We start from the raw sequence: 144,179 nt of genomic DNA, 5'->3' as shown, positions 1-144,179 counted from the left end.
TTTGTACCTTTACTGGAAAGGTTGAAGACACCATATATTCATATAACATCCCTTTTCTTAAATAAATGGTAGCATACATGTTTTTCTCCACTTTTTTTTCCCACTACATAACATATTCTGGAAATCATTTCACAATAGTATATGGAAATAAACCTCATTCCTTTAGATAGAAGCAATTATTTTAGGAAAATTATTCAATGACATCCTTTTTTGAATAGCATTTGGGGGATTATACTGTGTAATTCCATTATTTGTTACATATTTTTCTGGATCTTTAGTTTTCTTAAGTGAGTCATTATAGTTACATCAAATCCATTAACTCTTAAAGGGTCAGGGTAAATTCCATGGTCCTTAGGAGGCCTCTCATAACCATCAGTGTCACAGGGCAGAATTCATCATCTCAATTTTCTATTTTTACCTATGATATCTGTCTTATCAATAGTCCAAAAATCTGCTCATGTGTTTCTCTCTAATCTCCTCCATGAGATAATAAGGAACATATTTATATAGACTCCCAGTGCATATATCACATTGATTCTCAAAGTAGCTATGAAAACTAATTTGAAAACTGAATTATGATTAGACTAAAAAATAAGCCAAAGTTTTTGGTGAGATTTTTGAAAATAATGCGTTGCAGTTTGGGTTGCCTGGTAAGTTAAAAAAAATATAGGGAATATTCAGCAAAAGGATAATTGCTGCAGAGTTTGGGGTTGCTCATACTCTATTTGAGAGGCACAAAGAAGGACAGAGAAAAAGAATGAACCATGAATTCAAAGAGAGGCAAATTTCTTGTCTCCCTTAAGCTTAGTAAGCTACCTTGTTTTTATAGAACAACACTTCCAGCACACCCTGATCCCAGTTGAAAGGTCCACTAGTCAACAGCTATAAAAGATTTTGCTTTAGCAAGTCCCAAGAGAGAACTGTAGATCCTTTCCCTGAGTGCCTAAAACATTTTTTATCTATACTGCTTAATGGGGCACTAAGTCATAAAATTTCTGGCATCTTCCCTGTTTCATGTGCACATGTCCCCTCTCTTCAATGTGATTGTTCCTTATTTTATAGTTCTATACCTATCAGAGGTCTAAGCACAGTGTTGAAAACATTGTGTGAGTTCTATAAACACTTGCTGAACTACACTGAAATGAATAATATCCTTTGAAGACCCTATCTTCTAAGGAAGAAACAATTTGATCTTTCTAAAATGCTTTTTGAAAAGCTGGATGAAACATTTTTCTTAGATTTTACCTTATCCTTCCTAAGAACTTACTAGTCTCCTGACTCCAAATGTATATTTGAAGGTATTTCTCATTTTTTCTCATTAAAACGCCTATATCCTTTTTTTTATTGATTTACAATCTTTCAATATAATTTATTGTCAAATTGGCTTACATACAACACCCAGTGTTCATCCCATCAAGTGCCCTCCTCAATGCCCATCACCCATTTTCCCCTCTCCCCCACCCCCCTTCCACCCTCAGTTTGTTCTCTGTATTTAAAAGTCTCTTGTGGTTTGCCTCCCTCCCTGTCTGTTTGTAACGATTTTTTCCCCTTCCCTTCCCCTAAGGCCTTCTTTTAAGTTTCTCAAGATCCACAGAGGCATGAAAACATATGATATCTGTCCTTCTCTGACTGACTTTCTTCACTCAGCATTAATACCTTCCAGTTCCATCCATGTTGCTGCAAATGTAAAATGCCTATATTCTTAATGTCTAATACTTTCTATTGAATATCATGATTAAGCAGTCTATTTGAAATTCAAAAATTAGATTCCCTTACTGATGATAGGTTGGTTTCATCTAAATTAGGACATACTAAAAAAGTCCCAGCTGTTGTTTAATACTGTCAGAGAAGAAAACATAATAAATATTATTCCAAGGCTATTCTACCTTTATTATTTAGAAGTTCTTTCTTAAATATTACTTTAATTTCTTTTATTACAGTCTAGGATATTTATTCTCTTCTCATAGAAGATGGAGTATATAGACTTAATGTTTCTGAGTAATATCTTTTTGCCCAGCTGGTTATTGAGCCTTTATACATTTTAAATTTTTATATAGAATTTTTAGCTCTTCATTGATGACTATCCAAAAACCAATCTTATAAATAAGAAATAAATAAATCTATAGAACTAGATAGATAGATAGATAGATGTATATATGTGTACAAATATGTGTGTACATATACACACACATAAACACATGTACTTTGAGCTTAGAGATGTAGAGAATTGGAAGAAATGGGGTCATTCTCACCTTATAACAGAAAAAAAAACTGGGTAAGCTGTAAATTAATGACCTTTTCAGAGAACTAGGATCCAGGATAGAAAACTAACCCAAAATTAGAGAGAGAGAGAGGTGGGGGGGGGGGTTGCAGGGAGACATAGGACCCAAATATTTGCTTATCTGGGGCAGATGCCAACAAATCTCATATAAGTCAATACAATAATTCACCTAGAAATTTTCAACAAATTGCCAAGGGCTAGGTGTGAACTATCACAAAAGTTTGAACCTACTTACAGACTATTCCTCTAGCAACCCCACCAGGCATTTACAGGAAAGATTAGGCAGAATTTTAAGAAAGAATCCCTCCTGGTATGGCTAGAAGGGGAAACAGCAGTCACTGCTGAAACTCTGCCCAGACCTACTTTTCCTATCTCTCCTTTGGAACAGAAAATATAATCTGCAGAAGGAAAAGGAACAAAAACAGTCACCTGAGGACACGGGTGGAAACCCACTGCAGCTTGGGCCAAGAAACATGAAGTAAACAAACCTCTGGCCCTGGGGAAGGAGGAGGAATATGCAATAGACTCACTACATCTGGAGAAGAGTGGGAACACTTGTGAAGGTCATAACTCCAGACCCATGTTCATAATGCCCAGCCAAGACTGAGGCTTAATCAGAATATCAGAGAACATACATACCTCTCTCCCACCCTCTCATCACCACATTAACAAATGTAACATTTGGGAAAGAAACATTGAGAAAAACTCTCTGACAAATTAGGGTACATCCTAAACACAGGTGTTATTAAAGGAATATGAAGACTATAATACACTAAGTATAACCATAGCAACAAAAGTCTTTAATCTCAGCCCAACTATTGGTTATATTAGCACATACTCTTACACTAAACGCTGAATGTAGGAAGGTATGCTTATCTCTAAGCATGAACAATACTGGCCCCAGCATCTTCTGTTCTATATAACATATGTCGCTTCCAACAAAAAAAATTACAAGCCATGTAAAATGACAGGAAAACCACAATCCAAAAAGACTAAGCAATAATCAAAACCAGACCCAGATATGACACAGACATTGAAACTATCAGACAAATAATTTAACGTTATTATGACAAATATATTAAGTCTCTAATAGAAGATGCAGACAATATACAAGATTAGATAGAACAATTAGAAACTATAAGAAAGAGCTGAAGCAAATTCTAGAAATCAAAAACATAGTTATAGACATGAAAACAAAGTTTTTGACAGCTTCATCAGTAGATTCAACATGGCATAGGAAAGAATCAATGAATTTTTAGATAAGGTGATATAAACACAAAGAAAAAAATGGGAAAAAAATAGAACAGAGAACACAACAGCTGTAGGACAATATCAAACTAACAGTATTACAGTTTAACAATTGGAATCCCAGAAGGAGACGAAGCGGAACATGGCCTGAGAAATATTTGAAATAGGTAATAGTCAAAACTTTTCAAAACTAGATATAGAAACCAAACCATAGATCCAAAAAGCTCACCAGGGAGGATAAATACTAACACACACACACACACACACACACACACACACACACACACAAACACCGACACCACCACCAGCAGCAGGCACATTATATTCAAAGTGATGTAAACCAAAACAGACAATCTTGAAGGCAGTCAGAGAAAAAAAAGGCACAAGACACAGAAAGGATAAGAATTACAGCAGACTTTTTGTCATAATATACACAAGCAAAAAAGCAATGGAGTACTAAAGAGGTACTAAAAGTACTTAAAAAACCCTGGTAATGAAGAATTCTATACCCAGTGAAAACATCATTTTAAAATGAAGGAGAAACAAAGACTTTTTCAGAGGAACAAAACTGAGGGAATTCTTTGTTTAATAAGCCTACATAGCAGGCAGTGTTGAAGGGAATTCTTCAGATTATGACAAGCCAGAAGCTTTGATCTACACAGAGAAATAATGTCAGAAAAGAATGAAGGTAAAATAAAAAGTTCTTTTTTCTCATTTTCATTCTCTAAAAAGTAACTATTTATGTTTAAAGCAAAATCAGTAATTATATGTTGTATATTTATACATATGTAAAAGTAAAATCTATGATAGTCATGGTACAAGAAACAGGAGGTAGAAATTAGGACAATTCTGTTATAAGATCCTTACTTTCTACGTGAAGTGGTATATTATTTGAAGGGAGACTCAGGTCATTTTAAAATGGATATTTGTAAACCATGGGACAACTGCTAAGTTGATAAAAGAAAGACAGAAAAATAAAAAATGAAGTATAAATAATATCTACTACACTATGTTAACTTAGATTTAAAAAAAAGAAGTATAAATAATATCAATAGAGGAGTTAAAACTGATTTACTTTCAAAGTTCAATTAAATCCAGAGAAGGCAGAAGAAGGAAGGAAGGAAGGAAGGAAGGAAGGAAGGGTAAGAAATAGAAGACAATTGGCAAAATGGCATATTTTATTCCAATTACAGAAATTATCCTTTAAATATAAATTGTCTAAACATAGCTAAATGACAGAGATTATCAGAGAGAGTAAAAAAGCAAGACTTGACTATATACTGTTTATAAGAAACCCACTTTATTTTTTAAAGTTTATTTATTTTGAGAGAGAGAGAGAGAGAGAGAGAGAGAGAGAGAGAGAATGCGCACAAGTAGGGGAGGGGCAGAAAGAAAGAGGGAGAGAGAGAATCCCAAGCAGGCTCCAGACTCAGCACACAGCCCAATGTGGGGCTCGATCTTACTAACACAAGATCATGATCTGAGCCAACATTAAGAATCAGACGCTTAACCAGCTGAGCCACCCAGGTGCCCCAAAACCCACTTTAATTATAAATATGTAGATATATTACAAATATCTATAAATTTTAAAGAGAAACTAAACATTTTTGGCATGGTATTTGGGAACGAATGTCTCCATTAATGTTTTTGAATGAATTTGTTTCAGATAATGAGAGATTTATTTATTTTTTATTTTTTTTAATGTTTATTTATTTTTGAGACAGAGACAGACAGAGCATGAACAGGGGAAGGTCAGAGAGAGAGGGAGGCACAGAATCCGAAGCAGGCTCCAGGCTCTGAGCTGTCAGCACAGAGCCCGATGCGGGGCTCAAACTCATGAACCATGAGATCATGACCTGAGCCGAAGTTGGACGCTCAACCGACTGAGCCACCCAGAAGCCCAGATTTATTTCTTTTTTAATTAAAATTAAAAGTTATCAAATTTACATAGCATTAAAATTAATCACTTCATAGCTTCCTACCATTTTATTTTTATATAACAGTAGCAAATAATATCACCAAGGTCTTGCTGAATTCCATCATAAAAAAAACTTTTCTAATCAACTAGCATAATCTCAAAATGGGCAAAGGCATTTATTTTAATAACCTTATTATTTATAGATTTTGCTAATGTAGGGAAAATCAAGCCCAAAAAATACTGAATAAAATAACTGTATGGAAAACATTAATCATTTTTGCTACCATAGGTCTTTAAAAAAAAAAGATATATACAAAATATTGTAAAGCTAAGATTGTGTATGTTAAAAGACCATGGGGATAAAAATAGAAACTACTATATAGATATCTAAGTATACGTGATATTGTGAAGCCAGGAGAAGAACAACCTTATAATTTACTTTTACTCCCTTAAATGACAACAAAAAGATGAAGAATGTTTCCTGTATATATGTTGGTAATTAAAATATTCAAGAAACAAATCACTTCATATTCATGCAACTCAACACACAGTAAGAATTTTAATACCCCCAAAATAAATCATGTCAGCATGATGATCTTTTTCCTCTGTTGTCTTATGCCTGAAAATCACTTGAGCTATAAACTCAATTTACTAATTGGCCTAATCTGCATGATACAATTTGTGACTTTTTCAATAACAAAATTTCAGGGAACAAAACAACGGAATATTACTCAGCCATAAAATGAATTACAACTTGCCATTTGCAACAACATGGATGGATCTAGAAGGTATAATGTTAAGTGAAATAAATTAGTCAGAGAAATACAAATACTATATGATTTCATTCATATGTGGAACTTAAGAAACAACAACAAAAAAATATGAACCAAGGAAAAAAAGACAAAAAACCAGACCCTTAAATACGGAGGATAAACGGGTGGTTACCAGAGTAGGATAAACGGGTGGTTACCAGAGGAAATGTTGGTTGGGGGATGGCTGAAAGAGTGAAGGAAATTAAGAGTACACTTATCATGATGAGCACTGAGTAATGTACAGAACTGTTGAATCATACTGTATACCTAAAACTAATATAACACTGCATATTAATTATACTTCCTTTTTTTTGAGAAAGATTGCATGAACACAAGTGGGGGAGAGGCAGAGGGAGAGGGAGAGAGAGCATCTTAATTAGGCTCCACACTCAGCACGGAGCTGGACATGGGGCTCAAACCCACAACCACAAGATCATGACCTGGGCCCAAATCGAGAGTCGGACACTCAACTGACTGAGCCACCAGGCACCCCTGTAACTCTATTTTTAAAAAAGAAATAATTTTTTTTTCAAAATTCCAGGGAACAAATGGGTAACAGAGCCAACAGTATTAAAGAAATGCAATGACTTCAGTTTCCTTTAAAAAAAAATCACCATAACACAAAATCGTATAATAAAAACCACAAGATTTATGGGGAGAAAAGAAGTTGGGAACCAACAACCAAAAACTTTGTCAGTGACATAAAAAAAGGATAGACACCTCACGAAAATGGTAGGAAGTTTTACAAATGCTGATGGTTAAGAAATTCATAAATATTGCAATATATGTAGCACCAAACATCAGGCTTACTTGCGGAGGAGACGGTGGAAAAAACTGCAGCTTGTGAGTTTTTGTCAAGTAACGTAATAGGATTATCAGAAATTGGAAGACAATTTTTAACACCAGATGTGGAGAGATGTGACTTACCCCACACACAGTGGGGTGAGAAAGCTGGTAGGTGTTTAAAGTGTATATGTGCAGTTTTTATAGTCCTTTTGTGGCCTGGTTCGGCTGGGTAGAATTTACCGCATGCACCTAGTGTTTCTTGTGGATGAAATGTGCATAATAACCAAATGTGAAATTCCAATTAGAATCAAATTTTTCCTTAATATATCAATCATGTTGGCACAACTTCACATTTTCAAAACAAGTGTTAGAACTAAACTGCTTATACTTCATTTCTATCTTTTTTAAAAGTTTATTTATATATCTTGAGAGAGAGAGAGAGAGAGCGTGTGCAAGTGGGAGAGAGGCAGAGAGGAAGGGAGAGAGGGACAGAGGGAGAGAGAATCCCAAGCAGGCTCTATGCCATCAGTGCGGAGCCTGCTGTGGGGCTTGAATTCATGAACCGTGAGATCATGACCTGGGCCCAAGTTGAATGCTTAACCGACTGAGCCACCTAGGTGCCCCTACTTGATTTCTATCTTAGTATTTGTTTTTTTATTTGTTATTTATTTATTTATTTATTTATTTAATTTTTTTTAATGTTTATTTATTTTTGAGAGAGAGACAGAGTGTGAGCAGGGGAGTGGCAGAGAGAGAGGGAGACAGAATCTGAAGCAGGCTCCAGGCTCCCAGCTGTCAGCACAGAGCCTGACGCGGGGCTCAAACCCATAAACAGCGAGATCGTGACCTGAGCAGAAGTCAGATGCTCAACCCACTGAGCCACCCAGGTGTCCATGTTACTATATGTATTTCTTATCCTCGTTTCTAGTATCAAAGACCATGACGTAGTGTCCTTCTCCTTAACACAACCAATGCCTCCAACTGTATCCTTGCTAACAGATAGATAGATCCCTTTGTCTTTTAAGAGCTCTGACTCTCACACGCCATTGTTCCTCTGCAATCTTATATGCAAAGATGCCTCTCTCTTGTCATCTTCTTCCAGTTCAAAAGTGGACAATTCTGCTTTTTAAGAGTCCCATTCTCTATCCTGTTGTGACTTCTATCAAACCACCCATTGTTCTTCACCTAAGAAACTCAAAAGGAAAGTGGCTCTTTATCTAGAGCCACCATTTCTCTTCACGCCATGAGAGACTCTTTTCACTCCCTGTAATCTTTCTCAGTACCATCAGTAAAACAGCTCTCCTCCAAAACACTCCTCCTTGTTGGCAAATTCATCATCTTCTTTCCGTTTTCACCCTCCCTTCCTCGGAAACATCTGACTGTCGATCACTGTTTTAGTTTTCTAGGGCTGCCGCAGCAAAGCACCACAAACTGGGTGGCTTAAAACACCAGAAATGTCTTAGTGCACCTTATGGAGGCTAGGGTCTGAAATCAAGGCTTTGACAAGGTCATGCTCTCTCTGAGACTCTAAACAGAGTATTTCCTTGCCTCTCTATATTTTGGTAGCGGCCATTGGCCCTTGGCATCCTATGACTTACAGCTGTACCATTCCACTCTTTGCTTCTGTCATCACACGGTGTTCTCCCTGTGTCTCTCTGCTCCTCTCTTTTTAAGACACCAGTCATACTGCATCAAAGGTGAGCCCTTCACCTCATGATAACTTATATCTTAATTATATCTGCAAAGACCCTATTTCCAAATAAGGTTACATTCACAGGTACCAAGACTTAGGATTTCAATATCTTTGGCGGGGCAGGAGATGGGGGGAGACACTCATAACAGTCACCTATTCTTTTCTGAAACCCTTTTGTCCATTTCTTTCCAAATACAATAAAACTATTTCAAAATTTCTGAGTGTTTTCTATGTGCCCTCCTTTGTGCTGAACATCTTATACTGATTTTATGTACCTCATATAATCCTCACAAGTCTCTTAGGTGCGATTATTTTTGCCCATTTTATAGACCATAAAATTTTAAATGATTTCCTAGAGATAAGGTGGTCAAGAAGCTAGAATTTGAATCTAGGAGATCTGATCCTAGCACCAACCCCTATCATGACACTACCCAGCCACCTGCCCAATAATTCCTTCACCAGCAACCCGGGATAACAAGTTGGGGAGAGGGATAATTAGGACTTCATTGACGATCCTAGAAAACATGTCTTAAATAGAGTGATGGGTGAAAATCCCAAACCACAGGAGAGAATGGGGGACAGAAAGAGGTGAAGCTACAAGGATAAATCAGTATTTTAAAAAGTGTGCAAAGAAGAGGAGAAAGGTCAGTAATTTAAGAGCAGATTAAAGGTTATTTTTATAATAGGGAAGATGTAAGCACATTGATAGATTGCAGGCAAAGATTAAGCAGAGTCATTCTGAAGATGCAAGGAAGAATAAGGAAGGCTGATGGAATACAATCACGAAAAATGGAAGAGGCTGTGATCAAGACCACGATGTGTTGGTCTTTGCGAAGAAGAGAATTTCACCAGGTCAAGAGAGAGGCATCAGAGAAAGGGACTTTTCTTTCATGTGTCCAGGTTTACTAAATAGCTGACATCTAGCTCGGAGTAGACATTAGCTAAGGCCCTTTTAGTTTTCATCCACAAAGGTTTTTGGCTTCTAAGGAATAGGCCACGCCATATTCTTTTGGTAATCCTCCAATTACTATGTAATGTTTTCTATCTGAGGTCAATAGTCTTTTTAACATTTAGCCTTTTCTGAGAAAATCTGGTCCTTCTGAAAAGTGGTTATCTGCTTTCTGTAGATTATTCTGTATTGGGGTTTTGGTTTCTGTACTTTATTTAAGCAAAGCAACTCTACTGGCCTTTTTGGATAAGAATTCATATGTGAAAACTTGGTGCTCCAAACGTAGACATCATTAGAAAATACTTTCAACTATTTGACAGGAAAAAGATCAAGTTAAATTGTCTTTAGGACCTGTCGTCTACAGGAAAGCCAATTATGTCAGCACGGCACTGCTGAAGGTTGCAATTGCTAGACTGCCAAATGGAGTCAATGTGAAATGTTACCAAACTCCAGATTTTAAGTAGAAAGAAAGAAAGAAAGAAAGAAAGAAAGAAAGAAAGAAAGAAAGAGAGAGGCAAGAAGGCAGGAAGGCAGGAAGGCAGGAAGGAAGGAAGGAAGGTAGGTAGGAAGGAAGGAAGAAAGGCTCTTTCCATGATTTGGCTATCGTTGAAAGTGCTACTACAAACATTGGGGTACAAGTGTCCCTACGCATCAGCACTCCTGGATCCCTTGGGTAAATTCCTAGCAGTGCTATTGCTGGGTCATAGGGTAGATCTATTGTTAATTTTTTGAGGAACCTCCACACTGTTTTCCAGAGCGGCTGCACCAGTTTGCATTCCCACCAACAGTGCAAGAGGGTTCCCATGTCTCCACCTCCTCACCAGCACCTATAGTCTCCTGATTTGTTCATTTTAGTCACTCTGACTGGCGTGAGGTGGTATCTCAGTATCATACAGAGAAAGACGGATACCATATGTTTTCACTCTTATGTGGATCCTGAGAAACTTAACAGAAGACCATGGGGGAGGGGAAGAAAAAAAAAAAAGAGAGGGACGGAACCAAACCATAAGAGACTCTTAAAAACTGAAAATAAACTGAGGGTTGATGGGGGGGTGGGAGGGCAGGGTGGGTGGGTGATGGGCATTGAGGAGGGCACCTGTTGGGATGAGCCCTGGGTGTTGTATGGAAACTAATTTGACAACACATTTCATATTAAAAATAAAAAATAAAAGAAAAAGAAAAAAATTTAAAAAAGGAAGGAAGGAAGGAAGGAAGGAAGGAAAGAAGGAAGGAAGGAAGGAAGGAAGGAAGGAAGGAAGGAAGGAAGGAGGTAGACAGGGAGGGAGGATGAATGGACAAGAGGAGGAGAGAAAAGAATAGAAAATTACAAAGAAGTAAGTCATACCCAGTTGTGCCAAAATCAAAATGACATGCTAGCATCCATTTAGCTAATGCCTAATAATTTGTAGCTCCACATGAATATCTAACCTTTCAACACTGAAAAGGCCCAAGATGAACATCCCTCCTATTACTTCCATAGTCACTGCCTTACTCTAGCCGAGCCAACCTAGTCTTGGCTCCCTCTCCTTCTTCCTCCTACTCCAGCCTCCAGACACGTTTCTACGCAGACCCTCCCATGCCGGCAATAGCCACCTACCAACCATCTGCCGAGCTGCCTTCCTGCCCTCATTCATCTGAAAATTTTTCTTAAATCTCACCCCATCAGGAAAACAACCTCAATTTGTGGGTAGGAACATAGAGTCTGCCTTAGGAGTATGAAGTCAAGTGTTTCTATAAATCGTTTTAATTTTTAACTCTTTAAATATGTACAATAACATTCTGAGATATTATTGTACCCATTTTACAAAGGAGGAAATTAAAGCTTAGAAATGTTGAGTGGTTTATCCATATTTCCTTAGACAGTAAAGGTCAGAGTTGGAGCTCAAATATAAGTCTTCTAATTCCTGCTGATATAAATTGTTCTTAAAAGGCAAAAATGTATGATGCATTCTATTCAAGGAACATAAGGGATATTCAAATAATTGTGTAAGTGCCCTATGAGCTCATAATAAACATTAATTCTATTCATCTACAAAATTAATTGACTTCATCCAACAGTAAACTAGAAGCAGGAAACCACTTTCTAGGAGCAAAGGGCTCAGCTACCAACCTTACCCAAGCAACACAGAATACTATTAGTGTTTCAACTTGCAAAAATGCAATAAAAAGCTCAGTTAAATCTCTAGGCAGGTTTATAAGTAAATAATAAACATATAAGATACATGGGATGCCTTTATGATGCCTCCAAGGTGCAAATGATCACAAGGGAAAATCAACGAGTGCCTCAAGAGAAAGCAGCAAATATTAAACAAATTTCAGCAAAGTCATTTGTATTAAATTTTCATGCTGTCAGAAGACATCCACAAGTATCTAGTCTATGTCAGTCAACGGGTAAGATTCAAGAATTAGCAACTAAATGAGATCCAGTTCCTGTGGTCTAGAAATTCCTGTCTTCAAACTTCCTGCTATAACAGACTATGCTCTGATTTTTGTTTTTGGTCATTTTTTGAGGATGGCTCATATCCTTCAGGCTGGTTCTCTGTGACATTACAGGTGCTCTTACAGGGCTGACTCCATAGTCCATGGAAGGTAGCTACCAAAATTTCTACAAAGCTTGACATCACTTTGCAAGCCCTTCTTTGATGCTCGAATCCTCTACTCTATGTAGCGCCTACCATTAAATTCTCCTTCAACACCTATGATTGGGTCAAGGAAACATTATAGCTGCCCCATGTTGCCAAACACAACATGAACCAGTTATACAACAAAAATATTTACACTGTTCTGACAATAACGAGATGGTCAAGGGGTGCCTGGTGGCTCAGTTGGTTGAGCATCCAGCTCTTGATTTCGGCTCAGGTCATGATCTCACAGTTCATGAGTTTAAGCCCCACTTTAGGCTCCGTGCTGAAAGTGTAAAAGGTGCTTGGATTCTCTCTCTCTCTCTCTCCCTCTCTCTCTCTCAATCTCTCTCTCCCTTCCTCTCAAAATAAATACATAAACTTAAAAAAATGAGATGGTCAATGTCTTAAAACCACTTGGCTGGTGGCTCTTAAGTTGCACGGATTTAGTCACATGACATTACAGGCTCAAAGTCACAGGCTCAAAGTTTACATTGGGACAGATCCTACTTATCTTCAGCAGATAATAAAAATCACAGCCACAAATAGATTATTTCACAGAGGAATAGAAATTTCAATAAAGTAGAACAAAATATGATAAAGATTTTTTAAAAAGGGACAGTGCAGGACTTCTGGAATGGTGTATTGAGGCCCTCCGTAAAAGCAATGGCAGAAATTATTGAAATCAAATTTTCAAGAACTCTGGAAATTAATCAAAGACTTTCAACAATCTGAAAAGCATTTGTTCAATAAAAACTGTGGACCTTGTTAAGAACAGAAGGGTGTATGTGTTGTAACTTGATCTACTTCCATTTTTCTCTCCTGCTCTACAATATCCTTAAAACCCAGCAAACTTGCAACCATGGTAGCTGTGAAAAACAACAGGAAGGCAGTCTACATCCTGCTACAACACAGTCAAACTACTGAAAGCCAAAACAAAGAGAGAATCTTGAAAACCACAAAAGAAAACAACTCATCATGCACAAGGAATCCTCTATCAAATTACTAGCTGACTTCTCAGAAATCATGATGGCCAGAAAGCAGTAAGATGACATACTCAAAGAGCTGAGAGAAAAAACAACAACAACAACTGCCGACAAGGAATTCTAGATGCAAATTAAGACATTCCCAGATAAAGAAAAACTGAGAGAATGCATCATTAGCAGAACTACCCTACAAGAAATACCAAAGGGAATGTGTCAGGCTGAATTGAAAGGACACCAGAAGTAATTCAAATCCATACCATCAAAAAAGTTAATAAAAGATAGCCCACAAAATGGAAGAAAATATTTATGTCACATATGTGGTAAGAGCTTCATATCCAGACTATATAAAGAACTCTTAAACTCATTAGTAAAAAGATAAATAATCCAATTAAAATGAGCTAAGTATTTGAAAGGACATTTCTCCAATGGAGATATAGAAATGCCTAACAAGCACATGAAAAGATACTCAACATAATTAGTCATTAGGGAGATATATATCAAAACCACAACGAGATACCACTTCACATCCACTAGGATAGCTAGAATCAAAAGACAGACAATTAACAAATTTCTGTTGGAAGGTGGAAAAATAGGAACCCTCATACATTGCTGGTGAGAATGTAAAATTGGTTCAGCCACTCTGGAAAAGCTTATCACTTTCTTAAAATGTTAAACACTGAGTCTCCATATGATACAGCAATTCTACTCCTAGGTACCTACTCTAGAGAAATTTTCAGTTGATCCTTGAACAATGAGGGGTGAGGGTGCCAACCTCCCACACCGTGGAAAATCTGCATATAACTTTTGACTCCCTCAAAAGCTTAATCGCTAATAGCCTGCTGTTGACCAGAAGCCTTAACTGATACCATAAATGGTCGATTAATATATATGTTGTATGTCATACACATTATATACTGTATTCTCACAATAGCGAAAAGAAAATGTTAAGAAAATCATAAAGAAAAGGAAGTATATTTATAGTATTGTGCTGTAAAAAATCTACATATAAGTGCATCTGCACAGTTGAAACCAGTGTTGTTCAAGAGTCAATTGTACAGCATGTATCCATATAAAAATTTATACATGGATGTTCACAGATTATTCATAATAATTATCCATATTAATCGCTAAAAGTAGAAACAATCCAAGTGTCTATTAGCCAATGGGTGAACAAATAAAATGTTATATATTCATATAATGGAGTACTGCATAGATACTGGATAATACTGAATAATATATATAATACTGGATAATAATGGGTAGATACTCAATTCCTAAGGCTAGAGACTAGAGAGTTGCTGTTAATGGGCCTGGACTTTCTTTTGGGGGAGATGAAAATATTCTAAAATGGGAATGTGATGATAGCTGCACAACTCTATAAATATACTAAAATCATGAGTTGTATACATTAAATGGATAGATGTTATGGTATGTATATTACATCTCAATAAAGGTATTTTAACAAAAAGGTAGGAAATGAAGATAACTTGCACAGATCCACAGTCGCATACTGCAACTTGGAAAGAGGTATTAAAAATTTTTAACTAAAAGATATTAAGCACTGTGCATGGCAGAAATAAATACCATGATTTGGGGTGTGTAGTACTTATTTAATAACCAGTAAAATTTACCAATTGCTTACTGTGTCTTGCCAGGCACTGTGTTATACAAATTAGACACTTTTACAAAGTGTCAGCACTTTGTCAGAATGGGTCAAGAGTGATCCCATCTCGAGGGGACTGGGCGGCTCAGTCCGTTAAGCATCTGACTCTTGATCTCGGCTCAGGTCATGATCTCACAGTTCGTGAGTTCAAGCCCTGTGTTGGGTTTTGCACTGACAATGCAGAGCCTGCTTCTCTCTCTTTCTCTCTCTGCCCCTACCCTGCACAAGTTCACTCGCTCGCTCTCTCTCTCTCTCTCTCTCTCTCTCTCAAATAAATAAATAATCTTACAAAAAAAGAGTAATCCCATCTCTCAGAATTTGTCATAAGGAAATAAAAAGCTTTGGTTGGATAAAAAAAAAGAAACTAAGGTAAAAAATATATTCATTTTGACATTATTTATAATAATAAAAACCTTGAAGCCATTTAAATGTCCAACAACAGCAACAACTATAGCATATGGCAAATTTCATATAGTCAATATTTAATAAAGATTATAGTTCAGAAGACTGTGTAGTCTCTTGCAAAAATAAGGGGCTATAGAATTCGTGCTACCATATTAAGAGTAAACATCTATTGAGCCCTTTAGGTACTGCCCTAAACACTTTTAAAAAGTTTTTTTAATGCTTATTTATTTTTGAGAAAGAGAGAGAGACAGAGCATGAGTGGGGACGGGAAGAGAGAGAGGGAGACACAGAATCAGAAGCAGGATCCAGGCTCCGAGCTGTCAACACAGTGCCTGACGTGGGGCTCAAACACACGAACCATGAGATCATGACCTGACCTGAAGTCGGACGCTTAACCAAATGAGCCACCCAGGTGCCCCCAAACACGTTACGTATATGAATTCATTTTAAGCCTCATGATAACCCCTTGAGGTAAGAGTTATTGAGGCACACAGTATTGTCAAGGTCACCATGTCAGTAAATGGTCAAGTCAACATTTGAATCTTGGCCATTTGCCTCCTCAGACCATGTGTTAGCCATGAGGCTGCACCTCCTTTTTATCATAGCATTATATTCCATGGATATGGATAAGGACTAGAAAAGATACTCAACAACGGAAATACTGCTTGATGATCGCATTAGGAATAAAGTATTCCACTCTAATTTTAAAAATTTTTTGAAGTTCATGTACTTTGTTACCTTTATAGTAAAAAAAAAATGGTGAAGAAACAAAAAATCTTATATTCTTGTTATTACACCCATTTCTCCCTCTACTCCTATTACCTCTTGGGATAAAAGATTTCATGCCTACCAAGAAAATGTAATGCAAATACAGAATCAAAACAAGAACGGTCTATTCCACCTTAGAGAATGTATATCATAATATATCTTAGCAAGCAAGTTGTAGCATATCAATTTTACCTTGAATATATCTGCACTGTTAGAGTTGAATAGCTGGTATTTCCCAGATCCCAAAATAATAGGACCTGAACATGTCGCCTCCCCATGGACATAAAGGGATACTGTTGCTGTGGTACCAGCATTTTCAAGATCCCCAGTGACAACGGTCACCTTCCAATCTCCTTCTGCAAAGAAAAAAGGAAATGAGAAAAATTGTGGAAGAAAACCATATTAATATTAGGAAATGAGGAGTTCTACCTAATCTACTTAGTTATGAGATGAATAATTTGTGAAATCAAGAAGTATTGCAGCAATTGCTAATCATGGACTCCCTTTTGGAAACTAGCATGTGGAAAAGCCTTAGAAATAATAGAGCATTTTAATCGCAAAGCAAATAAGCAGTGAGCTTTGTAGGACAGCAGACATTTTAGGGAAAAACGTTAAACTGGAAACATTTAGTACCAGGTGCTTGGCTGGAAGATTTAGGAGTTTATCACCGTCCAACCTTTGGGTGGTAATTGATGACAGACATATTGACAACCCAGCATTAAGGCAGTATCCGTACTAGGGAATAGCCTTGGCAAGATGGGCTTGGCGATTCTAGCAGAATTGTGGTGAGGAGGCGGAAAACCTAAAAATAACGTAAAAGGAGCTAAAGTTTTTTTCAAGAAAAATTCCAACCCCTAAGGGGTGGAAGGAACCAACAAGGAAGGAGTAAAATATTGTACGTAGGGCCTAGCAGAATTGGGAGGGGGAAGTTGAAGAAAAGACAAATTTGAAGCAGAGGAACACCAGGAGTCGTGTAAGCTGAACGGGTCATTGAGCTTTCTGCCAGGGCAATGCTGGAAGCACAGGAAGGCTGAGACAAGCAGAGCACGACAGAAAATATCTTTTTAAAAGGTCTGCCAATTGTTCTGCGATAGATTTAGTTGGGAAAACAAATCGAGATAGTATTTATTTCATCATCCGGTGCGCTTTAGAAAACGACATCATCAACCCCAAAGCAGTGAAACCCTCCCATGCGAGCTCAATACCACGTAGTCAAGCGAAACAGAGGACAGAGTCCTCCTGTCCCCTAGAACTCTACGTAGGGCACGCATCCCGACTCATCACAACCGATCCTGGATTGTAAGGCCAATTTAAAGGTGTCTTTATTGTTACTTTCAAAGCCTCCATAAGTACATCCCGCCTTGTGAGTATTTATTACATTTGCAAAAGATGGTGAAGACCCGCCACCATTCTGAATATCCGAGTTCTCAGGAAGTCCTCCCCTCAGAGGTTATCTTCCCTTTTAATACATAACGCCACTCTCCCCGGCCCCTAATCCATCCACAAAGACCACTGGAACATCTCTAGTCAGTTTGACAAAACTTGCATCAGGTAGATTTTGCGTAATGTTGCATTTGTTAATAAAGATGGAATTTAATTAGGCCTCATTACCAAAATGCCAAGGGAGAGGCACAAGTCCCAGGGTGCACCCTGCGACTTCCACCCTGTGGCAAGTTTGCTTTGAGGAATTTCAGTTCATTTTCAGTGGGAAAACAGAAAACACGAACATTTCAAACTATGATCTCATTGAGAATCTCATCACGATATTAATTCTTATAGAAGGCTTTCCACCTGTGCTTTGATGCATAATTCAAGAAGTTAAAGTATCTCTTTTCCTGTTTTTAGATCTTCTTTCCTATCTCATCCTTATCTCCTTCCCCTGCCATCTGGGCCCGCCCTGGGCTTTTTGTATCATGCTATCATGGGGAGAGGACACAGAGGAGTTTGCGTGTAGGCCTGGATATCTTGTTTACTAAAACAGAGACAAATAACAATGAGCCATTGATTTATATAATACTCCTATATTCTTCCCTTTTGAAATTACCAGGTCACCACGACATGAGCTTTAAAAGTGGAGTAAGCAATGAAACTCTTCCGCAGTGACATTTTTAAACTGTCATTATTCTGGGCAGGATTGTCTTTACCACCACTGGAAAAAATTTTAACTACTTTCCAGTATTTTCTAGAGCATACTTTTTAAAATCTGATCATTTAATTTCTCTAAGAATGTCTCACTACTAAAATACAAAATAGTTAGAAACATTTGTAGAAAATCACAGAGAGAAACAATCTGAGTCTATATTTAAACTAAAAACTCCACTGTCCTGTGAAAGTTTATTTCTGTCAGAGCTAAAAATATGTTTATAGTTTTTATATCTCTTATCACACGTCACAATCACAAGGTTTTTGTTCTCTAATTTTCTATTGTGAAACTTTTTACCAAAAAATCAAAAGAACGTGAGTTCAGATATTCGAAGTGTCTCTTTTATTTCTCTCCGTAGAGCTGCTGTGTGTCCAACCCCAAGGAGTCATACCCCAAAATACTGTTAACCCCTTCAGAAAATCACTTCTATTAACTCAAAGCTCCCAAAGGAAGCAAGAAAATTCCACGTAACTGAAATCTAAATATTTATCTCGTATTTGCCAATGTTTTGAAAGGTTTTAAAAAGATTGTTGACTGTGCACTAAGCCATCGCTGAGCATCTGCCTCAGGCTGCCCCATTTTACTCCCTTTTCAGTGGCTCTCAACGCTTACATTCGGAAAAGATTCTATAATAGTCACCTCCACTTGAAGAAATCCTACTACAGAAAAACAGAAAATTTTTCTTGGACGCTGCATCCTAGGAGGACTATTTCTCTTTTGTGTTAGAAATGTTGAAAAGCAGTCTAGATATACTCCATGATCTCTAAATAACCCAACAATGAATTTAAATTTCTTGTCAACGATAAAGTAGGTGTAAACAGGGGCTTCCACATTAACAATGAAAAGCATGTGTTCTGTCATTTGCTATTCTTACATAGTTAAATGCAATCTGTATAGATAAAACTGAACCAGAAAATCCTGAACTTCAGGATCTGACGGTATGCCAACAACTGGAATTCAACTAGTAGTTGTTGACCAGCTGACTTACAAGTAGGAAGTGTCCATATTATGTTCAAGCATTGTGACAGATATTCAAAAGGCTCTCTAAGGGTCATGTGAGTCAAAGTACTAAAGCAGACTTGACAGTTGGTAGATCTTAACTAATACCAAATTTAGTGATTATTCATTGGCAAGCCATAGGCTAAGCATTCTTCCTTTGAAGAGATCCCAGACCAGGGGTTGGCAAATTATTGCCCACTGGCCAAATCAGCCCACAACCTGTTTTTGTAATTAGTTTCACTGGAACACAGCCATGCCCATTTGTTTATGTATTTTCCATGGGTGCTCTGGTGCTATAACAGCAGAGCTGGGTAGCTGCAACAGAGACCATATGGTCTGCAAAGCCTAAGATGCCTATTATCCGGCCCCTTATCATAAAAGTTTGCCGAGTCCTGCCCGGCACAATCGATATAACTCAAAAATGTCCTCTCCAGCCTGCGTTAGGACATGTGCTGGTTCAGACTAAACATGCGAAATTTAAACAATGCAAGCACAGCTATCAAACTCCATCGATTTCCCAGTTTACATCCCAGGCTCCAGTCATGCCTCCACCACTCCATAAATACCAGGTTTATTTACAATAGGCAATCTACACAGAATATGCCTGATCTCACTGCATTATTTAAAGGCCTTACCGATATCGCCCAACCCACTTGCTCTTTTGCAAAATGCCCATTTTACCTCTCTACTAAGAGGTGGAGTCCATTTTCCCTGCCTGAGTTCGGGCTGCCCTTGACCATTATAATGCAGCAAAGTGACATTCTGGGTCTTCTGAGTCTAGACTGATCTGGGTCTGTTAGGACACTCTCTTAGGACAGTCCCTCCTACACCCCAGGAGTTGTGTTGTGAAAACCTAAGGCACCTGGGAAGGTGCCTTACGGAGGAAGGTAACCCTGGCTGAGCTCCCAGTGTCATCGACCGGTGGAACAGGTGACCCATCTTGGAAGTCTGGCTAGCCATAGCTTCAGAGGTCTGTGCAAATGAAGTACTATTGGACTAAAGTCACCAAAGTTTCTGAGCTAAAATCACCTGGCTGAGCCACATCGACCCACTGAAAGGTAAAAGACGGTAATCAATTACTGTTTTGAGCCACTAAGCTTCAGGGTGGTTTCGTATGAAGCAGTGGAAAATTGGAAGAGCGGCTGAAAGCATTTCCTAGTTAAGAGCCCTCTGTTATCTTTTCTCTTATAAATACCATTAGTGTTTCTACCAGGAGGTCTTATTCTTAGCATGTATGCAGGGGGGTTTGACTGATGCACCTCCTTCATTTCCTAGGAAAAGGGGAAAAAATAGATTGCAAGTCTACTGTTAACTGTTTCCTTTCCAAAGTTTTCTCATTAATTGGAGGTTTATTTTCAGGAAGGCACGAGCGAATTATTTTGGGGAGCAAAATCCCTGCAGCTAGTGAAGTGCAATAGCCCTTCTTGAGATCTTAACAATTTATATTTACCTTATTCTGTGTATTCTGTTACAGAGGTTACACGCATTTGCCTTTGTAGCTCGGAAAATTGACCCTGTTGTTGAATATAGAAACATCTGTGTCTAGACACATTTCAGTTACTTGGCAACTACCCTACCGAATACTCAAAGAAATATAAGGAGACTGCATGTGAATTAAGCTCTGACCATGCAATTGTTAGCTCGGCATATTGAGGAAAAAACTCCTCTTAGCTGCCAACCTAAGTCATCCTAATGCACAGTAAAAAACCACGGGCCAGGCATGCTTTGTCTGATGAAGCACCGGACAGCAAGCATGTTCCTGTGACGCTTGCCTTAAGAGAGCAGGACACAAAAAGATGCAGTGAGCGTGACAGAGCCTTATTCCCCTCTGCAGATCGCAGCCTCCCACTGCTCTGATTACAATCACAGGTAGACTGAGACAGCCTACGAAGAACAATAGCACGATGCATCACGAAGCGTGTGCTCGGCTCGCGCTTGGTGGAGAGGCTGAGCCTGTGGCAAGGAAGGAGGGAGGAGAACTGCAGAGGACTCGGGAACAAAAGCCCTGAAGGGAACCAGATCCCCCCTCTCACACAGCCCCGCGAGGCTCTCCCAGACTCTAGGTGACGAATCTAAGAATTCTTCTCTACTCGCAGTCCCTTTTCTCCTCGAGAGAGGTCACGGCAGACGAAACTTTCTCCATCCCTACATCCATGGCAGTATTTTAACATTGCTTATGGACTGGCATGCTTGTCAAATGCTTAATTCTACTCTGTTCATACTGTTGCTACCCCCTGCCCACCGCAGCCTCTGGCCTCTCTGAAATCTCCCTCCCACAGCCACTTTCCCTTACACCATCCCTCAGCTATCTCGAAGGGCTTTGTCCTACCTCCAGGCCTTCACCTGCAAGTCACTTCCTGCAAGAAGCATTCCCAGACACCCCTCCCAGTCACTAGAATGAACCCTTCTCTCCGTATCTCTATCAGACCCTATGCAAACTTCAACTCTGAGATCCATAAGTAAGCGCCATCTCTCTGGCCCTCCTACCCCTATGCACCCACCCAGATTGTAAGCCCCTCGAAGGACAAGTTTGGGTCTTACATGTCTCTGTAAACCCAGCGCCTAGTACAACCCTTGGCCCAGAGCAGGCTCTCAAACAAAACGAAAGAGTGAACAATTCAGAAAATATTTGGAGATCCGTTAAGAAATAGTTTGAAAGGCAAAGACTGCACGTGTGAGAAAGGATATGCAAGGTATTAAGAATGCTTTCGCACAATATATAACTATTTCTCAACAAAGAATAAGTTCTTCTGATTAGGACTTCTGTCATTAGGGTATTTTTTTTGTACAAAGGACAAGGACATTGCTATTTGCCTCATAATTGGTCTTGTTATTAGCACAAAGATAATAGAAACAATATTGACCTTATATCACCCAAATTTTGAAGGGCATGTAAATATATTTCAATGAGATTTGGCAAGGATATTATAAATAAGACAAATTATTACTTTATCCTAATTTTCGATAATTTTATCTCCAAACAATTCTATGTCTATAAACTCACAAATCCTTCAAAATACAACCTCATAAGAGGATCATGAGATTTTTTTTGAATTTTTTTAGTACTTGACAAATATTTTTATTCTTCCAAGAGACAAATATCATTAATCCTATTATACATACAAAGCAATAGAGAAATTATGTGCTCACTAGCACAGGAATTAGGATAAATTCGATACAGAATTAGAAACAGTTATGCTTCCTAGAATAAAATGATTTCAAACAATACTCCATTTTCTTCACTTTAAGTCTGGGAAAAAAGCATAAAACACTATCAGAAATGAATCTGTGATATATTCCACATTGATATTGGTGTAGGGTACATGGTTTGTCACTTCTGTGGTTTTGTTCGTTATTTATTGCTGCGTGATGGGGTAAAGGACACCCCAATTTACAGAGCTGAATACAGAAGACTCAGTGATTAGAGACAGTTGATGGCCGTGGGGGATCCTGGATGCTCCAGCCCAAATGCTCCGGAGTCGGACTGCCACTGGATGCTCACGACCTTTGATCCCTCTTACCACAAGGGAAAATGCAGGTTAAACATTACCACGTACTGGGGTTGTGAGGGATACAGGCTCTGGTTACATGTTTTATAGATATTATTTTATCTAATCCTTACAGCAACCCTAATGGTTTCTGTTATGGCCTCTAATTTATAAGAAACAACTGAGGCACAGAGAAATCCAGGGATCTCCTCAAGCCAGGCAGTGAGTAAGCAGTGCGGTCAAAATTCAGAACCTACACCTGTAACCACGGTGCTCCGTAGCCTCCCTGCGGGTTGGAACTTGTCACGTGTCACTGTTAAGTTAGGATGACCGCTGTTCACTGCAGCGTGCTGTGAATCCTCTGCCTCTCTCTGTCTGGTATGTCCAATTCCACATCAACTCTTGATTCTTGACAGGCGGAATAGCATAATGGCTAAGTGTCAGGCTCCTCCAGGGTGCCTCAGGGTCCCTGTGGCCATCCTCAACCTGGACTCCAGATTCTCCTCGGTGGGTATTTCTGCCTTGTCCTTATCCCCAATTCCCTTCAAATTCCCCCACTGACCATCCACCTTACCCCGGCTAGACACCTTAGCTTGCCCCTCTTTGGATATCTGCTAACAGCGCTCAAGTACTTCATGCTCTGGCTTCCAAGCAACCTATTAGGTCTAAACCTACCTTCAGAACCACATCACTGGCGTCATTAGGATCGCGACTCACGGTCCTCAGTGGCAGAACGCATGTCTTGACTCACATCTGCACTCTACGTGAGCCACCCTCCATCAGTTCTACAGCTGTAGTTATCTATTGCTGTGGAACAAACCATCGAAAACTGAATGGCTTGAAACAACAATTATTTCTTTGGCCAATGAATCTGCAATGTGGGCCAGACTTGGCAGGGTAAGTTCATCTGTGCTCCACATGGCATTGACAGGGGTGGCTCAACAGCAGACAGAAGGATCTGTGTTCAAGATAGCTCTTTCACGTGACTGGCAAGTTGGTGCTGGCCGGGAGCTCAGCCAGGCAGGGCTCAGGGTAACAGCCTTTGTGTCTCTCCGTGTAGACCTGTCCATGTGTTCTGGGCTTCTTTACAGCATGATGGCTGGGCTACAAGAACAAACACCCCCCAAGAGAGAGCCGGGCAGAAGCACTAACACATCTTTTGACCTACTTACTAGTAAATAACAGAAATGTCACAAATGTCACATAGCATAACTTGCATTCCATGCTATTAGTTGAGGCAGTCTCAAAGGTCTAACTGGGTTGACTGCACCTTTTTGTGGGGAATCGGCAAGGTTCTGGGAGAGTCCATGGGGCAGGAAATGTAGCTACAGCATTTTAGCAAATTGAGTCTTTCACATCTACCTCTCAGACTTGCCCATCCCAACGCTCCTCAGCCCCCTTTTCCAACAAAACCACTATTCTCTAGGTCAGTGTTCTCAACTGGGGGTAATTTCTCCCCCCAGGAAATATTTGCTGAAGCCTGGAGGCATTTTTCATGGTCACAACAGGGGTCTGAAGGTTATTAGCATCCAGTGGGCAGAGGTTCAGGGATGCTGCTGAACATCCTTGACAGTTTCCCCACAATGAAGAATTATCCAGCCCAAAATGTCAATAGTTACAAGGTTTAAAAACCTTGCCTCAGATTAAGAGCAATTTGATTATTCCTATTTTACCCCAAACTGCACTATGCTTTTTGTGAATGATCTCCAACTATAAATTGGTTGAGAGTAGGCTCTCTGTGGTAATGTTTCTGCATAGCTGTTGGATATTCTGAAGATGCTGAGATCATATTATTGTTTTAGTGTCAAATCCATTATATTCAATTACTGTGTTGATTTATGGGTATTTTGTCTCAGTCAGGAAAAGATACGAACCTACCTTCTAGAATCAATGCAGCATGAATGACTATTCAAACACTGGCCATTTCCTGTCAGGACAAAATGAGGCCAAAGCCAAGCAGGGGGCATGGAAACACCGCATCGTTTCCTTCATTGCTCACTTAAGTCTTCCTGGCAGACCCACGTCGAAGGTTCTGGGCACCAAACAGTAAGTCACAGCAAATATCTAGCCTCGGCTGAGAATTCCTGCGACTTCACCTTCTTCCTTTTGGTTCCAAACTTGTCCCCACATTGACTTCTCTTTTCCCATTTAGCCCTGCTGGAATTTGTTAACCAGGTTTCAGGCTACCTATATTGGGACTGATGAGGCAATCCCAGAAATGGTTTCCCTGGCATCTCAGCTGCAAACATCATGGGCATTTATCTGAAACACTGACCCCTCAGGCCCACCCAGGTTCTCAGGTGCCCACAGCGTATCTTTCTATCCGGAAAATGAAACTGACCAAACAGGTAGAAGGTTCTGACAGAGGAGCTCAGGTGGTTACTTCTTTATCCACACAACTACCAAAAACTGTGCCATAAGTGATCAGAGCAGGGAGCAATTCAAAGCCATCTACACTTGACTTGGAATGTGTGATGATGTTACAAAATAGTTTATATTCTTAATTATGGTTAGGTGAATCCAATAATTAAATTTCAGTTTCTTTCCTAGAGCAGACACTCTTTGGGTAGAGAGACCTGAAAGCATGTATAGAAAATAGAACTGAGAGGAGAGAGAACATATTGGAATAATCTTTACCCCAGATAATCTGTCAAGCTGTTAATACTAATGCTGCAAAAAGTTGGCATTGCCTGCAAATAAATGAGTGCTCCCACAGTCTTATACTCCCTCAAGTCAGAAACCCTTGAGAGCTTGTAGGTAGCTCAGCCATTTAAAGTGAAGCAGTTTTGTGTGTATAATGCTTAAGAGCTGAATGCCAATACCAGTTCTTTTCATTTACTGTCTGACTTAAGACAAGCTTCTGATACTTCTGAGCCAGTGTCTTGGGACGGTATTTGTAAAGCTCTGTCACTATAATACCACTAAATTCTGGATAAATTGAAAAAAAAAACCTTTTTACTACACTACTTCATTCCCAAGAAAGTAAGAAAAATTCCCCACTGTCAAATAAAATAATAATAATAAGAAGAAGAAGAAGAAGAAGAAGAAGAAGAAGAATTAAAATAATAGTAGTAGTAAAGAGGCCATCAGCAGAAATTTAGTGGCAAGTCACCAGCAACTGCTAGGTCTGGAGTTGCGCTTAGGGTAAATGTCAACACCCCAGGCCTGGGGCAGGGGGCTGGAGCTACACAAGGCTGGGAGCTGGACCTGAGACTTTGGAGGCAAGCCAAAAGAGTCTACGCCCTTAGTGAAAGGTTGGGCTCCAAGTAATCATAAGCAAAGGAAGCCCAGCAGAAGCCTGATCTGTCTCTACAAAGGTTCTAGGTGAAGAAAGATTAATAAAGATAAAACAATAATAACAATAACACCCCCGAGAATTGAAAACATCCTTTCACATGTGTCTGGAATAAGGTTAAAGGCTAAAGGTCTAAAAATATAGCCTAATCAACTAGAAACACAACACAACAAAATAAATCCAAAGACACAGATGATATCTACGCATACATAAACACACACATTCTGAATGACTAGGGACAGTTAGAAGTTCCTTTAAAAAGAACAGTACGGACTCTGGAATCAAACTATTTGGATTCAAGCTCTAAATTTGCTATTTGCCACCTGTGTCACCTTATGTGAGTTAAAAAAAAAAAACCCAAAAACTTGTGTATCCTTTACTTTCACCATCTGTAAATGGAACAATGATACTGTCTACCTCCTGGGTTATTGTGAGGATTAAATAAATAGATCTAAGACACGGAGACCCGACATAGTAAAAACCTATATAAGTTCACTATTAATGTTGCCATCTGCTTCTATTCCACATTGTAGTACAGATGTAGATAGCATCCTAGGACAAGAAAAGGTATCGTCATTCACATATAATGTGGCTGCCTTCACAGATCATTCAAAAAGTGTGTGAAAATTTATTTGAGTTATGATTAATATATTTGTTATTTATTAATATATGTATATATTATCAAATTATTTATTATATTATAAATTAATATACATTTATTAGAATTACTAAGAGGGCTTACCATAATGGCTAACTATAAGCATTATATAAGAGGCATTGATAACAGATGAAAAATTCAATCCTGCAATGTACAAAACATATTATTCATGAGCAAGTTCAGTCTAACTCAGAAATGCAGCTGTACTGTGATAAATTATTTTACCTATATGAATTATAAATATTTATGTTTATAAGGCATCAGGTTTGGGAAACATGTCTTAGATAATTGTGGGAATTTATTAAATATGGCCTGGAGTTAATGATGGTACATAATTGTATTTACTGTGAACCACCTTGAAGTGAAATGAAATTAACTCAGTTGATTCCTTCTTGTCCTTTCTACCACTAAACCGAACTAGGATCTGGGGCTATTTTTTTCCCACTGCAGCTACACGGAAGGACATGAATTACACAAACACGCTTCATGGACTTTCCAAGCCTAAGCCTCATGTTTGCTCTTCGCCACAATGTAATGCTGCCTCATCAGATTAGACTACGTAACTTCCCAAGGTTCTTTCCACACCATAAACCAGCTGATTCATACAACCGTAAAACTACCGATGTATTTCTAGAATCATATCCCAAGAAATATTAAAGATCGCATTCTTCAGAATTCAAAAATGAAAGAAAATAAAAGACCATTCACAGACAAATGATGATAGTGTCCCAAGAACTAAGGTCTGTGATTAATCTGCATTTGTACTATAAGAAATACATTTTAATTCGACCACAAAAATAAGCTAAAACCACAGAAATAAAGAAAACATTTTGTATAGTTTATTTAATCAAAATTAATTTTTAGCAAAGTTTTAAAAGTGTACCTACCAACCTCCTAGGTAAACATGTCTGCTACTTAAGCAACCTCATTCTATTTGGTATCACTGATGTTGATTACATGGATACTATTATTAACAAAGGACTTTCAACATTTTCAACCTTATTTAAAACCTTCAGTTCAAAACTATTAGCCTATGTTATTCATATATAATGAAGTCACCACCAAGTCCTGAGATTAATGGATAATTTTTCTACTGAGAGTGCGATTTCAAGTTTTATCACTTCCAGACTTACCATAAAACACAGAACTTCTGAGGCCCCTTAAAGTTACTAACAGATTCTAGAACAGTAGTAAAATTACACCCATATTAACAGTCTGACACCTACACAGCTTACCCTCTCTACATAATTAGAAAACAAAAAGTAAAATATTAACCAAAATACAATTTCTAATACAATAAATGCAAACGCCATTTATGGACATAGTGTTTGCATCTTAGTGGCCATCCTACAAGACTTTACGACTATAATAATGTTAGCATTACCCCTTGCCTCATTTCAAATTGCCACACAGAACAAACAGTTTTGGAAACATGAAGGTTTGTTCACTGAGTATGCATATTAGTAATTTGTATTTATCCATATCATTCAGATCAGCTTTAAAATGTCAATATATTAATAACACAACTGCAGGTTGATTTGAAGAAGATCTAATAGAAAAAGCTAATCTCAGAAGAGTTAAAAAGAAAACTGAGAACCAATATGCAAAATTAGTTTAAAAAAAGGACAATTAATAGAAATTAATCATTTGGAAAATGATTATTTCATCCATACATTTAAACTTTTGAAGGGAAAAAGCATTTGGGGCTAAAGTTACTTATCTTAGTTTCTTTATAAATCAAACCATAATATAATGCCTGTTCCTATATTCATTTGAAATATTTTTGGATCAATAGTTTAAACTCAATAAGAACATACTAAAAATCATACAAGGCAGGTAATCTTGAAACAGAAATAGATCATTTCAGATGATTAGAAGATGAAAAGTGGCAACAACATTTACCATTTGCTTCCTCTTGTATTTTAGGTTGATGATTTATTTGCATTTCTGCAAAAATAAAAGTGAAGTACAGTTAATAATAGATTTGTCTGATGATATTGTAAGTGGGAGAAAATGAAGGGTGAGTTAACTCTTTAATGGTAGCCAAATCCTTAGGTTGATTTGTAACTTACATAGGGCATATAATGTTGCCAAGACACATCTTTACATGTGCTTTTATTTTCACTGTGAGAAATAACTATACATCTGATACAAAGGTAAACTATCAAAAGGGACATTCTGGGGACAACTGAGGAATGTTCCATGATATCCAGTTGTATCAAGATCATCTTGTAATATTCCATTGTATGTATGTATGTATGTATGTATGTATATATATATGTATATGTGTGTATATGTATATATACATATATATCACATCTTCTTTATCCATTCATCAGTTGATGGACACTTGGGCTATTTTCATAAAGACAGAGAGAGGCAAACCAAGAAACAGACTCTTAACTAGAGAGAACAAAGTGATGCTTGCCAAAGGGGTGGTGGGGAGGGAATGAGTTAAATGGGTAATGGCGATTAAGGAGGGTATGTGGGATGAGCATTGAGTGTTGTGTATGTAAGTGATGAATCACTGAATTCTACTCCTGAAACCAATATTACACTGTATATTAACTGACTGGAATTTAAATAAAAACTTTTCAAATAATCATCTTGTATTTTCCTCTCCTGAAGATTTCATTAATCCTCACCTTGAAGACAGAGTTCAATTTCTGAATGAATTACGCCCTGAGACATAAAGGGAAGCCATCTAAGGAAAAGAAAGAAAAAAGAAAGAAGAAAACAAGAAAGAAAATTAATTTTTTTCTCAATTTTTCCAATAAGCTCAATTCTATACTAATTTTGAACATGAAAAGGTAACTATTAAAAAAACAGCTTTTTATAAAGTCAAACAATCCAATCTACTGTGTACTCCTGATTGTGGTAAGAACGATATCATAACCGTGGCTTGAAGAATAGAACATGTAAATTGCTAAACCTGCTAACCACCTACTCCTCCGGGTTTATCAGTGCTCAGTCACAACACTCGTAAACGCACCTGGGGCTCCAGCACAGAACTGCCCCACCAAGCTGTGATGAAGGCAAGGGCTAGTCTAAGACTGAACCTGATACCTGGGCTAGGCTAGAAAGTGTGGCCCACCCATTGGCCCAGAAAAAGAAGTTCCCTCATTTTCATACATCTTCTATGGAGGTCTCTATCTTGCTTTCACATGACTTCCTCTAATATCTTTTCCTCAGTGTCTTAAAGAGTAACGGTATTACCTTAAAACTTGATGAAAATATCACCACTTTGGAAAATGTGCTTATGCTAAATAATAGCTCATCCTGACAACTTCCCTCTAAATCAGCCAAACTTCTGTGTTAGAAGCTCCATGTCGTTGAAAAAGCCAAGGCTAAACTCAGAAAACCAACGTTATCATTTTCTGGCTTTGTGACATTACCCTCTTAAAGCTTCATATCCTTGACTAAGTTATCTGTCTCACAGAGCTGCTGTGAAGCTGAAGTCAACAGTCACGTAAACATACTTTATGGACTATTAAGTGGTACATAAATGTTGCTATTATATCATAATAAGCACAGTTATTGTTATCTCACAAACATACTTCCATTCCTTCCATCCGTCTATTCAATAAGTGTTTAGAAAGTGCCTTCTGTGCACCAGGTCCTTTGCTAGGTGCTGGGGACACAGGAAGAACAATAGAGACAGGGAGCCTGAGCTGAAGGAATCTCAGTGTGAAATGTGGAAACAGACATGTAAAGGTATCGATGTACAAAGAGTTGTAGGTGGATGTATAGAAATACTTGCAGATATTGTAGGAAGAGAAAAGGAGGCTGACCAAGCCTGAATGGCAACAATAGGGAAGTACAAAGGAATGAAGAACAAACAAATGTCAACAAAGAGGTGATACTTGATCCGAAGGGCGGAGGGTAAGGAGAGGTCTGACAGGCAAACCAGAGATTGGGAAGGGCATCACAGGGAGAGAAAGCAGCATCGGCAAAGGTACACAGACAAGGTTCCACATGGCTGAAGCACAGGAGGCTGCTGGGAAGGACACGGGGGCAAAGGGGAGTGGACCCCGTGTGAGGGTCACTGAAGGGGAGGTCACTGGAGCTGCGAGTGTCGAGTGATGCAGAGGTGGGGCTGCGGGACTCACTTTATATGTTTATTTAGCCCCTGATTATGCAATTTTGCTTTCTTTTGGTTTATGTATCCTGTCTTTGCAGCAAGATGGTCGTCTCCACACTTTCCCCAATAAGCCAGAACAAAGGAGGTCAACTTTACGTTGAAGAACATAGTCTTTGGATTTCACACACGGTCAGACTGCCTGGCTCCACACTGCTTAGCCACTGATTAGCAATCTTCGTCTCTGTGAGCCTCGATTTCCTCATTTGTAAACTGTAGATAATAATGGTGGCTACACAATAGGGATACAAGATTAGATACATAAATTTATCACGGTATCTGATGTGTGACAAATGGCCACCAAATATCTGTCACTACTGTATCTTCTCACTGCCAAACCCAGTACTTTGTACTTAGCTGGGGTTACAGTTCCATTTGGGGTGACTGCCATGCCCCTGCTTTGCAAATATGTCATAAAGAAGTAGACCGTGAACACTAACCTTTACACCAGAAGTCCTGCCTCTCACCGTAGCTGACTGGGGCAGATAGGGACACCTGATCCATGCTTACTCAATCGGTCTTCATATTTTCACACAAGAGACATAGAAACTGTCATCAGAAGGCACGGACAACGGAGGCTTCACAGCATCTGTATGTTAAGGCCAGGTGGCATTTTGGAGCCCAAGCCAAAGATACGGCAGAGAAAAGCCTGCGCACATAGAGAAGAAGCTGGTGTAGAGAGGCAGAACAAAGATGTGCAGTGAAGAGACGCTGTGGAAATGCAAACAGAGGGATTGGCTCTCTGATGACTTTCTAATTTACAATGTCTAGCTTTACTTCTTATTGATGGCTTCCACGAGAGTCACCTTCCAAGTTGCCCTTTCTAAAATTAACTTCAGTGAACTCCTCATCCTTGCAGCAAACCAGGCTTTATCGACTGACCAACTGAAATTTTCAAAGTCATACTCTCAACTTGTCTTTCATTTCGTCCATGCACGGAAGGTCCCTAGTATGGCTTCTCTCTTTTTTTTTTTTTAGAAGATACACGGCTAAAGCAAGGTTGTGGCCCTGAAACCTACTGAGACTTTTGAGTACTGGAAATCTACTAATCTGTGTATATGCTAATTCCCTCTGGTTTGTTCCAGGTATGGATTTCTTAACTTGAAATCACCAAGACTATGAACTCTTAATTCCCATCAGTCACCATAATTTCTATGATGCTAACAGTTTTATAGCGTCATTAGATACTGACTCATGAACTCTGTCTAATTAACAGAACAAGATAAATCTTAGTTGCTGTGGATGATGCTTATTTGCAGCACAGGCATATTTTCTTCTGAAAAATGGCTCTACCTAGCTGCCTAGGTCTGTGTCCACACCCATCCCTTAATTTCTATCCCAGAATGGGCCACAAAAGAAACTGAGAGGATTAACCAAGACTAGTTGTTGAGGACTGTGCACCATGTTTTTGCATTAGGATGTGAAAATTCCCCCCAATCCAGTGAACAGAGGAAAATATTGGAGCAGTATGGCTTGAGGAGCATGATGATATTAAAGGAATGGAATAAAAGGTAAGCAGGAGGAGCCTGCTTGCCCAAGAACAAACACCACACACGTTTTGCAGCCACCAGCAGAAGCATGCTTAAATACCCCCAGACCACCAGGGGCTTCCCTTTTGCTGGCTAGCTAGAAAATACAAACACAGAAACAAAAGAAATTTCTCTAGCCTTTTAAGGTTAAAGTGGACAACCATGGAATATGTATGAGTGATGTCGCCCTTAAATATGTGGGCTGTTTTTGGGGGGGAAGGGGCATAAAAAGGTGACATAGAGGAGGTTTTGTCTGAGATATATTTTAGATATGGCCACCATTCACTCACATCGAAAACGGCAGAAGAAATACTAAGTGCTTGTAAGAAGGTTCTACGTCTCCACCCCCATCCCGAAAAATGAGCAGGACTCATCCCTGCGCCTCATTCTGTCAGTTTCCCACCATCACCACTTGTCACTTCCATGCTGAAGAATGGCTCGAACTGACAAAAAGAGCCCGGAAATCTGCAGCAGCACAAATACACGCTCAGAATAGCAAGAAATGATTAATAGTGGCCTCTTTCAGGGAAAAAAAAATCAGTAAAGTTAAGTGATTGCTCACTGTCTCGTGATAATTTTTATTATTTTCTCCCTATAAAAATAGTATTTTACATTTCTGTATTTTGTCAAAATTTCAGTGTCCTTTCTTATCGATCATTTCCCCTATTTCCCAGAAAGGCAAAGTAAAACTCTTAGTACATAAGCTGAATTATTTTCAAAATAAACAAATACATAAACAATTTTTACTGAAACACCTGAGGATGTCATGGAGGAAACTGATGTAAAGAGGAGGAGACCTCTAAAGTTTCTTCCACTGCTTTTTATTAGTCCTCCCTCCCTTCTTGCCACTCCTTTTTCCCTCCCTCCTTCTCTCTTCTCTCAGTTCCTTCCTTCCTTCCTTCCTTCCTTCCTTCCTTCCTTCCTTCCCTCCTTCCTTCCTTCCTTCCAGTATTGGCCAAGTCTGTGCTTGGTGCAAGAAACCATGTTGGACAATAAAAACAAATGTATGAGAAGCTTAAGAAGCTTATCATCAAGTACCTGAGACAAACACATTTGTAAACAATGACAGTGGATGACGCTGTGTGGTAAGTATTGCAGAGGTCTAAGTAAAGCTCTAAAGAACTGTAAAGAGAAACACTTCTGGTTGGGCAAGCAGAGAATGCTTCGTGGCATGGACAGCATTGTATACTGAGCCTTGAAGGATAAGGATTTCACCAAGCAGAGGAAAGAATAAAATGAGCTAAGACGTGTGCGGTAAGAGAGTATTAATGTCCCTGGAGAATGTCTAGGGAAGAGAGCAAAATGCACTTTATTAGGGAGAATTAGGAGAGAAGACTAGAAAGGTTGTTGGGGAGACAGGAGGGGTCAACTCATTTTACACGTGGCACTACAAACTAACACCTTAACACATAGCTGGCCTGGGTGTAACACTTCCCTTGTCCACTATGGTGATGTGAAGAAGCGTGCCCTTTAAACTGGGCTGCCCTGAGTCCCTTCCTGACCCTCTCCACAAACTCAATCCTGCTCTGTCTATAACTTAGTTTATGATTCATTCACAAATTCTTCAAATTTAGCACATGCTTCCTGAGCACCTACAACATTCTGGGATAAGTCTGTCCTATGGACACTGAAGGTGTTGATGACCCCCTTCTAAGGGCATGGACCTTCATGTGTGATTTCCTCGGAAGACACGCCAGAAAATAAACACCAGAAGTGGCACAGGCAGCTACACACGGAAGATGCTTTGTGAATGATCATGACGGAATGGTAGACAGGGGATCATCAACCTTGCTTCCGTTTAAGAGCCTCTTGCATCTAATGCAGCCCTGCCAATGCCTGAGCCACAGAGATGAAACCGCAGAGACTGCGCCCCTCTCTGCCAGACGGTGAAGACACAAAAGTCCCAGTTGTGGTTAATCAACCAGTAACGTGAGAGTTTTTCAAGACCGAGATATCCTGAGACAAATAAACCGTTTATTGACACAAATATCTATACCAGTGGAATATTACACTTCTGGGCTCACTTTAAGAATCACTCTTGGGGCGCCTGGGTGGCTCAGTCGGTGAAGCGGCCGACTTCGGCTCAGGTCACTATCTCTCGGTCCGTGAGTTCCAGCCCTGTGTCTGGTTCTGTGCTGACCGCTCAGAGCCTGGAGCCTGCTTCGGATTCTGTGTCTCCCTCTCTCTCTGCCCCTCCCCCGTTCATGCTCTGTCTCTCTCTGTCTCAAAAATAAATAAACATTAAAAAAAAAAAGAATCACTCTTTGGTATTGTATTAATACTTCAAAATATGTATTAAGTGATAATTTTGTTTATACATGTCTTATACATATGTAGACCTTTTAGATTCCATGTTCTAATGCCCAATTCTTCATTTAAGGTAATTTGCCTTAGGGCTTATAGTGTCTTCATTAATGCATGCCCTTCGGTTCAGTTCAGTAGGTATGTAACTTTAAGCTATTGTATTTCAGGATATACGGTAGGGATTGAATAGAAACATAAGACATAAGTCTGACCTGAAGAAAGTCTCGTGAGAGCTAGAAGTCACATAGACATAAATACACAAATACAACTACGAAAAGTGAGTGCTGAGTTAACATTACGTCCTTTGGTAAAAATAGGGAAGGAAGGGACAGTTGGCCCAACCTGAAGCTTTAGGAGAGACCCCTTGGTACAGGGGACACAACCTCGTGTTGATTCACGAGTAAACAGAGTGAGAGCCCACAAGACTCCAGGCACCAGGAGAGGACCAGAAGTTGGGCGAACTCAGGTGGCACAGCACCAGCTGAGAGGAACACCCAGGGCCGGCCAGGAGCGGAGAAGCACGGAGTCTCCCCCAGGGTGTGCGAGGCTGGCGTGAGCTGCAAAGGGTGCTGTCTCGAGGGTGTGACGAAGGCCCCCTTACCCACTAGGCTCAAATGCCTGCCTCGCATGCCTGCAGGGCTCACGATTATTTTAATGGAGCAACAGACCCTGTTTTCGACAATCAGACGATGTTCAGGATTCCGAAATGGTGGGTGTGGGCCTTGAGTGGAGGCAGCATTCCATTTACAGAAAGTACCCAGGATTTGCTGATAGTCTAGTCTACCCAGAGAGGAGAGCTTTTGCAGTCTTCTTTTCTTCCACTTTTACATAAAGGAAATGATCTCAACCTTCCTAAAAAAAAAAAAGAAAAGAAAAGAAAACAAAAAAGAAAAAAAACCTGACTGGAAATGAGGCTGGAACACTTTAAAAGTGTTAGCTGCGATACCAACTCTGAGGAACACTGTGCAGCATCCTGTCCTTACTCCTTAGGATAATAGGCCTCAGGGTCACTCCACCTATCTGACCACAATTTGCTTCTGAGAGGACAAAACAGGTCACGCTGTTCTGCCTTGGCAAGTCAAGTTAGAGAGTTTTTCAAAATATCATTTATTTGTATTTAACATTTCAATTTTTCCTCCATAAATCACCTTCTATTTAGAACTGCCCTTAGGTGGGTCTTTATTTCACCTAACCTGCTCCCACAAGCTAATGCCAATTTCATTTCCGAAGCCAGTGAGGAGTAATGAAGGCAGCGCTGAGAGGTTCTTGGCCCTCATTGTCCTCAGGCTGAAGAACTCTGCCATTAACCATTTGTGAATCTAGACCCACCTAGGTCAAGTGCGTTGTCCAATATATTGGTAAATAACATTGTTTCTATTAAAAGGTAGATACTAACTTCTTTTCGGTGATGTCAGTATTAAAAGTCTATACACATGCATGCACACACATGTATAAGTCTGGTAACATACAGGAAAATCTGGAAACCTCTAATTTAATGCTAATAAATCTCATGGTGGATAGTACATCGTGAGAGCCACTCAAATAGTGCACTTGATTCAACAGGGCCCCCAAATACTCATGTCCACACAGAAGCTCAGAACGGACCTTATGTGAGGATAGGCTCTTTGAAGATGCAATAAATTAAGGCGAGGTCATACTGGAGCAGGGTGAGCCCTCGTCGAATGGCTAAGTCCCCATAAGGAGAGAAGTGACACAGAGACACATACATAAAGAAAACGAACGGCCACGTGACCGCAGAGGCAGAGATTAGAGGGACGCAGCTCTCCACCAAGGCTACCAACCGGTCACTGGGAGCTACAAGAGGCACAGAAAGTTCATTCCCCAGAGACCGCAGGGGGAGCACGACCCCGCTGATACCTGCATTTCAGACTTCTGGCGTCCAGAACGAGGAGAGAACAAATTTCTCTTGTTTTAAGCCACCAAGCTTGTGGGGATTTATTGCAGCGGTCATAGGAAACTAATACAAATAGTAAATTAGAGTATTTACTTCAGTTCATGGTCAGATGATTTAGACACAAATTTTGCTCGCCCCAAACTCAAACTGCCAACCCTTGTGCGGAAAGGGTAGAAATTCAGCGGTGTGTACTCTTATCTATGCGAAATGTACAAAAAGCAGAAAAATAAAATCCTCAGGTATAGAAATAAAACAAAACCATAAGGATGTGGGTGTCGAGTTGAAGAGGAGAAAAGAAAAAAGAAAAGGAAACGCAAATGCTCGCAGGAAGCGTCTGTGATGCACAAAAGCGTCCTCTTCCTGTAGCTGTACTTTCTAATTCACGTTTTCCCGCTCAACTTATAAAAGGAACGAACGCTTGGTGGTCTTTCTCTCGGCCCTAATTCAGCTGTGCTGCACATTCTGGTCCTGTGAGGGAGCATCAGAAGCGTACCGAGATTTTCTTTCCGTTTCCCCTGTGATGTATACACTTGAGCGTCTCTGCTGCCTGCACCCCAGAACTCATTAGCCGTCATGAATGCACCCGGCACCCCACGGCAGCCGGCTCCCCATCAGGCCTGAGAGGAGGCCGAGCAGTCCCGAAAGAGAAGAGGTCCGTCCAGCTCCTGCGTGCAGCGTGGGTCTCCCGTCCTATTAGAGCGGCCTTCCAGACTCACACCTGCCTTGCTGACAATAAGCTGTCCTTGACCTTTCACATGCAGAGAGAGGCTCTGAAGGCACAGAAGCAACCGCCCGGCAGCTGCCGCGAGGTCTTCTTCTGTTGTAGAAAGGAGCCTGCTGGGCCTGGGTTCTATTCTTGGTGCCGCTACTGTTCTGCTTCTTTGAGAATTAAGAAAACAGGATCTGCCTCATCTTTTCACACCGACAGACAGGAGGGAGTGATTTTTGCAACTCACTTTCCTCATCAGGGTGTTGTGTGAATGGGCATCGGCTACCATTTTCTCAGGACCTATTACTGTGAGCGGGACACCAAGTATCATCAGTCGGTTGTGTCGAAACGGTGTGTATCTGTTGTGTCACTTTCGGTCAGTTCGCGTATTTCGTAGTTAAACTCTCTTCAGCCTCAATCCGGTGAAACTACATTTAGCCATCACTTGCGTTTCTTCGTTCCAGACAAGGATGTATTAGCTTAGTGCAGACATGACCTAAGGTGGTGCAGGGAGTGATGGTGGAGGCAGTGGGGGTGACGGTGGCCAGGGGCAGGCAACACTGATGACAGGGTACGTACCTGTAGGCCTGAACGGTGTGACGAACACATCTAAATAACCCCGAGAAGAGTTCACATTTAAAAAAGAATCAGGGGCGCCCGGGTGGCTCAGTCGGTTAGGTGTCCAACTGCGGCTCAGGTCACGATCTCACATCTGCGGGTTCGAGCCCCGCGTCGGGCTCTGTGCTGACGGCTTGGAGCCTGGAGCCCATTTCGGATTCTGTGTCTCCCTCTCTGTCTGCCTCCAAAAAATAAATATTTAGGAATTTTCAATAAAAATAAAAATAAATCAACTGTATTAATGTGCCAAAGTATACTAGAACCCAAGAAGAATATCGTAGGTGAATCACTCCCTAGCTTTTGTGATGCGAGGAATAAAATACAGCTTCCCTTCTGCCCCTGTGATGCCTGTATGCTGCAGGTGGGAGAGGCTGGGAGGTGACACTCAGTCCCTTCCAGCATATTTGCCACTCAGCAAATGGCGGTTCTGTGTATATGCTACGTTCTGAAAAAGCACGGGGAGAAGGAGAAGTGTTTCTGGTGGGGCCAGTTAGGTCACGCTGGCAGGAGAATTTGAATAGGAACTTAAAGGAAGAATGGGCCTTCCTGAGTGAAAGCCAGCAAACTCCAAGGGACAGAAGCAAAATGGAACAGAACTTGTTCCAGCAACGAGAGATGGTCTAATATCACCGAGATCTGGCAAGAGGACAGTTATGAGAACAAACGGGGGAGTCAAAGCCTTCAATGGAAAGGTCATGAGGCTGTTTTGGTTTGTTTGTTGGTAGGTAATAGAGATTACTGACGATTTTTGAACAGGGGAATGACGTCATTGAAACACTGTCTTAGGAACAACATCATCCTTGCATTTTTTCTGTTTCTTGAAAACTTTCAGGACAAAACTGTTGCAAGAAGTACTTAAGAAAATTCTAAAACAGAGCAGGAGAAAAAGGAAAGAGGAAAAGATAAGCTAAAGTCAGAATGATGTTTGTGTCAGAGCCAGATTAGCTAGAAAGTGCCTCAGCAGAGTCAGAGTCCTAAGAGAGTGGCCAGTAGGGAGGACCAGAAGAGAAGGAATCAAGACAGTCCAGAGCCTACCTCGACAGTCTAGTCCAGGGCACAACCGGAATAAAGGAAGCGATAACAGAAAAGGAGGGGTGTGTTAAACAGGCCCTGTGAAAAGGAACTGACTGAATTCAACGACTACAAAGGCCCAAGAGAGGGACAGCCCGCTGTGGTTCCCACTGCTCCTGCTCAGTTAGTCGCCCCCAGTCATCTCTGGCTTGCGGTTTTTAGTGGCACGCATTTAAGATTTTTTAGTTGAATTGACTCACTGTCTTCTGCTCTGTTTTTGGCTTCGCAATTCAAGTTGCAGTTGTTCTGAGGTCTCCGAATCTGTATGCCTGAACCTGAAAGCCATTCTTTGTCTATATTTTTTTTTGCCTCATTTCCTGTTGATTATCTATGATCTGTTGAAAGAAGGCCCTAGGGCCCCAACATTGAGGATTCAAAATTGCAAAACAGAACCCCAGGTTTCTTCCTCCATGTGCACAATAGATTGGAGTTTTGTGTAGAACCCTATCGTAATTCAATCCAATTCCTGGGTCTGGGGCCCACCCTCTTCCCTCTGGTGAGAACCAAGCATCAATACCCAGCTGGGAGCTTCTGGAGAGAGAGGACTCAAGGGTCTAGAGAGCAAGGCTTGAACCTGGAGGCAGTAGGACCGGGTCAGAAATGGCTATCAAAGGACGGGGAGTGGGCGGGGATGAGACCGATGGTGCTTAAGGATACAAACTTGCAGGGAGCAGTAAGCAAGCCACAGAGACCTAATGCGCAGTGTGATGAATACAGACAATATTGTACGGTAATGCTGTAACATAATAAACATTGCTCCAAAGGCAATCATAGTACAATATACAAAAGTATCAAAATATCACATTGTATACCTTAAATTTACACAATGTTACATGTCATGGGGCTCAAGGGAAAGCCTAAGTTATCTAGACTTTAATCTCTGTCTTTCACAGGTTCAATTCCGAGAGTTCTTGCCACAATTCTTGCTAAGTTCCCTTATGAAATTGGTATAACACTACAATTTTAAGTAATGGAAGTAAAGTAAAGCTAACATTTAAACAAACATTCCCATGATGGAGGTAAAAATTTCCAGGATTAAACTTTTGATCCTCGTGTGATATATAGAGCACACCGAAATAGTGACAAATGACGATAAGATTTCTTTGCGATGCTTAGCGATAGGTCATTGAAACAATCAACGAGTAAAGATGATGTGGAATACTGGGTAAGCGACACAAACCCCCGCACCTGAACGCACACCGGCTCACGCACACACAGCATTACCCACATCGCAGCACACTCTTTGAGGTACCAGAGGGCCCAGCACTACCTTTCACAGGTGAAGACGGGCTCGGGTGCGGCACCAGGCTCTCTGGCCGTGACCTTGTCACAACACCAGTACTGGGATTTGTCACTGGCCTCAGCGCAGCAGCACCTTCTGAAGTTTGCCGAGAGACACTGCTTTCCACTTGCCACGTATCGATCTGGTGCAGGAGGCAGAGAAAAGCCCCACGGAAATAACATGAGTCCCCACACGGCAAATGCAGGCAGTAAGAGGCCGAGGACGGCCAGCAGCAGCCCGGTACTTTAGAAGAGATAATGTTACCACAGTTAGCATCAAAAGGGGAAAGAAGGAAAGAAGAATAAGCAAGTTACTTTTATCTATCAAAATAAAATTCTGTGGTTTTTTTTCTCTTCTGCAGTTGTATTTTGCCCATTTGTGGTAGTTTCTAATGTAAGACATAAACCCTTCTACAAAGGCTTCGGTTTGTGGCTTTTCTCTTACTCAGATTCCTGCTCCTGTGACACAGTTTAGTAGGTGGTCAGATTGAAAACCATGAGCCCTAATATGCAAAACCAGTTTTGTTTCCATGAATGTTGATATATTTGGAGACATGTAGAAACAAATTTTCCCTTTCCTCCCTTCCTTCCTCCCTTCCTCTCTTCCTTCCTTCCTTCCTCCCTCCCTCTCTTCCTCCCTCCCTCCCTTCCTTCCTCCCTTCCTCTCTCTTCCTTCCTTCCTTTCTCCCTCCCTCTCTTCCTCCCTCCCTCCCTTCCTTCCTCTCTTCCTCTCTCTTCCTTCCTTCCTTCCTCCCTCCCTCCCTTCCTTCCTCCCTTCCTCTCTCTTCCTTCCTTCCTTCCTCCCTCCCTCTCTTCCTCCCTCCCTCCCTTCCTTCCTCCCTTCCTCTCTCTTCCTTCCTTCCTTCCTCCCTCCCTCCCTTCCTTCCTCCCTTCCTCTCTCTTCCTTCCTTCCTTCCTCCCTCCCTCTCTTCCTCCCTCCCTCCCTTCCTTCCTCCCTTCCTCTCTCTTCCTTCCTTCCTTCCTCCCTCCCTCTCTTCCTCCCTCCCTCCCTTCCTTCCTCCCTTCCTCTCTCTTCCTTCCTTCCTTCCTCCCTCCCTCTCTTCCTCCCTCCCTCCCTTCCTTCCTCCCTTCCTCTCTCTTCCTTCCTTCCTTCCTCCCTCCCTCTCTTCCTTCCTCCCTCCCTTCCTTCCTCCCTTCCTCTCTCTTCCTTCCTTCCTTCCTCCCTCCCTCTCTTCCTTCCTCCCTCCCTTCCTTCCTCCCTTCCTCTCTCTTCCTTCCTTCCTTCCTCCCTCCCTCTCTTCCTTCCTCCCTCCCTTCCTTCCTCCCTTCCTCTCTCTTCCTTCCTTCCTTCCTCCCTCCCTCTCTTCCTCCCTCCCTCCCTTCCTTCCTCCCTTCCTCTCTCTTCCTTCCTTCCTTCCTCCCTCCCTCTCTTCCTCCCTCCCTCCCTTCCTTCCTCCCTTCCTCTCTCTTCCTTCCTTCCTTCCTCCCTCCCTCTCTTCCTTCCTCCCTCCCTTCCTTCCTCCCTTCCTCTCTCTTCCTTCCTTCCTTCCTCCCTCCCTCTCTTCCTTCCTCCCTCCCTTCCTTCCTCCCTTCCTCTCTCTTCCTTCCTTCCTTCCTCCCTCCCTCTCTTCCTCCCTCCCTCCCTTCCTTCCTCCCTTCCTCTCTCTTCCTTCCTTCCTTCCTCCCTCCCTCTCTTCCTCCCTCCCTCCCTTCCTTCCTCCCTTCCTCTCTCTTCCTTCCTTCCTTCCTCCCTCCCTCTCTTCCTCCCTCCCTCCCTTCCTTCCTCCCTTCCTCTCTCTTCCTTCCTTCCTTCCTCCCTCCCTCTTTTCCTTCCCTCCTTCCTTCTTCCCTTCCTCTTTTCCTTCCTTCCTTCCTCCCTCCCCCCTCCCTTCCTTCATTCCTTCCTTCCCTCCCTTCTTCCTTTCTCCCTCCCTCCCTCCTTTCCTTCCTTCCTTCCCTCCTGCCTTCCTCCCTTCCTCTCTCTCTTCCTTCCTTCCTTCCTTCCCTCCTTCCTTCCCTCCCTCCTTCCTTTTTTCCATGCTTCAACACATCCTCTCCTGTACTTTCCTCTGTAAATAATATATAGAGCACGTTCTCGGGCTTGTTGTGGAAGGGCATCCTGGAATCTTCATTCCTAAACAGAGTCACTTTGTCGTGTCAAACACTCACTGATGTTTCTAGAGAGCGGTAGGACCTAAAGGACGTGCTATTCTGGTTGGAATCAAAAGAACTCCTTCACACATTACTTCTTCATAGACTCTTGTTGAGAAAAACCACCTAAAATTACCTGAGGAAAGGGTCATGAATTCAATCAAGTCCGCAATGATCCCAGAAATGACGGCTGACTACTGGCCACTGTTACCCTACTTTGTGTTTCCTACAGGGGTTATAGGTGTCTTACCAGCTGCCACACTGTTACCAGTTTGAATTTCAATGTTATATTTGAAGACCTACTGCCTGGCTGTTAACTCTTGATGCCGTATTTGTTATTAATGGAAATCTTCAGGCCAAACTCACAACATTACTAGTCCAGGGGTGTTTCTGTAAACCAGACTACGATTGTGCGTGTTCTCGGGTGTGCCTGGACAGCCTTCTTGTGCCTCAATCCCCAGTGAGCCTTTACGAGGGACATTTCACAATACACATCACCGGTTGCAGGAGATGTGCTTGAAGCCCCAGCCACTGTCTTCTAGGTCCCTTTGTGGTCCCCTGCTGCTTTGGTACATAACTCAGGCATGCTGACGGCTTTCTTCCTCAACCCCCTGTCTCACTGCCTCTTTGCCTGAGGGCTTCCCCCTTGTGGGACAGGCTTGAGGGGTGTCCTGCAGAGTTTCTCAAGGTCCCTAGCAAGAAGGAATTCTAGGTCATTAATGTCCCTACCTTGACTTTTCTCTCTTTCCAGCCCCATTTTGTCTACTCCTTCATTCCAAAGGTACTCACTGTGACTGTCCCCCAAATAAATCCCCTGTACCCCAGTCCTTGTGTTATGGTCTGCTTTGGAGCAAATCCAAACTATAATACATCAAGGTCCAGAAAGATTGCCTGACTCGGCTTTCTGGTTACTTCTTGTCTCTTAAACTAACTTTGGTTCTGAAGGTAGAATTAAATTAGGTCTGTTACATATGTTGCTGTCTCTTGGTTATCCACTGGACCCTCTGCAGAGAAGATGACAATACCAGCACCATCAGTGGCTAAAGATGTGAGCTGTGGCTCATGTAAAACCACTCTGGTAATAAACCAGAAGACTGTTGTCACAGCTTCTGAACTGCAAAACTCTTGACATCATTTGGCATTCCCCATTCCACTCCATTCACTGAGGAAAACAACAGAAAAATATGAAATCTAAAATGAGCCAGGGAAGAAAAATACTTTTGTATCTCTGATGCTGAACTTCAAAACATACCACTAAACCCACATTTTTCCCCTGAAGTACACGCTGATGGCAATTGTACCTCCTGTCTGATTTTAATTTCATCCATAATGCGCCCTTCCCATTCTCTCGTAAATGCTACATATAGTGATGGACTGAAGATCCATCGTGAAGACGGCTCGTGAAATCAGCGCACGCAGCCCGATGTGACGCAGCACACAGAGAGACCGACTAGCTGGCACCCAGGAGAGATGGGCTTCACCATCACCAAGTGATGTTGATCACAAAAAGGGAGGGTGGAACAGTCTAGGACTGATGGGAAGCTAGGAGGATCCTGTAGGGGGTAACTTCACTGATCACTCGGTGTAACGATAACCTCATGCTATCTAAAACTTTGTTTCTGCTTTTCTCCTCAAAATTAATTCACCTGTGATGGCAAAAATCAGGCACAATTTTGTTCATTCCCTTATCCAAAGCAGATCCAGCCTTCGTCGGCATCCTGACGAAAGTGTCTCCGTAATCTGCAGTGACAACAGAAGGCTTAGGTGATCTTTAAGATCTCTGATGTTTCGAAATAATTCATGAACTTCAACTACAAAAAAGTGTGAGAAATAGCACTCTCAAACTGGTCTGGGAGTCTTTTTTTTTTTAAATACATCCTAGGGTGACATATTCCCTATTTTTAGTTTCAGACCCCAAGTAGTACTTTCTTTCTATATACAACAAAATAACATTAAAAATTAACTGGGTTGATTACATATCTTATTGCCCCCTCCTCAAACATCTAATATACAAAAAGACTCATGCTTATATATATATAAGACAAAAGGAAATAGTGAAGGGCTTAAAGTGTGAAAATAATACACTTGGTTCCATTCAAGATGTTTTGAAGAAAGGCTATTGTGTTATTATGTGAAATGTACTATAATGCCCCTTCTATGACCCGATCTTTTAGATTAAGGCTTTGTACTTTCGGTCCCAACAGGGCATGTTCATATATATTTTTCCCTGGTACTGTCTCATTTTTTTCCCTTATGCTATCACTAATTTTTTTTTTTGAGAAAGGGTACGTGCACGCGCGCGCGCGCACACACACACACACACACACACACACACACACACGAGTGGGGGAGGAGTAAAGGGAGAGGGAGAGAATCTTAAGCAGGCTCCACACTCAGTGTGGAGCCCAACACAGGATTCAATCTCATGACCTTGGGGTCATGACCTGAGCCAAAATCAATAATCGGACACTCAACTGACTGAGGCACCCAGGTGCCCAAACTATTACTAATTTTTAATGTCATTTTCTTTGTTCTATTATTCATGGCTAGTAGAGTGTGTCCCGTTTTTCTTTCAAGATCTTCTAAAACAAAGCACACTGGGAAGTTGGTCAGGAAATCTTATGTCAACGATGTCCTACAATGAAAACTTGAAGGGTGTGAAGCACCTTTCAATTTTCAATTATAAATGTCCACCTTCAGGGAGCTTGCTAAAGTCATGGGAAAGTTACTTGTGTGGACTCACCTGTTCTCTTTGAAATTTTACTGGCATGTTAGATTTGTCCAGAAGTCTAAGCCCAGAGTCTCCCCTCTCCTCAAAGACACAGGAAAACTTCAGACTCTGTTTCTGCTTGCTTCAATTGCCCAGTATGGACATCATCGTGGTATCTCACTACTGGTGAAGCAAAGGGAAGAGACACAAAAAGCAATCCATTACCTGTAAACTCGTACAAACAGAACCCAGATCCATGGGTCAGACCACAGTAAAAAACAGTATACGAGAATTCTTCTAATCTGGATTTTCTGAATCTACTGAGAGATTTAAAAGCTTTTTTCAATTACTAACTTAAATTATGAATGGGCATTTTTATACCATGAACAAATGCCCAGAAGAGAGAAAGAGAGAAATAAAAGATTTTTTTTTAAGACTGTTCTACATATGACATAGGAGGACATTCCAGGAGGACTTATACATATGACATAGGAGGACTTAGTATTTTAGTGGCAAGGGTGACAATGTTATTGTACATGATGCTTGAAGTTTAAAGTGATAAAAGTTTAAATGAGGAAATATATCGAAAATGACGTGATGGCCCCAGAGGAGGCCCAGACCAGACCTGACATTGTATCTTTCTTAGAGCTTCAGCCCCTGTGACTATAGTTGGACCATAAGAACCTCTTTGAGATTCCATTTCATCCCAGATCCACCAGTGACCCATGCTATGATACAGAAAAACTCACTTCTCAATGGGTAAAACAACCCTCTGTTAGAACTAGAAACAATATTCTGTAACTAAATAGTTCAGAGAGAAACTCAAGCAACTCTAAAACAACTTGTGCATGCACTGTATGCCACTGAGAATCAGTAACGCACATGGAAAAATAGCTTGTCCTTGCCTCGCTACAGGAAGCTCACAGACGATCCCATCGGCTTGCATTCGAGACAGCCACGCGTTTGCTGCAAAATCGAGAGCCTCCTTGCTCTTCACGTGTTGCATGGTCACCTGGATTTAGAAGAAACAACGACCAAATTGTGTGACTTCCAATTGCTCATAGAATTTCAAAGTGCACCCCGGGGATTGCTAAAATGTACTTCGCAGTCTCACGTTTGTTGTCGGCGGTAGTGGCTGTTGCTTATGATTTTCCAGTGACTATGCGAAGTGATTCATTTTAATTATCTCTTTTAACCATCACCAACTAGATTGGAGAAATACTTATAATTTTACAGGTAAGAAAATGGAGGCTCGGAGATTTGAAATGGGCTGTCTGATTCAAAGCTCTCAATTTCACCATAGCAGTTGCTAAAGAAGCAATCCAGAGGAGGGAAACTCCCAAAGAGATTTGGTGCTCGTTTTAGTCACCGAAGCAGGCACACAGCAGAATTTTGAAAATTTCTAATGTCTCTTAAACGTATTTCAATAGGTGTGGGTTACGAATAGCCCTCAGCTGCTGCAGCCAAAGCGTCTCACTCCCCCGAGTGCAGGGAGTCGTCTCTGCCTCCTTGCCCAACGTGCCCTCGGCAGGCTCCTCACTGGCTCTCGGTTCTTTTGTGGCCATTTCACAAGATGGCTCCCTTCCCGTTGTTTTACCTTCACATCTCAGCCAAGGACCGACTTCCAGAAGGAATGTCACAATCGCCTGCCTTTCCTCCGGTCACATGGATGAAGTGCCCCCCTCCGAGCTCACTGCCATAACCCACTGGCTGCCATTTTGGCTCCCCTCAAAACCTGTTTTTCAGCTGTTTCGAGAGAAAGCAGTCTAAAACAGAAATCTGATCACTGTGTATACTGCTCCCCACTTTTTCAATCATCCTGCCTATAGCATCAAATCCAAAATCCTCAGCATCATGAGCAGTTCATAATCAGGCCTTGCTGACCTTGAGAGAGACTTCTCCCTCACATACAAAATCCAGTCATACTAATAGGTTATGGTTCCACAACTGGCCCCATTCCTTCTCACCCCAGAGTTTCCACACACACTTGTATCTCTACATAGAACAGCTTTCATCTGGCTGAATCACCTGCTGAATTCACCTACTGAATCTGCCCATCGTTCTTTACATGGCTCAGACATAACATCTTTTAAGAAGCCTTCTGTGAGCCCCTGGCCTGGGTTAAGCGACCCTACTGTGATGCATGGCAGCCTACCCATTCATAACTATGATTTAACACCTAATATTTGACTGACTTGATAGAAGGGACAATGTCCTACTCATCTTGGTTCTTCCACAAGCTCTCACAAGGCAGTCCTTAAGTTGTTTTTTCAATGAATGATTAAATAACGAAGCGAAGGGGCACCTGGGTGGCGCAGTCAGTTAAGCGTCCGACTTCAGCCAGGTCACGATCTCGCGGTCCGTGAGTTCGAGCCCCGCGGCAGGCTCTGGGCTGATGGCTCAGAGCCTGGAGCCTGTTTCCGATTCTGTGTCTCCCTCTCTCTCTGCCCCTCCCCCATTCATGCTCTGTCTCTCTCTGTCCCCCAAAAAATAAATAAATGTTGAAAAAAAAAATTTTTTTTAAATAAATAAATACATAACGAAGCGAAAATAGGTATTTGTCAACAAAAGTAATTAAAACTAAATCAGTTTTATTTAATGCCTGATTGTGTCTTTACTGCTCCAGGCAAGAGGCCATTCAAAGAACACTGGATTTGGAGAAAGAAAAACTGGGACCAAAGTCTAGATCTGCCATTTTCCAACTGTTTGATCATGAGCAATTCACATAACCACTTTGAGTATCAGTTTTTTCATCCATAAAATAGTTTACATGGTTGTTGTGAAGATTAGATGAGATTATATGTAAAAAATGTGCAAAACTTTTTATAAACTGCACAAAAAACTCTTATTTACATTAGCCAAATTTATATATGAACCCACCAATAAATATAAAGGCAATTACTATAACACATACCACTAAATTTGGAAATGTCCCTCTCTCTGAACTATCTCATGCTTTATTTTTCTAGCAATTAGATGGAAAATTCAGGAATACTAAGAGATAAAGACCAGTCATAAAGAGTCACATGCTTTTTAACCCAAATCAGATACAATACTCAAAATTATTTTTGCCATCTGTCTGAAGTTTTCATTTTTATTTTTTAAAAAATTTTTAACGCTTATTTACTACTACTGAGAGTCAGAGAAACACAGAGCATGACCAGGGGAGAGGTAGAGAGAGGGGGGAAACACAGAATCTGAAGTAGGCTCCAGGCTCTGAGCTGTCAGCACAGAGCCCGACACGGGGCTCGAACTTACAAACTGTGAGATCGTGACCTGAGCCGAAGTCGGTCGCCTAATCAACTGAGCTACCCAGGCGCCACATGTCTGAAGTTCTTAAAGTTCAGTTGCCCCAGTGGTCCTGAAACTCAGAGGCTGGGTTGCTGACTTGGCAATTAGACAGACAGGAGTGGTAGATGAATAAAAGAAGAGAAACCCACATCCCACAGCTGAGGCTCCATATTATAAGCCATCTTGTTGCTAAAGTCCTAGCAAATGAGAAATGATGTTTAATCTTTTTACCTCCCTTCCTTGATCCCCTTATCATATTTTTTCTTTACTGGGGGCAAAAAGAGATGTTACTTCCTAAACTACATAGAGGAAAATACTCCTCAAAAGAGCAAGCAAACACAATTCCTAAACAAAAAAAGAGCTGACCAAGGGGCACAAGGGAGTTTCCAGACTAGATAGATATGCTTGCATGCAGACAACCTCAAGAAGTGGCACACAGACCCTTGGCCTCCTCGCAGTGACATTTCTTAGAGTGATGCTCACAGCACTGCACTGGCCATGACTGGGAGTTTAACAACAACAACAAAAACGCCTCTACGATCAAGGAGAGTATATAGACTATCTGTGAAGTATAGACCAAAATATTTAAATAACACCAGACTACATTAAAGCATCATATCAATAAACACTTTTCTTTCAATAAACACTCATTAAAAGAAATTAAGTTCTATGGGGATGCAGGCTAATGTGAAGATTAGAATGAGAATAATTTCAGATGGAACCTAGTGGATGCTTCAGATAAATGAGGGTCATAAGCAGGCAAAAGGGAGTCTTCTGCATTCTGCATTTGAAGCCTTCCCCACGAGGCAAAAGGTTTTTACAAGATCATTCTACCTCAAACTACAACAGGCTCTTCCTCTACACTAAACTCTCTGTGGAACCGGCAAGAAGCCTCCGGTTTCTGAGGCTCTGGGACCATCCCTCATCCTTAGAAGTATACTGACTGTTGAGAGAGTCTTAATCATTTTACTTAATTGAGTGCAATCGCACTAACTCCACTGAAAAGCCTCCGGGTGAGGGTTCTGAATGAGTTTCATTTACCTTCAGAGTAGTGATGCCACAAAAATAACAAACAACAAATCTGAGTTAATTTGTTTTGTTTTGTTGGTTTTTTTAAAATGTTTATTTTTTTGAGAGAGAGAGAGAGAGAGAATATGCGTGGGGAGGGGAGACACAGATTCAAGTAGGCTCCAGGCTCTGAGCTGTCAGCCCAGAGCTCCACGCGGGGCTTGAACCCATGAACCATAAGATCATGACCTGAGCCAAAGTCCGATGCTGAACCGACTGAGCCACCCGGGTGCTCCTGTTTTGTTTTGTTTTTTATACAACACAGAGATACGGCAGTGGTTCTCAACCAGGTGAGATTCTGTCCTCCCAGGGGACATGTGGCAGCATTTGGAGACATTTTTGGTTGTCACAATTGAGAGGATGCAACTGCTACCTAGTGGGTAACAGTTGTTGAACATTCTACAATGCGCAGGACAGACCCCACAACAAATCATCCAGCTCTAAATGTCAAAGTGCTAAGGTCAAAAATCCTGAGATAGAAAGATACCTAGTTGATAATAGATAATCCAATAATTGAACAGAATGATATAGGTAAAGAAAGAGAGACACATACACCTATGGATCTTATTGTGTTCATGTCTGTTTTTGTCACAATTGTTTTTGATTATTAAAGTAATAAAGTAATACAATATTTTTTAAATTATTGAAGTATTGAAGTGAGTAACAAATAAAGTAATACAATATTTTTTAAATTATTGAAGTATTGAAGTGAGTAACAAATTAAAGTATAAAGGTCAAAATTCTTGGAAGATCTCAAGGCATGAATTCAGTCACATCGCAGCTGATGGCAGGACACATGAAGGACATATGCCATGTGGGACAAACCCAAGCTTGGATCACAGGACCTCCATTTATGTCCTGGCCCTGCTACTTACTAAGTGGCTACACAGCCCTGGGTAGAAGCCCTACACGACCTGTGGTCTTCCTCATTTGCAAAACTGGAGTACTTCTATCATGCTGGGTTGGAGACTGAGTGTTTTAGAGCCAGAGTGCTTTATGTAATAAAGTGAGATAAAATTACCTTGTAGAAAAGAGAAATAGAAAGTTATTTCCCACAGCAGAGTTTTCGCAAGTGTGGGTTACTATATCCAGGAATACTGAAACACACACTCATCCTGAACATCTGACTTGCCCAGGTGGCGGTAAGCGTCAGACCACTTCTTTTCAGATCCATGTGCTTAGCTATGTGATATTGGGAATGGTTTATTGTAGATTCAAAAACCTCAATATCCTCCATTGAGATAATAATATTATCTACACTGTTACGGTATAATCACTAAAAGTCTAAAAGTGATGATTGATACTCTTAGTGCTCAATAAATGCTTGGAGGTGGTCGTGGCACTAGGAGGAAGAGGACAAGGACTATTACAATTAATCACACATACTAGATTTCAGAATTCTTAACCTTTATTTGGGGTTATTTGTGGTTCCTCCTCTCTAACGTCCTCATAGAGATTGCACAAGGAAAACTTAGGCTCAGTTCTTTATTATCAAAAAGAGATTTCTTTTTTTTTTAATGTTAACATTTTTTTATTTTTAAGAGACAGAGAGAGACAGAATGTGAACAGAAGAGGGGGAGAGAGAGAGGGCAGAGAGAGAGGGAGACACAGAATCCGAAGCAGGCTCGAGGCTCGGAGCTGTCAGCACAGAGCCTGACGCGGGCCTTGAACTCAGAAACCGGGAGATCGTGATGTGAGCTGAAGTCGCATTTGACCAACTGAGCCACCCAGGCCCCCCCCCCCCCCCAAAAGAGATTTCTATTCTAAATCCTTGGCTCCTGCTCTACTTGGCAGAGCTGACTAGATTATCTGGGAAGACAGACAGAGGCCTCCTTAACTCCTCCTCCCCTAAGCCAATCTAAGGTAGTTTCTCCTGCTTCCTCTCTTCAGGGCCCTACCTTGAATTCTCTAGCCCATCGGTCAAGAGGTCTAAACAAAAGGCAAAATCCCTAACTTCAAGAGTGAAAATTCTGAAGCTCTCCTCTCACCGCCCCACCCCCCCATCCTACCCCTCCAGGAAACCTCTCTAGTACCTCCAGTCTCCTGGATTCCTATCTGGATAATCCCTGCATGTTTTCTCTGAGGTGGTTTCCATTCAGATCCTCTGTAACACCAGGCAAATGCCCTCCTTCCTCTCCACGGGTTTACCTCTTCCACTAATGTCACACCTATTTAGCCCTTCAGAGATGGCCCAGTAGCCTTTTCCCCATCTGGCCTTCATGCCTATCTTTAATGCCAACCAGGACACCCAGTAGAGTAGGAGTCGGATCCAGATGGGGCGGAGGTAGGGCCACCACTGTGACTGGGTCACACTGGATGACAAGGGCAGGGGGAGAAGCCACCTCCCCCCAAGCTCCACATCATTCTTTCTTGCCTATCAGGATTGAAATTAAATGCCATTCATAACCAACAAAATTACCACCATCTATATTTACATTTCCCTTTTTTTTTTAATTTTTAAAAAATGTTTTATTTATTTTTGAGACAGAGACAGACAGAGCATGAGCAGGGGAGGGGCAGAGAGAGAAGGAGACACAGAATCAGAAGCAGGCTCCAGGCTCTGAGCCGTCAGCACAGAGCCCGACGTAGGGCTCAAACTCACAAACCACGAGATCATGACCTGAGCTGAAGTCGGATGCTCAACCGACTGAGCCACCCAGGCGCCCCATATATTTCACTTTGTTTTATGAAATACTCTTCAAATATGTTATGTAACCCCAAATTTAATCTTATCTTTTCTTGGAGGGGAAATGACATACAACCAATGTCAACCCTTTCTGAGAACTCCACTTGTGGCTAGTTGTCTGCTGGACCCTGGATATAAAATAAGGATGTATCGGGACGAGAGAAGTTGCGAAAAATGCTTTTAGAAATCCTACCCTGAAGTGTCATAAACCTTTGTTCTATAAAACAAAACACAAAAATGTGTAATACCTCTACTCTTATTATGTATCCAATGCAGACCATGCTTCTTGAAAAAATAATAAAAGCAAATAGTCACCGATATACTTTGGGGGCACTTAAAGTGTTCGTAGTATTATACCAGATCTGGCCCTGGGGACAGGGCAGCATGTACTGTCGGTCATTAGTATTTCCTTTTTGGAGTTGGAAACATGAGAACATAATAAGGTCTACATGGGTTGTTGTCAGAGAAGAACTCTTAAGCGTTCTTGCCAACCAGCCTCCAACTGAAGCCTGACTCTGAGCCTCCTTATTTCTGGCATTGTTCCTTGTGATAACAGCCTATTTGTTACACGGACGGTCCAAGGAGGATGGACTATGGTATTTACAACTGACTGGGGGACTATCAAATACATGAATTATCTTTGGTTCAAATAGGCTGGCACAACTTTTAGGATGTTTCTATAAACTGCTGGAGCCTTTTGAGATTAAACATTTGACTGGAGATTTTGTGAGAACAGCTTCCTGCTGTTCACTGAACTAGAAAATCCTCAAAAACAACCATTTCTCTTACTGCATTTTAGAACTTGCTCTTTCTCTTCTGTGGCTCTTTTCTAGAACCCTGAAGTGAAGAACTAACTAAAAATGACAAAGAACTGGAAATATTTATAGGATGATTTCAACTTTAAGAAAATAAAGCAAGAAAGCAATTTCTTACCTGGTTTAGCTAATCTCAAAACTGCCTGGAGCTTGTTATCAAGTAGGTTATCGTATCATATCAAGGAGTAATAGTATAAAAATAACAACAAATGCACCAAAACCTATGACCCACTTCAATTCAAAGGCACAGAAGAATCAAGAGGTATCCAGAGAGTTGCTATTCTATTTGAGCCAATTTATCCAAGGCACATATATAGCACATGCTGCAGAAGTAGCCCAGACATGTGAAGAGAGAGCAGTGGGCCAAGAGTCAGGAGGAGGGCCTCTGGCCTTGACTGGGCGATTAACTCTATGAGAGCTGGCCAAGCCTCCGAAACCGTCCAGGCTTTGTTTCCTCATCTGCCCCTTACATCCGTCAAGGCTCAGCCGTATAAGATTACTTCCCACTCCTTAAACACCAAGCAAGCTTGTATGATTTCGCTTCAATTCACACTTACAATCTACAAAGGGTTTCACATATATTATAAATATCTGTTACATAAACCCAAAGTGAGTTTTAGTCATTCATTCATTCCACAAATATTTATCCCACATCTACTAGAATGTAGGTACCATTCAAGTAGTTGGGGTTATAACATTGAATAACACAAAGTTCCTGTTCTCATGTTTTGCTCAGTTTCTGGCGAACGGAGAGTAAACAAATAGATTTTAAAAATAAGATTAAGTAATGTGTTGTACAGAAAATGAACCAGGCTCATAGGATCGAGGGAAACTGGGGGCTCACCTTGGACTGTGCCAAAAGGCCACTCTGGGGCAGAAGAGCCGTGTGGCTTAAACATAATGTAATGAGCAAGGGTAGGGTGGTGGGAAAGGTGGCCAAAGAGGGAGGCAACAGTCAGATTAAATGGGGAACACAGGACCTGACTGTCGTTTCTAAAAGCACTCTGGCTGCTCTTGGGAAACTGGGTATCAGGGGAAAAAGGGAAGAAGCTGGAAGGCTACTTTAGGAGATTTCTGCAGTGAAGAGGAAACAAAATATGGCACCAATGGACTGAAGGGATGATAGTAAGATGCAGAAAAAGATAATGATTCAAGATATGTTTTAGCGACAGAGCAAGAGGGGATTTTTTCAGGCACTGGATTCTGAAAGCTAAAGAAATAAAACAATCTGGGAAAACGTATAGATTTCTGGTTTGGATAAGTAGGTAGACGCTGACATCATCTACTCACACAAGTAAGTTGAGGAAGTAGCAAGCTGGGTGGGGAAGGAAAGGTTCTGATGGTCCTGTCTCATTTTCTCACTTGATATTCACAGCTTGTGAGGGAGGGTAACTATTTCTGAGCCCTATTTTACAACAGGGAAAACTTAGAGAAAAGACGAACAAAAGACTTTTTATAAATTAAACATCTATCAGGCCTTTGGACTCTACATCTAAGATTTCTTACATCAATTTTAAATAGTCAAAGCCAATTCCAGGGAAGAAAATACAGAAACCCCAAGATTCAAAAAATAATTATTAGTTTTACACAATAGTATTTCCTAAAATAAATTCTTATCTTTTTCTCCACATTCAAAATTAATTACTATGTGATTATCTTCAGTTATAGCCATCCTATTTTAGGGCTGAGCTATCTATCTGTTACCTGGAATCAATTCAGTGACCTGGATTAATATTTTACATCAGCATTCTGGAAGCTGACGGGCACAATTGGTTAAAGTGTATTAACATGGCTGATACAGCAAGCCAGACCTCCCTCCAGAAAGGTGACCAAAGTATGATCAAGGAAAAAGAATACGTTCATACTCTGATACAAAAATCCACCACTAAACTAACAGCCCCAAACTGCTAGAGCATCATGGAATGGGAGAGCCAATCCCTCTAAAAATCTACATGTTAGGTGAAAAAGCATGTTTTCACCCCTTTTAACTTGGACACCAGGAATAATTTCAACAAACGCTTGCCGGAAGCACTGGCTTCCCTTAAACAATAGATCCCTTAAGTGCTCTCATGGTTCATCACCAGAAACTATTGGCTATAAACAGTGCATCTTTATGGACGGGGGAAATCCCTCATGGCATACACCCTAATAAAGGCAGACTTTCAGATTTCTCAGTCCACTAAAGACAGCCTTTGATCATGACAGAACCAACTATTTTCTTGCTGAAAACAGTATTTCCTTTTGACTTTCAGACTGGGGCATCATCTACTATACTTCTGTCTCTACTAAAAAGATCCAAAGTCCCGACTTTTGCTTTTGCTCTGATATAGAGTTGCCAAATGTGAGTACTATAAAAAAAAAAAGTCAGTATAGCAGAGAAAAAAAATGCACTTATATTAAGCTTCAAAACCAAACCTTATGTTGGGATAAATGTGGGAAAAGAAAAAGGGTGAGTTCCCCAAAATATTTTTTTCATGGGAACATACACTCATTTCCATTTAAAACAAATAAATTAACCAAGTGCTTAAGGCATGATGGTATCTTTATCATGTAAAATCTTCAGCATTTGTCTTAATTTCATAAATGAACAGAAACAATTTTAGGAATGGCCTCAACAGAAACTAAAGTTCATTTGCTGAGCTCTCCCTGCTGACTTACAGTCACAGATATTAGTTGTTTCACAAGAAAACATTAACATAAAAATTCACTTTTGGTTTCTTAGAAACCTAAAATTCCTGGATTCCTTTAAGAAATTTCAACTAAGTAGTTAAATATGTGCCCTAAAAATAGCTGACTGGAACAGACACACGGCGGTATTTACAATGTCTTAGTTAACACATCAGAATTCAACACTGAGGTTAGAACACCTCAGTCAGGCTACCCAACCTTTCTGCTCGGAACCTGAGACAGGGGAGAAATCAATTTAGCTCCTTCAATAAATCTTTTGGAAGACAAACGCAGGGAGCGAAGCATTTTCACTGAGATATAACAATTAAAATGAAAACTCTAAGAAGAACCAAACCACAATCTGGTTTATAGCTGGGTTAATCGTGCAACAAACCTTTTAAAGGCCCGCTACGACATCTTTGTCACACTGGCATGCTCACATTCCTCGCACAGTCCCTTGCACATAGTGGGTGCTCTAACAGTACTTGATGAAGGACTTTGAATATGAGCACAATCGTGTGTGCCTTTATGCATCTCTTGTTATTATCTGTTTTAACGCCAAAGTCCAAAAGAGAGACCTGTCGCTCTCTTCCTTCCACTCGGACACACTGATACAAAAGAAAGATTACTGTGGTCCTGATCTGTCCAAAAGTATAGAGTTAAGTTGACTAGGACTATACTAGTCCTGACAAGGAAAAGGGAAAAGCCCTTTAAGAAAAGGGAAATATTGATTAAGAGGAATATATAGATGACACAAAGATTACTAAACTGTTCCACTGGGCCATGCATGCAGATGAATAAAACTGTGGGTTGCATAGGGATAAACTTCCAGTGCAATCGTGAAATAGAAAACAGATAATAGTGAGAGTTTAATTATCAGACAGAAGATGGTTGTCATGCACACAGAATTCTTTGTACATGCATGAGTAGGAAGGCAAGACATGATGATGAAAGATGTGCATTTATCAACTGACTCCACCTAAATTATGCCAGCCAACTTGTATCTGACAAAATCGAGGCTATCCAAAGACCCTTGAAATACAAACTACTTCAGCTTTGCAAATAGACACTTTCCCTCTCATTGGGGAAAAGCCGTTTTACATATCTATGTAGTTATTTTTCATGAGACTCCACATGCAGCGCGGATACCTGAAATAGGCAATCTCCAAATAACTTTCCGCTCACCATCTCTCCCTGCTCTGCCCTTACTCATACCTCTCCACTGTCCAAGGGCTTCCTGTTCACAAAGCCTTCCTGGTTCCTCAAGGGACACATATGTATCTTTCTTATTTGAAGTCTATGGCTGTTCGGGTCTTTATACTACCCTCTAATCACTCTATGGATGTTACGTGATTTTGTTTCTCCACCCAGGTTGAAAGCAGAACCTATGGTTTATTCTAGTCTTGTAACATCGCAATGACTATCACCAGGCCTATTGGTGGGTTCATCATTTTCTCTTAGATATGCCTTCAGAATCCCATAATTCACCTAGCTGCTTCTAGGTTAAAAGCAGTTCCTTGGGGTCTCACTTTGATCACCTCTCCCAGAATTCTCTGTGGGTTGGAGATTTCCAAAGAGTGGATTAGCACATCAGCTAGTCATTTTCTAAATTATATAAATTATAGACCCCTATGTATTGTTAACTATGACTAGACTCCTACAAATATAAGCCAGACATCTCGGTGTGTAACTGTTACATCACTGAGTCAAAGATGGCCTCTGGATATTGATTCCTAGATTGTTTATTTCTTTACTTGCAGGCTGAGGCTCATTAGCTCAAAAGCTGCTGGTGGCAAACTCAAATTTCATAAGTTTAAAAATAGCCCAGGGGCACTTGGATGGCTCAGTCAGTTAAGCGTCTGACTCTTGCAGTTTGTGGGTTCATACCCCGCTAGGGCTCTGTGCTGACAGCTCAAAGCCTGGAGCCTGCTGCAGAGTCTGGGTCTCCCTCTCTCTCTGCCCCTCCCCTGCTCATGCTCTGCCCCCCTCTCAAAAATAAATAAGCATTAAAAAAATTTTTTTAAAAGCCCAAACGATTTTTTACCCCCCCCCCCCCCACACAAAGATAGCCCAAACAAACAAGTCTTTAGCCATTTAGACCCGGCTTGATTTACACACCCCCCAAAAACCTCACCCAACGGCTGTTCCCTATTGATAATATAGGGCCTCGAGGTTACGAGGCCCCAAGCTGCTGCTGCTGTCCTTTGGAGCTTTGTGGCAGAGACTCTCCACTATGCTGGGAAACCGAGGCACGTAAACCTCCTCTCCTCAGATCTTGCTCTCCCCTGGGGGTCCCTTAACCACCCCGCCTTCCCTTCTGAGTAGCAACCCACGCCTTAGCGCCTGTCTGCACAGACTCCTGCCACGAGGGACTCTCCCCAGATGCAAACTCGTCAAGGCCTCCCACAATAAAATGAGTGTGTCCCACTTCCGCTGCCTCCTGGTCATGTCTTTCTCCTCAATTGTCCCCCAAATGCCTCAAGTCTCTACAGCAATGCACAATATTCATTTCAAGGAATGTTAATAGATTTTACCTGAAAAATATGGTCCCATGGTGAATTTAGCTTGTAAAGGCTGTTAAACAGTTTTCTTTACCAGAGGGCATCTCCGAGCCTTCACTGTATTTACATGCACTGCAAATCTCCAAGAGAGGAATGAGAAACTCAGTGTTTCACAAACTCATTTCACCACAGAACTACTTACCGGGGGCATCTTGTGAAAGCAGAGGCAGGGCCAGGCTCTCACTCCAGAAGTCGGCCCTGGGCTGACGTACGTAGGCTTGAGAGGGCCAAATACCTTCTCTGGGTGTCCCGCACAGATACTAAATGTCGTTGCCCACTAAAAGAAACCAGGGCTGGAGAGAAGAAAGCATTAGATGAGCCTAAAATATCTTTCTGTGCCAGAAAGCAAAGAAGTACTCAGAGTATGGATGGTGACAGGCAAGGAAATAGGAGATAGGAGCTTGAAGGGTCTCCCACTGGATGAATGGAGAATGATTTTAGCATCAAAATAAAGGATGATAAAAAACAGTTTAAACCCATCAAACAAAATAATAGTCCATTAAATTCATGCCGGTACAAATTAAATAAAATTTTTAAATGGGGGAGAAAGGAAAGTTGTACCTTGTAGTAGAATGCCACATAATGAATGACAGAATCAGAAAAATCCCCATCTGGCAAGCATTATAGCAATAATTGATTCTGGCAAGAATCTCCCATAGATGTTAAATTAGTGGGTGAAAAATTTATGAGAACAAAGTGTCTCCCCACAGAATACTATTAATTAATCATTAATTAATAAGTACAAAAATACACAGAATTTTACATTGAAGAACTGCGATAGACACCAATCTGACCACCTGGTCCAAGTGAGCATCCCCAGGAACGGGAAGAAATGGTACTGTGTCCCTGGAGATGTGAGGCACTGAATAGAACACACCATCCCTTCTTGGAACTCCTGCCCCGAATGAGAAACTTGAACCTAATCATGACAAACACAAATTGAAAGGCGTTTTGCAAAGTAATAGGCCTGTACTCTTCAAATATATCAAGGTTACGACAGACAAGGACAGACAGAAGAATCCTTCCACACTGAAGGAGATTAGGGAATCAGGACAACTAAACACAACTCACTATCCTGGACTGAATCCCTGTTTGGGGGAAACAAATCTTGAAAACTTAAGGGGCGCTGGGCAGCATGTCTGTAACCGTCTCTCAAATGACTAAAAACTACACACAGACACACACACAGATATTTCAACAGAGAACGATAAAGCAAATGGGGTGTATTGTTAACGGGGCTCTGAGTAAAGTCAGTTTTTATTCCATTCTTGTAATATTTTCATACATAGGAAGTTAATTTGAAGTGGAAAACATGTTTAAATTAAGTCACAGGACGAGTTCCCTTATTCCACATCACTTTGGTGATTCAATCAGGTCTAGTCACTCAATTCGTTTGATTTGACGGATTCGCTCTTCACAGAAACCTGTGCCACCAACCCAAGGGTGGGCGATGCCTCCTTTGGTTCCAAGGACCGAGCACACCCTCCTCCGAGCGCCCTTCCTGGGGCCGCCTCCCCCAGCTGGAGGATCACTACTGCTGCACCTCTGAACAGCCTTCTCACTTCGAGGCCCAGAGACAGCAAAGCTCCGCCAGCGACGACAGGCCAACTTAGCTCACGGGAGCTCCTTCCTAAAACGTCTGACTTCCCTTTCCCAGTAATTCACAAGGACAGATTTCATAATTGTGTGAGACTGTGCAGGTTCCGTGGAGGTTTGCATCCTCTTAAAGGGTTCCTTTCTGTGTGTCCTCTGAAACCACTGAATGCTGCTGAACAGAGAAACTTTACAGCCAACATACAGCCTCTTCCCATTCTCTACAGCATTTAGCGCAATGGAGGGCATATATTAGGTACTCAGAAAATACGTCTTGTCCAACTGACTGGAACATACTTACCTGTTCCTGTACTATAAGAATACTAGTTTTCATCATATTAGTTATGTGTTAAGAAATGCAACAATGAACATTTCAGCAGATTTGACATTTTCTCATTTACTTTCAAAATACAATCAAGGATACATAAAAAAAATCACAGATAAGATTAAGAAACGTTTTATTTTAACTTTATTTATTTTGAAACAGAGAGAGAGCGTGTGTGTGGGTGGATGGGTGGGCAGGGGAGGGGCACAAGACAGGGAGAGAGAGAGAATCTCAAGCAGGCTCCCTGCTGTCAGCAAGGAACCTTACACAGGACTCAATCTCACAAACTGGGAGACATGACCTGGGCGAAAATCAAGAATCCGATGCTAACTGATTGAGCCACCAGGCACCCCAAGAAACATTTTAAATGGAAAAATGATAGACTTGCTAGATTCTAACAAACTTATTAAAAATTTTAAACCTCAAACATGTTAAAATAATATATCATGTACTATAAATGAATCAGTGACAGACATAGTATTTAAAGCTAGAAAGAAATCGAACCACGGCATCTCCACAATAATTATGCTTCCATACAGAAACCTTATGGCTTCTAAAAATTTAATTGCCATCTATTTTTGAAAACAAACTTAAGGCCCAATGATATTGCTTAAGATCTCGGTAATATTATGTATCAACTATACTCAAATAGAATTGTTTTTAATTTAAAAAATATCTCCATTCTTGTAGTGTAACATACAATAATACCTTTACTAAGTCATCTCAGCCAAATTATTTCACTTTATGGAGCCTCAGTTTTCTCTTCTATAAAAAAAGCACATTAATGGTACCAACATCAAAGAGTTGCTTAGGCAACAAAAATATGGTTGTATCTGTAAAGCAGTTAGCATATGGTAAGATCTTAGCATACACATTATTACTGCTGTCATTATTGCCATGATTAACTAAAAAAGAAAAAAGAAAAGACAGAATCCCAAAGTAATACATAGCATGATTCAATTTCATTGAAGGAACAAAATATATATAAATGTGTGAGTATGTGTGTGTGTGTGTATAATATTCGTACATTCATATGTTCAAGTATGTAATATATACATTTATATATAATCACATGAGTATGTGTATGTGGAGAGAAAGTGAGTTCAAGAGAGGGATTCATAGAAAAAAGACTGGAAGAAAATGAACAACCCCAGTGGTCATCTAATGATCAATGAGTAACAAATCATTTTTTTCTTATATACTACTGTATTCTTCAGATCTTCCATGAACACAGATTGCCTTCGTAAATATAATTATAAAAATACTATTTTTAAAAACCTCACAAAGATGAGCCATATTTGTTTAGAATGTTATAAACAAAAAAAAATTTGTTCACATTATTTACAACAATTGGAAAATATGCTATCTTTCTCATTGTTTTAAAAAGTCTCCTTCCTTCTTTTCATAATCGAGTAAATATTAAGCACAAAATAAAAACCATTACCCTCTGTAAGCTCCACTCGGGCTGCTCGCTAGTCCCATCATGTCCTAGCCTGATCTTATAGATCTTTCCAACGCTTCTTATTTCAACCTGAATGAAATGCAAAGAAGAAACAATTAGCAGAATGTTCAAATTAAGCATATTAAAAATTTTGTTTGCTTCTTCTTACTAAATGCATCTTTTCTTCCTAGTAACTGGAAGGCTCCCAGGGACCCCCTCAGAGTCTAGCGATGAAGTCTTCTCAAGAAGCCACTGGTGGACTCCACAGACAGAATATGAAGCAGAAACATCACGAGACTTGACTAAAAATACGCAGAAGGAGTCAGATGAAAGAATAAGATAAAGAACATACATATGCTCAGCTCTCTGATTACCACACACTTCTCATTGGAAGCCAACATCTTCTGAGCTGAGCCCAAAGATGGGCTCTTATTTTAAAAAGAAAAAAAGAAAAAAAGCAACTTTCATCAAAGCTAAATATAGCTATTTCTACACACTCAAGGAAAAGTACCAGTGAGTCTAGAACTTGCTTTTACTCTGAAAATCCTCTCTTGTTTGACTTGCAAGCTAAGACGTAGATGTTCAAAGTTCAAGGATAAGAAACAAAGCTGCCCACAGTGTATGTATACTTGGTTAGTTTCTGACATGGCCCAAGAGTATTTGTTAATCCAGGTAGCATTGTAGAGAATCAGCTTTGGGATCATTTTGAGTTCAACTGGTATCCTGGCTATTGTAACCTGAATAAAATATGGTATCGTATATCTCTGGATCTCAATTTCTTTATTTGTTGGACAGACATAATGTCTCCTGCATGCAATTTTCAAGTTAACTAAATAAATGTGTAACGTAAGCATTGTGCAAGTCTACAGGTATCCAAAGATTAAAATGATGGCACAGTCCCTAACTTTGAGGAATTTACAGTCTAGTAAGAGAGACAGATTTGTAAGCAGACATTTTCAGCACAACAACATATGTCCAGGACACTTAACTGTGAGGATTAAAAAAGGCAATATGCCACCTTGCTGGTTAATAGCTTAAATAATAGCCACTGCCATTATTTCTACTACAGGTGCTCACCTACCTCCACAGACTAGAGATATGAATAGAAGTAGGCACTTGCATATTATACTTGACTTCTATCATTGCCCATCTATGAACTAGACCCCAAAAGAGCTGGGACAGTCAAGTGACCCAGAAGCCATCAGCATTCCTCTTCCATGCCCATTTCCCACACTCAGAAATTCTCTCTCTTAAGGGTCCACCACCACCACTTTCCCCCATCAACTGCAGCAGCTAGACCGGCCCTGAGGCAGTTGCACTGACTGGCACTGACTGGGAGGGAGGAAAAGAGGCTGTTAATCCCCCACTTTCTCATTCCCAGAGCTGGTCTCAGTGGCAAACGCAGAAGCTAGCTCTTCCCACCAGAGGAAGTAAGAAGCTATCCCAAACTGTCGGCCTACTTTCTCTCTGAAAGTTAAGCTGGCCATTAAGTAAACTTTCACTGCCCCAAGAACCTACTAGCACATCAGTGTAAACCTTCTCTTTCCATAAATTCTAGGTGAAAACATAAAGGACTATACGACTTCATGACTGCCTTCCTGTTACTTCCGGAGAATGCAACTGCCATGCAATGACCTCGGCTACGCGCCAGCCAGGGGGCGAGTGCTAGGTATGTATGGTCTCTTCCAATCTGTACATAGCTCTGTGAAGAGTAAGGCCCTTTAAGGACACCAGGAGGTGAAGTGATGTATCTAAAGATGTACAGCTGGATACACGGGTCCAAAAGTAAAACTCAGTCCCAAGCCTGTCTGATCAGAAATGTCACACTGTTCTCACAAAAAAAAAAAAAAAAAAAAAAAAGCCATGTGTTCACTTTGGAATTGGAAGGAAGGAAAAGAGGATAAAAGACTAATTCAGAGGCTGCAGATGATGCCAGTGAAAAAGAACAAGGGAGTCAATGCCCACAAAAGTGAGAATGAAGAGGAATGACCTGGCTCGTCCTAACTTGAGGTTCTCAGACTACCAAGAGTCCCCATCGCTCCTTAAACCCTAGACCAGTGCATCTCAAACATTATTGTATACACAGATTACCTGGGGATCTTGTTAAAATACAGATTCCGATTCAGTGGATGTGGTGTGGGGCCTGAGATTCTGCGTGTCTAACGAGCTTCCGGGTGAAGCCCATGCTGCTGGTCCGGGTCCACAAGGCCTTAGACTCCTAGGGAGCTTTCGTATCCATCCCTGAGTCTCTGCCCCTGAGGCAGCAGCTTGGAGCTGGGTAAGTCCCTGCTCACACTTCACAGTAAATAGAAACTAGGAGGAAACATGCTGATGCTGCAATATCTGTAGTTAGTAGAGTACTTCCTATCTACCGGGGGCAGAGCCCGAGACGCACATTCCCAAACATTTCTTTAAAGTTAGTAGTATTACCTCGCTCCCACTCTTTACGAAGAAGGAAATTGAAGATTGATGAGGTGAAGCGATCTGTCCCAGGTCACAGAACTAACGAGTGGTCAATATGGCTCTGAACCTGGCTTCCATGACTCCAACGCCTCTCTTCTGAATCAATTTACTACATTCCTTAGGGGTCAATGGAATTTTTTAAATGTATATGTATTTTCTCTTTCTCTTGTAAATTTCAGACCACTGTGAAATTTGGGGGGAAAGCCAGATATCACTGCCTCCATTCTGTATGTAAAAATAATGCTGGCCTGGAGAAAAATAATTATGACATGGTCAAGGTCACACTGTGAATATACGGTAAGCTAGGACTCGAATCCCGCTCACCAGATTTGCAGTCTAGTGCTATAACGGGGCTACTCAGCCTTGGTTTCACTTTAGAATCACTTGGGGAGCCTCTGAAAGCTTCAGTGCTCAGGCCGCTCCCTAAACAAAACAATCCAGAAGCTCTGGAGGTGGAGCCGGGCATCAGCGGTTTTTAAAGCTCCCAGGTGATTCCAAAGTGCCATCAAGACTGAGAATCTATACCATCCATTCTAAAATTGGAATCTGGGAACATTTTTCCAGAAAAACCAGTCACAGATTTACCAGCACATAAGTTCATATGTCACAGGTACATTATGAGTAATGATAGGCTTGTGTGGGGTAGCCTAGGGATCTAACCACACAAGCCTTCTGAGTTCTAAACAATCATCCTCAAATAATCTTTTGAAACGCGTATGTTGTATAAGGTACGGCTGCCTGTGCATTGAGACCATGTGCTCTTTCATGACTGCATGACTTCTAGGTCCTGTGGCCTCAAGCAGCCTTGGCTTCCTGGTGACTTGAGTTGGCCTTGATCATTCTGTATGCTCTACCCAGCCTTAGGATATAAAACGAATATTCTCCAGGAGAACAACTGCTGTTTAACAGTGCACTCTGTGGGGGTGGGGGCGAATTAGTGAAGTGGAATGTAATCGTCCCAACTGAAGTTTGTCCAAAGCCCTGAGGAACTAGGAGAGGCAACCAGTGACACTCAAAACAACAGCCCATTGAACAAAAGAACAGCCCCTTGTTCTCTGATGCCAAGAGAGATACTCCGATGGGCACGGGCAGAGCTTCAAAATATGGCCTCTGAAGATGCCAAGAAAAGGATCTCACATCCATACTGTTCAGCTGAGTGACATCTCAAAGTATACGCAAGTTACAAAAAATGGGTTTTCATTACCAGAAGAATTTCTAAATGGCTTATAACCTGGTTATAATTTGAGTTGAGGTTGATGGTTTATGGGGCCAGTTTCAAGGCAATGGCCTAAAACTAACTGCTTTAAAGAAACCAATTTTCAAAAGAAGAAAGAAAGAAAGAAAGAAAGAAAGAAAGAAAGAAAGAAAGAAAGAAAGAAAGAAAAGGAACCAATTTTCTTCTACAACTTTCTTTGCTTATATAACATATGTCAGGAAAAAAATGTTTCCTCCGATGATTCCAATAGGCTTTAGGATAACTCGTGGGGATTTTCACAGACCAGAGATTTTATACAGGACACCCCCATAGCCACTCCCCCCTCCACACGCAGTCACACCCTTCTGTGTTACAGAAATAAATTTAGGATGTTGAAAAGGCAGTATTACCGCCACTCTTGTTTACCTGAAACTCATCCTCCCGTCTTGGAAGGAAAAGCTCCTCTGGGCTGTCCTTGCGAAGACTTATTGGTCCAGTGACTCCTTCATCTCCATACACCCAGAGTGTGACATTGGCTTGAGTCCCTCTATTTCCCGTCAGCACTAACACCTTCCATTCATCTTCTGAGAGAAGAGACTTACTGCTTTGGGAAGGTCTGATTTCTTCTATGGGGGGAAGAAAGGCATTAGCGGCAGATCAGATGCAACATCAGGCTGACAGAATCCTTTGTCACCTGAAGCCCAAGGACATCAAAACCAGCGCAGGGGAGGGCAGGGCAGGGAGGCACTGAACTGCCACACCTCCAGGGAGTTGATTTGTGCTGGTCTGCTCACAGCAAGGTTCTGGTCAACTGCAACTGAACTACTGAAGGAGATTGAATTAGAACAATAAACATCAGACACACCCGGCCATTTTTCACCTGTCCTCAACGCTACAACCCGGGCGTGTGCCAGAATTTGCAGTTCTGTCTCCACAGATTTGTCATAAAGCTGCCCGCCTGGCTTACGGACTTTCAGACAGAACTACTACAATGTAAAGAAACCAAAACCAAAAAACAAAAGAAAACAAAAAGTGGAATTAACACCCGTTTTCAAGCCAGGTGTAAAAATGGCAAATGGAGGGGAGAGGAAATTCTTCCGAAATATTTCTAGGGGAAAAAAAAAATGCCCCACTAGAGAAAGCAATGAAAGGATTTAAAGCTAAAGGTGGAACTTGCACACGTGCTCAGCGCAGGTTAGTCTGTGAGGACAGGGACTTGGCAGCCCCCTTCAGCCAGCGCTTCCCAGACGGCCGCTCCGTGTTGGTAAGAGATGCTTAGGAATGGAGGCCCCAGCCGAAGCCACCGTCTCTTCTGCCTGTCGCCTCATCCAAGGAGATGCCGGGGCACGCAGAGCTGACAGCATCTCCCCGGCCACTCTGCCCTGGTGGCTGGACTGCCCCCAGCAGCACACGAATTCTTGACTGACACGTCCGTGTAGAAATATCCCAGACTTAGGTAAGGGGATCAACTTTCTCACGATGAGCGGTTAAAGTTCCTTGAAGCCGTCACTTCCCTGACTCTTCCTCCCTTTAATCCTGTGGTTTGAAGTTACAGAAAACCCTCAGCAGCACCTCGGATCTCATCAACACAGCATCAACAGTGATGACCAAACCCGGCAAATAACGCCAGTAGTCCCCCATTATCTGTAGTTCTGTCCTCCCAGGTGTCAGTTACCTGCGGTCAGTTAAGGTCAGGAAGCAGATGTCTGGTCATGTGGTCAACAGTAGCCTAATGCTAGGTCAGTGTCTGTGTCGCGCACCTCACCTCATCACAAGAAGGGCGAGTACGGTACAAGAAGGTATCTTGAGAGAGACGATATTCGCACAACTTTATTCATTATACTAAATTTTCATAATTATTCTGTTTTATAATTATTGTTAATATCTTACCGTACCTCGTTTCTAAATTAAACTTCAGCATCATAGGTATTGTGGATAGAAAAAAATCACATGTATTAGGGTTGAGTACTACCTGGGGTTTCAGGCATTGCCGGGGGTCCTGAAACATGTCCCCTGCAGATGACGAGGGGCTAATTATTTCCTTCTGTAACAAACAAATTTTAAAATAAAAACTATACCCCCAAAATTGTACACGCTAAGAAAGAACTGGCCTTCATTTTCTAAAGTTGCCGCCTCTTTACTCTCCTGGGTAATTTCCGTCATTGTAACGGCAGGCATTTCTCCTTCAATCGTAATAATAATTAGCATCTATTAAGCTCCTACAATAAGCTAGGCTCTGTGTTGGATGCTTCATATTCATTTCTCACTCCATGAGGCAAGTCAAATTATGATACTCATTTTAAGATGGGGAAAAGAGGCAGAGGCTTATATGCCCTAATCATACAGTAAGTAAAGGATGGAATGTCTACCTCCAAAGCCTCTGTACTCCAAGCTGGATGGGTGTATCTAAACACATTTCACCAAGACACATTTTATTCTGTGCTAAGGACGGTCCTAAAAACTTAACGTTTATTACTATGTCAACCTTACTCAAACCTCACACTAGTTCTATGAGGTCCTGTCCCCTATCAAACAAGTGGACAAACTGAGACTCAGAGGTTAAGTATTTGGCCCAGATTGATACAGGCAGTAGCAAAACAGAACTGGCAAACTAGGTTTGAATCCCATGCCAGGCTGGATGCAATGTCAAAGGTAACTGACCCGGAAAAGAGCACAAAACTTGGTCCAACAAAATTTTATGACACAATCTAATTTTCAAAATGTAAATATTGTATGTGAACACCTAACTGCCTTGCCTGCTGCTTCTGGTCAACCATGATCAGGAACCTCACACACACACTGGAATTTTCTCAGACGCTAGACGAAGGGGCAATCAGATCTCTACTGATGAAAACTCCATAGCACATCTATGAGTGCCAGAGAATAATCAGTGATCTAGGTTAGGAGGATAAACTATTTAGGATGCTAATCCTTTACTATTTCATGAATGTCTGAGTCACCTAAAAAGATCATTTTTACTCAATTCCAGAAAATTTCATTTAGTTCCTATTATTTGCTGGGCACTGTGTCAGATTCATTGCTCTCTAAAAATTAATCGCACAGATGAAGTGTTTGAAAGATAAATGAAATAAATGAGAGTCTCACCTCAAAGATACACACTACCTGGTAGGGAAGACAAACATATAAGTATTTGGATTTCAAACATGTAGACGCATTCTCAGACAACAAAAGAAGTACTACGAAGTTTAGATACAGCAGACTGAGGAGTGCTTAACTGTGGAGGGGTGGGCAGTAAAAGCCTCATGGAGAAAGATACGAGGTGAAGCAGAATTTTGTAGAAAGAGGCAGGGAAGGACTTCCCCAATACGTACATGCCCAATATGTACAAAGGCTTCAAATAGCAGGCATAAAGAAGAGCTGCACACGGTGATAAGTGGTTAAACATGACATCCCATGAGACATTATGGGAGAAAAGGAGAAACAGTGAGATCATGAAAGGCATTGAGCAACTTGGAAGGGAGCTGGCACACCTTTGTGCAGGCAATAGGGAACCGGTCAAGATTCTAAAGTGTGGTGATGATACGATCTGAGTGTTAGAAAGATCAATGTGGGGGCGCCTAGGTGACTCAGTTGGTTAAGCGACTGACCCTTGATTCTGCCTCAGGTCATGATCTCATGGTTCATGAGATCGAGCCCCACATTGGGCTCTGGGCTGAGGGTGTGGAGCCTGCTTGGGATTCTCTGTCTCACTCTTTCTCTGCCCCCCCATCTCTCAATTTCTCTCTAAAAATAAAAGAAAGATTAGCGTGAAACGCAGGGAGGCCAGTGAACAAACAATGAACACTGAATAGTGTGTAAACAGAGCCTGGAACAGGGCCAATAGACCACCTTTACTTGGTTTTAGTTTTTTTGGGTATTCATATGCAAGTACATACACATTCATGCCCATGTGTGCATGCTTGTAGTTTGTCTGCTTCCATCTGAAAAAAATTAATGTTCTCTAAAACCTCTTCTTCATTCTCTAACATTTTCACAAACATAACACATTTGCACGAACATGCATATCATTGGCATGCCCTTATGTCATAAAAGCTGATGACTTAATATGGTAGAATCTATCATACAGAATAATGTATCAAAGTTGTGCTATCAATTAAATATGAATTCCATCTAATGCCCTGATCTTCTGGAAATAAACCAAAGTCCATTAGTCTCAGACCATAAACGTATCCATTTGAGAACCATTAAAAGCATTTGCTATTGTTGACTAGAGGTTTAAAATATTCTAAGCTGGGAGAATATTTGATGGTGACTCTGAATTAACTGACAGACTCTTTCAGGGTCTCCCTGAATAAAATCTACAGTGCCTAAAATGTACCCAAATGACTAAAAATGTACTTCATAGGGGTGACAGAACACTTTAATTAAGCACCACTCAGGCTGACTCGACCCAAAGGAAAAACAAACAAACCCTAAGCTACCACTGCTGGTCTCTTAAAGCTCTAGAGAAAAGAAAAAAATACAGAAATAAAATAACAAATTAGCTGATTCTAATAGTTCATGGATTGAACAAAGTTAAGGTCCACTTGGAGCACCTGGGTGGCTCAGTCGGTTGAGCATCTGACTTCAGCTCAGGTCATGATCTCACAGTTCGTGGGTTTGAGCCCTGCATCAGATTCTGTGATGACAGCTCAGAGCCTGGTGCCTGCTTTCGATTCTGTGTCTCCATTGCTCTCTGCCCCTCCTGCAATCATGCTCTGTCTCTCAAAAAAATAAAATAAACATTTAAAAAAATTTTGTTTAAAGTTAAGTTTCACTAAAAGCACGAATCACCATCAGAGTGTAGGCATAAAAAAACAAATTGCGTAAATTTTTGTGTACTTTTTCAAGACAGTGTTTGAAAAAAGTTGATTTATACTAAAATGTAGGGGTGCCTGGATGGCTGAGTCCTTTAATTGCCCAATTCTTGATTTTGGCTCAGGTCATGATCTCAGAGTTCATGGGATCAAGCCCCACCTTGAGCTCTATGCTGACAGCACAGAGCCTGCTTGGGATTCTTTGTCTCTCTCTCTCTGCCCCTCCCTCACATGTGCACACACACTCCCTCCCTTTCTCTCTCAAAATAAGTACATAAACATTGAAAAAATAACTATTTATATACTAAAATGTAAAGCCCACTAATGCCCATTAATATCTGATACACAGTATCAGAAAAATGGCTATTTAACTGCAAAATCATCTGGAAAAAATATAAGGTAAAGTCGTCTCTCCATAGGTATCTTACTATATAAAAATATCTATTTCTACAAACTTAACATGAACCGTATTATTTTATTCACAAATTTATCAGTTTCTTGACTTAAGGCATTTATATAAAGCACAGAAAGCATAAAGCTGGTGGGGAGAGCTAACATCAAATAATCAAAACTATCTCAGCATGTTAGAATGTTGGACTGATACCAAAAAAAATAAAAATTGGTATCAAGGTAAAGGTCCACATTTTGGTTCAAAACATCAGTTATATATTTTTCAGTGAAAGGATCTGAATACAATATCCTGAATGATCTTAATGAATACCAAAAGTCCAATAGCAATGCCCTACAACGTGTATTCCAAGCCAAGACCATACTAACAGACGTATGAAGTCCACATTAAAGGAACGCCATTATTCTAACAATTCAGATTATATGAAAAGACAGGCTCCTACATGGAGAAAAACACTTTAAAAGAAATATCCATAAAGGTAAATAATTAGAAAACATATATTAGGAGGAACTATTAAAAATATGTATTTCAAATAAAAGAGAATATACTAAAAAGAAGCTAAAAATCCACTTTTTAGTGAGTGTGTGTGTGTGTGTGTGTGTGTGTGTGTGTATGAAGGACATACTAAGAAGAAATGAGAATATACTAAGTAAAAACATCAAGGTTTATTTTATAGGACAGGATGTTGACTTTTTATATGCCAAAACAATTTATAAGGAGTAGGTTTTCTGTTCAACATGAGAGGTACTTTCAACTGATTAGGATTGCTTAAAACTGTGTGCCTTATTTCTGCATTCTTCATGTGAACTTTTATGTTATTTTTGCCAGGTGAACAGTCCCTTCAAATCCTCATTCTTTTTTTTTTTTAATCTTTATTTTTGAAACAGAGAGACAGAGAAGCAGGCCCCAGGCTCTGAGCTGTCAGCACAGAGCCCGATGTGCTTGAATTCACAAACTGTGAGATCATAACCTGAGCCGAAGTTGGACACTTAACCAACTGAGCCACCCAGGTTCCCCCTTCATATCTTCATTCTGTGATAAATGAAAACTTACACTACCTCTACACTGTAACTTACTACAATAGCACGAGCACAAAAGAATAAACTTATACTTCAGTCTGGATGTTGCTATTTTTTTAATATTAAAAAAAAAAAACCTTTAAGATCACAACAGGAAGAACAGTTAATATAAGCTATTACCTTGTCTATTTATGAGAATTATTCTAAAGAAATAACACAAAATACAGAGGAGCATCCGTTGCCAGCTATACTTGAAAAAAATTGAAAAACAATACCCAATAGTAAGGGAGTAGGTAAATATGGTATGGAATCTATACAATGGATTATTTGCAGCTATTAAATTATTTTATAAAATTATTTAATGTTATAAAAATACTCATAATGCTTACTATATTCTATTAGCTGAGAAGCAGATTACAAAACTGTGTACTCAACATAACCTATATATGTGTGCATGCATTTAGGACGGTAATAACATGATATAATTTTAACTTTTTCCTTTATGCCTTATGTGTTCTACATTTTTTTCAGAATAAACTTAGTTTACTGTGACTGCTTGTAAGGAAGACTTAAACTTGGTAACAGATTTCGCGTTTTCTTTGCCCAAATATTACTTGTTTGTTTTTTAAAGTGTTGGCATCTAAAGAGGTTTAAAGAAAGTATATGCAGGGCGCCTGAGTGGCTCAGTTGGTTAAGCTTCTGACTTTGGCTCAGGTCATGATCTCTCTGCCTGTGAGTCTGAGCCCTGCATCGGGCTGTGCCGACAGCTCAGAGCCCTGGAGCCTGCTTCAGATTCTGTGTCTCCCTCTCTTTCTGCCCCTCCCCCATTCAGGCTCTCTCAAAAATAAATAAATATTAATTTCTTTTTTAATTTTAAAACAAGAAAGTAAATGCTATGGCTGAGACTTTGGCACAGATTAGGCCTTGCTCAGTAACAGCAGTGAGACACCAGCGGCTGACTAAGGACTGCTGTGGCTGCACATACTGCAATGCTCAAATTCTCATGGACAGAATAGGTGGGTTGCCCTCAATTTGGAGGGAAGACTTCAACCACATTTATCTTCCTGAGCCTCAGTTTTCTCATTCATAAAAATAAGTCACATTGAAGATTTCTAAGGACAATTTCAGTTCAGAACATCCAACTGTAAAGCTTCTCTTTTTGGTTCAAATGTTTTTAGATGCAATGTTTCCAAACTTATGTGGAAGCAATTTATACTCCCAAATATTTTAATTACTAAAATACAAATTTCCAAAGTGCTTATGGAAGAAATGATATGGTGCCTTAGATTTGCTATAATCCAAGGGGGGCAACGTGGGACACAATGTGAAGGATCATAACTAAAACAAGACTGGTCATATGGTGGTAATTGTTGAATCTGGGCAGTGGGTATGTGGGAAGTCATCATTGCATTCTATTTTTGTGTATATTTGAAAGTTACCGTAACTTTAAAATTTCTTTTTAAAAAAAGTAAAATTCCTTCCTCAAAACGTCCCCCTTCCCTAACAAAACTAATATTAAAATTCAACTTAGCCCTAAAGGAAAATCTTGCAAATTTAATGGCCTTACACCTCTATTTACTACAAAAAGAGTACTATCTATTGAATATGTAGTTTTAGAAGTTCTAAATCTCTGTCTCTCTCTGATGTAGATGAGAAAAACATCCATTTTCTTTTTAATAAGCAAGCGTCTTGAATACAGAGGACAGGTTTATTTTATCTATAATACCTAATCCTCAAACTCTTTAAAACTTGCCCTATCCTGGAGTAGACTGACAACCATAATCTCATTCTTCAGGAGCGGATAGTTGCTTTTGATACCTTTAAAACATGAAATAACTTTGCTGAATTATTTTCCAACTAACATATATTTTAATATGAATGGCTAATGTAACCCAAATCCATCTAGCATGACAGCTAAATTGCAAAACCAAAAGGAAGGTATTTCTGGCAAGAAACACCTTTTAAGTACTACGGATGTTTGAGAGGTAGAAAGAAGACAGTTGTGATTTCATTACTCAGTAATGAATGGGAACCTTCTAGGTAATAGTCATACGTGAAGATATTTTTTCCTATTAAAGTCATCGACGTATAAAAGCCATTTCTACTACAATCCGCGAAGGCAGCATTCAAACAAATCACAGGGATTTTGCAAACGGCATTTGCATTAGGAGAGCTTTACTATCTGAATTTCCAGGATTTCATGTCCAGTGTCTGTGCCATGTCAATGACTTAAATAGTGCATTAACAAATGAAGTTCAGTCTCCCTTTTCTCAGTTTTTGGCCCACTCTCCATTTCTCCTATATCACCATTAACAACAAAGGACTTACACCTACCTAACCCATTCCCCCCACCTCCATTCTGGTAACCATAGTTTATTCTCTACAGTTAAGAGTCCTTTTCTTGTTTTCCCTCTCTCTCCTTTTTTCCCCTTTACTCATTTGTTTTGTTTCTAAAATTCCACACATGAGTGAAGTCATATGGTATTTGTCTTTCTCTGTCTTATTTTTCTTAGCATAATAGTCTCTAGCTCCATCCAGGTTGCTGCAAATGTCAAGATTTCATTCTTTTTGATGGCTGAGTAGTATTGTAATATTCCATTGTGTGTATGTGTGGATACACATATGCTCTTTATCCTCCTTTATGCACTCATCAGTTGATGGACAATAGGGCTGTTCCTATAATTTGGTTATTGTAGATAACGCTGCTATAAACATTGGGGTGCATGTATCCCTTTGAATTAGTATTTTTGTATTCTTTGGGTAAATACCTAGTAGTGCAATTGCTTTATCACAGGGTAGTTCTACTTTTAAGTTTTTGAGGAACCTCCATACGCTTTTCCAGAGTGGTCACACCAGTTTGCATTCCCACCAATAGTGCAAGAGGGTTCCCCTCTCTCCTTGCCAATACCTGCTTCTTGTGTTGTTGATTTTAGCCATTCTTTTTTTTTTTTTTTTAATTTTTTTTTCAACGTTTTTTATTTATTTTTGGGACAGAGAGAGACAGAGCATGAACGGGGAAGGGGCAGAGAGAGAGGGAGACACAGAATCGGAAACAGGCTCCAGGCTCCGAGCCATCAGCCCAGAGCCTGACGCGGGGTTCAAACTCACGGACCGCGAGATCATGACCTGACTGAAGTCGGACGCTTAACCGACTGCGCCACCCAGGCGCCCCAATTTTAGCCATTCTGACAGGTGTAAGATGATACCTCATTGTAGTTTTGATTTGTATTTCCCTGATGATGAGTTACGTTGAGCATATTTTCGTGTGTGTGTTGGCCATCTGTATGTCTTCTTTGGAAAAACGTTCATGTATTCTGCCCACTCTTTCATTGTATAGTTCATGTTTGGAGTGTTGAGTTCTATAAATTCTTTATATATTTTGGATACTAACCCTTTATCAGAGGAGTGCACTTGTGATGAGTACCAGGTGGGGTATGGACATGTTGAATCAATATACTGTACACCTGAAACTAATATCGTACTGTATGTTAACTAACTGGAATTTAAATAAAAACTTCAAACAAACAAAAAAAGGACTTGCAAGTCTTTTTTTTATAAATGAATTAATAACTGAAATTTTGTTTTGTGTCTAGCATGCCCTGAATGTTTCCCACATCTCATGTATCAGTTTTTAACTTTATATTTTTGTGTGATTGTTTAATATTTATCTGGCTCGATGAAGTGTAAACTCCAAGAAGTCAGAGACTGAGTCTGTTTTCTCTATCACTGTATTTCCTTACATCTGACATTTGGTAAGCACAAAATTCCCATTTGATAATTCATTACATGAAAGAATGACTTGAAAAAGTTTATATTTATCATGAGGTCTAATTTCATCATTTTTGAAAATTACTCAATCTTTCTAGCTTTATTCTAGAACTTATACCTCCCAATCCTTAAAAATTTAACAATGGTATCAAATAAGGGGTTAATATCCAAAATATACAAAGAACTGATACCACTCAAAAACAGAAAAACAATCTGATTACAAAATGGACAGAAGAATAAACAGACATTTTTCCAAAAAATATTCAAATGGCTAACACGTATATGAAAAGATGGTCAATATCACTAATCATCAGGAAAATTCAAATCAAGACCAATGAGATACCACCTCATACGAGTAAGAATGGCTATCACCAAGAAAACAAGAGATTACGTGTTGATGAGGATATGGAGAAGAGGGAGCCCTTGTGCACCACTGGTGTTTAAGCTGGTAGCACCACAATGGCAAACAGCATGGAGATTCCTCAAAAAATTAAAAATAGAACTACCATATGATCCAGCAACTCCACTTCTGAGTATGTATCCAAAGGAAATAAAAACAGGATACTGAAGAGATATATGCACTTCCATGTTTATTGCAGCATTATTCATAGTACCCAAGATATGGAAACAATCTAAGTGCCCAGCAGCATTTCAACGGGTAAGGAAGATGTGAAAGCCATAAGAAGGAAATCCTTCCGTTTGCAACAACATGGATAGACCTTGAGAAAATTATGCCAAGTGAGATAAGTCAGACAAAGATAAATACTTTCTGAGATCCTGTATATGTGGAAACTAAAAAAAGGCTAAAGTTATAAAAACAGAAAGTAAAATGGTAGTTACCAAGGGCTTGGAGTTCAGGGGTGGGAACAGAAGAGATGTTCAAGGATACAAATTTGCAACTAGTATGTAAATAAGACATGAAGATCTAAGGTATAGTGACTATAGGTGACAATATTGTGTTATAAACACTAAAATTATGAATACACTAGATCTCACTTATTCTCATTACAAAAAAGAAACATACAATTACACAATGTGATGGAGGTGCACTGTTGCATATTGCATGTATTATATATCTATTGCATAGTGCGATATATAAAAATATTAAATCAACATATGGTACACCTTAAATTTAAAAACATTTAACAACGGTAACATTTCAAAGATGTTTCTGCCAGAAGAGACAAATTCATAAGATATAGAAGTTTTCCTCTTCAGCATTTTGTTACTCATAAAAAAAGTATCTATTTCTAGGGATTTCAGCTAGTATGTTATTTTCAACCAAGTCAAATTTTACTTGAGGTGGCCATCCCAGATTTAGGTGCCATTACTTCCTGACACAAGATTGAGTTTTCCTTCTGTGAAAAATTTTAACTAAGCACATGTTTCTCATGCAGTGTGAGATTTGTCACACTGTTCCAGGGATTCATGATACAACACGGAAATATAAAACTGGGCCTGTTCCAACAGCAAGAATCGAAAGGCTAATTTCTCTTCCCTCTGCTTGATGTGATAGCATCATAAGGTTGTCAGCAAGAGACATCTATTTTCTGTTACTCTCTGAAAGAAAAGAGAGCACACCCAATTACTAATTTTCAAAAAGCGCTTTTTAAAAGGTAACACTGCAATTTATCTGACTCTCAAGATGGGATTAAAAAAAAAAAAAAAAAGGCCAGAGACATCAGTCCAGTATTTCATTTTACCCAAAGATTACTAGCTTCTGATGCACAGAATTTGTCAGATATCATTCATTATACTTCCCAATCAGAGAGAAAGTAATACATTTAAAAGGGCAAGAAAGAAACTAAAAATTCAAAACTCTGAGACCTACAGTACTTTATTTATGCCTCAGTTTCTTTATCAGTGAAACAGAAGAGATTATTTTTATTGTTACTTAGACTTTGGTGAGCATTTGCCGTTATTCATAAAATATATGCATAAAATATTTGGTATGTGATAGCCCAGTACAATGTCATAATTTAATAATTTCTTCTTACCAAGTCATTGTTATGGATGAATATTAAATTCAAGATAAAGAAATGAACACATTTTCACATGTATGTATTCTTTGCAATATAAAACCAAAACATAAAAAAAGCAAGATAACAGCTCAAAAGCAAGTTCATGTGCAATAATGTAACCTATATTTTAAAAATAACATGATGCTCTTCCTGAGGTGGCCACAAAGAAGCAGTGCAGACAAACAACCCAAAAGAAGGGGGAAAAAGCTGTTGCTTACTTGCAGTTGAAGAAAGTAAGGAACACTTGGCCTCAAATGCTGCTGGTGTTTCTTGCCGATTTTTTGTCTCATGGATCTTTTCCTCCTCTTGGCTGGGTGTTGCTGACATACCCATTGGGTTTTCTCTGCCAACTGAAATTAAGATTTTAAAAGATGCCATCCTCTCAAAATCACTTGTTTTTTCTCAGAAAACTCACCATATGTTCAGCTATGCAAGTTTTAGTTTTGCTATTGTCTCCATTTCAATGCCTAGTCAAATCTTTTCACTCTGCATTACATACTTACCAGAAAATGACTTTTTATTCTTAGCAGCAGGCTGTGCATGAATGGTATTCCTATAAAATTTATTCACTGATTTGTAAATCCAAGCAATAATTTAACACCACAGTATGAATCAAATAACTTATTCAAGATGTTTTTGTTATGGATTCTAAACAGAAACTCCTTTGACAATTTGGTACTTTGCCTTCCTCAGAAGGGGAAACTGACTAAAACAGGATTCAAATAATACTTCCTGTTACCTTACTAAAATATGAAAATCATAGAAATATATCAAATAAATATATATGTATATATGTACATACATATATATAAATATATGCACACACACATATAAATGAAGAAAACATTAGCTATTTTTCTGCCTTTTATTTAGAAGCAAGTGTTCTGGTATTTTGTTCAGGAATAGGTATCTCTAGTCTACCTGAATAATAACTCCAATTTTATAGCATATGTTCCTAAGTGCTATTTGTGTTTAGAATTTCAAAGTTTGAGTTGTTTGTGTTTCATTTTTAGGCATCAGCCATAGATGAGACCTCATCAGCAACAAAAAATTATACAGATGTCTGATTCTACACATTAATAAATAATAGCAGCTACTTCTTAATACCACAATTACAGCCAACAATTTAAGATGACCCGTAAGACATATGCTAGCATGAGAAGGCGCAATGCTCTCATAAGTACGGTTAACAGAAATCAGCAACACTAAAACACATGGAGTCATGGCACTGACTACACAACACTGGTATCTGAAGAACTGCCCATGATTATATTGTCATAAATAACCTTATAATTATTTGATATCATATGATATAATTTCAGGCAATAATCATCTTTTAAACACCAAACTCTGGAAAACATAAGGTTTTCCATATGGTTTATTTACAATGCAATGCTTAGACACTGGAGATTGATGCTAACAAAGGAACTTTGAAATATTAAAAAGAAGATCAGAAATAACTAGAAATATGTCCACTGAGGGTAAATGGACACTTACAGAAAAGAAATAAAAAAGATTCCTAAATATCATATACATAGCATCCATTTTCTTATGGTCCATTAAGGGACCCATAATTAAGGGACTACATTATTTACAAATAATGTAGAAATCCAAGATTTACAAAGAGAAAATAAACTCTCCCCCAGTCACTGCCATAAGGGTAAGAATAAATCAATGCATAACACGTGGCTTTGACATTGATGAGGTCACAGCCCAGGAGGAGAACACATGAACAATGACCTCTGCTATATATTGCCGAGTGCTGTAATGTACAACACATGCACAGGTGCCTCGCACAGAAAGGGCTGTACAACAGTGAGCCTAAGCAGACTCTGAAACAGGAATAAGCATTTCTTACCTCTATTCTCCCACACTGGCTTTTCAAGATTCTACCTCATCCTCAAAACGAATGTCAAATTTTTATAAACACAACAGTTGTCTTAATAGTAGGAAACCTAGGATCTAGACGACATTTTCCGGATACGTCATCTAGAATGGTCCTGTCCTTCTGTACAGAACACTGCCCATCTTGCCTTGGGGCCACGTGGGTCACAGCTGGAGGTCCAAAACCCAGGTACCAAACAGCCATCCAGCGGATTCACAGCCTACTCTGAATTGCGGTAACTCTTACCGGTGTGCTCTGTCTCACGTTCACAATTTCAACAGGAGTGTGGAAATTTATCAAACATAAAATCAAACCTGTGATAAAGGTGAAAGAAACAGGACTGTCTAGCTGGCAATCGTACCAGAAGGTATGTATTATTGATAGCTGGGATTGACTGATTAATTTGCTCACTTCAGATAGCATCTCAGTATACCCAACAGTTTGGTAGCATCAGGATCAACCAGACAGAAAGGCTCTAACTACAAAAAGTGAACTAGTAAAAACATTTTGGTTCACTGAATACCAGCTATTTAAAAAAGGCAAAATAGGGGTACCTGGGTGGCTCAGCCGGTTAAGTGTCCTACTTCAGCTCAGGTCACAATCTCGCGGTTCATGAGTTCCAGCCCCGCATCGGCCTCTGTGCTGACAGCTCAGAGTCTGGAGCTTGCTTTGGATTCCGTGTCTCCCTCTCTCTCTCTCTCTCTCTGCCTTTCCCCAGCTCATGGTCTGTCTCTCTCTTTCTCTCTCTCAAAAATAAATAAACCTTAAAATTTGTTTAAATAAATAAATAAAACAAAAAAGGCAAAATACACTAAAACACAATAGCAATGTGTCATGCTGTTATGGCATATATATTTAAATCTATAAAATATATTTTATTATATGAAATATGTTTTTGCCATATTCTTCTACATAAGATCATAATGTACACATTCAGAATCTGATGATCAGGTATATGACAGTATTCACTTGTATTCTGAAACTTGAATGATCTTAGAAGATTAGTATGAAGTGAAAATGAATTTTCCAAACATACTCTAATAAAAACTTCTACAAGACTTGAAGGAGATTCCTCATATTATAATAAAAAATTAACATCTGAATCATATCTTCAGTCTTGAATTTTTTTTCAAGTTACTGATACCCAAGCCTCATGGTTTGAATACAGAAGGTGGCTAATACCATCAAACCAGACTGGAATTTGAGTAAGAAGTGGCAAACTTTAGGCATAATTTAAGTCTCAGTTATGATACTTATAAAACTGGAATATACCCAGTTCACTGTTACTTAAGTGCTCTAAAAAAGAAACAGTGTATTAAGGTTAATGGAGGGGTGCCTGGGTGCCCCAGTCGGCTGAGTATCTGAGTCTTGATTTCAGCACAGATCATGACCCCTGGGTTGTTGGATCAAGCTGATCCCACGCTGAGCATGGAGCCTGCTTAAGATTCTCTCTTTCTCCCTCTGTCCCTCTCCCCCACTGGCATGCTCAAGAAAGAAAGAAAGAAGGAAGGAAGGAAGGAAGGAAAGAAAGAAAGAAAGAAAGAAAGAAAGAAAGAAAGAAAGAAAGAAAGAAAGAAAAAGAAAGAAAAGGAAAGAAAATTAGCTAATAGAAAGTCACAAGTTATACTGATCCAACATTCCCTAAGAAACTCCAAGAACACTGTGTTGTTATTATATGGAATTATAAGCGTGGGATTTATTGTCTGGAACAATGGGATTGAACACACTTCCAAATAATCCATTGAGAACCTTCTCCATGGGCTCAGTGTAATAACTATGTAAGCATATGAAATCAAATCTCTTCACACTTTCTCCTATGTATAGAGTTCATAGTACTGTGAATGTAAATTCATGATCAAGAGAATAAATATGTTTTGCTGCACAAGCCAACTATTTCAACTAAATGGTAGTAGGAACAATGACTTTTTATTATAAATCCTCAAGACACCATTAATTAAACCAAATTCTAACCAAATTGTAGACAAAGAAACCAAGTTACAGAGAAGTTATATGATTTGTCCTAAGTGATTTACACGAGGGAATGAGAAGATAACTCCCCAAGAATCCATCAACTCTAAGTTATAAAAAATACACCATGATGAATCAGATCAGAAATGATCAATAAAATTAGTAAGTCTCTTGTCAGACTAAGAAAAAAAAAAGATGAAAGAACACAAATTACTAACATTAGAAATGAAACAGATGACATCACTACAGATCCTATGGACATTAAAAGGTTATAAAGGAATACTATCAACAATTCTATGATCTCAAGTTTGATAACCTAGATGAAATGGACTAATTCCTGGAAATCTAACAATTTGCCAAAACTCACACAAGAAGAAATAGAAAAAATGGATGGTCTTAAATCTATTAAAGAGACTAAATCAATATTTAATAATCTTCTAAAACAGAAAACATCTGGCTCAAACAAATTCACTGGTGAATTTTACACCAAAAATTTTAAAGGAGAAATTACACCAATTCTCTACAATCTCTTACAGTGGATAGAAAAAAAAGGAAATATTTCCTAACTCATTCTACGAGGTCAGGATTGCCCTAATACCAAAAACCAAACAAAGACATCACAAGACAAAACTACAGACCAATACTTCTGATGAACATAGATGAAAAAATCCTCAACAAAATATTAGCAAATTGAATCCAACAATTTATAAAATAAAGATTAATAGAACAAGTCCAAGTGGGATCTATCCCAGGTATGCAAGACTGGTTCAACATTCAAAAATCAACTAATGTGAAAGACAGATACCATATGTTTTTACTCTTATGTGGATCCTGAGAAACTTAACAGAAGACCATGGGGGAGGGGAAGGGAAAAAAAAGAAGTTAGAGAGGGAGACAGCTAAAGCATAAGAGACTCTTAAAAACTGAGAACAAACTGAGGGTTGATGGGGGGTAGGAGGGAGGTGAGGGTGGATGATGGGTATTAAGGAGGGCATCTTTTGGGATGAGCACTGGGTGTTGTATGGAAACCAATTTGACAATAAATTTCATATTTAAAAAAAAGCTCCATTAATACCTATAAAAGCTGCAACTACATTTTATGGAACTATATAAATAATTGTGGAAACCTTAAAAAAAAAGAAACAAAAATCAACTAATGTAAGGATTTGTAAGTCATTGAAAATATTCTTTAGATATTATATTGATGGATATATGTCATTATACATTTGTCCAAACCCAGAGAATGTACAATACCAAGAGGGAACCAAAATGTTAACTATGAACTCTAAGTAATTATGATGTGTTAGTGTGGGTTCATCAATTGTAATAAACATACCAGCTGGTGGAGAATGTTGATGGGGGAGGCTATGCACGTGGTAGGCAGGAAGTATATGGAAAATCTCTATACCTTACCCACAATTTTTCTGTAAACCTTAAACCGTTCTTAAAGAAAAACTGTTAAGAGAATATGGCTGAAAACAATTCACCATGAGAAGCTCTTCCTTTCTTTTTTTTTTTTTTTTAACGTTTATTTATTTTTGAGACAGAGAGAGACAGAGCGTGAACGGGGGAGGGTCAGAGAGAGGGAGACACAGAATCTGAAACAGGCTCCAGGCTCTGAGCGGTCAGCACAGAGCCCGACGCGGGGCTTGAACTCACGGACTGCGAGATCGTGACCTGAGCCGAAGTCGGACGCTTAACCGACTGAGCCACCCAGGCGCCCCACTTCCTTTCTTTATAATCGTAACCACAGGGGCGCCTCGGTGGCTCAGCCGGTTAAGCGCCAACTTCACCTCAGATCATCATCTCACGGTTCATGGGTTCGAGCCCCACGTCGGGCTCTGTGCTGACAGCTCAGAGCCTAGAGCCTGCTTCGGATCCTGTGTCTCCCTCTTCTCTGTCCCTCCCCTGCGTGTGCGCTCTCTCTCTCTCTCTCTCTCCTTCAAAAATAAACATGAAAAAAAAATAATCATCATCATAACCACAACACTTGTATAGTGCTTACTGAGTACCAGGCACGATGATAAGCATCCTGCAGATGTTAACTCATGTAATCCACACACCAGCACTGTGAGGCACTCCTCGTCCCTATTTTACAGAGAATGCACGCTTGGTACAAGTGCTATGAGAGCGCACGGCTAGCAAGAGGCCTAACCGGGCTGTGAACAACTGGTAGTGCATCTCAGAGCCTGTGAGCCTCCCTACCCTGCTTTACTTTCAAACTTCTAGCTGTTTGGTAGGTGAACCCAGTCAACAAGAGTGTCATCGTAGGGCAGAGCAATGACCTCCGTGTGATTGTGAGCCCTGCCAGACCAACCAGTATATAAATACACGGGCTTCTAAGGAGGCCAGGGCCCGGCATTCAGGGGTACATGCTTGGGGACAACAGGTACCTTCCCCACGGGAGGGTCTTCACATAAGTCTCCTGAAATGTAACCTTACTATGATCTTCCCAAAATGATCTCTTCCCCTGTACAAGTCCCTGATTGCTAGGAGTACCTGAAAATTTCAACTCTACCTTCTATGAAGAAACGTTAATGTTTTTAAAAAACGGCATGGAGCTGGGCTTCTCTACATCTGTACTGAAATACAAACAAGACTCAACAGTTTTAAGGGGTATTTGTTGTTATGCTTGGTATACAGCAGGCTCAATCTATCATATATGGGATATATGAATCCCAGATTCTGTGAAATACATATATTCTAGTTAGAATATATTACTTTTAAGTGAACATTCTGCTGCTCACCACAAAACTCTAAGGAGCACCTGGGTGTCTCAGTCGGTAAAGCATCCAGACTTCAGGTCATCACCTCGTGGCTTGTGAGTTTGAGCCTGGCCTCGGGCTCTGTGCTGATAGCTCAGATAGCTATCGGATCCTGAAGCCTGCTTCAGATTATGTGTCCATCTGTCTCTCTCTCTCTCTCTCTCTCTCTCTGCCCCCTCCCCACCCTCGCTTGTTTTCTCTCTCAAAAATAAATATTTAAAAATTTTTAAAAACTCTCTAAGAGAGTTGCTTAACACTTTTTGAGTCATGGTTCCCTCTGAAAACCTAAAGGTCATGAATGAGCTTGTTCCCACCTTAAATGCACACTTATGTGTATTTGTCTACAAATTATTTACTCAAAATATGTTTACTCAATTTCAAAAGGTTCACAGACTCACACTAAAAGTTCTTACTGTAACTCAATGTTTTTATTCTTATTTACATATGACAAAACAGAGGTTAAGCCAGATGAAAAGATATATAGGGCAATGTCTGGGAGGGCCCAGAGTGGAGGAGCTTCTGGCCCCACTGAGTGGGGTGCCTTACCCTCCCAGTACATATATGTGTTCATTAACCTGGAAGCTCCCCAAACCCCATACTATTGGGATTTTAGGGAGGCTTTCTCATATAGGCAGGATCAATTATTAACTCCATTTCTGGCTCCTCTCCTGTCTCTGAAGAATGGGGAAATGAAGTTAAAAACACCAAAGATTCTAATCCTGACAGGCTCTTTCTGGTGACCAGCTCCCACCCAGGAGCCATCCAGGGACCCACCCAGAGCTGCCTCATTAGAACAAAAGACACTGTTAGTGCTCTCAGGACTTCAGAATTTAGAAGGGTTCTAGGAGTTCTGTGCAGGAACCAGAGTTGGGGGAGGGGGGGAATGGCAGAGACCAATACATTTTCTATTATCTCACACTGTTCTCTAAATTTTTTGTTATACCTTTGTTTATCTGTTATGGCAGCAAATTCAGTACCACCCAGAAAAGTAAGGGAAAACGTGGGTAAAAGTAAAGACAAATAGCCCACAAAACAGATTTTTCAATGGTACATACGAGTATAGCAAACATGAGCCTTTGTACAGCAGCCATTCTTTGTGCTTTCTTTTGTGAAAATGTGCATAGTCTAATGATTAATTTGAGTCCAAATCAATCCTGCAAAGGAACTGTTGCGATGAATTCTGCAGCTACATTTTTCATTATAGTCCTGGGTGGGGAAAATACAAACTTGAGGTGGAAGCCAAAAGGCAAGTGGTACACACATGGATTTCTTCAACACTGTGGTTCTTGTCTTATGAAAACGAGGAAGTATTACTAGAAAGGTATTTTCAATAAATGTTAGTGCTTCCATGCCTTTCCTCAGAATTCCTAGCATTCATGATGCTTCAATAAAATTTCCAAAGCAATATAACCAGCATTAACACAGGAAGTTGCTTCAGTATATTCAGAAATAATATTATGGTCGGCTTCTGGGAAGATGGCGGCGTAGGAAGACTCTGGGCTCACCGCGTCCTGCGGATCACTTAGATTCCACCCACACCTGCCTAAATAACCCAGAAAATCGCCAGGAGACTAGCAGAACGGATTCTCAGGAGCCAAGTGTAGACAAAAGGCCCACGGAAGAGGGGCCCCTCCTGAAGCGGATCTCCGAAGGAAAAGCGAGCTGAGCCTGCCCCTCCCGCCCCTGTGCACCTTGCCGATCCACCCCAGCTAATACACCAGATCCCCAGCACCACAAGCCTGGCAGTGTGCAAGTAGCCCAGACGGGCCACACCACCCCACAGTGAATCCCGCCCCTAGGAGAGGGGAAGGGAAGGTACACACCAGTCTGACTGTGGCCCCAGCGGTGGGGCCGGCCGGGGGCAGACATCAGGTCTGACTGTGCCCCGCCCACCAATGCAAGTTTTTCAAGACAGCACAGGGGAAGTGCCCCAGAGTCCCGCACCACTCCAGGGACTATCCAAAATGACGAAACGGAAGAATTCCCCTCAAAAGAATCTCTAGGAAATAACTACAGCTAATGAACTTATCAAAAAGGATTTAAACAACATAACAGAAAGTGAATTTGAACAATAGTCATAAAATTAATCGCTGAGCTTGAAAACAGTATAAAGGATAGCAGAGAATCTCTTGCTACAGAGATCAAGAGACTAAGGAACAGCCAGGAGGAGCTAAAAAAAAAAGGCTATTAGTGAGCTGCAAAATAAAATGGAGATGACCATGGCTCGGATTGAAGGGGCAGAGGAGAGAATAGGTGAACTAGAAGATAAAATTATGGAAAAAGAAGAAGCTGAGAATAAGAGAGATAAAAAAAAATCCAGGAGTATGAGGAGAAAATTAGAGAACTAAGTGATGCACTAAAGAGAAATAATCTACACATAATTGGTATTCCAGACGAGGAAGAGAGAGGGAAAGGTGCTGAAGGTGTACTTGAAGAAATAATAGCTGAGAACTTCCCTGATCTGGGGAAGGAAAAAGGCATTGAAATCCAAGAGGCACAGAGAACTCCCTTCAGACATAACTTGAATCGATCTTCTGCACGACATATCATAGTGAAACTGGCAAAATACGAGGATAAAGAGAAAATTCTGAAAGCAGCGAGGGATAAACGTGCTCTAACACATAAAGGGAGACCAATAAGACTAGTGACAGATCTCTCTACTGAAACTTGGCAGGCCAGAAAGGAATGGCAGGAAATCTTCAATGTGATGAATAGAAAAAATACGCAGCTGAGAATCCTCTATCCAGCAAATCTGTCATTTAGAATAGAAGGAGAGATAAAGGTCTTCCCAAACAAACAAAAACTGAAGGAATTCATCACCACTAAACCAGCCCTACAAGAGATCCTAAGGGGGATCCTGTGAGACAAAGTACCAGAGACATCGCTACAAGCATGAAACCTACAGACATCACAATGACTCTAAACCCATATCTTTCTATAATAACACTGAATGTAAATGGACTAAATGCACCAACCAAAAGACATAGGGTATCAGAATGGATAAAAAAACAAGACTCATCTATTTTCTGTCTACAAGAGACTCATTTTAGACCTGAGGACACTTTCAGATTGAAAGTGAGGGGATAGAGAACTATTTATCATGCCACTGGAAGTCAAAAGAAAGCTGGAGTAGCCATACTTATATCAGACAAACTAGACTTTAAATTAAAGGCTGTAACAAGAGATGAAGAAGGGCATTATATAATAATTACAGGGTCTATCCATCAAGAAGAACTAACAATTATAAATGTCTATGTGCCGAATACGGGAGTCCCCCAAAATATAAAACAATTACTCACAAACATAAGCGACCTTATTGACAAGAATGTGGTAATTGCAGGTGATTTTAATACCCCACTTACAACAATGGATAGATCATCTAGACACACGGTCAATAAAGAAACAAGGGCCCTGAATGAGACATTGGATCAGATGGATTTGACAGATATATTTAGAACTCTGCATCCCAAAGCAACAGAATATACTTTCTTCTCGAGTGCACATGGAACATTCTCCAAGATAGATCATATACTGGGTCACAAAACAGCCCTTCATAAGTAAACAAGAATTGAGATCATACCATGCATACTTTCAGACCACAATGCTATGAAGCTTGAAATCAACCACAGGAAAAAGTCTAGAAAACCTCCAAAAGCATGGAGGTTAAAGAACACCCTACCAAAGAATGAATGGGTCAACCAGGCAATTAGAGAAGAAATTAAAAAATATATAGAAACAAACAAAAATGAAAATACAACAATCCAAAAGCTTTGGGATGCAGCGAAGGCAGTTCTGAGAGGAAAATACATTGCAATCCAGGCCTACCTCAAGAAACAAGAAAATTCCCAAATACAAAATCTAACAGCACACCTAAAGAAAAGAGAAGCAGAGCAGAAAAGACACCCCAAACCCAGCAGAAGAAGAGAAATAATAAAGATCAGAGCAGAAATAAACAATATAGAATCTAAAAAACCTGTAGAGTAGATCAATGAAACCAAGAGTCGATTTTTTGAAAAAACAAACAAAATTGATAAACCTCTAGCCAGACTTCTCAAAAAGAAGAGGGAGATGACCCAAATAGATAAAATCATGAATGAAAATGGAACTATTACAACCAATCCCTCAGAGATACAAACAACTATCAGGGAATACTATGAAAACTTATATGCCAACAAATTGGACAACCTGGAAGAAATGGACGAATTCCTGAACACCCACACGCTTCCAAAACTCAATCAGGAGGAAATAGAAAGCTTGAACAGACCCATAACCAGCGAAGAAATTGGATTAGTTACCAAAAATCTCCCAAGAAATAAGAGTCCAGGACCAGATGGCTTCCCTGGGGAATTGTACCAGACATTTAAAGAAGAGATAATACCTATCCTTCTCAAGCTATTCCAAAAAATAGAATGGGAAGGAAAACTTCCAGACTCATTCTACGAAGCCAGTATTATTTTGATTCCTAAACCAGACAGAGACCCATTAAAAAAAGAGAACTACAGGCCAATATCCCTGATGAATATGGATGCCAAAATTCTCAATAAGATACTAGCAAATTGAATTCAACAGCTTATAAAAAAAACTATTCACCATGATCAAGTGGGATTCATTCCTGGGATGCAGGGCTGGTTCAACATTCGCAAATCAATCAACGTGATACATCACATTAATAAAAGAAAAGATAAGAACCATATGATCCTGTCAATCGATGCAGAAAAAGGATTTGACAAAATTCAGCATCCTTTCTTAATAAAAACCCTCGAGAAAGTCGGAATAGAAGGAACATACTTAAACATCATAAAAGCCATTTATGAAAAGCCTATAGCTAATATCATCCTCAATGGGGAAAAACTGAGAGCTTTCCCCCTGAGATCAGGAACACGACAGGGATGTCCACTCTCACCGCTGTTGTTTAACATAGTGTTGGAAGTGCTAGCATCTGCAATCAGACAACAAAAGGAAATCAAAGGCATCAAAATTGGCAAAGATGAAGTCAAGCTTTCACTTTTTGCAGATGACATGATATTATACATGGAAAAGCCGACAGACTCCACCAAAAGTCTGCTAGAACTGATACATGAATTCAGCAAAGTTGCAGGATACAAAATCAACATACAGAAATCAGTTGCATTCTTATACACTAATAACGAAGCAACAGAAAGACTAATAAAGAAACTAATCCCATTCACAGAAATAATATCATTAGGGTTAGCATTTCTGGGAATAGTCTACTTCTATACAAATGTTGACAATTTATGATACTGGTGATGAGATTCCCTGGATCAATGAGAATTTCTTGGTCAATCTGGGCATCTACAACAGTGGGGAGAGAGAACTACTTAGGCAAACTTTCAGTATCAACTTTTTCCCAGATTCTGTGAATACTAACAGGTAACATACAGAATATAGAACACACTACCTCAAGATAATGTGAACCCTGAAGATTTTAGCCAAGGCCACAAAAGGTCAGCTAACTTGTAGTAATGTTCTAAGGATTCCTGCTTGAAGGCCGTATCAACACGCGTCTTCATACATATTAATACCACTTCCTACAAAATGGGTTCTCTGCCTTCAATTCTATAAATTGCTTCTTCCTACTCAATCTCTGAGAGAGAGAATCTTACCCCTCACTTGTCCATGTCTCTATCCTGGCTCTCGAATTCTCATACAATGACAAGATACATAATGAGTGATACATAATGTACTGGGCTATAACATCACATCAATGCAAAGTGGTATTACAGTCACTTTTACAGGTTGAAAACAATCAGTGAGAAGGTATGAGGCTAAGAATTTTAAGTTTCCGGGGCTCCTGGGTGGCTCAGTCAGTTAAGGTCCGACTTCAGCTCAGGTCATGATCTCACAGTTCGTGGGTTCGAGCCTCGCGTCAGACTCTGTGCTGACAGCTCAGAGCCTGAAGCCTTCTTCCATTCTGTGTCTCCCTCTCTCTCTCTCTTCCCCTCCCCTGCTCACATTCTGTCTCCCTCTCTCTGTCAGAAATAAACATTAAAAAAAATTTAGAAAAAAAAAAGAATTTTAAGTTTCCTTTTAATTTGAAAATCCAGAATCCTTGGAACAAGCCCTTCAGGGGTAGCAATCTTGATAGAGCTGAAGTCGAGAACTTTACACTATGTTTGAAAATCCTCCATTCATTGTTTTTAAGTGGAAGAGGTACTTGCAATAAAAGTCCAGCATTCACTTAGAACTTCCGTAATCTAGTCAACAGACAAAATTCCATGATTTTCTCCACGGGTTAATCCAGATAGGAACAGCTTGTTGATCACAGGAATTTGCATCTAGTAAGAATGACTTGTAAGATCTCAGGCTGCTAAGTGACAGCCCAAAGTAGGGCAAGAGGAACCCTTTGGTATATCTAGGATAGACCGGAGCCCGTAGGCAATACCCCAAAGGGTTAGTGAGAGCCAAACAGGCTTCTCATTTCTGAGACTGCTAGAGTCACCATGGGGCATTCAGATTTAAAAGAAGTCTATTGTCACTGAAATTGAATGCACAATTCCACTTCTGGTAATTTATGCTAAGAAAAAATTTCAGATCAGTGCAAAAATAGGTATGTACATGAATGATCATCCCAACATTGTTCATAAGAATAAAAAATTAAACCACAAAATATCCAACATTAAAGGACTGGTTAAATAATTTGTAGTAAAGGCATTAATAAAAATCACTTGAAAATATGGTATAAATCTGAGTATTGATGACAACGATATCTTTAAGTAAAAAAGCAGAAAAAATTGTTATATATATAATATATATATATACAGAAGTGTATATATATATATTATATATATATATATATAATATATATATTGACAGAAGCCCTATATCTTGCTAAAAATATACTTTCAGTATACTTAGAGAAAGTAAATATATCCAACACACACTTTCACAGAAAAAAATCATGAAAAAATATACATAAAAATGTAAATAGTTTTTATCTCAGATAGATTTCTACATGAGTATATTTTCAAAATTTTCCACAATTACATGCATTATCCATATAATAAAAATAATAAAGGGGAAAAAGAAATTATATAAACAGATTACCGATGTCTATCAACCAGGTTAATCAGTGTAGCATCAGAAGAATTAGTGTCAGCCCTACTGGCTATAAGCTCTTAAAGTTCATTTACAATCAATGCGTTTTCAAACACATTATCAAATATAAAAGTGAAGTTTCAAAAGACCACAAGAAATAATCTATCTATTTTCCAAAGTGAGACTAAACTATATAACCCATGTTTCTCAGTGTGTGGCATAAAATAACCGACTACATATGTTAGGTACTATTACTGAAACAAGGACTTTCATGTGCATTTACTTGCTTGACCCCACCAGCTTCACTGGGGAGACAGGGAAGGTATTACTGTTGTCCCAGTTACACAGACACAGCTGCCTAAAGTTAGTCGGCTCACCTAAGAGCATACAGCTGGTAAACAGAGAGAAGAAATCATCCGTGCTCTAGTAAGAGAACTACGCTGTAATGCCTGCAAAAAGGAACGACTTCTTTTCTACCGGCACCAATATCTTAGGTTGAGAGACACGGCCTTTAATTCTCTCTCTCATGTGTTGCCACAAATTATTTGTGCTCGTGCTCATCTTTTTTCCAATTATTGCTGCCTCTGCCCTCTCATCTCTTCCTCACTGTTCCCCCCTTTCTTCCTGTGCTCTTCCGGCACGGTCGGTGTCCCCTACTAGCTGTTTCACACTACTTTTTCTTCCACTCCAGCCTGTACGCTCCTGCTTTCCCTCAAGTCATCTGTTTCCCTGCAGAGGGCCAGAGACAGATGGCAAACCCATTTTGTTGAGTAGGAGTGCCACTCTGTGCCAGTCTGTGGAAAAACAGAGGGTGGAGGGAATGGCGATGCGGATGACAGTAAGTTAAGGTGTACTAGTCCAACAATTTGCAAAACTTGAAATATGGCAACGAAAGGCTGAGAAGGAATTGACGCAGACAGCACAAAGAACAGGGCCAGATATATCATCATGTTAAGTCAAGCTCTTACTTAAACTATCTTCAACAGGATATTTTATATATATATATATACATATATATATATATATAAAGAAGATATATATAAAGAATATTATATATATATATATAATCATAACACATATATGACACATATATGGTAATGTATCTTATAGGGAGATACACATGTAGACTTTGAGAAGCAAAGAGAAGTTAAATAAGAGTCAGACTAAGAAAATCATCTAGATTAAGCCAAAGTCCATGGGACTACATCAGGCAAAAATTAAGACAGCAAACTAAATTTGCAGATAATTTAAGAACACAATGGAGTTACCTCACTGGCCTTTGTGTTCCAGCAAATACATTCTAAGCTTAAACTGTTTAAATAAAGTCCTCAGATCCCCACTTCAATTAGCTAGGGAATCTGAACTTAGATAGGAGAGAAACCAGTTTCAAAACATTCACATTTCTGTCCTATCCTTGTACTTTTTCCCCCAAATCCTATTTTTAATTCAAATCCCATTTGTAATGATCTTTTTTTCTATCTCATTTTATACAGTGAGCATTAAAAATTAATAGCAATGAAACTGAGAATATTTCTAACAGATCCATTTCCTCACAGTGCATATGGAGATACCATTAAATAACAAAATACACACACACACATACACACAAACACACACACGTGCAAATGTACAAACAAATTTTAAAACTACAAAGGAGCTTAATATAGCAAAAACTCTGTATCTAACATTAACTATCTGAAAATTTGGGTTAAGTGATCTTCATAATTTTTTTCACTGCTTCTAGAATAACAGCAACTTACAAAAAGGCTAATTAGCAGAGATCTGCTTAGTAAAAATGTGATGAAATTATCAGACACGAAACTATCACAAAGCAAACCAAAATGGAAACATTTCAAAGTAAACGTACATTTGACGACTTGTGGATAGAAGAAAACATTCCCATTCTTGGTATAAATAGCTGGTTTTGCCTGTCCATCTGACTCAAGTCCAACAAATAACCCCGGGCTTTTCGTAGATTCCAGGCTTACAGATGCATTTTCCAAGTTCTTCTTAATTTTAAAATGACAGTCAGTATCTCCTGTACCCTGTGATCAATATAACATGATTTCATGAATGTAAGCAAATACCAAAGGGCAGAATTTAAAACCAGTCATTTGACAAGAATATAATTTTGCTTCATTTTCCAACCTCGGGATGAATACAGAACCTTTCGCATATCCTGCGCTACGCACCTCACCTTGTTCCATAGATCCAGAAATGAGACCGTGTGTTTGGCTGAGGCAAGGGCGTATGCCCTAGACAAAAGGCTCCGAGTAACCAAGGAGCTTCAATGAAGGAGAGTGCATTGTATGCTGTGTTTCATTTCAGACTAAACTATTGGTAAACAGAGAATACTAAGATATGAAACTTTCCTTCTGAAAAATACTCTAAGATAATGAAAAAAGGGGCTATTCTCACCGTAAGTCCATTTACACCTAAACATAAACCAATTTTCCGTGCTATTCCACCTTTTCTGAATTGAGTTTTTACCAGTAAACAGAGTTCACATAAATTACTCAAAGACTGCATAGCAAAACATTCAAGAATTAGGTGCTTAGGCATAATCTACATACCCTTCAGATCATCAAAATCATCTCTCACCTTTTTAAAGGCACGTATCATGTCCTATTAGAAAATATTTCACCTTTTTCACCATTTAGTGCTTTAAAAAGTTTTCTTATAAGATTTAGGAGTTCTAGAAAATAAGTTTTGTGAAAATGAATCAAAACTTGTAATGCAACTATTTTATTTGTAAAAGATAACTGTATTCTGATCTCTACCTTCAAATGTGAACTTCTTTTTTTTTTTAATTTTTTTTTTCAACGTTTATTTATTTTTGGGACAGAGAGAGACAGAGCATGAACGGGGGAGGGGCAGAGAGAGAGGGAGACACAGAATCGGAAACAGGCTCCAGGCTCTGAGCCATCAGCCCAGAGCCCGACGCGGGGCTCGAACTCACGGACCGCGAGATCGTGACCTGGCTGAAGTCGGACGCTTAACCGACTGCGCCACCCAGGCGCCCCAGTGAACTTCTTTTAGATGAGAAACAAGTTGCCTGTGGTCTATTTCTCTCTCACAATATAAATATGGCTTAAGCAACTTCTGTCCTCTGTTCTTGTTATGGGTACAATAAAATTCTGGCTTTGATTTGTTCATAGCCAAGTAGAGCACATGACCACACATACAAATAATAATAATAATAATAATAATAATAATAATAATAATAATAAATGTGTAAGGGCCAACAGGATAGAGATGGACTCTTTGGGTGTAGGGAGAAGAAAACGAACTAAACTGAGGAGAATCAGGAAGGGATTCCTAGAAAGGTGAAGCCGAGTTAAGTGTCAAATAAGAACTAAGCTAAGTGGAGGAAAGTGAGGGGTGGTAGGTAGTGGATTTCAGGTACAAGGCAACATGAACAAAGCTAAGAGGCCAAAAGCAGTATGGTGTGTAGATGAACAACTTCTTGATGTTCTCGAGCAAGAGAGAGGAAGGTGAATTCGGAAAGGTCGTATCAGTTTGTATGCAACATAGAAAGTCGAGCCTGATCTCAGACTGTGGCAGCCACTGAGGAGTGATACGGGCACATCTCAAATTATCCTCAGGAAATTTCTTTAATGCCCCTTTAATGACTCTCTAATACTCATTATCTACCCAATAAGTTACATCGCGCCCTGCAGTTTTCTAGCAATGATAAACAGAATCTCAATTCTCTCCTGCTCTTCAAGTACACACCCCTGGAGGTCCCTTTTATTATCTTTTAGAATAGACTTTTTAAAAAATGTTTATCTATTTTGGGGAGAGAGTGAGTGGCGTAGGGGCAGAGAGAGAGAAGGGGACAGAGGATCTGAAGTGGCTCCACGCTGAAAGCAGCAAGCCCAAAGCAGGACTTGAACTCATGAACCAAGGGATCATGACCTGAGCCAAGGTCTGATGTTTAACTGACTAAGCCACCCAGGCTCCCCTTTAGAATAGACTTTATATTTTAAAACAGTTTTAGATTTACAGAAAAAATTGAGAGACAGTACAGAGCTCCCCATATATCTAAATCTACTTTTTCCTATTAACATATTGCATTACTAGGACACATTTCTTATAATTAATGAACCAATGCTGATACATTATTAAGTAACACTTCACTGATATTTCCTTAATTTTTAACTAATATCCTTTTTCTGTCCAGAATCCCCACCCAGGATACATTTATATTTGGTCACCATGTCTCTAGACTCCTTTTTTGCTGTGGGAGTTTCTTATATTTTCCTTGTTTTTGATGACTTTGACAGCTTTGAGGAATACTGTTCAGGTATTTTGTAGGATGCCTCACTATTGGAATATGTCTGATGTCTTCCTCATGTTTAGACTAGAGTTTTGAGATACTGGGAAGAAGACCACAGGAAAAGGTGCCATTTTCATCACATCAAATCAAGGGTGCAAATTTCCAACGTGAGTTATCTTCTGTTGAGGTTGACCTTGATCACATGGCTAGGTGTTGGTCAGGTTTTCTACTGCAAAGTCACTGTTTTTACACCTGCTCCCCACCCCCCCACCACCGCCCTTCCCATACTCTATTCTTTGGGAGGAAGTCACTGTGTGCAGCCCATACTTAAGGGAAGGAATTGTGCTTCACCTCCTTGCAGGCAGAGTATTTTATGTAACTTATCTGGAATTCTACATAAGAGATTTGTCTCTTTCCCTCATTTATTTCTTTATTAAATCATTTATGTATATTACTACGGGCTCATAATATTTATTTTATACTCTAGGATATAATCCCACACTACTTTGTTTCTCAAACTGTTCCAGCTTTGGCCATTGAGATCTTTCAGTTCTTCATAAGTGAAGTGTCTCTTAAAGTGTCTCTGAAAGTGTGTGTGTGTGTGTGTGTGTGTACGTGTGTGCTTGTGTGTATGTGTGTTGGCTGATCTCAGGGTTCATGAGTTCGAGCCCCAATTCCAGTAAAAACATGAGCCCCGCTTCAGGTGAGCCCTGATTCTCTTTCCCCCTGCCCCTTGCTCACTTGCATTCTCTCTCCCTCTGTCTCTCACACACAATAAATAAATAAATAAATAAATAAATAAATAAATAAATAAATAATTCTGTTTAGACACATGAAAAGATGTTCAACATCACCCATCATCAGAGAAATACAAATCAAAACCACACTGAGATACCACCTCACACCTATCAGAATGGCTAAAATTAACAACTCAGGAAACAAAATACGTTGATGAGGATGTGGAAAAAGGGCAAACACTTTTTCACAGTTGGTGGGAATGCAAACTGGTGCAGCCACTCTGGAAAACAGTATGGAGGTTCCTCAAAAAACTAAAAATAGAACTACCCTACAACCCAGCAAGTACACTACTAGGTATTTATTCAAAAGACACAAAAATGCTAATTCACAGGGGCACACAGGCCCCAATGTTTATAGCAGCACTAGCGACAATAGCCAAATTATGGAAAAAGCCCAAATGCCCATCAACTGACGAACAGATAAAGAAGATGTAGTATACGGAGTATTACTTGGAAATCAAAAAGAATGAAACCTTGCCATTTGCAACCATGTATGGAACTAGAGTGTGTTATGCTAAGCGAAATAAGTCAGAGAAAAACAGATATCATATAATTGCACTCATATGTGGAATTTAAGAAACAAAACAGATGACCATACGAGAAGGGAAGGAAAAATAAGATAAAAACAGATGGGGAGACAAACCATAAGAGACTCCTAAATACAGAGAACAAACTGAGGGTTGCTGGAGGGGAAGTGGGTGCAGGGGTGGCTAAATGGGTGACGGGCATTAAGAAGGACACTTGTTGCAATGAGCAGGGGGTGTTAAATGTAAGTGATGAATCACTAAATTCTATTCCTGAAAGCATTACTACACTATCTGTTAACTAATTTGGATTTAAATTTTAAAAATAAATAAATAAATAATCTCATTAGAGTGAGCAGGAAAAAAAAAAAATCTCTGTTTTATCCCTAACCCAAATACAAACGGATTAATGGAATGCAGATAGGAAATAAAAGAAACTATGTGGGTTCTGGATGCAAAAGGGTCCTGTTGTATTTTGTGTGTCTTCCTACATATCCACAACATATACCAATGGGACAAAGTCTTGTTAGAGTGTTGATGCTCTGACCGCCGCTGCAACAGCATGTGATGTGCCTTTGCCTCTATCTGGTTTCTTTCTAGAAGGACACTTCCTACTCATCACCCCCAAGTGATATTTTAACTTCTTATTCATTACTGAGCACCTACCAAATGTCAAACCTTGTTGAAGAGTTTGGGGTATTTTAATAAACGAAGCAAATAAGAATCTCTTCCTTATGGTGCCCACATTCTACAAATTAATATACATTCTATACATTGTACTATTATTAATGGTTCTCATCAGCTTTCTCTTTTCCAGGATGACTCACTCAACAATTTATTCTTGTCTTAAAGTCTGTTGCTTGTGAGGGGAAGAAAATCTTTGTTGCTGTCCTCAAGCCCCTCTGTGTATTCTTGAAATCTCTTTCATGCTATAAACATCAAAACTAATGCATAGACTATGGTCTATAATAAACAGCAAAATGTAAGATTGTTTTCTGGAAAATTCAAACAAAATAGCTAATCTTACAATTTTAATAAAATTCTTCAAAAATTTTTTGATTAAGTAAAAACATAACTTTAATTCCCAGTTTCCAGTTCTGCATGTAAGAAGCTTAGAAGTTACTACTCTGTCTTAACAAATAAAAAGCTAAACAGATTGAAAAATCACCAACTCCTTTTAGAACCGTCAGAGGAGTGAGGATACAGGTAATTGCTGCCCCCAAGAGTAGAGAGACAGACAGGCAAATAGAGGGAGTCACAGCTTACCAGAGCAAAGACTCAAAAGCAGGAACTAAAAGAGGAAACCATGCCTGGGTAGGAAAACTTGAACTATAATTGACGAATTGCTCAATTGAGCCTCAGTGAGGACAAGTCTCAGAGTTAAAACTCCAAGGAATTCCAGTCAGAAACAGGCCCCTGTACTTTGTGACTTTGTCTCCAAGGTCTCAACCAGGGTCCTACAGTGAATATCAACGAATTCCCTTGTGCTTCTGGTAGGGGGAGGGAAAAACGAACCATTTTTAAATACACATACCACTGTGTTCTTCTTAACAAGAACTGCCCACAGGAAAAACCCACTTAATTATAGCCTCAACTTTTGGGGTGTTATCAGACCCTTAATGACCTGGGGAAAGGGAAATATCCAACTTCCGCCCACTCTACCTATCCCAGAACTGAGAAGCACTTGTTAAGTTCATATTCTAGGGGCATAGGCTCACTAAAATCATATGATCTATTATCATCTACATAAAACTAAGTCTTTTACTGAATTTTATGCTTTTCAATCCACTGCTCTAGCATTGTATACCCAGCCCAGCCCATTTGTACATCTATACCACTTCTTAAAAATATGAATCACCTTTAACTTTGTAGTTATGTACATCTAAAGGAAAGAGGCAAAATTAAATAAATTTGCCATGAGAGAATCTGTCCCAGTTTCTGCAAACAAAATTCTTGCCCATGAACAAGGATCCTCCTAGTGTGGGTGTATCTATGTGTCTGTGTGTCTTTTGTTTGTATCCTGTTTAGTTTATTTTTCCTCCAACTCTTAACATCTCTTTTTCCTTTACACTGATTCTAGGTGATGAATTCCACCCATGTTTTGAGGCTTGTTTTCTTCTCTGTTTCTTTATTTTTTTTAATATTTACTTTTAAGAGAGAGAGAGAGAGAGAGAGAGAGAGAGAGAGAGAGCGCGGGGGAGGGGCAGAGAGACAGGGAGACACAGAATTGGAAGCAGGCTCCAGGCTCCGGGCTGTCAGCACAGAGCCCGATGCGGGGCTCGAACTCACAAACCATGAGATCCTGACCTGAGCCGAGATAGGATGCTTAACTGACTGAGCCAGCCAGGCGCCCCTGAGGCATGTTTTCTTCTTTAAATTAATAGCATTACAAATGTCCCTAGTGAAATGCATGTTTGTTGCTAACTTGAATCTTCACCACATCAGGTGATTTATTCCTACACCATAAAAATTTCATAGTAACAGAAACATTTATTATAGAATCAGCAGCACACTTGATGATAAGTATGTCTGCCTATGAGAAATGTTTTCAGGGGTGCCTGGGTGGCTCAGTCGGTTGAGCTTCCAACTCTGGATTTTGGCTCAGGTCCTGATCCCAGGATCGTGGGATCCACCCTTGTGTTAGGCTCTGCACTGAACATGCAGCCTGCTTAAGATTCTCTCTGACCCTCTATGCCCCCCCCACCTCTCTCTCTAAAATAAAAGAAAAAAAAGAAATGTTCTCAAATATATAATGGCAGATACATTGGAAACATTAGTGCTCTTATTCAATTCCATTTATACAATGAACATTTGTTTACTAGCTACTAGGACCGAGGCACTATTAGGGTTTTAAGGTATAATATGAGTATACGTTACCATTTACCTTTGAGTTCATTTTAAGCCCCTTTGGAGGCTGTAAGCATGCCTTACAACAGCCTCTAAATACATGCAAAGGAGAATAATTAAGATGATTATTACCATTCTGTTTTCAAGAGTAATGTCATTGCAGCCTAATGATTTCTGGTCAGATACAGTAAAAGTGAAAAATAATATGCCTGATTCTTATGCATTAATACAGTACCTTATGAGCAAAAAAGCTATCCATTTTGACTAAAAAGATCTATTTACCAAAATTTTAGATGAAGAATTTTAGTCAGACAACCACATCAATGAGTCACTAAATAAGTTACAAAGAGAACACTATGATGGGAACAGCAGAAAGTAAAATACAAATGCTGAAAGTTCTGGGGAGGCTCTTCTCCACAAAAGTTCCAAAGTAAAGTTTAAACATCAATGTTGTTTAAATGGTAAACACATAGGGGCACCTGGGTGGCTCAGTCGGTTGGGCGTCCGACTTCGGCTCAGGTCACGATCTCGCGGTATGTGAGTTCGAGCCCCGCGTCGGGCTCTGTGCTGACAGCTCAGAGCCTGGAGCCTGTTTCAGATTCTGTGTCTCCCTCTCTCTCTGACCCTCCCCCGTTCATGCTCTGTCTCTCTCTGTCTCAAAAATAAATAAATGTTAAAAAAAATTTTTTTTAATAAAAAATAAATGGTAAACACCATCACATAGTAACCTGAGTTCTCCAACCTTCAGTTGTTTACATGAGGCTGGGATACACAAAACAAATAGACACATGGGATCCACACAGGAGGAGCCCTCACTAACCTTGATGTCCCCTGACAGTGTTGGTGGGGGGAGACCATAGCCAAGGGGCCAATCCCAATGAAAAGCTAGAATAGGATTGATCTAGACTGTGCCTGATGGATAAAAGACTTAAATTTAGAATAGAAACTCTTCAATCCTGGCCAATCTTTTAGTAACTACCTAAAGGGAGTGATTCATTCATTTACATGGATCAGTTTGGGGTAAGACCTGCTATTGTTGTTTTCTTATCTTATTATTTGTCTTGCTATATGAGTTTAGGGGTAAAAGGACGTCATTACAAATATAAGAGAGTTAGTCCAGCCTCTGCTACACAAGAGACACTCAAAAATATTAGTCTTTCTCCTTTCTGTTTTCCTTGCTGATCCTGTTACAATTATCAGGAAGTTCACCTCTGGCAAGAATAATGGCACATTTTTCTAGAATTTACATAGCATTCAGGAGCCTGTGGCTTCATGGAAAGTCTCTTTAAAATATCAAATCTTTTGGGGCACTTGGGTGGCTCAGTCGGTTAAGCATCCAACTTCGGCTCAGGTCATGATCTTGCGGTCTGTGAGTTCAAGCCCTGCATCAGGCTCTGTGCTGACAGCTCTGAGCCTGGAACCTGCTTCAGATTCTGTGTCTCCCTCTCTCTCTGCCCCTCCCTCGCTCGTGCTCTGTCTCTCTTGCTCTCAAAAATAAATAAAACATTTAAAAAAAATTTTTTTTAATTTCAAATCTTTTAACAATAACTTTCCAATGCAATAATTTTTCCAAGAATAAGCTTGAAATTTCTAACAGGAACACCAGGAAGGTAAAGACCTCTACCACATGTTTGAGCTTTGATTTTAGGAGGCAAGTGAACAAAAGTAACAGGTCTATAAGTTTGTCATAGCTTAGGAAGACTCCAAAATCTTACCTTAACTGGAGATTTTTACCAACGTTTAAAAAAAAGAAAATAGTAACGAGATTTCCTCTGCAGCCTTCAAGGGTTACACACACCCCACCCTCTGTGTGCTAGTAGTGGTGGGGGAGCAGTGTTTGAGATTGAGCTGGTACACACTGGGAGAGCCATGCTCGTTTTTTAAACATTGAAATACTTCCATTTGAGATGGTAACTAGCTGTGGTCTGAGCCCCTAGTTCCTCCTGGTGCGCTGGCTGTTCCAGCAGGAGACAGTCTCTGGAGGTCCTGGCCCACTGCTGGGATTGGGGGCAGGGGGCAGGGACTAAGCCTAGCAGAAGGGACGGCACCCTGAGCAGGGACCAGATCCTAGCAGAAGGGACGGCACCCTGATAACACAGCCAGCAGTGCCTCACCCCCATCGTGGACCCCCAAGGCTGCTTTGCTCCCTGCTCTTCCTTCCAGACCCCCTCCCCCTTACTAGTCTCTTTTCCATCTACCTCCTGCTTCACAGGCATGTGTGGTCTCACAGGAACATGACCTAAGAGGAAGGCCCTTAAACCTCCAGTCAAATGACATGCAATCAAGGTATCATTCCCAAAACGCCTAGAGAATCTCTGTGTTATGCTCTATTATGGGCCGAATTTCTTCTTTTAATGTTCTAAATATCAAATTCCATGTAATCAGACCAATTATGTTCCTTCACCTTTGTCAATATATCTCACTGGGTTCCCCACTTTGGCTCTGTCCAAGCCAAACAAAACAAATGCCTCTGTTTTTTTCAAGTTAGGAAAGATCTTTAAGAAGAAGGGATACTTGGATTTGAAACCCGAACACATGATTGCCTGCCTCAGTTCTAAAGTACATAGGAAATTCTGAACTTAGCTTTTTATCCTGAGAAGTCTATCAGGAAGGGAAAAGAAAGCACAGGCTGAAAGGACACAATTTTAGATTCACTCACTCACCTAAGCTGTCAACAAGATGGGTTCTAGGACAATTGCTAAAGAAGGAAATTTTATTTTTGCATTGGGAACCACCTCCCCTCTATGTATATGGACCCTGTTCTCCTCATGGGAGTCATTCCAGCTCTCCCATCTTGGTATCATGAATCCTCCCAAAAAAGGGGGAGGCTTAGAAGGTAACCTGACCTAGACTGATTCTTGGCTCTGACACCAGCTGCTGGGCTCTGGGAAAGTTGTGTAGCCAGGCTCACATTCAGCTTCTTCATCGGAAGAATGAGCATGCCAACAGTTTCTCTGTGACAGAATACTTCTACATATTAATCTGTAAGTTTCCGCCCGTCTGCCTGTGCTCACCAAATTCTTTCAACTGAATACCCAGGACGTCTTCCAGTTCCCTCAGCCTCATCACATAGAGATGAGTCACTCAGCACAAACAAGAAGAACAAGAAGAAAACAACAGTAAGTACTTAGTGTAGGGCAGAAAAATTCAAGATTCTGCTACACTCTTGCAGAGGAAATGTGCTCACGTGCAGGGACAAGAGAAGCAGCATACTGGGAAAGAGGGGGAAGAGACAGGGCTCACACAGACTGGAGAGGGAGGAATGGGAGAACCATGAAAACCACCATCCAACTTGAGTATGACACAACAGCTAAATGGAAGGTGACTGACAAATGAGCTATCCCCTCGGCTGATATCTAGAGAAGACACAAATTTCCAATGTTGGTTCATCTACTTTAAAGTGACATTTATCTTTGCCACCACAAACTCTCCCCAGAAATTCAAAAACACACATACCCCAAAATATGTGTCATGCAGTGATACATATCTGTCTCATGGTTCTGAACACTCCCATGAGCCCCCAAAGCAAAGACTCGTACACTTTGTGGACGCTGGTGATACAAAAGGAAAGCTACCTCCTGATGTTCCTCCAGTAGGATGACTGAGCATTAGATGAAATCATACTCTCAGTCTGGCCATAGTAGTAATGTTACCTGTTTCGGTTTCTTTTTTTTAAGTTTATTTATTTATTTTGAAAGAGAAACAGAGAGAGCGCACACATGCACAAGTGGAGGAGGGGCACAGAGAAAAGGAGAGAGAGAATCCCAAGAAGGCTCTGCATTGTCAATACAGAGCCCAACGTAGGGCTCAAACCCACGAACCATGAGGTCATGACCTGAGTCTAAATCAAGAGTCAGACACTCAACCAAATGAGCCACCCAGGTGCCCCAAAAGTAACGTTACCTGTTTTTAATCTTAATTGGTTCACTTACCAGTTTGCCATAGCATGGCACCATGGATTCTTCTGTGAAATTTCACAGTGTTCTTGTGAGTCAATCAAGGACACTAATTAAATATGGGCATGCATGTGCTTTGCTCTTTGCACTCTGAACACCAGTGCAGCTCACCAGACACAGACTTGCCAGTCTGCAGCAGAGACAGGGGCCCACACAATGATGAATAGTCTAAGCCTTCCTCCTTTTCACCCCCAGAAGCTCATGCAAACACTACCATATAACTGATGCCATACTGGTAAGGAGAAAAGGGAGAGGAAGCACCCCTGGGTTTATCTTAAAGATACAATTTAAACTAAATTGTTTCAAAAAAGAACAGAGGAACAAAGCATTAGCAGTCAAGTTAAATGTGTAATCTTACATGACCCTCAACCCATAGAAGAATTATGATATATGAAAGGTGTTGTGTTAGTTGCCTTCTATGTCCCCTCCTAAGTCAGGATGTTAAAGAAGATCCCCTAATATTTAGACTTTAAAATTCCTTCCTTACTCAAAGTGCAGGGTTTCCATTGGTGGAAATTCAGGCACCAAAAGAAGCAGTAGGGAAATATTGTTGAGCTGGGACTTTCTGGAGCCTTGGTTCTCAATGTATGGTTTATAGACCAACATCATCAACAACAGCTGAGAGCTTATTAGAACCAGAGACACACAGGTCCCACCACAGTTGATCTGAATTAGAATGTGCTTTACGATACAATTCCCAGGTGATTTGTGTGCACATTACATTTCAGAAGCAATGTCTAAAGGGTCAGACAGAATCCCTCTCTAATCATATAAAGCATGTGGCTGCCCTCCCAACTTTTCAATAAGTCAAGAGGACCACCATATATAACATCCTATTTCTAAAACGTTTATGGGTTAAAGCTAAAAAAACAAAATACTCAGAAAGAGCCATTCTCATATCTATCATTGGCAAACGTATTAAACATTCGCTGAGAAAAATACAAGCATATGCTTACTGTTCCATCACACTGGCCATCCTTAATCCTCAGATACATCCCTGCATTTTTCACACTTTCAAACATGCAAATACCAGAGCTGATTTTATGCACTTTCCAGTAGGATTTCTCAGACTGGCTTCCCACTCCAGTGCAGCTCCCATCAGGCTGGAGACACAGGGCTTGGCACAGACTCGTAGCAAGTAGGACCACAGCACTGTTCAGGAACACGCCCTTCAGGATGACATACAGAACAGAAGGCAGTAAATAACAAGCTCATGTTTTGCTAAAAGAAGATGGCAAGAGAGCCCATTCTTTTACAGAAGTTATAGTGATCAGAATCTTACCAGAAACTTGTTGGCTAAAAATGAGCAAAATAAGGAATAATTTAACTACTATGCAAAACTATACAAAATTAAGGGAGGTTCTCTGGCTCATTATAATATACAACAATTATTATTCATTGAGAATAAAGGATCAGTATTTAATGCTACAGAGATTTAAAAAAGATAAAAAACCACAAATACTTCTCTTGAGAAATTTATAATCAATATAAACAAATAATTATAATATTAATACAAAGCAGAATAAAAACAGTGTACTACAAGTGTACCTGAATTATAGGATGCACCTTATTAGGTGCATATTAGGTCAATGTACATATGTAGGAATGAATGAATAAAAAGAGATATCAAATACAACTAAAGTATTTTTAAGTAAATCCTAGGCAACCAATAACTTAAGAAGATGTAAAAAAATCTTGAAAGTTTATTAGAATACACTAATACTGTGCAGAAATAGATAAAATACATAAACACACAAGTCACTGAGGACAAAATACAAATGGCAAATAAACATTAAAAAAAAAAGGCAGTTCACCCTAGCTTATTACTCTAAAAATTGTCAAAAGTTTTTTTAAAGACCATACTCAACACCAAGTTCAACAAGATGGATCCTCTCCTACACTGCAAAAGGAATTGGGTAGTAAAGAAATTAAGGAAAAAAAGAAACAAACAAAAACAGACTCTTAAATACAGAGAACAAACCAGTGGTTGCCAGAGGAGTCGGGGATGGGAGAATGGGTGAAATAGATAAAGGGAATTAAAAGCACACTTTCTCTGATGAGCACTGAGAAATGTATAGAATTGTTGAATCATTATATTGCACACCTGAAACTCATGTAACACTGTATGTTAATTATATTTCAATTAAAAAAGAGAAAGAAATTAACTTTGCTCACACAGGTCTGGCCTTTGCCTTTGGATTCTGAAAGGTAATTTCTAAACCTTTGGATTGCTATGCTTGATAGGAGTTTTTTTGTTTGCTTGATGGTCTTGAACCAGTCACATAGTAAAAATCTGAATTAGGGTGGCAGTTTTGAGTCACAAGATGTCAGCTGACCTCCTCTGAGGCTGGAGACTGAGATCAGCAACATGGACTCTTTGTATGATTGAACCCCAATCAAGACTGCACACCAAGGCTCATGGGAGATTTCTGAATGGCAATACTCCACGCATATTGTCACATATCAATGCTGAGAAACAAATGCTGTCCTCACTCTATAGGGAGAGGACAACTAGAAGTTGCACCATTTGGTACTTTCTATGTGTCTCTTCCCTTAGATGATTTTAACCTGTATCCTTTTTCTGTGATAAACCATAACCACGAGTATGACAACTTCCAGTAAGTTCTGAGCTATTTTACTAAATTATCAAAACTTGATAGTGGTCTCAAGGACCCTGTAACTCTGAAGTGTGTGTCAGATGTGAGGGTAGTCATATGAGCTGTCCCCTTTTAACTTCACAGTTGGTTTAATGTTCACAGGATTTAAAATTAGTACATTTCTGGAAAGAAAGTTGGCAGTATGTTCCCATAGTCTTAAAGGCTTCATATTCTGACCCTTAAATTCAATTTCAAATCATTTAAGCTAAGCAAATAGCCAAATAGGTCAAAGTATGTCAAAGTATATTTTGCAGTAACATATGCAGAGGTGGTAAAATGAAGAGATTAAGATTAAACACCCAGGGGCATGTGGATGGCTCAGACAGTTAAGTGCCCAACTCTTGGTTTCGGTCAGGTCATGATCTTACCATTCAAGGGTTTGAGCCCCACATCAAACTCTGCACTGAGAGTGGGAGCTGCATGGGATTCTCTCTCTCTCTGCCCTTTTCCTGTTTTCTCATTCTCTCTCTCTCTCTCTCTCAAAAATAAATAAACTTAAAAAAATTAAAAATCCAATGATAGAGAGAGATTGATACATAAACAAACATATACATATACCTTATGTTTGGGTATAAAAATCATGTTGTTTTGGGAAAAATAATATTGTCATGAAGTGTTTATTATATAGTAAGCATAAAAAGTTTTGAAGACAAATTGACTTTGATTTGAATCACGATCCACCATTTATCCACTAGTTATGCTACACTAGTCAGATTTTAGCTTCTCGGAAAATCTTTTCTTCTATTTAAAATACAAATAATAGTATCTGTCACTATTTTTAGGATGATTAAATATAAGTTTGTATGTGGTAAAGCTCTCAGTAAAGTGCTTGGCACAAAATAGGCAAAATGGTAGGTATTGTTTTATTATGATAACAATAATATTTTTAAGATAAACTCAGAAGCACATACTATAAGGAAAGAAGCATAAAATGATCACACATATACAACACTCAAAGAGTGTAAATATTCTAATTGTTAGAAAAGTTAAATATATACATTTGATTCCCAAATGTAAGAGTCTCTAAATTTGTACTAAGAATTCCCACATTTATGGTTTTCACCTACAAATTCAATTGAATAAAGGATGTCACTCCTATCAGTTCCAGTGCTGCTAAAGCTATGATCCCTATTGCCTTCCACAGTCTGGGTAAACAGAATGGCAATAGGCATCAATGCCACCTAGTGGGAAAGAGATCTGATTACTCCATTCTGACTCCAGAGCTTTCCTCAATAGAGCGAAATAAAGTAGGTATTTAGCAATATAAACTTTAATGACTTTCCACCATTTTACCTTGACAAAAACCACAAATTCTTTTGAAAGGTCTGCGTAGCCTGCTGATGATTCAGCAGCTATTTTGCCATGACGATCAAAAATAACCGTTTGACCAGGAACCAATGCTGACTCAAGAAGTGCACAACGGTTGGGCTGATAAAGCACTCGCAGCTCAGTGCAGGCTCCACCACTAGCCTAAAAGAAAAAGAAACAAACAAGCAAGCAAACTCTGAATTAGCAATAGAAAATAATTAAATTTGAAATGTTTGCACATTCTATGTATGTACAGGTCTATTCCCCTCTATAGACTCCTCATATTATCTATCACATGCTTTTGTCATTTAATTGTTTTGATTTTCCAGCCTGATTTCCAGGGTCTTATTCCAAGAACTTTCTGTTGATTTCTCAGAACTCATGGAAGAGTACCAGGTAACAACAAAAAAACTTCAGCAGCAGGAGAATTTAATGAGTTACTGTATTCTGTTGTTTATTTTTCATTTCTTCATTTGTGTTCTCCTAACTCAAGACTCTTTTGGACCAAAAGCTGAAATTAACAGGCACGCATTATTAGGTTTTGTTTACAAAAAAATTAAGCAAATCGAGGAGGTTATGCTACAGGGAAACATTCCTGGCTCAAACTACTATTTGAGATTTTACCCCATTTCCCCTCAGTGCCTTGGGGAGGCATTGGGCCTGAAAAGGAAGGACACATGGGTGTCCTTGAAAGGCTTGGCCCATGGCACTCACTAAAGCTACCAAACTCAGCAAAGTGCTCTTGTGTAAGTGTGGTAGGTAAGCAACAGGGCTATTCATCTCCAAGAAGCCATGTGATGTTTGATGAGTACATCAGCAGTTACTGGTGTGGACTGAAGCCAAAAGGGCTGTTACTGGGTATTCCCAGACCCCCATACCAGGAAAAGTCTTGTGTGTAACAAGATGAGTCTCGTCGTAACTAAGATGGAAACTCTCACCAACCTAATGGGTTAGGGGCTTGGAAGTAAATTTAATTTGAGTTTAGAAAAATAAATTTCTCAAACTCTTGATCTAATTAAGTAGATTTCATACTTACTACATTCTTATTTATAAGCACTTACTATGACCAGGATCTGTGCTGAGCAGAACGTGCTACAAAGTACAGCACAGGATGACGTGCTAAGTCCAGAGCAGAGGAGAAAACACTTTGTAAAGAAAATTTGACGGATTATCATTTAGCCTGAATTTCAAGCCTACAAATTATATACGTTTTTTTCAATAATTATTATTTTCCCTTAAGTTAAATAACACGCTACGAGTCAAAAATCATGTAATATTATATAGCATTACATGAAAAGCTGTAGCATGAGTGCTAGAATCAGAATGCCAGTGTTCAATTCCTGCTTCCACATTTACTGCCTATGTGACCTTGAGCCACTCACTTCATCCTCCTACACATCAGGTTCCTCTTCTGTTAAACAGGGATAATAACGGATTCTCTCACAGGGCAGATATAAAGATTAAGCGTTATAACACATATTAAACATTTTACAACAGTGCATGACAGCTATCCTATGCGGTCTCATTTTTCAAAATAAATAACATGCATATATTTTTTAAAACAGCTTTATATATTAAAAGCTACTTTTCAAACCTAAACTAAGCAATACAAAGCATCCTTAGGTGACGTTATTAGTATTTCTTCCCCAATAATATGCTCCTTGAAGGGACCTTTGAGAAATCAGATCGTCCCCTTTTGGAGGCTTATTAATACTTTGAATGTTATCAGAAAAGTGGTCTAGTTTTCTTGTCTAAATTTTAATTGCTGAAATTAGGACCATTTATGCAACAGAATATCAAAAGTTAGTTAGACAAAACAGAATAATGAAAAGGGTGAAAGGGAAAGCCAAAGGAAATACAATTTGATAATCTTATAAAAATAAATTATATATGGATACAACACTATTGATAAACAGCAAATAAACAAAATCACTACGCACCATTCCGGTGACAGTGCTGTTGTCAACAGCAAGAGAAAGATGCCTGATTACATGACTCTGGAAAATGCACATATTTCCTTTGTTGAAAATAACATCAAAGAGACCTGGAAAACATTTTAGGTATTAGCAAGTAGTAATTCATGCTTTTAAAGTATTTTTTCTTGTTCAATTATACACTGAAACCTCCTGATAAGACATTTTACGATACCTCTCAGTTGAATATTTTTAATTAGTCAAAAGACAGAATGCCACTAACCTTTGATTGTCTACAAGTTGCTTGGCAATTTGGTGGAATTTCCATGGAAAATCCCTAATGCCTTTCCATGTTAATCAGTAAGCCCTGATACAACCCCAAAGAATAACACCTGACAGAACTGATTCCAGGAAGATAAATTATCCTGGTGCAAAAAAAAAAAAAAATCCATTCCATAAATCTCAGGGACTTGAGGTAAAATAACACATTATAATATAATAATGCATTACAAATACATATGACTTGAGCATTAGTGACTGCTTTGTAGGATTACGATGATTAAGATAATGGCATCATATATCTGGTTATTTTCAGTTTTCAATATACTGTTTTTTTAAGTAGGCTTCACACCCAGTACAGAGCCCAATGTGGGGCTTGAACTCATGACCCCAAGATCAAGACCTGAGCTGAGATCAAGAGTCAGATGCTCAACTGACTGAGCCACCCAGGCACCCCAGGTTCTCAATATACTTTTATATACCTTTTTATCTTAAAATGTATGCTTCTTCAAGGCATGAATTTTTGTCTACTCTGCATACATCCATATAACTGCACTTAGAACAGTGTGTAGAACATAGTAATTTCTCAAGAAATATTCTTTAGTCAATTAAATCATATATATATATATATATATATACACACACATATGCATATATATGTATGTGTGTGTGTGTGTGTGTGTATAAGTATATATTAACAGATCCAGAGAGAAACTGACAGACTACAATAATGTAAGGAACTTTAACACCTGACTTATAACAATGAATATATCTAAACAAAGAAATCAATAAGGAAACATTGCCTTTAAACAATATGTTAAACTAGATGGACTTAAAAGACATACACAGAACATTCTATTCAAGATCAGCAGAATACATATTCTTCTCAAGTGTACATGAAACATCCTCTAGGGCAGATCATATGTTAGGCCAAAAATAAGTCTCAGTAAATTCAAGAATATCAAAATCATATCAAGAATCTTCTCTGACTACAATGATATAAAACTAAGAAACCAAGTACAAGAAGAAAACAGAAATCCACAAAAATGTGATGATTAAAGAACATGTGGGTCACCTGGTGGCTCAGTCAGTTAAGCGACTGACTCTTGATTTCAGCTCATGTCATTCATGATCTCATGGTTCTCATGATCTCATGATCTCATACACTGTATGCTAACTAACTGGAATTTAAATATTTTTTTTAAAAAAAGAGGGAAGATCATAGCAGTGCAGGCCTAAATCAAAAAATAAGAAATATCTCCAACAATCTAACTTCATGTTAGAATCTAGATGTAAGACTCTAGTTCTGGTTCTGGCAATAAAGAGTTCAATAATTCATTCAACCACTATTTACTGACCACTTACTATGTGCATGCAATATTTTAAGTTGTAACCTAGATAAAGATTCTCAGTGTTCTTACCTGTCCAACATTCTTATCTTTACAAACAAGAGGTGGGGCTCCTGAGTGGCTCAGTCAGTTAAGGAGAGAACTTTTGATTTCAGCCCAGGTCACGCTCTCCACTTCATGAGATTGAGCCCCATAGGGGGCTCCACACTGACAGTGCACAGAGCTTGTTTCTGATTCTCTCTCTCCCTCTCCCCCTGCCCTTCCTCGACTTGCACTTGCTCTCCCTCAAGTAAAGAAACTTTAAAAAATAAAAACAAGAAGTAAGTCTATATAATCTTAAGTTCCTGGCTAATTCTAACATCCACTGGATCTAGTCACACTAATGTCACCAAAACGAACTCTAATTGCCAAAATCCAACAGAAGCGTTTCAGTCCTTATTTGGCTTTGCCTCTCTATTCCATCTGAACCTGCAGGCACCTTTTGAAACTTCACAATCGCCCTCCTCACTAACTTCCTTCTCAATTGCCCTTTTCATGCACAGGGTTCTGTCCTCAGCTGATTAACCTTCTCACTTTTCACTGGCTCCCTGGAAAGTTTCTTTTGATAATCCATAAAGTGATAAATGCCAAGTAAAATCTAAACCACCCCCTCAACATCAGCTCATATATATTACTTCTGTTAAACATAAACAACTGGGTATGTCACAGACACTTCAAACTCAATATATACAAACGAGAGCTCACAATTTCCCCTACATTCCTAGCTTCCCAATGTACTCCTCCTAAATCTTCTGTATCTCCGCTTTAGTTGGCGATCCCATCAACAATTTAATCACCCAACTCAGAAACCTGAGAGTAACCTTTGCCCTTAATACTCCTTTACCAATAAATGATGAAAGCCTGCCAATCTTATCTCCTAGAAATTCTTCAAAGCATCCCCTCTACTCTACCAATATTCCCACTGAAGTATTTTAGGTCCTCATCATCTTCTGCTTGACATGTTACAAGAGGCTTCTAACTGATCACTCCTTCTCTAATCTCCCTGCACATCCTGAAATCTTACCTCCACTTAGCTATCAAAGTATTTCTATTCTACTTCAAATCCATTAACAGCTATGTCCCACCCATAGGAGGGAATAAAAGAAGTTGCCTTCAGACATACACTGGCCCTTCTCTCTCAGATATTTGTATAGGGGCCACAGACTAGTCATGGAAGGGGATGGTTTGACTTACACATTGCAGTAGACACCTTTTGATGACCAGCAGACTACTTTTAACACAATATTCTTGTGGTATTGGAATAAAGGGTTTAAAACATGCTTTACGGTCTCTAGAGTAAAACATCAGATTTAGCACTCTCTATTGCAACACTCAAAAAGATACAGGAGTGCTGATTCATAGGGGCATGAACCCCAAAGTTTATAGCAGCACTTTCAACAATAGCCAAATTAAGGAAAGAGCCCGAATGTCCATTGACTGATGAATGAATAAAGAAGATTTGGTTTGTATATTCAAAGGAATACTACTTGGCTATGAGAAAGAATGATCCTACCATTTGCAACAACGTGGATGGAACTGGAGGGTATTATGCTAAGTGAGGTAAGTCAGTCAGAGAAAGACAGATACCATATGTTTTCACTCTTATGTGGATCCTGAGAAACTTAACAGAAGACCATGGGGGAAGGGAAGGGAAGAAAATAGTTGCAAACAGAGACGGAGGTAAGCCATAAGATACTCTTAAATACAGAGAACAAACAGAGGGTTGATGGGGGAGAAGGGAAAATGGGTGATGGGCACTGAGGAGGGCACTTGTTGGGATGAGCACTGGGTGTTGTATGTAAGCAATGAATCATGGGAATCTACCCCCAAAACCAAGAACACACTGTATACACTCTATGTTAGCTAACTTGACAATAAATTATATTTAAAAAAATTCATCTTGGATCTACAATTGGATTCTGAGTTAAGAAATTCAGCAATTTACAAAACAAAATAGCCCTGATTTGCTGAAGACTGGTATAAGTGTTAGTCTCACCTCTATGTGTCAACTCAGAGAGAGTTACACGAGGTCAGAGAGCAAAGTGAGCAGCCATATCCAAACCATGAACACGTACTTCTGACATCCAGAGTTCTCTTCTTCCTTTATATCTCCTTTCCCTAATCTTTCTGAATTCAGGGACTTAGGTTCACTTTAAAGGAGACTGAATAAGACAACATCCATCCTAGAGCACATTCTTTTTCAATTTAAAGCCAAGGAAGTCCTTCCAAGTCCTCTCCCTAAAATAGAAGAGCAAAACCAATGGCTTTTTGATCTCAGAGAAATGCACCTAGGATATGGTAAGAGCTGGAGCAGAAGACAAAGTGGCCAACGTGTATCCACTGCTACACTCTTGAAATTATAAGTATTTTTTCATTTGCTTTATTAGTACCTAGTAGCAGACAACCAGACAAACAAAAAAATTACAGCTGATCACTACCTAGTGAATCACCCATTCACTAGAAATAGGGCTTAAAAATGAGTAGATCAACTGCTAACAATAATCTAAGAGAAGAATTCTAGTAGTACCTACACAGAATCCTACCTACACAGACAGAACACGAAAGATAATACAAAGAAGGAGTAAGTTCTAGAAAAGGCTGTATTTTTTGTTATTCAAAAAAAAAAGTAGAGAATAAACAGCACAAGAACTTTCGTTTAAGGGGAAGAGGAAAATTAGCCTCCTTGGTATACCATGTAAACTATTTGATCAAGAAACAATGAAAAACTACAGAAAATCTTCTCTTCAAAGTCCTGAGAAGATTCAATCTATCTCTCCTATGAAACAATACTCCTTAAATTCCTACATCCCAATTAATTGTAACTGAAACTGGAAATTATCAAGCATGCATTACAGGTATAGTTACCATACAATTGTCCAACCAGGATACTTTTGAGAGTAAAATGGGATGCCAATCAGACAGAAAACAGATTCAAACAAGAACATGCAAACGAGAGTGTGTGGTCCTTTTAACTTATGCAATGCTTTACACAAGAAAAAGACCTTAGCCTTACATTTTAAAATTGGATAATAAGTGTGTGTTTGTAAGTTTCAAGCGTATATTAAAGTTAAAGCATCCATTTTTTATTATTAATTCTGCCTTAATGACAAAGTGTAATGAGTCTAAGACCCTCATGCACCACTAATGAGAGTATATACAACTGATATAACTGATATATTTAAAGGGCTGATATAACTCTTCTGAAAAGAGATGGGGCAATCTATAAAAAGAGGCTTAAAAATCTTGGGTGAAAGGAGAAACCAAAGGAAAATCAAAATAAATCCTGAAACAAATGAACATGGAAACACAGCACACCAAAACTTATGGGACGCAGCAAAAGCTGTTCTAAGAGGGTTAGGTGTAGCAATATGTGCCCACATTTTAGAAAAGAAAGATCTTAGGGCACCTTGATGGCTCAGTTGATTAAGCGACCAACTCTTGATTTTAGCTCTGGTCATGATCTCCAGGTTCGTGAGATAAAGCCTCAAGTCAGACTCTGCACTGACATCATGGAACCTGTCAACATGGAAGCCTAGAGCCAGAAGAAGGTAGATCAAATTAAAGACTGGAGAAGAAATAGATGGTATAGAAACAAACAAACAAACAACAGTATAACACATCAATGAACCTAACGGTTATTTCTTCAAAATAATTATAAAATTAATAAACTCCTAGCCAGGCTTATCAAAAAGAAAAGAGAAGGAACCCAAATAGATAAAATCATGAATGAAAGGGGAAAGACCACAGCCAATACCACAGAAATACAAACAATTATAAGAATATATTATGAAAAATTAAATGCCAACAAACTGGGCAACCTGGAAGAAATGGATGAACTCCTAGAAATATACAAACTACCAAAAGTGAAAACAGAAAGAAACAGAAACTTTGAATAGACCCACAATAAGAAAAGAAATTGGAACAGTAATCAAAAATCTCCCAAGAAACAAAATTTGAGGGCCAGAGGCTTCTCAGGGGAATTCTACCAGACATTTAAAGAAGTGTTAATACCTATTCTTCTTAATCTGTCCTAAAAAACAGAAACATAAGGAAAACTTTCAAACTCATTTTATGAAGCAAGCATTACCATGTCTCCAAAACCAAAGACCCCACTAAAAAGAAGAATTACAGGGCAATATCCCTGAGGAACATGGAGGCAAAAATTCTCAAAAAGATACTATCAAATCAAATTTGACAGTACATTAAAAGAATTACTCACCACGATCAAGTGGGATTTATTTCTGGGCTGCCAGGCTAGTTCAGTATTTACAAATCAATCAGTGTGATACACCACATTAATAAAAGAAAGGATAAGAACCATATGATCCTCTCAATAGATGCAGAAAAAGCATTTGACAAAATACAGCATCCATTCTTGATAAAAACCCTCCACAAAGTAGGGACAGGGAGAACATACCACAACATCACAAAGGCCATATACGAAAAACAGACAATATCATCCTCAAAAGGGAAAAACTGAGAGCCTTTCCCCTACAGTCAGGAACAAAACAACGATGTCCATTCTCACCATTACTATTTAACATAGTACTGGAAGTCTTAGCTTCAGCAATCAGACAACAAAAAGAAATAAGACACATCCAAATTGGCAAGGAAGAAGTTAAACTTTCACTATTTGCAGACAACATGATACTCTATGTAGGAAACCCAAAAGACCCAAATAATTGATAGAACTAATTTAGCAAAGTTGCAGGATATAAAATCAATGTGCAAAAATCTGTTGCATTTCTATACACCAATAACAAAGCATTAGAAAAAGAAATCAAGCAATCAATCCCATGTGCAACTGCACCAAAACAATTAGATACCCAGGAATGAACCTAACCAAAGAGATAAAGGATCAGTACTCTGAAAACTACGGAAGACTTATGAAAGAAATTGAAAAGAACACAATGAAATGGAAAAGCACTCATGCTCATGGATTAAAAGAACAAACATTGTTAAAATGTCTATACTACTCAAAGCAATCTACACATTTAATGCAATCCTTATCAAAATAACACCAGCATTTTTCACAGAGCTAGAATGAACAATCCTACAATTTGTATGGAACCACAAAAGGTTCCACAAAAGGCTACCTGGGAGTAGCCAAAGCAATCCTGAAAAAGAAAACCACAACTGGAGACATCACAATTCCAGACTTCAAGCTACATTATAAAGCTCTAGTCATCAAGACACCATGGTACTGGTACAAAAACAGACACACAGATCAATGGAACAGAAGAGAAAACACAGAAATGGACCCACAACTATATGGTCAACTAACCTTTGACAAAGCAGGGAAGAATATCCAATGAAAAATGACAGTCTGTTCAACAAATGGTATTAGGAAAACTGGACAGCAATATGCAAAAGAATAAAACTGGACCACTTTATTACACTATACACAAAAATAAATTCAAAATGGATGAGAAACCCAATGTGAGACAGGAAACCATCAAATCCTAGAGAAGAACACAGGCAGCAACCTCTTTGACCTCGGCTGGAGCCACTTCTTACCAGACACATCACCAGAGGCAAGGGAAACAAAAGCAAAAATGAACTAATGGGACTTCATCAAGATAAAAAGCTTCTGCACTGTGGAGGAAACAACAAAACAAAAAGTCAGCCTACAGAATTGGAGAAGATATTTCCAAATAACATATCTGATAAAGGTTTAATACCCAAAATCTATAAAGAACTTATCAAACCCAACCCAACACCTGAAAAACAAATTATCCAGTGAAGAAATGGGCAGAAGACATGAATAGACACTTTTCCAAAGAAGACACCCAGCTGGCTAATAGACACATGAAATGACATTCAACATCACTCGTCATCAGGGAAATACAAATCAAAAGCATAATGAGAGGAGCAGCTGGGGGGCTCAGTAGGTTAAGCATCTGACTCTTATTTCATCTCAGGTCATGATCTCACAGTCATGAGACTGAGCCCAGCATCAGGCTTTGTGATGTGCATGGAGCCTGCTTGGGATTGTCTCTTTTCCCTTCTCTTCTCTTCTCTTCTCTTCTCTTCTCTTTCTCTCTCTCTCTCTCTCTCTCTCTCTCTCTCTCTCCTTCCCCTGCTTGCTTTCTCTCTCTCTCTCTCAAAATAAATAAATAATCATTAAAAAAAAAACACCATGAGATACTGCTTCACACCTGTTAGAATGGCTAAAATTAACAACACAGGAAGCAAGATGTGTTGGCAAGGTTGTAGAGAAAGGGGAATCCTCTTGCACTGTTGGTGGGAACGCTGACTGGTGTAGCCACTCTGGAGAACAGTATGGAGGCTCCTCAAAAAGTTAAAAAGAGAACTACCCTATGATCCAGGAATTAACTGCACTACTAGGTATGTACCCAAAGTTACAAAACTACAGTTTCAAAGGGGTATATGCACCCCCAATGTTTACAGCAGCATCAACAACAGCCAAACTATGGAGAGAGACCAAATGTCCACCAACTGATGAATGGATAAAGAACATGAGGTATATGTATACAATGGAATATTACTCAACCATCAAAAATAATTGCAACAACTAGATGTATTAGGCCAAGTGAAATAAGTCAGTCACAGAAAGCCAAATACCATATGATTTCACTCATATGGAATTTAAGAAAGCAAGCAGATGAACATATGGGGGTGGGGGTAAAGAAAGAGGGAAACAAACCATGAGGGACTCTGAAAGACAGAACGAACTGAGGGGTGATGGAGGGAGGTGGGTGGGAGATGGGCTAGATGGGTGATGGGTATTAAGGAGGGCACTTGTTATGATGACCACTGGGTGTTGTATGTAAGTAAATAATCACTGAATTCTACTCCTGAAACTAATATTGCACTGTATGTTAACTAACTAGAATTTAAATAACAATTTGAAAAAGAAAGAAAAAATGAAATAGGAAACAAAAACAATAGGAAAGATTAACTAAGATCTTGAAATAAGGAGTTGGGTTTTTTGAAAAGATAAACAAATTGTCAAATCTTTGGCTGGATTAACCAAGAAAAAAAAAAAGGAGACTCAAATAGGTAAAATTATAAATGAAAAAGAAGACATTACAACTGAAACCACTGAAATACAAAGTGTCATAAAACAATTTTATACCCACAAATTGGAAAACTTAGAAAAAATGGATAAGGTCTTAAAAACATACACTCTAAGAATGAGTCATGAAAAAAAAAAGAAAATTTGAAGAAACCAATAACAAATAAGGAGTTGAATCAGTAATCAAGAATCTCCCAACAAAGAAATGCCCAGGATCTAATGGTTTCACAGGTAAAATTACCAAATATTTAAAGAACAATTAACACCAATATTTCTCAAACATTTCAAAAAAAAAATTTAAAGAAGAGGGAACACTCCCAAACTCATTTTACTAGGCCAGCATTACCCTGTTACCAAGGCCAGATAAGGACACAACAACAACAACAACCACAACAACAACATAAAAGAAAACTACAGGCCAATATTACAGATAAATACAAATGCAAAAATTCTCAACAGAAGAGTAGGAAACTCAATCGGAAGTCACATTAAGAGCATTATACACCATGATCAAGTGGGATTTATCCCTGGCATGCAAACTGTTTCAAAATACTCAAATCAAGAGAGTGACACACTACATTAATTGAATGAAAGACAAAAATCATACAATCATCTATAGATGCAGAAAAAACATTTGAGAAAATTCAGTATCATTTCATGAAAAAAATCTCTCAAAAAGTGGGGATGGGAGAACCTTACCTCTACATAATAAAGACCATGTATGACAAGCCCACAGCTAACATCATAGTCAGTGGTGAAAAACTAAAACAAGTCTAAGATCAGGAAGAAGGCAAGGGTGCCCACTGTCACCAGTACGTATCAGCAGAGTACTGGAAGCCTAGCCTGAGCAAACAGGCAACAAAAAGAAATAAAAAGAATCCAAATTCAGAAGGAAGAAGTAAAATTGTTTCTACTTGCAGGTGATATGAGAGTCTCCACCAAAAATTGTTAGAACTAATAAAACAAATTCAGTAAAGTTGCAGGATACAAAATCAAGGCACAAAAATCAGCTGAGTTTCTATACACTCACAGCAAACTGTCTGAAAAAGAAATGAAGAAAACATTTAAAATAGCATCAAAAACAAGAAAATTCTTAGGAATAAATTTAACTTAGAAAGTGAAAGATCTATACACCAAAACTGTAAGGCAGTGATTAAAAAAATTAAAAAGACATGAATATAAATATATCCCATATTCAGGAATCATAAACTGTTAAAATGTCCATACTACCTGAAGCCATTTATTGTTTCAATACAATTCCTATTAAAATTCCAATGGCATTTTCATAGAAATAGAAAAAAGAATCTTAAAATTTATAAGGAACTGCAAAGACTATAAATAGCCAAAATAATCTTGAGAAAGAACAAAGTAATCTTGAGAAAAAAAAATCATACATCCTAATATTAAACTACATTAGGGCTACAGTAATCAAAGCAGTTTGGTACTGGCATTAAAACAGACACCTAAACCCATGGAACAGAATAGAGAACCAAGAAATAAGCCCACATGTACACCGTCAACTAATACTTGACAAGAGAGTCAAGGAAACTCAATGCAGAAAGGATAGTCTCTTCAATAAGTGGTTCTGGAAAACTGGATGTCCACATACTTTGAAGAACAGTATAAATAGCTCCTTAATGTTGGTCTTGGCAATGATTTTTTGGATATGACAACAAAAGTACAAGCCACAAAATAAAAAGCAACAAGTGGTATTACATCAAACTAAAAGACTTCCACACAGCAAAGGAAACAATCAACAAAATAAAAAGGCAACCTACAGAGAACGGGAGAAAATATTCGCAAACCATATCTCGGATGAGGGACTTATTTCCAAAATATATAAGGAACTCAACGCAATGGCAAAAAAACCCCAAAAAACAAACAACACACACACACACACACACACACACACGATTAACAACAAAAAACACTTCCATTTAAAAATGGATAGGGGCACCTGGGTGGCTCAGTCGGTTGAGCAGCCGACTTTGGCTCAGGTCATGAGCTCACAGTCCGTGCGTTCGAGCCCCGCGTCGGGCTCTGTGCTGACAGCTCAGAGCCTGGAGCCTGTTTCAGATTCTGTGTCTCCCTCTCTCTCTGACCCTCCCCCGTTCACGCTCTCTCTCTGTCTCAAAAATAAATAAACGTTTAAAAAAATTTTTAAATGGATAGAACATTGGAACAGATATTCTTCCAAAGAAGACATACAAATGGCAGAAAGTACAAGAAAAGGTACTCAACACCAACCATCTGGGAAATGTAAATCAGAACCACAATGAGATACCACTTTACACCAAATTAGGATGGCTATTACCAGAAGGACAAGAGATAACAAATGCCTGCAAGGACCTGGAGGAAAGGTTGGTGGGAAGGTGAATTGGTGCAGCTACTGTGGCAAACACTATGGAGTTTCCTCAGGATATTAAAAATAGAATTACTATATGATCCAGCAATATACTTTTTTACAATAAACAAGTATTTTGTTGGGGCAGAGGCTGAAAACTGGCAACTCCTACAGGACAGCTCCTGCCTGTGGACATTTTTTTTTTAATGATTTATTGTCAAGTTAGCTAACATACAGTGTAGTCTTGGCTTCAGGAGTAGATTCCCATGATTCATCACTTACATGAGCACCCAGTGCTCATCTCAACAAGTGCCCATCACCCATTTTTCCCACCCCCTCAAACCCCCAGGCCCATCAACCCTCAGTTTGTTCTCTGTATTTAAGAGTCTCTTACGGTTTGCCTCCCTCTCTGTTTATAACTTGTTTTTCCTTCCCTTCCCCTGTGGTCTTATGTTTCTCAAATTCCACATATGCGTGAAAACATATCTGTCTTTCTCTGACTTATTTCACTCAGCACAATACCCTCCAGTTCCATTCACATTGTTGCAAATGGCAACATTTCATTCTTCCTCATTGCCAAATAGTATTACATTGTATATACATACCACATCTTTATTCATTCATCAGTTGATGGAGATTTGGGTTCTTTCCATAATTTGGCTATTGTTGATAGAACAGCTATAAACATTGGCATATACGTGTGCCTACAAATCAGCACTCCTGTATCCTTTGGATAAACTCCTAGTAGTGCTATTGCTGGGTCATAGGGTAATTCTATTTTTAACTTTTTGAGGAATCTCCACACTGTTTTCCAGAGTGGATGCACCAGTTTGCATTCCCACCAACAGTGCAAGAGGGTTCCCCTTTCTCCACATCCTTGTCAACATCTGTTGTTTCCTGAATTGTTAATTTTAGCCATTCTGACAGATGTGAGGTATGTCATTGTGGTTTTGATTTGTATTTCCCTGATGATGAGCGATGTTGAGCATCTTATCGTGTGTCTGTTGGCCATCTGGAGATCTTCTTTGGAAAAGTGTCTATTCATGTCTTCTGCCAATTTCTTCACTACATTATTTGTTTTTCGGTTGTTGAGTTTGGTTTAGTTCTTTATAGATTTTGGATACTAACCCATTATCTGATATGTCATTTGCAAATATCTTCTCCCATTCTGTCAGTTGCCTTTTACTTTTGTTGATTATTTCCTTTGCTGTGCAGAAGCTTTTTATCTTGATGACGTCCCAATATTTCATTTTCCAGCAATATACTTTTGCGTATATATCCAAAGAATATGAAATCATTATCTTAAAGAGGTATCTGTACTCTTATGTTCATTCACAGTAGCCAGGAAATGGAAAAAAATCTAAGTGTCATTCAACAGATGAATGGATAAGAAAATATATATAGATGTAGATGAATATTTTTCAGCCACAAAAAAGAATGAAATCCTGACATTTGTAACAACATGGATGGACCTTGAGGGTATTATGCTAAGTAAAGGAAGTCATACAGAGAAAATCAGATACCATATGGTTTCACTTATATTGAGAACCAAATTTTTTTTTTTTTGTAAATCTGACACTGAACTGTGGAGAACAAACTGAGGGCTGCTGGAGGGGAGGTGGTTGGGGCATGGATTAAATGGGTGATGGGTATGAAGGAAGGCATTTGTGATGAGCACTGGGTATTGTATGAAAGTGACGAATCACTAAACTGTACACCTGAAACTAATATTACAATGTATGTTAACTGGAATTTAAATAAAGACTTGAAACTACAAAAAAAAAAAAAAGCTGAACTGAGAGAAACGGAGAGCAGACTGGAGGTTGCTAGGCCGAGAGGTGGCGGAAATGAGGAGCCAGTGTACAAATTTCCAGTTATAAGATGAATGAGTTCTGAGGGTGTAATATGCAGCATAGTGACTATTACCAACAATACTGTATCAAATACCTGAAAGTTGCTCAGAGATTGGATCTTGACTGTTCTCACAACAACAAAAACAATTGTAATTATAGGCCATTAACACAAATGTGCAAACTAACCCTAGTGCGGTAATCATTTTGCAATACATACATTTATAAAATCATCATGTTGTGTATCTAAACTTACACATTGTTCTACGTAAATTATGTCTCAATAACTCTGAAGAGTAAAAAGAATTAGTAAAATCAAAACTTGAAAAGACCCCTCACTCCTCCCCAAGTAGATACACCAATCTCATTGGAATGTAAACTCTAAGCAGGCACAGGTTTTGTTTGATTCCTGTAATGTTTCCAACACCCAGACCAGTACTTAAGTGTGTGTCTATGTATGTATATATGTGTTTACATTTAATAAGTCTCTCCTGTGAACAGAATTTATAATTTCTAAAAAAGAAAAAAAAACTAGAAATCTCACTTAAATTATAGTTAGAGTTATCTGCCATGAGTAAGCAAAGTTTAATATAAGAATAGAAATACTTAGTTTTAAGAAAATATATTTATTCAAGTAACCTTTATTAACTCTAAATCTAATATGAAAAACTGTATCATGAATCCAGAAGACGCCAGAGAAATGTAGTAATATTTAATTTTTAAATCATTTTTAATAGGGTTCTTAGTAAAATTAGAAGTATGTGACTTTTTCTATCACTCTAAAGGACAAGTATTTAAAAATCAATAGCCATATTATACATAAGGGGGAATCTACTTTCCCCATGCTAACTCTCACACTCCCCTACACTCCATACCATGGAATAGAGCGCCTTTGGTGCTTTGAAAGAAGCTAGTATTACAGTCTAGGCCCTTTCTGTTCCCAAAGGAGCCACCCTCAGGGAAGGTCCTTTCTGCTGTGCTCTTTGTCACTTGTAAGGGGCAGCTCTTTGTCACTTGTAAGAGTTAATATCCTCATTTGATTCCATCAGCAGTAAGTAATGCTGAGATCTCAATTTCCATGTGTCTGCGTTCTGTATCTTATTCTGTAATTAATTCTGTACACAGGAAGGGAAAAAGGTGGTATTATTTATCAACTCCTCTTCAAATACCCAATTCTTAACAAACAATAAAGACATTCCATTAATATTAGTTACAAAATGAGAACGTCAGTATTACCAACATTATTTTGCCTTCTTAAGGATGTTCTTGCCAGCTGAAAAGTGCTTGAAATCAAAACAGATCTAACTATTGGGAAGTAGATAAGTTTATTATATTTGTAATAACTGAAAAAACTCTTTAAAGTAGTAAAATTCAAAAGAAATATCTGACAAATAGGCACCTATTAAATACTGAATAAAACATAAAAGCTGTAGATTTCTTTATTTTTATGTATATGTTATTTATAATAGAAAGGGGGTTATTTATAATAGAAACCAAAACCTTCATAATAACACTAACAAGGCAATGCAGTAACTACGTGAAGAGAGAAAATAGTTTAAAAATATATATGAAGTTCTGAAAAACTAAGTGTAGGACAAATTCCTAAAGGAAAAGTCTGAACACTGAAGATTTGAATTCCTTCAAGTTAATATATAGTTTTAATGTAATTTTAACAAATTTTCCTTCAGGATTTCTTTTGGAATGATGAAAAAATTTAATGTTAATTTGAAAGAAAAACCATATAGATCAACTCTGATAACTATGATAACTCTGATAACAACTATGCTGTAGTTTGAGTATTTTTTAAGAGCATGTGCAAATCAGGGAGGGGTAGAGAGGTTCCAACGCAGGCTGCATGGTAACAGCAGAGAGCCCCATACAGGGCTCAAACTCATGAGATCACAACCTACCCCTGTAGTTTGAGTATTAAAATGTCAAGTCATGGAGCATCTGGGTGGCTCAGTTGGTTAAGCATCCGACTTAGACTCAGGTCATGATCTCACAATTTGTGGGTTTGAGCCCACATGGGACTCCCTCCTGATAGCTCAGAGCCTGGAGCCTGCTTTGAATTCTGTGTGTGCGTGTCTCTCTCTGCCCCTCCCTCCACTCACGCTTTGCGTCTGTCAAAAATAAACATTAAAAATAAATAAATAAATAAATTAATTAATTAATTAAATAAATAAATAAATAAATAAATAAAACTCAAGTCTTTGAAATTTCAAAGTACCTCTCGCTTTCAGCTCAGGTGTGGTTGCTAGAAGCTACTCGGAAGGGAAAGGAGCATTACCTGGTTTCTCCCGGTTTCCCTCGTCACCTTCACTCACCAGGTGAAGTTAGTATGTGATTTATCGCTCATATGAATTACTGTGGATGCAGAACTGCAGGCCCAGCTTGTTGGTCATTGCCATTTCTCCACCAAACAATGCAGGAATCAAAATAATGACTCTAGTGTCTGTCACGCTAGATTAGCATTCGCGTACCACCATCAACAGCTTCCCGATATTGAAGAATCCTATCAAGGCGAGGCCTTTTTGCACTGGGCAGCCATCTGGGGCAGCTAGATGGCACCTGCTTACGTGTTCTATCTGTGCCTCGTCTAAAATCCCTGGAACCCCAGGAATCCATTCCTCAGATTCAAGAGAGATTAGGGACTGAAGTCAGCCTCTGACCTTCCTATGGTCCTTCCCTATGATCTAGTGCTTCTAGTCCACTCTCTCGCCATCAGACAGACAGCCTGCAGGAAGACACCTGTGTATCACATAGACAAGTAGTCTCTACGCAGCAGGACAGCTGTTAGCCAGCCAGCCACACTTCCATGAATTCAGCCAGTGAGGACACAGCAAGCCTCGCTGAATTTAAGTAGTTTATTGGACCCAGCACAGCAGGCAGCACAAAGTGCAGGTCCATACCGATTCCCCTGACCCCCGAGCCCCATCAGGGCAATGCAGAGTAGGGCGAGGTAACTGCCACTGCACACTGTGACGCGGGATCACACCCGAGGAACTTCAAGCTGGGCAAAGCCCCATGCTTATTAGGAGCTGCTTGCAAACCCGCCCAATCTTTGACCACAGAGAGGGATTATCTTAACTAGAAAACAAATGTTCTCTGAGGAAAGCCGGAAGACCTTACTATCCCCGAAGGTCTTCAGGAAAGGAGATGTTCTTTGTCTTGCAGTATCTCTTTACACAGATATTCTTAAAGTGGCCACGGATAGCTTTGCACAGGAGACCCAGATCACACAGAAATGTGAGAGACACAGGGAGAAACTGTCCCCTGACAACACGTTGTCTTCATGTACAGACCTCCAAAACTTCCCGGAGAATGCTGGATCTTCCACTCCAGTAGGGAACAGCAAAAAGACCAAGTGCTAGAAGAAGGTGCTAGAGCCACTCCCTCCAGCCCACTGCAGTCCTGAGGCCCTTTACAGAAAGCCAGTTCAAGTCATGATATGAAGTGTGCATTCCTGGCTCAGTTTGCCACTCTGCTTCTTCCTGTTATACCTGTTTGTTTGTAATGCGCTCCCATCAACCAGACTGGCAAGTGAAATAATGCCTTTGTGAGAACTGGAGAGAGCTGTCCTTTTACCAAAACACATTATTGCCTTTTTTGTTAGAAATTGTTAATAAACGTACAAATCCGTAACAACTACAAATGTAAATTTTACCTCTGCTCTCATGCAGTGCACAGGGGCTCATGATGTTATTTTGTCAACCACAGTAAAATAACATAAAATGCACCATTTTTAACCATTTTGAAGTGTACAATTCAGTGGTACATTCACAGTGTTGTGCAAATAATCACCCCAAAAGAAACCTGTAGCCATTAAGCTGTCAATCTCTCTTCCCCTCACTTCCAGCAGCCTTCAATCCACTTTTTGTCTCTACAAATTTCCCTATTCTGGTATTTCATATAAATGGAATCATTCAATATTTGATCTTTTATGTCTGGCTTTTCACTCAGCATGTTTTCACAGTCCACTCATGTTGTAGCATAAATCAGTACTTCATTCCTTGTACAGCTGAATAATGTTCCATTGTATGGATATCACACTTGTTCACTCATCAGGTGATGGATATTTGGGTTGTTTCCGTCTTTTGGCTATTGCGAATAGTGCTGTAAACATTCGTGTACACATTTTTATTTTCAGTTCTCTTAGAGTGGAAACGCTAGGTCACATGGTAATTCTATGTTTAACTTACTAATTGCCAAATCATTTTCCAAAGCAGTTGAATCATTCTGCATTCCCACTGGCAACGTATGAAGGTTCGGATTTCTCCATATCCTCACAAGCACTTATGTTCTGTTGTTTGTTTGGAATTTCCAGATGAGAATTTTGTAATTACAACTACAGTTTTTCATTTTTTATTCAAGTATAATTAATATACAGTGTTATATTAGTTTCAGGTGTATACTATTCAACAATCCTATACATTTCTCAGTGTTCAAGGTAAGTGTACTCTTGATCCCCTTTATCTATCACACCATCCCCCATCCACCTCCCCTCTGGCAATCACCAATTTGTTCTCTATATCTAAGACTGTGTGTGTGTGTGTGTGTGTGTGTGTGTGTGTGTGTGTGTGTGTGTATTACCTCTTCTTTATGCATTCATCATAAATAATGCTGCAATAAATATAGGGGTGAATATACCTTTTCAAATTAGTGTTTTCATTTTCTCTGAGTAAACACCCAGTAGTAAAATTACTTGATTATATGGTAATTCTATTTTTAATTTTTTAAGAAATCTTTTTACTGTTTTCCACAGTGGCTGTCAAAATTTGCATTCCCACCAACAGTGCACAAGTGTTCCTTTTTCTCCACATACTCACCAACAGTTGTTATTTCTCATGTTTTTTATTTTTGCCTGTTGACAGGTGTAAAGTGACACCTTATTGTGGTTTTAATTTGCATTTCCCTGGTGATTAGTGATGTTGAGCATCTTTTCATATGCATATGAAAAGCCATCTGTATATCTTTCATAGCCATCTGTATATCTTCTGTGGCAAAATATCTATTCAGGTCCTTTGCCCATTTTTAATCAAATTATTTGAGGTTTTGGTTTTGAAGTTGTGTAAGTTCTTTATATATTTTGGATATTAATCCCTTATCAGATATATCATTTGCAAGTATCTTTCCCCATTCAGTAGGCTGCCTTTTTGTTTTGTTGATGGTTTTTTTCTGTGCAAAAGCTTTTTATTTTGGTGTAGTCCCAGTAGTTTAATTTTGCTTTTGTTTCCCTTGCGAAAGGAGACATAACTAGAAAAATGTTTCTATGGCTGATGTCAAAGAAATTACTGCCTATATTTTCTTCTAGCAATTTTGTGGTTTCAAGTCTCATATTTAGCTCTTTTTTTCTGTTATTTTTATTATAGCCATCCTAGTGGGTATGAAGTACTATCTCACTGTAGTTTTGATTTGCACTTTTCTAATACTAATGACAGTGGACATCTTTTTATGCATTTTTTGGCCATTTGTAGATCTTCTTTGATTAAATGTCTATTCAGTTTCTGTGCTCATTTTTAGTTTTTTTTTATCATGTTGTTGATTTTTAAGAACTTTTTATATATTCTGGGCACTAGAGCATGATCAGATATATGATTTGCAAATATCTTCCCCCATTTTGGGGGTCACCTTTCCATCTCCTAATAGTATCCTGTGATGCATAAGAGTTTTTAATTTGATGATGTCCAACTTACCTATTTTCTCTTTGTTGCTTGTGCTTCTGATGTCATATCCAAGAAACCACTGACTATTCCAACAATATGCAGACATACACATATATTTCCTTCAAAGAGTTTTATAGTCTTAGATTATGTCTTTGGTCCATTTGACTTAAATTTTGTATATGGTGTGAGGTAAAGGTCCAACTCCATTCTTTTGTATTTGGTTATCCAGTTGTCCCAGCACTATTTGTTGAACAGACTATTATTTCCCCAACTGAAGGTCTTGGCACTCTTGTCAAAAATCAATGACCATACATGTACAGGTTTATTTCTAGGCTCCCAATTCTACTTGCATTGTGTATAATTTAAGTTTTCTGTATATTATGACGGTTTGACATCTTAAAATTTTTTTCTGGCTGGGAGAGACTGCCTCACTCTGGGCTAAATTCTTAGAGATAGTAAAAGACCCAGACTACAGCAGACCTGTACTATTCAAACTAACCAATCCAGAGTCATACTTCCTCTTTCTGGCCCACGTACCCCAGGAGGCAACGTTCCTCTGTCTTAATCATCCCAGAGCCAAGTACCAGGCAAGCAGAGACCACCTCTATAGTCTAAAACTCAGTGAAACTATTCAAATTAGCCAATCCTAAAATGTTTACCCTGCCCTTCCTTGCCTTTCCCGTGGAAATCCGAGTAAAGGTCATGGCCTAAGTGCTCCCTCTCCCCTATCTTCTGTCTTCTGAATTCCCTGGTGTTTTTCTGTGGTCCTGCATGATATATTATGCCTCCTGTCTTTAGGATCTGTTGAGTATAATGAAACTTGTTTTTCTGAGCCTCTCCTGTGTCTTTTGCACCTGACTGATCATCCCATAAAATATACAAAACACCATTTCATTGTTCTATATGTCAATATTTATGCCAGTACCATACCATTTTGATTACTGTAGCTTTATAGTAATTTGTCAGATCAGGAAATGTGAGTCTTCCAATTTTGTTCTTTTTCAGTACTGTTTTGGCTATTCAGGGTTCCTTGAATTCCATATAAATTTTGGATTAGTTTTTCTGTAGAAAAGGCATTTTGACAGGGATTGAATCGAATCTGTAGATAATTTGGGGAAGTACGGTCATCTTCACAATATTAAGTCTTCCAATCCATGAACATAGGATATTGTTCTACTTATTTAGGTCTTCCTTAATTTCTTTCAAAAATGTTTTATAGTTTTCAGTATAGAAAAAAACTGAATATACAGGACTTCCTAATCCACCAGTAAAAAATGTAGAAATGAATCAGCAATGCAAGAAAGATGATGAGAATTCAGATTAGAGAGAGGAGAGATGCTGCCATAACTTAGTGTGAGGGGAAGGCGGAATCCATCATAGTGTCCAGGGTGAGAATATACTGACACATCTTTCTTACAGGTGGGTAACTCTGAGTCAGGGTCTCTCATGAGATTACACTCAAGCTGTTGTCATTTGAAGGCTTGACTGGAGCTGGAGGATACTCTCATGAGATGGATCACTCAACATGGCTGTTGGTAAGAAGCTTCTGTTCCTTTCCAAGTTGGAAACCCTCTCCATAGGGTTGCTTGGATGTCCTGAAGACATGGCAGTTGGCTTCCTCCAGAGTGAGTGATCCAAAAAGAATACCAGGAAAAATCTATAATGCCTTTTATGACCTTGCTTCAAAAGTCACACATAATCACTTCTAACATATTTTTTTGGTTTATTTATTTTGAAAGAGAAAGCATGGGAGAGGCAAAGACAGAGGGAGAGAGAGAATCCCAAGCAGGCTCAGTGCTGTCAGCACAGAGCCCAACATAGGGCTCGATCCTATGAACCATGAGATCATGACTTGAACTGAAATCAAAAGTTGGACACTCTACTGACTGAGCCGCCCAGGCCATATTCTATTTGTTAGAAGAAAGTCCCTTAGTCCATCCCATATTCAAGGGGCGAAGAGTGGGCCCACATCTTGAAGAAGTCCATGTCAAGTAATTTGTGGACATATTTTTAAAACTCCTACACTGAAGAATGTAGTCACCTCTTCCATATGCACTAGTCTAACACAGAACCAAATAACCACTCCAAAAACAAAAATCAAAAATCCATCATCAAAACCTGGTACAGTAGTTCCTCCTTATCCATAGAGGATACATTGCAAAACCTCCAGTGGATGCCTAAACCTGCAGATGGTACCAAACCCTATATATTCCATGGTTTTTCCTTTGCATAAATGCCTATAATAAAGCTTAATTTATGAATTAGGAACAGTAAGAGATTAACAATAGCTAATAATAAAGTAGGACAATTATAATAATATAATAAAAGTTATGTGAATGTGGTCTCTTTCTCTCTCTCAAAGTATCTTGTTGTATTGTACTCGCCTCTCTTCAGGTGATGATGTGAGATGATAAAATGCCTACATGATGAAATGAAGTGTGGTAAATGACGTAGGCATTGTGACATAGTGTCATGCTACTACTGACCTTCTGACGACATGTCAGAAGAAGGATCATCTGCTTTCGCATCACAGTTGACTGCAAGTAACTGAAACTGTGAAAAGCGAAACCAGGGATAAGGGGAGACTACTGAACAACTATTGACCTCGATTCTTAGAGACAATGCAGAAGACAATAATGACAATTAGAAACTTCCAGTGGAACGATATATTTTACATTTTTAAAATTCATGCTTACTCCTGTTAGACTATAAGTCAAATCTCATTTTAGATTATGAATTTTTTTCTTCAAAACTATAAAGTGAGAAAACTATGGAAAGCTGTATTTTATAGTAAATCTTTTGAAATTTGGGGGTAGGGGAAGTTTGTGAAAGTGGCCCTGACATAAAGTAACTATCAAGGGTTTGGAATTAAAAACTGAATTGCTTTGGTTGTCTGGCCCTTCTTTTTGGTTCTAAGACATCACACTAAAGACAAGAAGACTTGTTTATGATTGTCATTCTCAATGTTGGCATAGTATTGTTTTTAATACCTATTTCAAAGATCTTCCCACGCTGTGTCATGCTTTTAGGTCCAGTATTGCCAATAAATGGTTTAGCAGCTCTCAGAGAAATGAGCATCTAACTCTCTGCGTATGGAAGTAGCTAAATTTACAATCAGCTTGATGACTAAACAAAAGTTATTGTTTCATGGTGATAAAAACAACATTGTTTTGTAGAGTGAAAAGTATAAGCAAACTTATCTCAGAGACAAGTTCTTAAAATATTTTCCTGAAAAGATGTCCATGGGTCAGCACTGTTCATCACAACCTTTCCAGGCATGTGCAAACTGATTCATGAGTGTGAATTTATAGGATACTGAGCCTAACATCAGGAAATAGTGCTGCAAGTAATTATCACACATAAAAGACCTCCTGTTGCAAACATGTCAGTTATGCCAAGGAAAATTACTCATACTATCCTGTACCTCCCATGTTGAGGACTGCTCATTCTACTTTATATATTAAAGGACGAGCATATTAAGATGCTAGAAATGCTTCGGGGTAAAAAGTTTCTCTTTTTCATATCTACCAGTTAGTGTGGTCTACACAGGAACCCACATATTTGACTATCAGGCAAGAACTCAGTTGGAGCTGTCGGAGCATCAATTCTTTCTGTATGGCTGTCTGGGCTTTCTTGTAGCAGGAGGACTGGCTTCCAAGAGGAATTAATCCAAGAGATAAAGGTAGAAGATACAGATTTTGCAAGTTACAGTATTGCCTCATCTGCACTGTATTAGTCAAAATGTGTAGAAAGGCTTGATCCAGTAAAGGGTAAGTAAGGAAATGAATTCCACTTCTTGATGAGGAAGTGGCAAGGTCCCTTTACAGATTAGGTTGTATGATGAGTGTGAGAAGACAATCCTCCCTACATCTGTCGTTCTCCTGCAGAGGCCGGCCCTCTGAATAAAGACACTTACACAATGTTTATATAAGGAAACAATCTGTCATAATAAAGCTTCGAGATCTCTCCCCCTCCACTTCCTTTCCCTTACCTCTCTTCTCCTCTTCTCTCATCTCTCTCCCTCCCTCTCTTCCTTCTCTCTCTCTCTCTCTCTCTCTCTCTCTCTCTCTCTCTGCCCCAGGTAAAGACCTTTCCTTCCCTTCCCTGGAGAAGATTTGTTTATATTCCAGAATAAAAAAAGGTGTTGTCTGTCTCCTTTCTCTCTGTCTCTCTCTTGCTCTTTTTCTGAAAGGAAGGATGGGCAACCCTATATAAGACCAGAGTTTCCTGACTTGGGGATTTCTCCCCTTTAATGCACCCACCCACATATGCAGGTTCCGTCAAGCCTTCACCTCAAATGCTGTGGGATTCAGACTTGGGGAACCAACCAAGATGTTGCTCTGGCTGCTGCACTTGCTGTGGGAAATGAATGGTCTTGGTCTTTGACTGTGCTCTCATGTTTTCTGAAAATAGGGCAAAACTTAGATCCTTCACAGTTTCTGATTTAACAACAGCAGATACTTTTGCGACCACATTTGGAAACACAATATACTATATTCAATAAGGAAAAACCACCAGCCCCAGGGACCTGGATATAAAGGGCCACTTTGAATGATCTAAGTAGGTAAATCATTCCAAATGGGAACCAACAGGTAGAGAAAATGTCTAAGGGATAGATTAATTTTGGAAAGAGAAGCTACTAGGAAGTATTCTTAGCCTTCCACGTATTTTCATAGAGGAGAAAACTGGATGATTCCTTGGGATCTCTAATATAAGGTAGAGGAGGTTACATTTTGAGGAAAAATCTCCAGCACATCTCAGAGGCTATTAAACAACATGGTTTCTAACAAAGTACAGCAAAGTCGTATTCATAGACGCAGCTGGAAAATTTTGCTTAAATACTAAATTTGTTTCAAAAAGAGTTAGAGTTTGGATTTATAGTCAAAGATCTATCATTATCAGTTTGCCCCTTCTTCATTAGTTCTTATGGTCATGGCATCACTAAACGTCAAATCTAGACTTTCTTTGCCTAGTTTTTCCTCTGTATCTTTATGATGGCACTAGCTACCAAGAAAAAAGAAAAACCAAATCATTATTAGAATTGTATGTGTTTGTCCTTGTTTTTAGGTTGTGACCCTCTGGAATTCAGAATACTGTCTTAGTTATTTCTGTGGCCCTCAAATTATTTAACATAGTGTTTTGAACAGAACAATCACTCAATATTTAGTAGAACCAACCTAATTCCTTAACGGCCATACCATTCAAGAGCTTAATTTTGTGAACAATTAATGTTAATTGCCTGCATTTTATCCTTCAATTAATAGCAAATATAAGTTTTTTCATGATGTACTGTTCTGCAAAATGACATCATCTGCCCGGATTTAAAGCGTGTCACTAGTGATTATTTGTATTAGTGTAAGTCGTGAATTGTTTAAATGGCCTAATACTGGTGTAAAGCCATGTAAAAAGAAGCAAAACCATAAATTAAACTGCCTTCCTCTAGTTCCCAAAACTGCCACAGCACCAGCTGCTTTGCCAAATGACTTTACCGCATTTGTCTGTCTTCTCTCCAAGTGCATCAACTGTGCCATCTGGATGCAGACGGACAAACCCTCCAGTGAGCTTGTTGTAGAATTGAAGAGTATTTCCTTTCATAAACTTCCATCTTTCTGCAGCCCACTTAATATGAAAACAAAACAAAACAAAAACACCAACATGAGAAGACAAAGAGAACATTATATACTGTTTTTTTTTTAACACATCAAATAGCAATTTGGACACTATTGATACCAAATAATTTAAGGCCAAAAGTAAAATCTTACTGTTTCTTTTCTACTAAGTTCTAACTTCTGCCCTGAAGGTATAAAGGAAAGAGAAAATCATTAATTTCAGCAGAGTCATGCTTTCCTCAATCATCGTAAGAGAACCTTCCCAGAAATGTGCATATAAGACACTCACGCCCAAAAATGATACTGTTATCCCTGGCATACAGTTCTCTGGCAATTTTACCATCATCTTCCCCTTGATCCAGCCATCTATGGAAAGAAAAATAGATCAGGAATATTGTGGCTTTACACTTACACTGAGCACTGGCAATTATGGAACCAAGTCAGAAATAACGGGTAACAGGAACCGGAAAAAGTCATAGGTATCTTGTTGGCACATGCAGAGCAGAAAATGGAAAAGGAAATGCATGAAGTGACTAAGAAAGTGCAAGGGAGGGAGGAGAGGCTGCCATCAGATTATGGGAGAGGTACCTGCTTTCCCTAACCCACAGGTCAGTCGGTCAGTTAGCTGGTCAAGGTCACAGATCTTACACCCCCTGCACCAGTTCTTAAATTCCTGGTTTTAAGCCATCAACTACATTTCAAACAACAGTTATTTCATAAACGCCTATTATTGGTTCCATAGGGAAAGAGGCAGGAGAGTGCTGAAAGAAAGAGCAAATCTATCACCACTTTGGAAGAATAACCCAAAAATCAAGGCCTAGTGACAGTAAGTCAGCAAAGCCATCACTGTATAAAAAGCCACGTGCAACATTTATTTTGTGCATTTATTATAACCGAGCTTAATTTGTGACCTAGTCCACAGGGGATCAATTTTCTTGCCAGGGACTTTCATTCTCATATGAGAAATCATATTTTTTTAAATCTTTCCAGGTAAACCAAGGAAGATTTAATCATATTTTTTAAATCTACCTTAATTTACGGAGAAAGATTTAAACTTACATCAAGAATGATGATAAACATATTGTATATCTTTATAAATAGAAGCAGATGCCCCTAAAATTAATCTTCAAAAAAGTTACCCAGCAAAGCATTAGTGACCAGGAATAAGTGGATAAGCTATCCATTGCTCCAAAATACATGAACTTGGAACTAATATGAAATGAATCTGATGAATGTAAAAGCAAACCTACACACCTGTGACAGAAGAAGGCATATTCGCGGTCTGTTGTGGGATCCTTGATTACAACATCATCAAGAAACCAGCCATTTCCTAAACACAGATTAAAAGAAAGAAAAGTGTAAATATGTATGGCCTAGGTATTACTTGAAGTTTTGGAAAGATGTCCTGGCTTCCAAATGTATGTGAAGGCTTTATGTACTGTAAAGCTTTAATACTTCAAATAAAGCAAAATATAAGAAAAGCTATAAGAAGCATTTAAAAATATGTCTTATACATGTAACAAAAGCACAACATGTTGTTAGGTTTCATGTTTTATGATATCTACCTCAATACTATTTTCCAAGAAGTTTGAAAACAGACCAATTCAACAATTTCTCTTGATTTCATAAACTGTATTTATATCCCTGGACCTAAGATCTTCCAAAAAATATATACCTAATGAGCTAGCAATACTTTGTATTTCTAAAACATACACATAAAGTTAATTAAAGTTCAAATTTGAATCAAGTATATATTTTGCTAATCCAGAAAATGAACTTTTAGATACTCTGTTGAAGCACACAGACTGAGCCGGTATACATGAAGACAGTCATTTCCTTTTAAATATTTGATTTTATATTAATTTGAAAACTGGAGTTAGTTAAGATATAATTTAATTTTACTTATAGATAAAATGGAATATTTTAACCAGTCACACTAGTTTCCTCTATACAAAAGAGTCAGCTCAAAATCTATACTCTTCTAATCAAATATCCTTGAGTTTATGAGTTAATTACTAATAACTAGAGGATGAAACTTTTTTTTAGTGTGTTTATTTTTGAGAAAGACAGAGACAGAGACAGAGCGTGAGCAGGGGAAGGGCAGAGTGAGAGGGAGACACAGAATCCGAAGCAGGCTCCAGGCTCCGAGCTGTCAGCACAGAGCCTGATGTGGGGCTCAAACTCACAGAGTTGTGGGATCACGACTGGAGTCAAAGTCGGATGCCTAACCAAGTTGAGCCACCAGATGCCCCTAGGATGAAACTCTTTTAACAAAGCATTCAAGGGCCTTCATTGCCTGGCTTCTGCTTACTCTTTAACTTCATCCCATAGTATATACTCCCATCATGGAACCATGCCAAATTGCTCATAGTTCCCAGATCAGCATGCATCAAAACCACCAGGAGGGATTAGAAAAGCACAGATTGCTGGGCCTCACACCGAGTTTCTGATGCAGTAGCCCTGCGATTAGCAACCTAAGGGGACTAACTGTCCCAGTCTTCCCTGGAAAGAGGGGTTTCCCAGGATGTTCCTATACTGGGAAAGTGTTTCCACTAAACACTAAACAGTGTTTAGTTTCAGTGCTAAAACCAGGAGAGTCCCAGGCAAACCAGAATTATTGGTCATCACATAAAAGAAACCAAGAATGGAATTTTTAATGAGATCCCAGGCAATGCTGATGATCCAGGAACCACTTTGAAAACCACTGCCATAGATAATGGATATTCATAATTTACACATGGTGCTCCATCACCCATGCCATTGCGTATGCCTAAAATGCCATCCCCAAAATGCTTTATTTCATTTTTTTATTTAAAAAAATAGAATTACTTGTCTCCTTTAAGGAAAATTAAAATGTTACCAGAATTCTGAAATGGGTTTTAAGAGCTACTGAGGAGTCTCTAAAGAAAACTCTTGGAGATGACAAGGTACTGATTTTTAAAATACTTTGTAAGTTAATAGGTTTAATTAATAATCAGTATAAATATATTTTTTAATGTTGGTTTATTTTTGAAAGAATAAGAGAGAGCATGAGTTGAGGACAGACAGAGAGAGAGAGGGAGACACAGAATTGGAAGCAGGCTCCAGGCTCCGAGCTGTCAGCACACAGCCCAACGCAAGGCTTGAACCCACAAACTATGAGATCATGACCTGAGCCAAAGTCAGACACTTAACCGACTAAGCCACCCAGATACCCCAATTAGTAATTAGTTTAAAAGTACCTATATAAAAACATATTATCTCCAAGAACAGTCAAGTGGAGGCAAGATCAGCTGAAAGACAATGTGAACGTGAAATAAATATCACTGTAATTCACTGAAATTTAGGAGTGGTTTTCTATACACCATACACTAGACTTGTGGGTTAATTAAAATTTTACAAAACTAGATAAGAAAAAAGGTTAAACTTCAAATATTATATTTCTTTGTATAACACTAAAGATTTACTTTTTGGCCATTTTTTCCAAGTTCTTTATATGATGAGTGGTTTTTTAGTGTATCCTTTTGGAAATAATGTTATGAGACTCCGAGTGCTATTTAATCTTCTTTTTAGCAGGCTGCACCCTCCACCCCCATTGATGTGCGGCATAAGCTATACGTGTGTGCACACATTCAACTTCTGACACAACAGGTCTAAGTGGGCACTGACTCACTGCAGACACCTAGGTAAACGCTGACTTCCTCCTCCTGCCCGCTGATACCTTCCCCATAAAAGTAAGGCATTTGCTGTGTCACTGACTCTGAGGACAGTAATATCCCTGGTGTGACCCTCTGTTTCCGTAGAGAGGGGACGCATGAGGCTCAGTCACACCCTTTGCTGCTGCAGAGTAAGGACAGAAGCTCGCAAGAAGGAAGGAGAGGCTGAAGAGCACCAACCAGGCCCAACTCCACCACCCTGCTCTGCCTTGTTGGTGTGGACAGGAGTATAAGCTTAGGTCACTGGGCCTCACTGATGACTAGGGCACAGGGGGAGCAGAATGTCATCCACCCCATATTGTCCTACCTCATTCCACCTCCTGATGCTAGGTAGGGGTGGACACTCAGACACGACGAGAATTCACTGACACCAGGGGTGGGAGACAGCGGAGTGCTGACTAGCCCCAGCTTGCACTGCTTTCTCCTATTTGCAAACGACAGGGCTGTCTACGGATAAAATTCCAAACAATCTACAAATAATAATAAATAATAATAATAATGAATGATAATAATAATAATAAATCCCAGAAGTAAAATGTGAGTTGAGTGACATCTTGGATACAAGACAAATCACCACACAAAAATACATCGCATTTCTGTATACTAACAATGAACAAATGGAAACTGAAATTCAGGCACGATGCCACTTAAAATCACTGTAGAGATTAAATATTTAGGATAAACTTAACAAAACATGTACAGAATTTGTATGCTGAAAATCTTTAGATGCTGAGGAAAGAAATCAAAGAATGCTTAAACAAATGAAGAGATACGCCCATACTACATTCATGGATTGGAAGTCCCAATATAGTGAAAGCATCAATTCTTGCCAAATTAATTTCTAGGTTTGGTATAATTCCCTTCAAAACCCAAGCAAGTTTTCTTGTAGATACGGATAAACTTTTCTAAAACTTACATAGAAAAGGAAAGGTCTTAAAATAGCTAAAACAATCTTTAAAATATTAAAATAGGAGGGGCGCCTGGGTGGCGCAGTCGGTTAAGCGTCCGACTTCAGCCGGGTCACGATCTCGCGGTCCGTGAGTTCGAGCCCCGCGTCGGGCTCTGGGCTGATGGCTCGGAGCCTGGAGCCCGTTTCCGATTCTGTGTCTCCCTCTCTCTCTGACCCTCCCCCGTTCATGCTCTGTCTCTCTCTGTCCCAAAAATAAATAAAAAAACGTTAAAAAATAAAATAAAATAAAATAAAATAAAATAAAATAAAATAGGAGAAATTACTGCAACTGATGTTAAGGCCTATTAAATAGCTGTCAAGACAGTATGGTATTGGCAGGACAGACACACATATCAACAGAACAGAGCAGAGAATCCAGAAATAATCCCACATAAACATGCCCAATTGCTTTATGACAAAGGTATAAAAACAATTCAGTGGAGGCAGGATAGGCTTTTAAACAAATTGTGTTGGAGTAACTGGACTTTCATAGCTAAAATAAATTAACTTCAACCTACATCTTACACTTTATACAAAATCGCAAAATAAATCATAGAATTAAAAATGAAATGTAAAACTATAAAGCTAGAAATAAATAAGGAAAAAAAAGTTTGTGTATAGGACTATTCAAAGAGTTCTTCCACTTAACCCCCAAATTATAATCCATAAAAAAAAGAATAAACTGGGCCTTATCAAGACTAAAAATTTGCTCTGCAAATGACCTTATAAGAAGGTGGAGTGACAAGCTACAAACTGAGAAAAAATATTTGCAAACCATAAATCCAAAGGACCAGTATCTACAATATATATACAAAAAAAAAAACTTTTAAATTTTAACACTAAAAAAAATCCATTACAAAACAGACAAACAACATAAAGACATTTCACCAAAGAGGATATAAGCACATAAAAATATGCTCAACATTATCTTTATAAAAATACAAATTAAAATGAAACTGGTAAGTCACTACATACCCATCAGAATGGCACAGGGGGAAAAAAAGGCAGCAAAAACACCCAATACCAACACGGATGCTGAGAAAATGGATCACACATATACTGCTGGTGTGAATACAGAATGGTATTGCCACTATGGAAGTTTGCCAATTTATTACTAAACTAAACATGCAATTCCATATGACCCAATCAACTGCATTCTTGGGCACTGATCGCAGAGAAATGAAAAGTCATGTTCACGTAAAAATCTGTACACATACAGTCATGGCAATTTTATTCATCACAGCTCCAAACTGCAAGCAACCTAGATGTTCTTCAATGGGCGAATGGTTAAACTGAGGGAAAGCCGTTCCATGGAACACTACTCAGCAATAAAAAGGAACAAACTGCTGACACATAACATACACCTCGAATGAATCTTTAGGAAACTATACAGAGTAAAAGAGCCAATCCCAACAGAATGCATAACACATGATTTCATTACTATAACTGTCTTGAAATGAGAAATTATAGGTGTGTGGCACAGATTAGTGGTTGCTGAGGGTTAAGAATGGGAAATGTAAGGAAGAAACTGAGGAAGACAAGTGGATGTGGCTACAAAAATGAGACATGACAGGTCATTGTAGCGATAGCACTCTTCTTTGTCTTGACTGTATAAATATCAATATGCTGATAACGATGGTGTAGTATACCTTTGCAAGATGTTACCACTGAGGAGAACCGGGTAAAGGACACAGAGAAGCTCTCTGTATTATTTTGTATAACTACATGTCAATCTATAATTATCTCAAAATAAAAAATTTAAATCATCCCCATCTCTCCCCAACTCTCTTATTTCTTCACTTGTGATGCTCCACTTGGTTTTGGAGTAAACAATGATGTATCCCCTTACACCAGTTAGAATGGCTAAAATCAAAATGACAAGAAAAAACAAGAGTTGCCAAGGATGTGGAGAAAAACGAACCCTCGTGCACTGTTGGTGAGAATGTAAACTGGCGCAGCCACTATGGAAAACAGTGCAGAAGTTCCTCAAAAAGTTAAAAATAGAAATACCATACAATGTAATAATTCCACTACTAGATATTTGCACAAAGAATATTAAAACATCAATTTGAAAAGATATATGCACCCCTATTGTTCACAGCACTACTTGCAATAGCCAAGATATGGAACTAACCTAAGTGTATATCAATAGACAAATGGATAAGGAAAATGTGGTATGTATATGTACACACACACACACACACACACACACACACACACACACACAGGAATATTATACAGCCATAAAAAAGGACAAGATTGTGCCATTTGAGACAACATGAATGGACCTAGAGAGTATTATGCTAAGTGAAATAAGTCAGACTGAGAAAGACAAATACCGTATTATTCTACTCATAAGTGGAATTCAAAAAATGAATAAAACAAAAAGCAGAATCAGACCTATACATACAGAAAACAAACTGGTCATTACCAGAAGGAGTGTATTGGGCTAAATGGGTGAAGAAGAGAGGAGGTAACAGGCTTCCAGTTATGGAACGAATATGTCACAGGAATAAAAGACCCAGTATAAGGAATATAGTCAATGATAGTGATATAATGGGATAGATATGGTAGTTTTGCTTGTGGTGAACATAGTATAATCTATAACTTGTCAAATCACCATGTTGTATACCTGAAACTAATATAACATTGTGTCAATTATACTAAAAAAATGTTTTAATTAAAAATGTAGTTTATAATTAACTTTTTTAACTTTGTTTTCTGAGTAATAAAAATTTATTTTGGGTCATTTTGAATTGCTTTTTTAATATCCATTGATCATTTTTCTAGTGACATTCACGAAACTGCCTAGTAACACTCACTAAAGTATATTTTAAAATTATCCTCATGCATTTTAATGTGAGAGTCTTCCTTGTTAATCTATTTCAAAATGCTACAGTCTATTAAATCCTTTAAATTTTTCCAAGTTAGTAACATAGTAATTTTAACAGATTTATTGAGAAATAATTTACATACATAACGTTCACCTGTTTAAAATGAGTTCTGAGGTTGTGTGGTTGGTAATATATCTATAGTTGTCATATCATAACCCAAATTCAGTACCATTTCATCAACCCCAAAGGAAAGTCTGTACCTATTCACTACCACTACCAACCATCCATCCCCTCCCCTCTGCTAGACTTAGGCAACCACTAATCTACTTCCTCATTTTGAGAAGATCTGCCCATTGTGGAGATTTCACACAAACAGAATCATGTAATATGTGGCCTTTTGTGACTAGCTTATTTCAGATAGAAATAGAAAAAGGAAGTCAGCTATCTAATGATTTACTTTAGGTTAATTGTACTACCTGAGTCTGTGATGGCTCTTAATCAAAATCAGTAGGTGTATCTGTATTATTATCCCCATCTCTCCCCAACTCACTTATTTCCTCATTTGATTTTGGAGTAAACCATAGTCTTTCTATAAGACACCATTGCAGCAGATTCTCTCCATTGTAGTCTTAGATCTTATGTAAAATGAATCTCACAGCAGATTGTTTTTGCTAACCAAATGGACAGACCTGGTGCACTTTGGCTCATCAAACAAAATTCTCAACTCTGGGGCGCCTGGGTGGCGCAGTCGGTTGAGCGTCCGACTTCAGCCAGGTCACGATCTCGCGGTCCGTGAGTTCGAGCCCCGCGTCGGGCTCTGGGCTGATGGCTCAGAGCCTGGAGCCTGTTTCCGATTCTGTGTCTCCCTCCCTCTCTGCCCCTCCCCCGTTCATGCTCTGTCTCTCTCTGTCCCAAAAATAAATAAATGTTGAAAAAAAAAAAATTAAAAAAAAAAACAAAAAAAAAAACAAAATTCTCAACTCCTTCTACAGCCAACGCACCAGAGACACAGCTAGGACCTAAACTAAATATATGGAAGCGCGAAACCCTCACCTCCCTCACCAAAAAATAAATAAATAAATAAATAAATAAATAAATAAATAAATAAATAAAAATAAACTTCTAAAACAAAACAAAAACAAAAACACCCCACACATAATGCTACTGCAGTATCAACACCAAGAAATGGATTACAAAACTAGCTGAGATCAATCACTGGTAACTAATCTGTAAAGAACAAATAGGTTCACTTAATCTGAAACAGGACCTATAAATCACACTTTCTTGGCTAGAACTTCTATTACCTCTCTATATGGTTTTCAGACAAGGCAAGTCTAATAAGTCAGATGGGAATATACTGTTTATTGTTGATGCTCATTATTACATATAAATATTACATATGTATTAAATATATTTTTTTTGCTGCCACTCTAAGATCTTTTATATCTTGTATTTTCTATTTAAGAAAACAAGACTCAAGTTATCATATATTGATTTAATTCCTAGTCACTTTATAAATTCTATTTATTTTTTTTTATTTTCAGTTGATACTCCTCGCATTTTAATGGACATGTCTATCACCTGTAGGCAATAATTTTGCCTTCTCCTTTCTGAAATTATAATTGTTTTAGAAAACATATTATAATGCTTTCCAAGAATGCCTATATTCATAATGAGGACATCTTTGTTGTTCCACTTCATTGAATTCCATTGTTTATTAAGTAATTGTCTTGAGTTACATTATTTTAAAATATTTTTTCTGCTCCAAATTTTCAAAGAACTTTTAATAATAGTATTATTGGGCTGTTAACAATTTTTCTACTTTACCCTTCTGAAGTGATGTTATTTAATAGATTTTCTAATGAACTATCTTTCAAATTTTGGGCATGAACCCTATTTAGTTGTTATGTATTATTCCTTTATTATACTTCTTGATTCATTTTGTACACATTTAACTTAGGATATCCTCACATACATTTATCAGTAAGGCTGAACTACAACTGTTCTTCTGGAGAATAAACACATGGGACACAGGACATGGTGTAACTACGAAAATCCTCAGGAGCAACATGTCACTTTTATTAGAATATGTAGAGGAAAGGGAAATGAGAAATTTCACTGTCTAATTAAAATACTGTCTTAGTCTGCTTGGACTGCTATAGCAAAATACCACAACTTGGCTAGCTTATAAACAACAGAAATTAATTTCTCATAGTTCTGGAGGCTGGGTAGTCCAAGATCAAGGCACCAGCATAGCCACCTGATGAGGGCTCTCTTCGTGGTTTATAGCTAGCGCCTTCTTGCTGTGTCCTCACAAGGTGAAAGGCACTAGGGTTCTCTCTCTAGAGCCACTTTTATAAGAGCATTCCTAAAGGCTCCACCTCCCCCAGGCTCCACCTACTAATATCATTGCGTAAGGCCTTAAGATTTCAACATTTTAACAGGGAGGGGGTCACAAACATTCAAACCACAGCAAATATTTTTAAACAAATGTGGAAAAATTATGAAATAAAAATATTTGCTTACATTTACATTATAAAACATGAATATGGTAAACAAAAAGAGAATTCTTTTAGAATAGATCCTCTGAGGTCTGCAGGCATTCTTGCCCATACTGGGAACGTAACAGAGGATAATGCAAGAAGCATTAAATCATAGTTCTATATTCTGTACATTTTCAGGTTTCAGTATCATTAAGTCTGCGCACAAGTTTCCAATTCCATAATCTGGAACATTTTATATAGCACTGAAAATGTCTGCTTCATGGACATTTCAGAGAAAGTGCTGATAAATCCAAATAGAAACACAGGTGTTAGAAAGAGATTAGCCTTCTAAAAAAATTTATTATTATTGATTACCATTATTTTCTACTTTTTCTTTGGTCAATATTGAGTCAAATCTGCTTCTTGGGTAATTCATAATTTCTTAGGCTATATTTCTTGAGTCAATTTGTCTTAAATAATCATCCAGTTCATGCGGAGCTTCAAATTTATTTATCCAAAACTACATAATAGTCTCAAAACTTTTATCCAATATGTGTTTGTATTGTATTCACTATATCTTATTTTGACATGTATTTTCTTCACATTTTCATTGCACTTCTCAGTGTCATCTTCCTATGTGAGTGCTCATATTTTTTTTCCCATAGAAATCCATTCACATACATGACATCAATTCTGTTTTACTATTTTCAGTCTTTGATTTCTATTTTTGTCTTCATATTTTCTTTCTCTCATTTTTCTCGATTTTTCTTTCTTGCATACCTTATTTTTCCCTGACTTGATTATCGAGATATAATTGACTTGGAATATTGTGCAAATTTAAGGTAAACAGCC

The 144,179-nt window shown here is 39.2% G+C and overlaps 1 protein-coding gene across 1 annotated transcript; it reads right to left on the bottom strand.

The window, feature by feature from the left end:
- Positions 1 to 75,858: 75,858 nt before the first annotated feature.
- Positions 75,859 to 137,088, bottom strand: LOC125156169 (uncharacterized). Its single transcript, XM_047841958.1, has 11 exons — positions 137,019 to 137,088; positions 134,621 to 134,696; positions 133,656 to 133,786; positions 133,520 to 133,551; positions 133,247 to 133,376; positions 109,222 to 109,325; positions 107,267 to 107,443; positions 104,273 to 104,485; positions 92,781 to 92,958; positions 77,458 to 77,589; positions 75,859 to 76,778 (listed from the first exon to the last, which is right to left on the bottom strand). Exons 1-11 carry the CDS (start codon positions 137,086 to 137,088, stop codon positions 76,762 to 76,764), a joined length of 1,260 nt encoding a protein of 419 aa, XP_047697914.1. The 3' UTR covers positions 75,859 to 76,761.
- Positions 137,089 to 144,179: the final 7,091 nt, after the last annotated feature.

The sequence above is a fragment of the Prionailurus viverrinus genome, chromosome F2 (assembly GCF_022837055.1).
Source record: "Prionailurus viverrinus isolate Anna chromosome F2, UM_Priviv_1.0, whole genome shotgun sequence".
Taxonomy (NCBI): Eukaryota; Metazoa; Chordata; class Mammalia; order Carnivora; family Felidae; genus Prionailurus; species Prionailurus viverrinus.
The sequence above is the reverse complement of the archived record's forward strand: the minus strand, read 5'-3'. Positions and strand labels throughout refer to the sequence as shown.

Bases quoted from the DNA above. Each gene is read 5' to 3' on its own strand.
- LOC125156169 (XM_047841958.1), bottom strand. From the start codon at position 137,088: ATGCCTTACTTTTATGGGGAAGGTATCAGCGGGCAGGAGGAGGAAGTC. The intron at 133,787-134,620 runs GTGTGTAGGTTT...CATAATTGCCAG, and splicing joins TATGCCTTCTTCTGTCACAG to TGCTCAGTGTAAGTGTAAAG. The intron at 109,326-133,246 runs GTAAAGTCATTT...AATGTTTTCCAG, and splicing joins AGAGAAGACAGACAAATGCG to GTCTCTTTGATGTTATTTTC.